Consider the following 136,402-nt stretch of genomic DNA (forward strand, 5'->3'; position numbering starts at 1 on the left):
TGAAGGGACTTTGGGCTTTTACCTACTAGTAGGCCCAGCTCTTCGTGTAATCACATTTCTCCTCTTTTCTTTTATGCTTCTTATTGGTTTTATTTCTGTTTACAAAAAAAAGGCCGTCTGGTTGGTACACTAAGATTGCCAACATCTTTCATTATTTCTTGTCAAACTTGACTAAGTTTAGTTCATCAAATTGTTTGCTGTACTTTAGCTAGTCTAGGAGAATTCTGCCACAACTTTCTTAATCGTTGACACGTGCGACCGAGATAAAAAAAATGACCAAAGGTAACAGCAGAGTCTGGCCACCTTGGAACAAACAAAACGGAACGGAATAGTGGCAGCCAAACAGGGCCACCTACATGCATAACTTTTGCATGTACATAAGACAACACTTTGAAGGCAAAGTACACTTATGTTTGTTAATTGTTCCAACTAACCAAATCTAACATCCCTTTCGAACCAAACCACACGAATTAAAGAAGCTCCAAACACTAATCCCTGCTGGGAGACGGTGTTAAGGAATCTTTATTAATTTAAAAGGATGGTGTTCATGTATCTTTAAAGACAAGAAAACGGTCACCCACAGCAGTCTCTCCTGTTACCTCCCTTGCAAGTAACACACCACGTAGCTCAACAAACCCTAGCCACATGTATATCCAAAAAGATGGATGAAAATTGAAATTCTTGTCATACTTTTTAGAGATTATTTTTGTAAAAAAACGAATTTGGGGTTCTGACTGGTGGGCCAGCTTGTTATACCTTTTTCTTTGGCTATGACTACGACTACGATTGTCATCCACAAATCAAATATCTAAGGACATGCCATAAATGCCATATATACCATCCTGAAATGATAAGGTACATTAATAGGTACACTTACCAACGCCATCCATTTTTTGGTGACATGTATACAAACAGTTTTGATTCTGCCACAAAAGTCTCATTTTTGTTTATTTGAGTCCTTATATTGAGGTATGCGCAATCAAGTCTTTTGGATATGATTCTTTTTTAAACCTGTATGCATATCTCATCTTGTTGAAACCAGTGCCCTTAAACTAATGAGGATTATCGAATGAAACAATTCTGTAATGATGCTGTGAATTTAGTATCAAAGTAAACACTTGATGTGCCCAAATCAACAAAACTAGACCATCGTGGGTTTCATTTAGTATCAAAGTAAACACACATAGTTTGAAGCGATCCTGATTAATTGGCCTATAAGCAATCATATATGAAAGTAGGCATGACCGTTTGAAAAAGCTTGAGAAATGAAAAAGGAAAAAAAATAAAGAGAGAGGAACCATGCTGCAGAGGAGAAAGACACATGGATTGTGACATAACAACAAATTGGGATGATGCACATAATCCCTTTGTGTTTTATGAGATCCTCTGTACAGCGATTTCCAATTGGTCCCAAGGTCCCAAGAATCCAATGCATGCCGACCACATTAATCTGGTGATTACCAATGTTTTTTGACATGTCTTTGTCATGTCGTTGCAATCAAAAGATTGGGGGGTTAAGAAGAGATAAGCGTTGAGGATTATCAGGATCAACAGTGCTGTACAGCCACCCATTCGATACCTTTTGGATGATGCGATTTAGAAACTGAATCCCTAAAATGAAATACCAATTCTGTAAGGAAAATTGCTTAACTTTCGGTAAATGTGGTTCAACGTGTGTTTCCTTTATTGATGCTTGCTTCTTTTCCATTCTCCAGCTATGCCAATTTAATTTGGCAAATAGATAGCACACATACTTCACCTGAAAGAAAAGTCTCAATTTTTTCCTCTTGGGAAGAAATTCTGGCATCTGCTCTCTCTCTCGGATTTTGCATGAATATTCAACTATTATTCAGAAATTAACCACATTTATTATCTTAGACGACGAGAAACTAAACATGTTTTCAGGGAGATAGTTGGACAATTATTTAGCAGTCATATTGAAGCTCATCACAATGCGGAGGATAAAGGTCTAAAGCTAATGGGGAAGAAAAGACGATATTTTAATGGAAACTTCCATTGAAATTACGATTGATACATCGAGTTGAGACAACTGTCTTGAGATCACTTCTGAGTCCCCATGTCTTCATAAATAAAATGCATGCAACCTAAAAATCGATTGGACAATTCCAATGCAAATTTTTGCTCTCCACCTATGTTATATATACGCGAAAGTTAGCTATAAGGTGTCGTAGTAAAAACAGCTCCAACTTCTCTAATAGCCAATTTTGTGTTTTGAAAGACAAAAGCTGAAGATTTTCGACCTGGCATGATCTACTTTTGAATGAACTTCTAGTGCCCTTCTGTTGGGCCACACCAAGTAGGGTCAATGCATGCATTCCAATTGAAATCCTTGCTAACCACATGTAGGGCACACATACATGATTGGAGATGAGGATCAAGAAGCTAGGTAGGCCCCTCTTTTGAGGCCCGGGACGACAACAAGACTCGCGCGGATCTCTAAACTTAGCCCTGGTGTGAAAATTCAGCCAGGCAATAGAACGAAAAGAAAAAAACAGAGACAGTCAAATGGTCCATGAACTCTTGCTGCTGCATCTCTGATCTCTCTCTCTCTCTCTCTCTCTCTCTCTCTCTCTCTCTCTCTCTCTCTCTCTCAAGTGGGACACACCTGATCAGGTGGTCCAGGGGGACCAGAGTCCATGCATCCAAAGGCGCAGGGTTTTTGTCCGCGATCATCTGACGTGAATTTCGAAGCTCTTTTCTGGTTCTTATTTTTTACGATGTTTGAAATGTAATTTTATAAAATTGCATTTTTATTAAAGCGCTTATAGGCAAGTTTAGTAATATAATTTTCACATAGCCGATCTTCTTAGTTTTAGATATGTTATCAATGGTCAAACTTCTACAAGTTTTGGCAATATGAGAATTTCCATTTTCATGGAAATCATTTCAAGTAGGATAATTATTCAACATTCCAAACAAAAGTTGCTGTCTATAGTGACCATTGGATGTGTTTTCTAGATAATCCTCAGTTTCATATCCCAGCTAACAATTGGTATCATATAATCAAACAATCATAACATATATGTTAAGAGAATTCTCACAACATCTTGTGCCATCATTTCAGATATCTGATCGCCAGTAGCTCCCACTAAATAATTTGCATTACATGTTCGCTGTGCTATAGTTTTTCAAGCATTTCCATTCTTCAAGGAAAAACAATTCTTTGTTTTTAGGATTTTACTATAGCTATATTTTCTCTACCATACATAGAATTTTAAAAAATTAAAATGGAAATATTTTTATGACCATCCTTCAGCATATATATTCTCCTTCTTGCACCTTTTGTTGCCACCATATTTATATATAGTCTTGGTCAATAGCTCAGCATCAAACACAATTCCAAGACTATGAAACGAATCAGAAGACCAAAAAGGACGGCAGCAAAAGGTTACTGGAATTACATTTTAGTCAAGAATAAAGAAAACCGCAAGGTATTCAAGAATAAAGTGATGCGGATATGCAAAGGATCAGATCAAGAGAAACAAAACCGAAAGTAAAGAATAATGCAAATGATTGAAAGACAAATTCGTGTTGAATTATAAAAAGGAGCGCAAAAGAAGCTAGGATCCATGCATCTTTTATGTATCCTTGAGAGAGATTGCAGGACGATTCATCCAGCCTCGTAACATCAAGACCGAACATTCTAGCCGATGCAGAGGACATTCAGCTGATGGAAAGATAAAGGAGGGTACTAATGTAGTACCTTAAAGATCATTCCTTGTGCACTTTGCATGCCGAGAAACTTTATATATTCATTGGAATAAAAAGCGATTAAGACCTTTCTATCCTTCCTCAAAGAGAATCCAATTCTAACAATGATATGCATGCTCAGCAACATGGCCAATTTGACACGGGCATTTGGATGCAGTTGGAAAATTGAAGGTGATAACTTAATTTCGTCTCCGAAAGCCACAATCCCAGCCCTCTCCTTTGCGCGGTAGAAAACTTTGTGTAAAATATAATTTCATGATTTAACCATCATATCATATCCTAGATTCATCTGCTTGTGTAATCATAATGTATTGTGATTTCGGACCCTTTTGGATCGAAAGGATTGACACAAGAATTTTGAAGGATTCATTTTGACAAAATTCTTGTGAATTTGCAACTTTTGATTGAGTTCTTACTGAGCCAGCTGCAAAAATTGAATGTCACTAGTTAATACCAAACTCCACTGCACAGCACAGATTTGTACTGTAATCCCCACCTGAGCCTTAAAGGAAGACCTGTCAATTTTCTTCACAGGCAGAAGAATGTTGTGCAGTGAGTAGACATAGTGGCAGCCACCAAGCATTTCACCATCAGCAAAGCAGGTTTTACACATGATCAAAACTAAAAGTTGGTTTATTTCAAAAAAAACTAAAAGTTGGGATTAGGTGGGCCTGAGGTTAATCTTCTGCACAAGTGCCCTTACAGCAATTGATGACTAAAATCATGTGCAAAGTGCCAAATGATAAGAATCTGTTGGGTGACAGGGATACATGTGGTGCAAAACTATTGGGCCTGTATGTGATGGTTTAATCTAATCTAGTCATTTCTGACAAAATGAGGAAGTGAATGAGCTGCCATTGGCTAGATTCATTCTCGTGTGGTTCTTGACAAGTTTGACTCCCTAGTAGAAGCTTCCCATGGCAACGACAAGCATAGTGTAAAGCTTGGCTTCAGGACAGGTGGCTGGAAAGCATTGGTGAAGAGTGTGTCTATGCTGGTATGTCCTTTTGTTTGCATTCTAGAGTTTTTTTCATCAACTATCGCTTTATATGATTTGCATAAATTTATTTATCACGGAAACAATAAATCTCTACAACAACAAAAAAAGGAGCAAAATACTGGTAAAATAGACTTTTTGTCAAAATCTATGTGTCTTTTTTTCCATTCCAGACGGGAGGAGGGAATCTGTAACCTTGCTCCACACTCAATTTTCAGGATAATACGCATCATACCATTTCAGAAAGAAAAAAAACAGCATGCACCGTAATATTTTTTGTGAATGGGCACAAAAGGAATTAAATGCTTAAACTCGTTTTCTGGCCGATCCCTTTCTCAGAAAATAGGAAAGAAAAGAGGAGAAAGGAACTGAACAAAACACTCATTATTCTGAATATTTTCAATAAAAAATAAAAATCTGTGTGGGGACATCCATGGACTCGCTCAGCTCCTGTAGCTCCCACCCTCTCACCATTGCAGTACAGCTCCTGACACACCACACAAGGCCACAGCCCACAGGCTCTCCCTCCCCTCTCTGAGCATGCTTGGATTCCTGACAGTGCAAGCAAAGCAAGCACCAGGAGCTAGTAGCTCTAGTAGTATTTCTCTTGCTGCCTCCTCTCATTTCACCTTGTTTATTACACACCCTACTACATCAGAGGCAACAAGCCTTCCTCCCATTGGCCATCTCTAGCTCACAGCCTACCATCTCTAACCCTTGACATTTTCCTCTATTTTCCCTACCACTTTGCAGTAGTAGTTTGTAGTAGGCAGCAAGGTTGGTTTCTTGTAGCAATGGAGGCCAAGGCTTGAGAAGGCATGAGCTTGCTCCCTCTTTGCCCAACTGATTAGCCCCTTGGCAGTCACTACAAGGTTTGTTTCCTTTTCCCCCTTCATTCATCCTTGTTATTTTTTTTTGGTTTGTTCAGCCCCTTCTTCTTCTTCTTCACCTTTGTGTTTTTATTTGTCCCTCCCCTTTGTTTCTACACTGTTCTTCCCACAACAAAAGCACAGAATGTTTAGCATAGTAGAGTGGGAGAGTAGTAGTAGGAGGTCAAAGGCTGGTCCATGTATGTCTTGTGTGTTGTTGAAGAGTACACGAGAGAAAGCATCCACACACCAACTGGTAGCAACAAGTAGTGGTGTGAATGCAAAGCATTTGCAGAGGTAGAGCAGCCACTGTATCTGTATCCATCCTCCTCTACCATTCTACTACTGATCTTGTTCTGCATGGCCATGGTGGGGAGCCCAAGAAACCTTGGAACATAGGAGTATGTAGTACTAGGAGTAGTAGAGTTACCCCCATCTTGGAGTTTGGAACTTAACTCTGGTATCTTCTTGCCAAGATCCCAAGGCCAGCACAAGGTCCACAACCTCGACCCTTTTTGTTCTCTCACTCTCCCCGAGAATCAATCTTTTTTCTCTTCCTCACCCCACTTTTTTGAGCCTCCCAAGGCATACCAGATTCTTGTTTCTCATACATCATTGCCTGGAAGCTCCAAGCTGTCATCTTGGCATTCACTTCACCTCCCTGCTGAAATCCCTGCTGCCTGCCTGTTTGTTGGTTTCAATTGTTTGTTTGTGCTTGCGCGCGCCGCGCCATTGCAGATTTGCAGCGGAGCAGGAGCTAGCTGAGGCGGAGGAAGGGAGCAAAGCATGGATCTTTCCGGGGCGCAGGGGGAGCTGCCGGTGCCGTTGGCAATGCACGGCGGCGGTGGGGGCTCGCCGTACCTGGGCCTGCACCACGGGCACCACGAGCACCCGCAGCATCACAGCCACGGCGCGAACGGGCGGCACATGTCGCCGCCGGAGGTGGTGGTGCCGGAGGAGGCGAAGAACCGGCAGCTGGCGGTGGTGCCCGTCGGCGCGGGAGGCGGCGGGGCTGGGGTGAGGTACCGCGAGTGCCTGAAGAACCACGCGGCGGCCATCGGCGGGAGCGCGACGGACGGGTGCGGCGAGTTCATGCCGGCGGGGGAGGAGGGCTCGCTGGACGCGCTCAGGTGCTCGGCGTGCGGGTGCCACCGCAACTTCCACCGGAAGGAGCCGCCGGGCGGCGACGCGCGGCAGCTGCACGGGCACCACCACCACCACCACCACCACCCGCTGAGCCCGCTGGCGGCGGCGCACCACCACCACCACCGGGGCCTCCTGGTGGCGGCGCTGCCCCCGGCGCCGACGCGCATGGTGATGCCGCTGAGCGCCATGCAGCAGCAGGCGAACCACAGCGCGGCGTCGGCAGACTCCGACGACGCGCGCGCGCCGGGGCAGCAGCAGCAGGGGCCGCCGCCGGCGCGGAAGCGGTTCCGCACCAAGTTCACGGCGGAGCAGAAGGCCCGCATGCTGGGGTTCGCGGAGGAGGCCGGGTGGCGGCTGCAGAAGCTGGACGACGCGGCGGTGCAGCGCTTCTGCCAGGAGGTGGGCGTGAAGCGGCGCGTGCTCAAGGTGTGGATGCACAACAACAAGCACACCCTGGCGCGGCGCGGGCTGCCGGACGGCGACCCGGAGCAGCAGCTCGGCGGCATGCCGCTGCCGGAGCCAGGAGGGCCCGGGCGGAGCCCCAGCCGGAGCCCGCCGCCGCCGCAGCAGCAGCTCCGGCTGGAGTAACCGACCAACCAACCCAACATCACAACAACAACAACATTGATCAAGATGGCGATGCTGAATTGCTGACGATCATCGCCTCAGTCTAGCTCTGGTTAATCTTAGCTTAATTAGCTGCATTGGCTTCTTTCCACTGTTCCATCCTTCCGTCGACCGAACTGATGCTGAACAACTTCCATGGATTTGTTTTCTCCTTGCTTGATTGATTTCTGTAGCTCCTCTTTCTTCTTCTTCCTTTGTTTCTAATCGATGTCTGTCCCTAACTTGCTGTCTAGTGTGCTTTGCTCGAGCGACTGATGTGGGAGGGTGAGACTGAAGATCACTTCACTTGTTAACTACTCTCTGAAGCTCATGTGGTGTGCTTGTGCCTTTCACTATTCCATCATGCTACTGTTCTTGCTCTGTGCCGTGCATGGTTGTTAGTAGTACGTATTAGCAACTCTGATTGGAACCTATTTATGGTTGGATTAGGCTAATGATTGTGGCCGGATCAGGGGGCAGTTGAGGGTTGATGATTGGTGAGAGGGACGGTGCTGAACTGCTGGTGCCGGCAACAACAGCACACACCAATGCATTGCGAACATCCAGCAGCGAGGGGAAATCTGGCTGAATTATTACTGGAGCTGGGGGTCCAAGCAGAGGCGAGAGCTGTGGGTGTGCAGGGGGGCAGGGGAGCATGTGGAGAGCCCATCCCAAAATGGATAGCAACTTAATGCCCGGCTGCTGGGTGTGCCAGTGTGGTTGTCTTGTGGGGGATCGAAACTGAACTACCCTGATCTGAATTCTGAACCCCTCCCTACCACTATGCGCGATCAGCATTCAGCTACCCTGCAATGCACCTAGATCTGCCGTGCAGTGGACAGTGATTATTGGTTTGGTTTGGTTTGGTTTTGGGGGAGCTGAATAAGCTCTTTGAGGTTCAGTGTCCTTGACACAGTTCATGCTTTTTCTTTTCTGCTCCAGTTGCTCGCTCCTAGTACTTCTTGTCCGAATGAAGGGGAGCAAGAAGGAGCCATATTTCTCACGGGGACTCGATCTCTGCGGCCGACTTGGTGAGGAAGGAGAAGATGCAGCTTCAGTGGGGAACAGCCGAACAACACAGCTGCACACACATGCATGGGCGTGAAGGATGGAACGGCCCTCATGTGCTAATCCACCAGCATGCAGACCTCAATCGGCGCCTGTGATTTGTCCGGCCTCTCATGCTCTCGTCTACACTACACATCTTCTGGACCCCAATTTTTGTTGTGTTGTTTGCCACTCACTTTGCCTGGCAGTAATCTGAATCCAGAATGTTTCATCAGTTTCACTACAAGGCGCCAAAGGCCGGTATGGTCTGGGCCATGCACTGCATCTGCATGCCCTCCCTCATCATCACCCTCACCCTCACCCATCACCTTGTGGGATCGATCGATCCCTAGTAATGTAGCATCAGCGCTACACTACAGTCTTAGGAGTAGTGTTCAGATCACAGTGCTGATCCAGTTCAGTTCAGTCCAATCCAATTTTCTTCCCCAGTAGGCCAGTACTAGCAGCATGCAACCACACCTGCTGGTGCTACGACGCCGTCCTGGGATGTGTTGTCAAGCTCTGTCGTCTGCAGCACCAATGGCACTATGCAACAGATAAAAAGGACGGCAAGATAAAGGCCATCAGGCATCACATCAGGAGATGAGAGGAAAAGCTACAGCTACCCCTAGCAGCTACAGTGCCGCGTGTGCCGTCGTCTTTGGCCTGACGACAAGCCAAGCCACCTCTCTCCCACCATGCTGTCTGAAGCGAGCGAGCGAGTGTGATCACTGATCAGTGAGGCAGGCATGCTTGATGCCTCATCATGGCGACGCTGAACGGAGGTTGGTGACGGCTGCCGACGAGACGACGGCGCACTATGAGAGAGAGCTTTGCAAATGCTCTCCACAAACATCACCAAAGAAGACGACGGGAACAGCTTTGCAAATGCTTTACAAATGCACTATGGGAATAATCTGCCAACGTGGCAAGTGTCTCCTTGCGATGAAATCGCCCAAAAACCACTAAATGTACACCCATTGTCCACTAATTAATTAAATCATGATCCATAGACACCGTCGCTAAAGCCTGTAAACTTGAAATCAATCTTGCGTCGTGTGCTCATCAGTCTCGTTGTGAATTGTAACGCCATAGATCCATAGAAATAGAGTCTCATCTAGAGTAAAAATCATATTTTGCTCAGCCTCGTTGCAAGGCAATGCCATTGCCGAGACAGCAGCAGGGGCGGCCCCTTGTACATCGTATGCATGCTGCTGCCTGCTGTTGCGAGTCTGCGACTGCAAAGCGCCAAGGCCCCCCTCTCCCTTCATCCCCTGGCATTGGCATGGCATGCATGATGGCCTGCATGCATGGCCTGCAGCAGCAGCAGCAGCAGCTAGGCCAGAGCTAGCGTCAGAGCCCCATGCCCTCGTGCCCTGCAGCCGCTGGCCGCTGCAATGGAAGCCAGCAGGCAGGCGACGCCAAGCCACAGAGCCCCAGGCCCCCAGGCCATGTGTGCGGACAGATCAACACAGATCATGGATGGGAGTGGTTGCTGGCACGGCAAGGCATCAGAAACTCAGAATCCAGATGAGATGATCGTCCTTTCTTTCCTGTTGTTGTTGGGCGAGGAAAGTAAAAGTAAAAAAACTAGAAAAGAACGGTTGCATTAGTGAAATTGACGGATGAGTTGCAACGCTTGGCCGTGTAGGTTTGGTAGCTTGCGGTTGGAGCAATCGCTGTGCAGGAGCAGGCAAGCAGCCAGCAGGCCAGGAGGAGGCCGCTGCTGCTTGGGTCGTGCTGGTAGGGCGCAGGATCAGGTACACCTTGCTGCTGGAGTCGCAGGAAACAAGTCATCCATCCCCGTCCACTTCTCCTGGGCGCTCACTTGTCCTGTTTAGCCCAGCAATTACTTCACGGTACTAGAATTAAGAGAGCTAGTAAAACTTAGCCCTGGGATCCAAACGGCAGGCACTCAACGGTGGTGGAGCCGAGGCGTAGTGATGATCTGACGGAAGAGAGCAGAGCAGCTAGTCGTGAGCGCGAGGGGACGGAACCTGACGGAGCCTGAGGCAGAGGCCAGTGCTGCGAGCGCGCGTGCGGCTGCACGTGTGATCACATCATCCATCATTCAGTTGAGAGTTCTCGCCAGCAGGCAGTGGAGAAGAAGAAGACGACGTTTTCTGCCCAACATTTGCGTGCCAAGAAAAGAGAAATGTTTTGACTCAGGAAATTGGCAAATTGGCGTGGTTTAGGATGCACAACAAGTTGAACAAACAACCTCACATCAAAGAATTGCATGGTTTTATTTAAAGGAACATGATAGTGAAGTAATTTCACAAACAGCAGACACTTTTTTCAAGGGGGGGAAAAAAGGAAATATTGATCAAGGACAACGACCCATGCGTGACTCCTTTCCTACTTCCATGTGGATCCACAGTGTTGACTTGGTTGCAGTCTCCAGCTTGTGCCTAGGAGTGGACTCCAAGGAAGGCATTGGTACATCTGCTGAATCATGCGTGCATGTGAGGCCCTGCCGTGCCAAGGACAACACATGCTGTCAGTGCTGGCGCGGCAGCAGCTTGCTTAACCATCAGGCGGCAACACGCTTGGCCACTGCGGAAAAGCCTCTTCATCTCTTGCTGGAAAATGTCAAATGTGGCCATGGCAGTTACTCCCTGATGTCAACCGCTCAGCTAACGCAAACCACCATGGCAGAGGCAGACCGACCACCTCAGTACTCTGCGACCAACAACAATAGCCATTAGCCCATTACGATGACCATTGCTTGCGGATCCAGTCCTGACCGAACTTGATGTATTTATCCATAATCAACCCATGACCCAAAACTCAGCGGACTCATCGGATCATTTTTCTCAATCATACAAGTGTGAGGAACAAAGTGTACCAGCAAGACTGGATTGTATACCATGCAGACTTAACTGTAGGGTAAAGAAAGTACAGATCATTTCACAAGCCAATAACTCTAAAAAAATATATTCACAAATAAAAATAGAACAAACATATTAAAAACTTAAACAAAGTAGAAACTGTTATCAAACATTGTGCAATTAAGAATTAGAGGAAAAAACATATAAACAAGTCAGTCGCAGAAAATCGGACGAAAGGTTATACATCCAACTGTGTGGTCCACTGAGCTTTAAAAAAATCTTAAATCCAAAAACCAACGCACCTTAACTAAACAAAAAAAAGGAGAAAGAAAATCCTGGGATTCTCAATAATGTAGAAATTGAGTAACAATAGAAAATGAGAATGAGTGTATTAGAAAATGATACGTACACGGTACACATCTCATGCAATTTAGAAGTAATGATATACATGGCTTTGTTTTTTCAGAGGAAAATACATAGATTGGAATATACATTCAAAATTGGTACAGCAATTTTGCAGAGTGCTAACAAATACCTGATACAGACACAGTAGTTCCTTTTTACCTAATTAGTGTGAAGTTATCTGCAGTATACTAATAAGTAACAACAAGCCTGGGATAGGTATCAGTCAAATGTTCACCCATGTAGTCCACCAAAGATGCTTTCTTTCATTTATTCACCATCTGTATAAGATGCCATCAATGTAATAAGATGCATGTTAAGCTTCGAATTTTTTAGTATTACCCTACTTTGGAGAAGAATATATCCAAATTCAGGCAGGGAAAAAACTGAATGCCACTGATATAAGAAGGATCTATAACGGGAATATGGGGATTGCGTACTCACCTAAATGTGTAGTGTCAGTAACATTACCAGGATACCAAGATATTGCAAACTTTTGGGATTAGGATCAGCCCATACCACCTCAGACCAAGAGGCTTGGTACTATAGATGATAGTAGTCCACAGAAACCTCAAGTACCGCAGCACTCAGTTTAGAAGCAATTATGAATTGTGAATTTGGAGTTCAGAGTCCATCTCCATCATACGTTGCCCACCTTTCAATAACAACTTGAAATTTGTTATCCCTTTTCCTGACCTGTAATATGGTTAGTTACCAATGGAAGTTAAAGTTTTGCTAAAGCATGCTTCACTTGACAAAATAATCACTTGACAATTGTATATAGAAAATATATAGTGACATTTGTATTACAGAGTTTGCCGGTTCAAATAAACATAGCACCTAGTGCGTGGTTAAGATGTCATGCTTTAAAATGAGAATTAGTGGAGAAGAAAACAACAAATATATGCATAGAAAGAACTGAAATGATCCAATTTCCCTTTTCTGTAGATCACAGCATATCTGCTCGTACATCCAAAAAGAACCCCTGAATTCCTCATACCACAAAACTGGTAGAGACATGCTAGGTAGAATGTTACCTCAACCAGTGGCTTCTTTCCATGAAGCAGCATATCCACACTCCTTTCTGTCTGCACAAACAAAATAGGCACGGTATATTAGTATTGGCGCAGCTGGAGAACAGAAAATACCATCACACCTTTTTTAGTAGATTACATTGAGGATCCTAAAATTTGAAAATTTCCTTGGTCGTTGGAAAAAATAGCAGGAGTTACAAAATGCAGTAATAATGATACTCAAAGGCCAAGTAACCTTAGTAAATGATTAGAGATGGGAAATATTACAACATAGCATATGTTCACTTGTATAGGTAAAAAATTCACGGGTCTTAGCACGGGCAGAGGGAAAATCAGGGTTTAGATTAATCTACCATCACTATCTGAAATCTAAGAAACATAATTATCACCGAACCCTTCCTAGCACCACCATTACCTTATTGACATTTAAATGAAATGGTGTAATTTTTCCTGTATTTTGATTGCTAGACATGTAAGAACAGACATACCCGATGAGTTACCCAGTAATGTCGCTCCCTCATCTCAATAAGGAATGGAAATGTTGGAGGGGCCTTCCTCTCCAGAATACTTTTCTGACTGCGTCGAGCACGAGCTTCATCATCACCAAGAGTAACAGTTTCTACACCTCCAATCTGTTATACAGTAATGAACATAAGCAGACATGGTGGATTTTCCTATGAAATATTATAATTGACAGCATACCAAGTCAGATAAGGTCGGATTCTTAATGATATTTGCAAGTCGTTCTCCATGGGCAGTACCAATAAGCATCACACCCCTTTCTGCAATTGAGCGGCAAGCTTGTGCTTCCGCTTCAGTTCCAATCTCATCTACAATAACCACCTCAGGCATATGGTTTTCAACTGCTTCAGTCATTACTCTATGCTGCATTGATGGTTCAGGAACTTGCATTCTTCTTGCGCCACCAATAGCAGCATGAGGAATATCCCCATCCCCACCAATCTCATTACTTGTGTCCACAATTACCTGCCCTAAACACCAGTGCACCAATAGAAAATATAAGGCGCTATATAAAAATTAAATTGAACCTGAAACAGAGAATCACAAGAATATAAACTGTTAACGTACCACTCTTTTCTGAAATTCATCTGCTAGAACACGTGCAATCTCACGCATAACAGTTGTCTTGCCTACCCCAGGCCTTAACAAACAAAAGAATGTGAACTAAGTAAATTGTACCTGATCCCCAAATAAGGAAATTGCACACAACAAACACATGTATATACCAATGGATCTAGAGCATTCTGAAACTTCCAGAACTGGTTCATGAATGCAGGATCGTACTTGCAAAAATATTGGTTTCTGGTATTTTATTTTAACATTCTCAACTCTTTTTTCAACTTATAGGTTCAATGAAAGGCATAAACATCATTACTTCCATCTACAGAGAAATTTCATCCTACTTCTGGGAAATGTCTTGGCCCTGTCACATATCAAGAAAATATTTATGAATTTATTCTGGAGCATTTTGGAACTCTACTTCACCTTTAATTCATTTTGTAAAAAAACAGAAAGTCCCATTGAAAAACATAAAAAATATTGACGCAACCGTTGGGAACATGATTTTTTAAAATAAAACAAAAGAGTACGGCCTAGACTCCTGTTGCCCTCTGTTCCTGAATAAGGAATATATTGCCATATATTTTACTACTGTATCCCTAATAACATCTACATCTAGTGTGTGCTCATAAAACACACTTACTATCTACTAGCTTCATTTTTGTCATCTTAATCTGTAAAAAGAGAGATGGAAGAAGCAATCAAGATCCTAGAATGTTTAAGAAACAAGGCGAGGTACCTTCCCAAAAAAAGAATGCTTTCTTTGTAGTTTAGGAGATCACGGACCATATCAACATGTCCAGTAACAGCTCGGCCAACTCGACAGGTCAAACCAACAACCATTCCTTTTCTGCTCCTTATAGCAGATATTCTATGCAAAGTACCTTCAATCCCTGCACGGTTGTCACCTCCAAACTCACCTACTGCTTGCTGCGCTGCCTCCAGCTCTTGCTGTGAGATCTATCATACGACAAATACAATGAACGGGACACATTAATTGTGCTTTTGCATTCCAATTCACCTTTTTCTGTGTGCACTCAACAAGAAAACTTTATTATGACTGAATTTGTGATCAGTATAGACCTATGAGCAGAAAAAAACTAGATGCCAGTCAGCAGCAGACTTGAGACTGGCTAATATAATTTCAAACTTATCATACAAAAGATGAGAGGCTGACACTAATCATAGTGCACTGAAACATATATGATCTTGTTCATTTTCCTTTGATCGTATGATTGGGTTTCACAATAATGACAAGGCAAGTACACACAAACAAAGAAAACATAATATTATTAAGAATTTGAGACTGCATAGCAGTACATACCTCACTGTCCCGTAGGTATTGGCCACCAGAGTCACCAAGGAAACGTGCCTCTGGTCGTCTCCCCAAATCCAGAATGACCTAATTGATGACTCATTAGTTGGGATCACATATGCAAATATAATATATACATATGAATGTCCAAATACAATGAGACTCAAAAATAGTTGAAGCAAGCAAGCTCATCTGTCTCACCTCCAATAGCTGGTCCTTTCTAGGTTCATTCTGCAAATTGTCTCGTAAATCTCTTGGTAGAATCTACAAAAGGTAGATCGACACCTTTATGTTATATTGCTATTCAATCTACACAAAAGGAAGTTTTTTTAAAAAAAACTACTGCAGCAAATTACAAATCCAGCATACATCAGTTAAGCCAGCCATGCATGTGGCATATGATTTTGAAACATGAAATCATTTTGGACATAAAGATTTCGTTTTGTATTGAAATGTTCATCATAGAGCAGCAACTTGACTCAATCTGCAGCGAAACATTCATCCTCTCCTTTCATTTTATCCATGCAAGGCTTCATGCTTCTTGTTCTTGCGGTAAACAATGAGTTGTACGGGCATTAGTGCACAGGGCATATGATTGATATTAAGTTACTCTTGTCATTATCTACCCTATATGTAGGACTTGCATGTGAAAATGTAACTAAAGATCAACCCAAGCTCGTGAATGAGAATCTTTGTGCTTGATGTATGCTTCAGTTATGTAACCGGCGTGCGGAACTGCAGATGCAGAAACAGTTATACTTCGTCATCACTCATCACACATATGGATTTATGTTCTCCAGCAATTCAACGGCTAGAAATCTTTGTATCAGCGAGTTATCCGCCACTTTAAGCTAAATTAAGATGTATAACTACTGCAGCGAGAATTCGAAGTCAACTATATCCCAGGCTAGTTTGTTCTCTCAAACTCCAACCACACGAGTTTTTATTTCTGACTGCCAACTTCATGCTTTACCTATGCAGATGATATATAAAATTGCCACATTTTTTTACTGCGTCTCCCCCAGAAAGAAGACGAATTTAATGATTTCACTCGCTATGATAAAAGAGGTGAACAGGGAACAGAACTGGACCTGCAGGAGCTCAGTAAGGTCATCTTCGACAATGCCTCCCCACGCAGCGTTAGCCTCGGAGCTGCAGCGGGCAGCGCCAATGCAGGCCCCGCGCCCGCGCCGCCGCCTGAATGGAGGGTGTGGCAGCGGGAACTTCGGGGCCAGGAGGGGAAAGAGGAAGAGGTAGCGAGCGGCGCACGCGGCCATCGCGTGGACACTACTGGCCGCCGGAGAAGAAGGGGCGGCGCGGGTGGAAGCTCCGGCGAGCGAGCGCGTTGCCGTTCCTTTGGAGTTTGGATGGATAATGCTCACTTCGCGCGGTTGGGAAGAGGGAGTCAGTCATAGCTGGGCCGTCGCGACTACTTGAAAAGGCCCAACCCCCATTTCGGCCCAATTCTAAGTTGAAGTGGCTGAAAAGCACAGTAAACAATCCACACAAAACAACTCATCAACCTTTGCCTATACAAAGAACTCAACTCAGGTTCAGTAACACCGTCGAAGTCTTGGTTTTTCTTTGTGGGTGCTGCAGACCACCTTCTGTTTAATGTGCATAAACATTAAGCAGTTATCTCATATTCAGATGTAGAAACTCGCAACTTTAATGTAGATAAGTAATTTACGTTAACTTAATATCATAAAGGATATTGCTTGCGGTTGAAACATAATGCTAGATCGAAAACAAGTGACACCACAGAACAACTACACGTTCATAGATGAGACTTTACAACCATACTTGTCAGGATATACTGCATACTCTATCTTAAAATGTAATGCATACTAGTTAGGATTCCAACACAAAATGGGTCATGTCAAATAAAGCCTAAGCATTTACCACAACCTGAAACAAAGGTTCTAGGATCATTCATTTATCTAGGACCCAGACTTGTACTTGATAGATACTTGACAATATATTTTCTTCGAAGCCACTGGAACCGTTCCTCAGCCGTTTCCATGGTCAGGAACATCTCCCTCTGTTCTCTGCTGACGAAAAGCTCGGTTGCGATGAAATGTTCGTTGCTTCCAGACCGCACTCCACACTCGCGGACCAGTGTCATGACATCCTGGATGCTAGGCCATGGTTGTGTGTCAGCTTGGGAGCTGAACTTTTCGAAAGTGTCCTGTGCTTTCTGAGCCAGCTCCGCTATGCGACTCAAGTGAGACTGCATGAGCAGAGCGGTTTCGGCCTTACTTTTCTTGTTCTTCTTCGTAGAGATGACATTAATAGGTCTCTTCTTCCTCCTGTTTGAGGTATACTGAAACACTGGCTCTTGATGAGCATCATCATTATCTTCAGCATTGTTGTCTGATCCATCCAGGTTCATACCATTCATGGGGATTTCTTGAGCGTATGGCAAACCATTAGTGGCCAGGGGCAAATGATCCATGCCATTCATGGGGCTGTGTGGAGCAGATGGCAAACCGTTTGCGGTCACAGGAGAATGATCCACTCCATTCATGGGGCTGTCAGCAGCAGATGGCAAACCACTTGCACCAGGTGGCGAATGATCCACACCATTCTTTGGGCTTTCTGGAGCATGTAGCGAAGGATCCACACCATTACTGGTGATGTAGTCAAACATTATTTTCAACTTATCCTCATGTTGCAGACCAAGATTGCGGTATCGCCTTGCACCTGGCAGCTCCTACCAGTAGCAAAAAGGAAAGGGTGTGACAAGATTAAAATGGTTCACACAGTAAAAATTATAGACCCAGAGTAAGTATCACAAACCTTATTTGTCTTCTTCCACCATTCATCGTCAGCAGCAAATGTTCCCCTTGCCGCATCCCAGGGTAAACCCGCCCCCACTACAAGCAGCTTCTTCCAAGTGATGTAATCACTCTTAAACTTATCCCATTTGTTCTTAAGCTGCAACTTTGTATAGAGTAGCTGTGTTCTCTGCTGAAACTTGGCCGCAACATTACGGTAACCAATATTGTTTAGATGGGTGTTTGGCCTGTTCCCTGCCTGAACTTGTTCAACAAAGAGCTCACAAACAATCCTAGTGCGTTCATCGTTCCACTCAGCTTCTGGCATCTGCACTGATAACATGCATCTGGCTGATGTTAGCTGTGTAAATTTGTGACATGAAGTGCATGACCTTTAAGTGAAAACAGTGACAGAACACAACAGGAAACCAAGGTTACTCCCATTAGATGGCAACCCTAATACATTTCATTCAGATAGTTGGATCCAAAATTGGGTTCAGGTTAACATAGGTGTGAAAGTATTGTGAAGAGAGGCAGAGGAAGACCAAAATTGACATGGGAAGATGCAATAAAAGGAGATTTGAAGGGATGGAATATACCCAAAGATTTAGCACTGGATAGGAGTGCTTGGGAAACAGCTATTCATATGCCTGAACCCTGATTTGTGGCTCTTGTTGGGTTTCAACTCTAGCCTACCTCAACTTGCTTGGGACTGAAAGGCTATGTTGTTGTTATTGTTGTTGTTGAAACTTGAAACGACACTAATCCCAGACATACTAGGCTACTGTAGAAGGTGTTTCAGGTTTCACCTACAGTGTTATATTTCTGAAACCAACAACACAGGAAAGGTTCCAGGTGTGCCTAAACAACACTGCTTTATAAACTTAAGAAACGGTGATTCTGGATATACTAGACTACGGCATAAAGATGTTTAAATTTCACCTACATTATATCGCTCAAACCCACAACACAGGGAAGATTTTAGAAAATGAACATGAGTTGCAGTGCTAGGCCACATTTTAAATCCGCGCATTATTGGAATGTGAGGATAAGCCAACAAGTGCGATTGAAAAAATACAGGTCTTCTGTTCAGTTATAAGTTCAAGTAGGTTGACAGCAAGCGTCAGATATTCACATATCGTAAATTGTAATCCTATCCTAGACCTAATGGAGCACGAGGGGTCGGAGCACGGAGCACCCATCCCAGCAAGAAAGATTTGGGCTTGATTGCTCCTGGCCACAGCGAATTCAAGGGGAGAAGCCTAGTAGAACAGGGGAATTCGATCGATTCGAGCGAAGCAAGGTCGAGGATTCCTTACCATAAACGAGAAGGTCGAAGACGAAATCGACCAGAGCACGACTGAATTCCCGCTCCGCTCGACGCCGGCCCAGCACCAGCAGAGCGCGGGGAGGAGGCGAGGGCGGCTGCGACGGCGGCGAGAGGAGGAAAACCCCTCCGGCGACCGGGCGCCGCGCTGGGATTCGGCGGACGGAGGCGCGCGCTCGGCGGAGGGGTTCGGCGGGGCAGGCGGGCCGGGGAGCCGAGGGGGGAGAAGCGGCAGGACCCGCCGGCCGGTGGCCTCGCCTCGCGCGCCGCCTCGTCGGGGAAAGGGGAGTGGTTAGCTAGGGCTCGAGGGGCGAGGCGGAGGATGCGTGATTTTTTTTCTTTTCTTTTTTTAGAAAAAAAAAGGAGGATCTCGTCCCTCTCCACGAATCACATGGCACGACTGAAAACTGCATTTGTGGTTTGCCACGTCAGTGGCTTCTTTAAAGAAAACAAATTTAAAAATATTTTCGCAGACCTATTTGCGTTGGTATAGCCAAAGAATTTTGTTAGGGGTTGTTTCTGCTTTAATTTGGCATGCGAGCAATTTAAATTGTAGAATTTTGCAAGAGCACTGACACTGAAATGTGATTGCGATGGTTTTAACTTGGTTCCAGTTTATTCTGCATTCCAATTTCTTGAAAGCATTCTTGGCACAAACTATTTAAAGTCCAACGAGTAAAACGTTTTAGTTTTTATCTCAAATCAAATCAACTTATCTAACTTTGATCCAACTAGTTTATAGAATACATCTACAACACCAAACAAATGCACTATCAATAAATAGATATTTCATGATTGATTAAACTAATTTGATGTTGTAGGTATCAATGCACGTTATTATGTAAGCAAGGTCCATTTATTTTTCTTAATTATTTTTGGATGAATTGTTAAAATAATTTTGGTGATTTAATTTTATAACATTTTTAGATTAATTATTTAAAGAATTTTGACAAAATACTAAATAGGTGAGGTCCATCCATTTGATGTGTCTAAAAAATTGCTCATACCATATATAACTATGCCTGTAAAAATTAGTGTCCAATTCAGAATTTCATATTTGAGTTGATGAGAATTTAATATCGGTATATATTTAGCTTGATCAATATACTTGGTCCAGATTAGCTAAAAAACTGTTTTCATGTTTACTTGGTAAAGTTCCTACACGGATGGGGGTAGAGACGTGTAATCAGGTAAGAGGAGGGTTTTTATCATATTAAAACTTTGAGGTTACCGTGCTATTCAAATTCAAAGTGGAGTAAGCAGAAACAAAGGATTTTGAGATAAACTGTTAGGTATTGGTACTAAGCACCTTACGTGATATTAGTAGGCAATTTTGTATGCAATATTTATTTGTGATCGGGATGCGAGTACATACTATAACTTTTTCTAGTGCAAATGTTGTTTTTCAATCTATTCAGGCCTATTATTACATTATAAACCTTTTTCCTACTAATCTAGCAATTTGTTATTCTTATAATGATGTCACTAATCTAGACATTTGTTATAGCAATGACATAATTTTCTCTGAAATGTTGGATGCAACTTTGTTAGGTAAGTACTCACCTTGACCACAAAAATTAAATGTTTAGGACATCCACTGTCTGCTGTCTAAATTTAGGATTGGAAGATGTAGCAGTTAAGTTGTTCAAGAAAAGATTTGAGTTTCATAAATATCGGGCCATCAAGGAGACAAGGAAAATATTTGGCCATCAAATGTCTCATGATTCTTTTTTTTGCAATCTTTTGTACTATCGTACAAGTTTGAACACCCACGATTAAAGTTGTGTAGTAGACTAATATCAAACCAAACTTTTTTCGAAAACTGAAACTAGGAGAGAACGGAGGTATAGCAGCAGCAACAATCAGCATTAATTTTTGCAACCCATCGAATCATGCAGTATGGTATATATTTTGGATTGACAATATATAACAGATGCTGATCACAGCCTCACAGGTGCTGTAGCATTTGATCATTTATGACTAATTGATTAGGTTTAGTTCTCCATAGCAAGGAGAAAATCAGACACAAAAGGTGCAACACACATCATAACAAGCTAGTAGGGTCACGGAAGCCAATACAAGAACATCTAGAGGCCACGAACTGCCAGCTTCTATCGGCGACAGATCGCTTGAAAAGCTCCTCGATCGTGCAGGTTAGAACAACTGATGCGGATTATTGACGGCGTCGTCGCTCGGCGCCGGCGCCAGCTGGTAGCCAAGGTTGAGCTCGGTGGTGAGCATCTGGCGGTGTGCCTCCAGCATCTGCAATCCGCCGGGGAAGAAGCACTTCATGTCCAGCGCCGCGAAGGGGCCAGCGGGGAAGAAGCACTTGGTGTCCATCTGCAGGAATGGGTTCAGCTCCACACTGGCGGCGGCGGCGGCAGCGGACCGGGCCACGGTCACCTGCTGCAGCTGCTGCTCCCCCTCCTCAATCTGATCAGATAGAGATAGTGGACAGAGTGATCAGCATACGTGTAAAGCTAAAATATGCAACAAAAGTTTGATTCTGATTTTCGACAGTTAAGCAATAAGCACACCTTGTTCCTGAGGTTCATATGGTCATTCTGAAGCTCAGTCTCCTGCAATTTCGGCAAGATTTGATGCAAAGGAATGAATACAAGCAGGCTTAGTTAGCTAAATGAAGCAAGTGACCAGTTTATATAGTTGACATGCATGTATTACCCTTTTCACCATGTAATTGATCTCCGCAGACAGCAGCTCACTCTGAAATAAGTACAGCAATCAGAATCGACGATGACATAGCGATCGCAATTACATCAGAACTCGAAGAATTATTTAAGAAAAATCATCACGGAAAACAATAATACACGTACTATCTGAAGAATCGAACACCCTTTTTGTTTGATTAGTTTGCATGAAGATGGATGAATTGGATAACGTTACATTCTTACCTTCCTCGCCCTGATCTTCGAAATGCCTTTCTCAAGGCGGCTCTCAAGCTGCTTCAGCTCCTTGAGTGACAAGTTTTCCACCGAATCACCAACCAAGTGCCTTCAAATGGGAGACAAAACAATAAAAATATATACAGGCAGTGCATATTTCCAGTCACTTATTACATTCCTCAGTTCTTCAGGAAAAAAAAAACCTTATCACATTCCTCTGAATATCATAACCAAGAAATCAATTACATGAATGCTCTGCAAAAGGCTGCTCTACCTGTTAGTGTTCTGCAGCATCTGGATCTGGTTGCGCAGTTTTGCAGATTCTTGCTGGTAGTATTGCTTCAGAAGATAAAACAAAGAGTCAGAGGAAACATCATATGGATCTCATATTTGTGTACAATATTATTCAAGGCCAAATCGAGTAAAAGGAACATTCAGATCCAGAGTAACAGAGGGGTATGACGACTACTTTGTTCAGGTCATCAGGTGTATGACTGTTTCACTTTTAGAAATTTCCTGGTCGCGGTCGTCAAATTATGTTTCACCATTCTGATGCAAGCCAGTAGATAGGCTCAGCATGATCATCAAGAAATATAGATGTGTGCAGTGCAGCTCAAGACAATCTCTCCAGTTATACTCCCCACCCCCAAATACTAAGAATGATTTAATTTGGTACAAAACTAGATCAGGACATGCACACGTTAAGCCTACACGTACGCCACTATCATGCACTACAGCAGTACAGCCTAGTATTACTAACGCCAAAATTACTTTCAGAAGAATCTCATGCAAGAACTCTCAGTCTATAAATACATTGACTTTAGTGCATGCAAAACATAAGAAAATCACCACATTTTAACAGTAAGAATGGTTTAAGGAATAACCGTGCATTACTTTAGTACTATTACCTGGGCATTGAGCTCTAAGAGTGGGGGCCCAGATGATGATCCAACGGCATGTGCCTTCTTGTACCTCTCAATAGTAGCCTTCACGCTGCAATCAATCAGTAGAACAAGGCAAAAGGCATGCATGGAGAATGAGTCAGTTCTGAAGTGACAACCTCTGTGTTCTTGCACTGATAAATGACAAGGTATATATGTTCAGTTGTTCACAAGCCAAAAGACCGTACCACAGCAACCAAAAAGTGAAAGTCATTAATTGTGAAGTGAAATTTTATATGTGTATGAAACGTGCACACAGTCAATAATGCATGTGAAAACGTGTCCCGGTTACTTCGGTGCAAAACTGTGCAGGGAATAATGCAGCTGTGCTACTGCTTGTGCTGTTGAAGAACTTGACAAAGCCCATGAAAGGAACGGTGTGTCGTGCATTTGTTGTTGATTGACACTTTGCATGAGAGGGGAGCAAACACGGCGAATATGGGAGTACGGTGCAGTTATTCCTGGGCCGGTGCGCAAGTTAGCAGATGATGAGGTGAGTGTACGCTCTGAAGAAGATGCATGTATATGCGTGTATGGGTGGGACTTGGGGAGGGCAAGCGAGCAAAGGGAAACTCTTGACAGCTAGTTTAGGGTCAGGTCAGTACGTTGCAACGTCCTCTCAACCAAAGGGGGGAGAGAGTGAGAGTACCATGAAAATGCATTTGACTGGACAAAAGACGTGTGGGCAAATTTTTTGCATGTATTATTGTCCTGTGTTCCAAACATCTAGCACTTTGCAAATGCATTTTTGTCAATTTGACTGAATGTATAATATAAATGGGTGGCAATAGTAGACAGTGGATCTTTTAGAATATCTAATTGATGGTAACTTCTGAAAAGTAGACAATGTATGAAGTTCAGATCAGGAAATTAAATGGAAGGAACACATTTTTTGCACAGTCAATTCTGATTGATGTGTGCATACATGGTCAAATCGAATCCTGCTTGTGCATAGACAAACAAGACATAACAGGAAAATTTACCAATGTGGTAGAAAGTAACAGGGGAAAAACACACATCATTGCACATTTTGATCTATGAATGGTAGCTAAAAAAATGTGCCACAAGTGATAGTCAGTTTGAGCTAAAACAGATTAAAAATCCAGTCAAATTAAGCATGCACCATATGGTTGCTGCCGTGGTAATAAAATTATCTTTTCCTATATGAACGCTCAGACAATAATCTGATTAGTACTCGCACAAGACCATATATCTTAACAGATATGTATGAACATAACAAAAAAAACCCCTATATTTGATCTTATACAAATCCTTACTAATCAGTTCATTCGCCTAACCTTAATAAAATTTATGAAGAACTTGCTTCGAAGTTCTTTGAAGCATTTTTAGTATCACAAGTGTCACACGGCACATCATGAATCAAATTGTATTTTTTTTCCTCCATGAAGCAACAGCAAGTCGATCACTTGAGCATGAAATGACATGTTAAAAGAATCAAGCATTCGCCAGGCTACCAAGATGCAAGATCTATCGCTGCGCCTCACGCACCTGTTGTTGGAGTACTCGTAGAGGCGGCCGCGGCTGGAGAACACGATGAGCGCCACCTCGGCGTCGCAGAGGACGGAGAGCTCGTACGCCTTCTTGAGGAGCCCGTTGCGGCGCTTGCAGAAGGTGACCTGCCGGCTCGTGTTGTTCTCGATCCTCTTGATCTCAATCCTTCCCCTACCCATGCTGGAGATCTCGGCTGAAAGCCAGCAAGTTTTCACATGTATGAGAGCGGATTCAGTTCATCTGAAGCAGATCAAAAGAGAAGCTTGACAGATCCAACCGCTGTATAGCCAGTAGCACACACTGCACACTACGATCGATCGAGCAAGCAATTTCATGGGTGTCTACCAACAAAGGGAAAAGGAACCAGCTGCTGGAGGCATCAGCAAAGATAGAAGAGAATTAAATCCAAGCCTGTTTTCGAGAAAAGATGGCGAATTTCGCTTGATTTGACAGAAGGGTCAAATCTGAAGGCGTATATGAAAAAGCGTGATGTCATGATTGGACAGATCGATGCCTGGCAGACTCGATCAGCCAAGTTCCTCCCTTTCTCTCGGCGGGGAAAGGAACACACAGATGCAAGGCAAGACGATCATGTAAATACAAGAGATCCAACGAAATCAGCCACAAGAACACAAATTTATTGGGGGAAAGAAGCTCAAAAATGAGAACCTGGAACAGCAGCAAGCCAGTGAGATGAATCAAGGAGCTTCTTTTCTCGTTAAAGAAGAAGCCCACCATCTTCTAGCTCGTTCAACAGAAGCAGATTAAGGATCAGATGTAAAAATAGCAACAAAATCTAGCTAGCAAACTTTAGCCAAGAATATGATTTGGTCGAAGAAAAATTATCGCAAAGCAAAGAAGCTGTATATATAGCGTTGTCTTGTCTTTTTCCTCCCCCATGTCCAAGATCAAAGATCTAGCAATCGGTCGAGCTGCTAGGAGGAGAAATCTCAGAAGCAAAAAGTTGAAACCTTCCAAAGCATAGCAACGCCGCAGGCGGGGAACGAATGCCCAGATACATACAAATAGAAAGCAAGATAAACGGAAATCAGAGTCTAAACAAAGAAGCATCGAAGTAGCAGAAGCCGCCATGGTTTTTCTTGCAAGAACTCGAAGCGCAGAAAAGGGGGATTTTTTCCACAAAGGGAGAAACTACAAATAGGATCCATCGATCTCAGCACAGAAACTAACCGGATCACAACTATCACACACGACTGCTGCAGAAATACTTGTGAAATTTAGCACGTAAAGAGATAACCTAACTGAAAAAGAAAGACTACTCTACCTTGTTCCCCTCCTCTCGTTTCTTGGACTTGCAAGCAAGCTAGGAAAGGGAGCTAGGTTCCTCTCCCTTCCTGCAACGTGAGGGTAAAGTGGTTTAATAGCAGGCCAGAGGCAATGCAAGGGAAGGGAAGGGATCAGCAGGAGAGAGAGAGTGAGGAGGGCGGGGAGAGGCAAAAGGCCACACTACTACTGACCAGAGCTGTGGCCTCCTTTGCTGAGCCCTTTGTTATCTTGCTTACCCATATATAGCTATTTAGACATCTTTACATATTCTTAAAGCCTTTTGGTTTATGGCCTCTCCTTTTTCCCCCTCTGTGTTTTATGTCTGCAAGAATCGGTAATGTGCAGCAGGCAGGAAACAAAGATTGCATATATGAACTGATTAAGAAACCCACTCCGATCCTTGTACAGTTTTAGTCCAGCAAAATCCAACTCAGTTTGCCATATATTTTTGTTTCTTGCCAAAATCTGCATTTGTGATTTGGTCATGCCTAGTAACAATTTCAGCTTTAGTGCTAGTCATGATTAGGACTACTCTAAACACATGTGGATTAAGCATGCTTAGATGGATGTATGCTAGTCATTCCCGTTATTATCACATGTGTGCTGTAAATATATGTATGTGAAAGAGAGGGCAACTAACTAACTATGGCATATTGCTCAAAAAAAACTAACTATGGCATAATTGGTCGTTAGGTCGAAATTTACATGATGGGGAGAACTTGTTGTGTTTATCAGGCATGTCTGGGGATTTCCTTATTGGTGGTAGAAAGGTGTTCGTGCATATGCAACCCACACAGAAAGCAGCCATGCACACTCTGCAGCAAACTCTTTTTTGTTTACATCCTTTGACATGTATGCATGCATATCCAAACCCATGAATGAGGCATCCAATAAATTTTATTCTGTTACATATATGTACCCATGCATGATCATGCGTCTACTACTCTTGCATGTATGTAGTCCTCCAAAAGTCCCAATTGCCTGCCATTTCACATGCATGAAAAGTTAGCACTGATCCAGCAGCAGCAGCAGCTGCAGCTGCAGCTCATCTATCTAGTGATCATCGATGAGCTGCAAAATAAACCATGGTGAGTTCTTGTGAAAGGTAGCAGTCCCACGCAAGCATACGTGGTGCAAATAAAATCCCCTACTCATGACTACTACTCTATCTCAAGAGATGCAGTTCTTGAACCTGTACCTTGGTTGTTCCGTCTCCGATCCTGCGTCTTTTGATGCACGGATTTGACTGCTGCTGCTTGCTGTTCTTGTGTTAATGATGATGGGCAGCAGGATGATGGGTGTTGCTAAGCATTCATTCATATAGCCAGCTCTCTTGCTGCTTAATTTGTTAAATTAGTTCCCTCACATACTCTTTGTTTTCTTATTAATTTTTACCGTAGTAGTAGTAAGGTAGTACTATTAGTTTTGACTGTATCAAAGTTATATATATGTATGAAGTGGATATACCATATATGTACTAAAATGAATTTAGTTAGTATTGCTGCTGTAGACCGTAATTGCATTATGCATTACCAGTTGCCACTACTATTATTGGCAATACAAACCTATAATTAGCTAAGTGCTCGTGATCAGTAACATACTGTGTATGATTAGCATATATCGAGGCTAATGATCAGCCGTACACGTAGAAATAACGATCCAATAACTTGTTTTTCATTCTCGCATGCGGACCATTCATTTGCATATGAAAGGTCACATATCACCGCTGTCATCTCTCACTTGTTCTGATGGTCAGCAGGGTCGTCGTCAGGGGCAGCAGCCAGCAGATGGAGAGAGTGAAAGAGATATAGCATCGATCAAGAGATTTATTTTTCTGGGAAAATTAATTTTAAAGTAAAGGCATGGTATGGGGGGGCATGCAGTGAGAGATCGATGCATGAATGGGCGGTCGGTGTCGAGTTGCCGAATTTGGGAGGGCAGCACCTGATCCCACACCACAAGCCTTCTCCCGATCCAGCACCCACTTCCGTGCTACGCATTCCATCCCCATCCCTCTCCATCGCCATCGCCATCGCCCAGCTAGCTGCAACCACCACTACGCCTCAGCTCCCCTCGTCGTCCTCGGCCTACTAGCTGAGCTGCCTGCCTGCCTGCCCACCACCACCACCGCGCGCTGCGCCACTTGATGATGACTTGATGGGATACCGTTGAAATGGCGCATTGCGCTGCTGCTAGCTCTCTCGCTGTATGCATGAGCCTGCTCATGGATGGGCTGCTGCTGCTGCTGCTTCTTCTTTTCTTCCACTGGAGTCGTCCATGCATGTGAAGGCTGGCAGCCGTGTGATCATCCCAAACCAAAAGCAATGATATACATGATAGATGCGTCTCGCTGCCAAGGTGTACACCTAGCTACGACAGTGTTTTAGGGAAGAGAGAGGAAGCACCTGTTAGTGTAAGCTGAGCAGCTAGTCACATTATTAAACCTTAGAATTTTTTTTATCTCATTCCCATTGCTCTCTGAAATTCAGAAATGAGGCAGCTGATCAATAAACCAAAACAACATATAGATTAGAATTTACAGACCGAAACTTGCACAGATGAAGACTAGAATTGCAGCAGCGCAGCACACGTATGTCATTTGGCCACAGACGACGATTGGTGACCAACAAACCCTTTCGAGGTGGGACCAATCTGTCGGTCACCCGTCAGTACTACAACGGCACAAACCGGCAGCCCTCTGGAAGGACCCACCCGTCAGCCACACGCCAATAATGAAATTCTGTACGGACGCGTCAAAGCAACCGCAAGAAGCAAAGGTCTTGTTTAGCTGCCCAACTTTGGGGTGCCAAAATTACTGTAACAACACTGTAGCGTTTCGTTTGTATTTATGAATTATTGTCCAAATATTGACTAATTAGGCTCAAAAGATTCATCTCGCAAAGTACAACAAAACTGTGCAATTAGTTTTTAATTTCGTCTACATTTAGTACTCCATGCATGTACCGCAAGTTTGATGTGACGGGGAATCTTTTTTTTGCATAGTGCCAAAGTTGGGATTTGGGGGTGAACTAAACAAGGCCAAAGATACACAGAATGTCCCCTCACGAGTCTCAATTCCCAATGATTTCCTTGTTGATTTCCACCTTGGATAAACCCAAAAACTAGGCAAAAGGAAGTTGTAGGCCGTGTTGTATTAACTAATTTTCTGAGATAGATTGCCCAACGCCTGTGTGTCAACCTGAACCAACGACCACCATGGCACTCACGCGATCAACACATATGTCCACACCCGCACATGCCTTTTCTTCGCCATTTTCTTCACACAAATTCTGTACGAAGACACGTTGATGTGATAGAAAGTATATAATTAACTCTCAATTAATTCTCAATGATTTCATGTTATTTTCAGTTTTGTTAACTTCCAGCGTTGCAGGACCGATTGGTCCAACGCAAGCTCACGGCCACACATGCTTTTTTTTCTTGTCAAGGGCACCTGCCCCCCCCCCCCATTGTAACCGACTAGAAATAAGTGAAGGACGTAGAATAAACAAGTCCATCTATCTACTGACTCTGCAAAGCTTGCAACATCAACATTTACAAGAAGCATCTTGAATATGTTTTTGAAATAAGGTACAAAGTTTTGGTTCTATGATTTTGAAGTTATGGTACCTAAAGCTTTGAAACTATGATTTGAAAAATCTTTAGAATGTAGGCACAAAATGCTAAATATGTTATATGAATGTTGAACCACATGTTTCCTATTGCAAACCTTTTATTGATTTGTGCAAACATTTGGTTATGTGATTTAATTTGAAAGAAATGAGACACAAAGTTTCAAAGCTATAATTTAAAAATTGTTCTTTGAAATTGCGGGATACATATAGCTTTAGAATGTTATTCAATTTTTTTAAATTTAGATTGAAACTTTTGCTCATATGATTGGAAAGTTTTAGTATATGGTTCAAAAGTTTTTCATATCCAATTAGAAAGCTTAAGTTTATTCATAAAATCATAAGATTAAAGATTTTGATGAATCAAAGATCTTTAGATTAAGAACATGTTACTCCTGCTACTAATTAAACAACATAAATCCCTCTTTCGGTTTAAAACCTATGTAATCTGCCTGTACATAAACCCCTCTTATATATAAAAAAATGTAGGGTACTCCCCTGATTCGCCTAAAAAATTAACAGCATAAAATAAATAGGTCAAGCCCATATGCTTGCATGCATGTTTCTTTTCTTAGATTAAGAAGGAGCATTGTCCATACGCTTCTAAAATAAATGTTTTAGTGAAAATAAAAGTATCATGACTTGCAGCCGCGGAGGCCCTGCTCCATGGGTCAAAACTCAAAAGCACCAACTACAGTGGGAAATGACTTTGAGGAATCCACCCCGAAAATGGTGGGTCATCATCGCCACCAGGTCTCCTTTACGGCAGCGAGGACCGCGCCCAAAACGGCAGGGACATCATGCATTGCACGTCGCACAGCGTGCATGCATTGCACGCTACGCAGCGCGCAGGCATGCAGCCTCCAAAGCCACTGCTTGACCACTAGGGGGGCGATTGGACGGCTGCATTCGGCCCCGTCCAGGGCGCAGCTTGCGGGTGATTGGATGTCTGCACCACCTATCGAATCAGGCCACGTGCAACCAGCACCTTCCAGGCCCATGGGAGACCTGAAATCTTTCCTCGTTTCCGCGCGACTTGGCTCGCGTGGTGCGAGATCAGCGCATGGGAGAGTGTGCTGTGAGGGAAAAAGCAGCGCAAAACAGCCAACCGAACATCATCTCCGGACGGCCTGGATGAACGCAGATGCAAACCGAACAAAAAGGCTGCCGCATCTAGGAGCCAAGCCAGCGGGAGCTTGTATCCATCGTGCGATCCAAGCTGAGTCTCATCCGATAACCAATCACACCCTAGACTGCCGGACACCAGCAGCATCACAAGCACCACAGCTGCTGACGTGAGCAAGGACGACAGATCAGTAGAATCCATACATCAGATTCCCATGGTGGACTACTGGACCAGACCTGTGTGTTGTGTTGTGTTGTGCCACCCGTCGTGTGTTCAGGCCAGGCCTTTCAGGTCAGGGCACTGCTGCGACACACAACATGAAAACGAGGACCAGCAACTGATGGACCTGATGGGAATGCATGGGAGATGATGGGATTGTGCATCACAGGTTCACAGTATATGCAGCTTAACCTTGTCACAGGTGCCTAGACCTTCAGTTGAGTTGAGTTGCTGGATCACCCAACCATCGAAGAAAAACACACCAGATCAGACCCTCTCCATACATGCTGAGAAAAGAGCTTCAGATATCTTGCTACAGTCCCCAAGCACCAACCTTCAACTTTCCCAGCGTGCAAGCCGAGTTCCCACTCCCAGATTCAACCCAAACATATGCAAAGCTGAAACCACACAATCCCAATCCACACACAACATGGCACACCAAATGCAGACAGGTGTTGCAATGCAACATTCTCTTCTGACCTAACTAACCACAGCAAAAGCAGACCGTGACAGTTGGGAGACTGTCAAATACAGGATAAAAATCTTGGGCGCTTTTCACGAGATATTATGATTCCATCCAACCAAGCATTCCAGTAAAGTCGGTTGACTTGACTCGGAGGCACAAATGTGTGCAAGCTGAGTTTCCAGGTTCTTCTGCTAGAGCCAAACACCTGCAAAAGAGAAGCCACCAGAAAAAGCTAAAACTCAATCCCAACCAGCACACGGTAATCTGCTAACTAACCACAAGGCAGCGGAGTGATTGTAAACGTTCTCCAATAATTAGGAATAGAATATCTGGACGCTTTTCATGAGATATCACGATTCGCTCCATGCATGCATTCCAGTTAAAAAATCTTTTGACTCCGCCACATACAACTTTACCATCAACTGAAACGCCAAATGCCCAGTTTTTATGAAAAGTAAACAACTGGATGGCATTGACGCGCTAGCTAACTTTAAGCAATGCCAAAGTCAACGTCCGAATAAAGATGCCAACTTATTACATGAGAAAATCAGTATGTGTTTCATTGAGCTGTGACTTTTATAAAATTAGCTATGAGCTGTGGCATAGCTGTGAGATGTGAGCTATGGACCGTTAAAAAGCTATTTGGTGAAACAGCTGTGGTTTTTGAAAAAAAAAAGTAGCGAGCGCGCCCACATTTCAGTCATATAGTACCCCTCTCCCTCTCTCACCGACGAGTAAAGGCCGGCGAGCACCAGCTGCGCCGCCGCACGCTCGAGTGGTGGAAAGGGAGCGGCTCCCCTGCTGCTACTGCTTGCGCTCGGGAGGAGAAGAAGGGGCGCCGCAGCTCCTCCCCTCCGCGCAGCGGCTCTCGGCTCCTCTCGCTCCGCCGCGCGCTCCGCCGGGAGAGGAGGGGCCCAAGGGAGGGGCGCCGCCGCCGGGAGAGGAGGGGCCCAGGGAGGGGTGCCGCCGCCGGGAGAGGAGGAGGAGGGGCGCCGCCGAAGGAGAAGAAGGGCCGTCCTCGCGCCCGCCGGCCGCCGCCGCCCCTTCACTGCTGCTCGTGCTCGCCGGTCGGGGCGGCCCGTCCCCGCGCCCGCACACCGCCGCTCCTCCCCGCCGCTTCTTTCTGCTCACCGTCCGCTCCCTGGGCGGAAATCAAAAGATTTCTCCCCCGCCATTGCCGTCGGCCGAAGCTCCACCTCCTCGCCCGCCGGCCAAGAACTCCGGCAGCGCGCCACCGGAGCCCAATAGCCCGCGCCCCCCGTCTCCTCCACCTCCCCGGCTACCTCCGCAAGCCTCCGTGCTGTTCTCCATCCGTGCTCCGGGCGGGAATCGAAGGATTCCCGGCCGCCATTGTAGCCGCGCCGCTCCAAGCTCAACCCCGCCGCCGCTAGCCGGGAGAGGAGGAGGGGTGCTGTCGCCGTTGGCCAGGAGAGGAGGAGTAGGGGCCCACCGCTGTCCGGGAGAGGAGGAGGGGTCCGGGGAGGGGAGCAGTGGCGCCGGCGGGGATCCTCCGGGTCCAGCGGGAGCGGAGAAGAGAAGATGACGGGAAAAGAAAGAAAGATCGAAGGGTACACTCCGTGGCGGGTAGGTAATTTTTGGGGGAAAACCGCCCGCCGCAGCCAAGCAGGGATGCAGGAAATGAACTACACGGAAGTTTTAAAGCACTTTAGAAGGAAGTTGGTTTTTTTGTTGGCTTTCAGCTTTTCTTGAAAGCCAAAGCCCAACCAAAAGGACGCTAAGGATGGCTGTCTGTCGCTCAATTCATGGTTCCCTCGGTGAACTAACCCAGATTCCATGAGCAGAACGGTTAGCTTTTTCTCCTGGAAATACCAGAGCAATGCATCATATAAGCTTCTAAGAGCCCAAAAGTAATACTAACATAGCCATACAGACGAAGGAAACAGTGGACTAATTCAGCTAGCTCGTAAGGTACAACTAAAATTCACCCCTAAGTTTACAAGCTCAAGTTACTAACAAGCTTCAACAGGACGAGAACAACTTTAATAATATACACATGATCAGTTAAATACAGATGAGAAGTTGCACATCGTGCTTCTTCACTTGTAGGAGAAATCGATACCTTCAAAGAGAACAAATGCCGCCAGCTGGACTGGTAAAAAAATACTCAAACTTCAGATCAATAACAATCCTCACTGTAGTGTAGGTCGCTGCCCTTCTCAGAAAATGGCAAAACATCTTCACATCTGCTTGAAAAAAGAACTTCAAAATCTTGTTACAACCCGAAGCATCAATACCCCACTATGCAGTGTGCAACCTGTTAGCTGAGTTTCCAGATTATGGTCCAGAGGGGGACAAAAAGATGCAGCACACCAAATGCCGCACAGGTTTGCAAACAACATTCTGTTCTGATCTAACAAAAAGGCAGCAGAGAGATTAGACTGCCAACAGGAATAAAATCACACATAGAAATCATGGACGCTTTTCATGAGATATCATGATTCCTTACATACATGTACTCAATTCTTTTTTACTGTGCACCCAACAACTGCAATGCTTGACTTTGGACAGCATCGCACTTGGGGGTTGACATAGTGATGCCATCATGTATCTAAGCATCAGAGTAATGTTTTTTAACGAGTATATTATGTCTAAACATCAAGGAAGGGAGCAGTAATCTAATTCAGCCAGAAAGGAAAGGTATAAAAACAGAGTTTTCAAAAAAAAGGTATAAAAACAGAATTTAACCCCAACTTAGAAGTTCAATTACTGACGGGAGACACAACAACAAAAACAACTTCAATATACACCTCAGTGCCCAGTCCAAAAACTATACACCTTAGTATTTGTGAAAGCATACACCATTGATATATATTCCAGTTCCCTAAGCACTACAAAAAGGTGTAAACTGTGCATATTAAATCAGCTAAATGCAGAAAATAAGTTCCAAATCATGTTCCTTCACTTGCAGTAGAAATCAATACCTTCAGAATAGAACAGATGCCGCCAGCAGCATGGGTAAAATATTCACATAGATAACAAGACCAACCAATCCCCAATGGACAACAAGAACGGAATACCTTTATAAATGTTAAGTAGAAAAATGCAGTGCCTTTTACATTTTGTAAGGAATAACTGAATCTGATTCACTGAAACTTTATTCCAAATCCTAAGTGGAAGAAACTGTCCCATTTTGAAACAAAAAAGAAAAGAGTCTTCATCTGGATATCAAAAGCTTTAAGAACTTCAGAGAAAGCTGAGTTTCAATTCTTGTCCAAAGCTGGCAGATTCAGAGTATGGCTTCGATCAACAAGTATTGCCAATATCTAGGATTTGTTTGCTCATTGAAAATAACTCCAGATTTCATACTTAATCATCATATAATATTTCTTGGGTACTTGAAGCAAGACACTAAATTTCACTTCCTTTCACAAGGCAGCAAGTTTCTGAAAGAATTAAAATGATAAGCTTGGTTGCACAGTTTGCAGAAACAGGCTAGTAACTTTTTTTCGAGAACATCAAGAGAAAGGGGAGTTCGCAACAAACTAACAAACATACATACAGAGAGGAAGTGATAAGGGCTCAGGCCAAACAAAATGCAGGAGCAGGAAAGAGAAGAAAGCAAGAACGAGCAAAAAACTAGCACTGAAGAGGAGCTACTTTAGGAGATGCGCAGGCTCACGCCCTCACCATTTCACCAAGGTGACAGACACAGAAAACCGAGAGCCTAGTCACTTGAACCATATATGTTAGCCAATTACTCCCTCCGTTCCAAATTGTAGGTCGTTTTAGCTTTTCTAGGTTCATAGATATTATTATGCATCTAGACATAGACTATATCTAGGTGCATAGCAAAAATTATGCACCTAGAAATGCCAAAATGACCTACAATTTGGAACGGAGGGAGTACTTCAAAGTGCTGAGGCACAGTTGACATCATTACATGAAAGAATGATAGGATACAGACATATGAAACTACAAAAACACAATAAATACAAGTAAACTTCGTCAAGAACTTATACTTAAACACAAAAATTCTAAAAAATGTATTAAGACCGGCATGATCGCCACTGTGGTAAATTGACTGGTGGGCGAATGCCAATGAGTTACACCAGGGATATGTAGATTTATCACATAAATCATTATCAGAAGGAGAGCCTATGGAATGAGTAGCAGTTCTGGAACATGTGATATACAAACAAGTCCTAAAGCCGGTAAAATATCTTGGAGAAAATAACTTGAAACCCAGACTTCTACTTTTTCATCCACTTCTAACAGAAAAGCTAGAGTGGTATTCTAGGTACAGGAACTTGTTCAGACTACAGAAATAGGGGTAACGGTTAATCCTACACCAGAAATGAAGACTTCATTAAAAAGCAAATCCGCTGACATGAAAGTCGTTATTATCAAGGTAAGCAATATTTAGTGGGGAAAACAATGGATTTGTCCTTACATAGGAACAGGATCTTACAAGATGAGTTAAGTTAATCATAACATAAATATACAACCAGTATACAAACTGTACCATATTACAATATTCATGAGAATCTACAAGAGCATAAATAAAGATGTACAATGACCTGCAAGGTGCTTTCAAGTGCCGTGCAGCAATGCAACCAATACTTGCTTAAGACATATTCCTTTGAAGGTGGATTGCTATATAGAAGCAGGTGCTGTTACTGCATGTGTGTTCGATTTGAGAGGAACGTGAAGCCAGTGTCTGGTTACGATTAGTACCATCTCAGCTTCAAGGCCAATACAAAGTGAAGGCTATCTGCAGGCAGAGAGAAAGATGGTCAGAGGGAAGGTGCAAATGCGACGAATTGAGAACCCTGTCCACAGACGGGTAACCTTCCGCAAGCGCCGGGAAGGACTGCTCAAGAAGGCAAGAGAACTCTCAGTGCTTTGTGGTGCTGATGTAGGGGTCATCATATTTTCCTCCACTGGGAGAGTCCATGATCTGGCAACTAACGGGTGTGTTCTCCAAAATTCATGTTGTTCTATTGTAAATCTTAAGTGCGACAGCACTTCTGAGATGTTTTCTATTTACGTTCAAAATGCAAGAAATATGCAAAGCTTGGTAGAGAGGTACCAGAGCATCACAGCAAGAGGTCAAATGGAAAGCAAGAATCAACGAAGTCAGGTCTACCTATTCACCTTGTGAAGTTCGAGGAATTTTGTAACTACTCGAAAAAGAAATGTCTATCCATTTTTCAGTGCTAACATGCTATCTCTACAAATGAGCAACTGGATGAGTTTGAGTACGTTGCATTTAGATGTGACCAAGGATAACATGTGTGCAATTTGGTGGGGTAAAAAAATATTAGTCTTTGAAGTAAAATACAAATCTCACCTTTTGTTCTGATACTCAAACTAATAATAGAAAAATTTCTTGATAGCAATGCCAAATATAATTAACAATCATTTTACACAATGTAACAGGTAACAGAACAATGGACTTCCTTGTTAAGGCATGAGATAGGTCTACTGCATCATGGTTTAAGGTAAGCTTCATGTTCAAGATGATAAACCAATACATGACTTGCATCATAGATGGGCTGGGCTGCAGTGATCTATGGAATAGCGAAGATGTGCAGCTTGTGCTGCTCATCCCCAGCAATGACTTGTGAATTGTAAATTTTCAGCAAATAGACATCTTTCTTTCTACCATGATACATCGACAGCGATCTAAGTAACACGTGCCAAAAACCAATAAAGCTGTATGAAGCCTTAAGTTGCAGTACTTGGTTCTCAATCTCTTAGTTTCTGCACAAACAATTGGAGCAGAGAAATCTTAGAAGTGATTCCTAGGGGGAAAAAAAGGGACTTAATGGTCTACTGCTATGGCAGCCAAGGGTTTCAATGAGTGATAATAAGATTTGGAAATACTTCCTAGGAGGTAAAGCCGAGTAAAGTAGCAAACATCACCAGACATACTCACCAAAGACACTAATAACAGGAAGCTAATACTAGAAAAACAAAGAATATATTGCACCATAGGTGCATAAACTTGTGTGATAGATGCATCTAGATCCATATACTCAGAAACTAGACATATATATCCATCAACTCAAAAAACCGAGCATAGGTCCAAAGGTGGTTTTATTAGGCCGAAATGGTTTCCAAGGCAGTACATGAGTACTGACGACTGTAAGTGGAACTAAAGCTCTCCGTGGTTCAACCCCTCTTCTTCCCCTCATCACCATGTCTCCTCCAAATTCATTGCCTGTGGCACTAGCAGACTAGCCAAATTCACCGTAGGGGAGAGGCTCAATGAAAATCATCCCCGAATACCCATTGTCCTGGTCCACCTTGAGCCCCGTTGCCTCCTTAGTAGCAGCAGGAGGACATGGAAAAATGGCTGAGCCGTGCCATGGATCTGGAAAAGTTGCTACCTCCAATGCCAATGGCAAGAGAATGGGAGAAGGAGCATGTTCCCGCCACATTTGCATCTGTGCAGGCAACAACGCTGCTGGATTAGAGAAACAATGGAAATGAGAGCGTGCACAATGGCGGGCGGGAGGGACGGAAGGAGAGGGAGAGAAACGGAACAAAAAAAAAGTGATGTGTATGTGCCTGAATGCCACGTCACTGCTTAATCCAAGGTGGACGACATATCAACAGACAAAGAGCAGAAAATCTCTATTGGACCTCCTATGCATGGTCTCACAAGATTTTTGGACATGAATATCAGGTTTTCTAGTTTATGGACTTGTACCTGTGGTGCAATTTACTCAAAAAGAAATTAATCTTGCATAGTAGCTCTAACAATTCTACAATCAAGAAAAACTGAGACTAAAATTTGATCGAATGAATGTAGACTACAAACATCATGAAACGGTCCAAAAGTGATGAGTTCTCTAGAAAACTGCATGTACTTAAATTTGTAGCCAACATGTACAAAACCCTCGACCCTCGTCCAATTGTAAAGTGACAAATGAGTCAAAGCAGGTCCACTGGAGAGGGTGCAGAGGGCATGAAACTGGATAGACTGCATGCGCTAGAGAAAGGTCTTGAACTATGGTATTACCAAACACGCTCCACAAAGGCAAGACAGCTGATCTCCCCTTCTATTTTTCAAACTTATTCACATTTGGCAAGAAACCAAGTTGAGGCATTTTTTATCAGATGCAGATCATGCAGCAAGAAATTCACATCCTTCAAAACAAGGTCAGCCTCAATGTTTCATAATCTTCCATGATGGTTCTACAAAGGCTCCTTTAATTTCAGTACATATTTTTTCTTTTCATGAGATAAAACAAATAAGAAAAAGAGAGTTTTTGACAGCAGAAGATGTAAAACAGAAGATGATAATATATTTTCTTCATGTGCAGGAAAGCTTACTTAAATCAGCAAACGAAATTCTTCAACAGAAGGTAATAGCAAGCAGTTGTTTGCAATATTTGTTTGGAAATGAAATCCTTGGCCTTACATAATTGGCCCTTTGTACTTAAAAAAATAGCATAAACTGCAAGCTCGTATTTTAAGTACATATTTAGGAGTGGGAATAGGTTAGGTAGTTTAAAATGCAATTATAAATCCTGAGCTTTCAATTCTAGATAATATATTTTTATGTGCAGGAAGGCATACTGAAAGCAGCAAATGAAATTCTCCAAAATAAGGTAACAATAGACAGATAATTTGCAGCATTTCTTTGGAAGAATGGTGATTGCTTAGCTCACATATTAGCACTTTTGTACATATTTAACATGAACTGTAAACTAAAATTTAAAAACACAATTAGGAGGAAGAGATAAATAATAAATTGGGATCCTAAATTCAGGCTTTTGTGCAAATCACCAAACTTCTCAAGGTACCACCTAGCAAATCAAACCCTACATTTATAGAAGTTAGATTGTATCATCCATTTGATTGCAAATATAGGATCAATTTCATTACAAAGGTACAAAATGTTAACGGTAAAGCTTGTTGACTATTTCATTTCCTATCGCCAGGTGAACGAACAGAATCAGTTTATGAACAACTGCTCATTCTTTTCTGGATCTCCATATTCAACACATTATGATGCAAATGAGAGCTGCTTATTTACAATATAATCGTCCCGAAACAAACTTCGTCCCTGTTATTTGGTGTGTTTGTCTGTAGGACATGTTTATTCATGGTTTTATCATTCGGTTTTCAGACAGCACGTTGTATTGAATAACACATATGCATTGAAGGGTACTGTAATATGTGGTTGTTCTCAGATCCCACCTGTTTGCTGGAACTACTTTTGCAGTCTAATTATCTAAGAGTGAAGAAAAGTTTTATGAATCCATGACATTGTGTATCACCGCATTAGCATAGGCAGGTTCGTGTAATAGTTGTGCTGTCTCACTGATCCATCATGCAAATATATCCTACTGCTCCATTAAAAAAACTTTTTTTTTGAAATCACATGTTGTGCCCTCTCCCTGATCTTGTATCACAATTCGTGTGAATTTGCAACTTCATGATGGTGTTGAAAATTATAAGACTTCTACGAAGAAGCAGCGAGGCAGGGACAGGGAAACAGGTGACCAATTGGCCCCTCGATTCCTCCTACCAAAATGCGATTTCCACACGGTTCAGAGCGGTTTGGCGCAACGCGCAAACAAGAGACACTATGCTGCGTGACTGTACAGCGGAGAAATGCGGGTGGCGGCGGAGGATGGAGGGGCACCTGAGCGGGCGGGTCGGTCACAGGAGCGCGATGAGGACGAAGAGCAGGATTGCGGCGACGAAGGAGTACTTAACCGCTGCGGCGAAGATCGCCGCGAAGATGAGCACGAGCTGCAGCAGCAGCGAGGCGCCGGCCCAGGCGAGCGCGCCCGTGAGCACCACGGCCGCGGCGTTGGCGGGCTGCGGGGACAGCAGCTCCCCCCACCGGATCTCCGACAGCGCCGGGAGGGACGGGCCTTTCCGCTCCTTGTCCCCGTCCGCCGGGGGCCCGCCGTTGTCGCCGGAAGCCGCGCGGGCGACCGTGAGGCGGGGGGCTCGCGGGCGGAGCGAGGAGGAGGAGGAGGAGGCTGGGGTGAGGAGTCTGGGGTGGGGGAGCGAGCTATGCGGGAGGCGGAGGGGGAGAGGGAGAAGGGACGGAGCTAGGATTCCGGCGAGTGCCGCCATCGGAGGGGAGGGGAAGGGAGGGGGAGGAGCACGAAGGAGCGGAAGCGAGCGACGGTGGTGGATTGGCAGTGGATGCACAGCTGGAGACCCGTTTGATACGTTAGATCTTGAATCGACGGTCCAAAGCCGTTGATCGCGTGCGCCTAACCAGTGGCAGCCGTTAGCCTTGGCAGAGTGTTCTGTCAATGCCACACGCATGGGAAAGTTTCTCGGCCTAAATGTATATTTTATAATTTTTACGTCATATTCTTGGTACGGTACATCCATCCCTCGTGTCGTACGACCCAATTCCTAGCTCTAATAATTTGAATAATTTGATGTGTTCTAACTCTAGCTTCAACTTCTCCTACAGCTCCAACTGGAGTCCTATCAAACACAACTTCTCCTACAGCTCCAACTGAAGTCCTATCAAACACAGGTACGTCAAAAATGGATCCACATCTGGAGCACTAGATAAGCCGAAATCATTTTGTATTGAGAAGCTGAAAAAAATAATGACTCCTCCTTATTTTAGGAGGAACGGAAGCCTTTCAAAAAAAAATCCTCTAAAACCATATTCCGTGAGAGCCATCAAGATGGAAATTGCAATAGTAGGATGGATTTTTTTTATGTGCAATTTGTGCACGATACTTGAAGTTATAGGCCACAATTCTCGTGGTTGAAAAAGTTGCACAGTTCACACCGGCAGGTCGTAGTCGTAGGTCCCCGATTGGAGAGCGCTAGTTTAAGCATTCGCAGTATCTTCGTCGTGAGGGCAGAAGGGCGGCACGGCGTCCCTGCACCTGTGGCTTGGCACGGCGAAGTGCCGGAGCTTGCCGACCTGCTCCACCATGTATGCCTCGCAGAGGAAGGCCCTGGAGAAGCGGTCCTCCACCGGGCGGTCGACGTCGTGCACCAGCACGTCCGTGGTCGCGCCGGGCCGCCGCGCCGCGCCGCCATCCCGGCGGCGTAGATGGCGCCCATCCGCCCGGGAGACCACGGCGCGTACCCCGTGGGCGCGTCGACCAGGATGACGTCCCACTCGGCCTTGTAGAACGCCGCGGGGAGCCCCGGCGGGGCGAGCCGGCACGGCGCGGCGGCGAGGTCCGGTTGCGCGACGCAGGCCGGGTCTCCGCGGAGCTCCAGGAGCTTGTCAGCGTCGCCGACCTTGGTGTCGTCGTAGGCCAAGCATTCACCTTCGCCGTGGCCACGAGTAAAAGCTGGTTGGAGACATGGGGTACGTTCGCCTACCTTACGGTTTGTGCCGTCCTCGTGATCGTCATGCTGGGCAAACTAGGTAGCTGCATCAAGATTCTTCCCCGGCTGCTTCGTCGTTGACCTGCGACGCGCGGCCGGCAGCGGCCTTGCTGGTCTCAATGCCATTCAGCTCATGTTAGTCCGGGGAAATTTTACCCCGTGTGTCATCTCCACCATCAACCAAAAAATAATCTGTCATCGAGAGTTTGCGGCTTTGTACTGCGTGGTGGCCTGTATGTGCAATTATTCTGAAACGAAAACTACTGAGTTCTGTGTCAATTATTTGCTCCGGCTGGTTGTTTGTGCATCTCAAGTAAACATCTTTGCCGGTTCAAGTATTTACTCCTCGGATACCGAAACTGTGAAGCGAAAACTAGCCAGAATTTAATTCGATCGTCTTGCATTGGTTTCCCCTGACACCAGCCGCCAATATATATTTCGGCAAAAATATTAAAAACTGGCCGGTAATAGTATACGGCGCCCAAGACTCGAGAGCCGGTCTCCCACCTCCAACGGATTGGGACTGCGCTGTTGTTTCCATGGAAGACATGAGTTGACAGTTGACACAAAGATGCGGCAAACATCAAGCATGTGTTTGGAGTGTAAGCCAAATAAACTGCAGAAAGCCAAAGAAACTGCAGATAGAACTTGAAGGCACCGGCATATATACGAAACTAAGGTCCCGTTTGGATACTGTTGGCGCTAGAAATCGGCTAACCCAATCCCCAGCGTCGGACACACGATCCGGGAGAATCTGCTTAAGTCCTGTTCGGGTGATCGCCCTGGTGCGGTTCGCGCGGCGTGCCATCCAATCTGACCTGTTGATTGGTAAGGAAAGAAACGTGTCAGATTCTAGAGGTTGCGATCGGCTAAGGTTCCGATCTCGAGGTAGCTTATCAGCGAATCGGCCGATTTGCCGTAATAAAGGAATCGGCTATAATGCAGCCGATTACCGGGTAACGTTGATAGAGAAAACTACTGGAGCAATCTAAACAATGCTACAATAACGACACTAGGAACAGATCTAATCGGCTATGCGTAAAACGAATAGATTAAATAACAAAGTACAGGGAGGCTGAAGGTTCCAATTCCTAGCTAGATAACTGGTGATAAAACTAGAACAACATGTAAAACCTAGGATTCTAGTGAATATCGATAACTGGTGAATAAATTTAAACGAAACAACAGCGATACGCCCGAAGTTAAAGCTTAGAAACTATTCGATAAACAGAACTTACAAGATCGGCCGGAGATCAAGTTGATGCAGCCCCGCCAACCCGTACGAACTTGTGAGAAAGAAGAAAAGTATTTGGCGAAGTCGCCGGCTTGAAAGTAAGTACAAGAAAATAGTAGTTTGTTGTATTGATTTGATGATAACTACAGATCTACAAGGGTGGCTATTTATAGCCTGTTACAAACGACTTCTTATCCGACTATAACTCTATCTCTAATTTTAAACAAAAAACGAATATTTACAAGTACGACTTGTACTAGGTCGATTATCGCGCTCTTCATGGGCTGATTCCCTCTTCATCTTCAAAATCCTCTTTAGGCCCACACCGACCCAATCGCTCCAACCTCCTAATCGGCCGATTTCTACTCACTCCATCGGCAAGGGACAGCCGATCAGGGCCCACATGTCGGGGGTTTTGACTACTCCAACCCTGGGACCTAAGGTCGGGCGAGGCGGAGCTGAACCCTTAAAGGGTAATCGGCCGATCCCTGACTGTAGCACCAATCGGCCGATTTCCAACTGTGACCTCTGTGTCTTACCGCATCTCCTGATTTCTTCCTTTCCTGTCGCTGATTTCACATGTGTCAAAATCTGGCGTCAACAGATACACAATGCTAAACTTTAGCACAATGCTAAATTTTAGCACTCCATTTGAAGGTGCTAAAATTTAGTACTTGGAGTTGTTTGGATATAGTGCTAACCTTGGGTGAGAAATGACTCATTGCCCTCACTTATGACTGGCTTGGGAAAAAGTGGAGAGGAGAGAGGGGGGCAACTAGGGAAAAAGTGGGCTTGGGGACCACTTTTAGCACCCCTTTGATGTGCTAAAGAAAAGTGGGGTGCTAAACTTTAGCACACCTGTTTGGGAGCTCTAGTGCTAAAAGGGTGCTAAAAGTGGGGTGCTAAAGTTTAGCACCCCTCTTCCAAACAGGGTCTAAGCATAGTTGAATGCGGTAGATTTCTGAAAGGTTGCCGAGCGAGCTCGCATGCCCAACTTGTCTGCAAGATGTGCTGGTGCAGATCACGGAGCAACGCGTGACCTTCCGCTGGTGCACCTGATGAGGGGCCTGTTCGGCTGGACTTATAAGCCGGCTGAAAAGCTGAAACGGCTGATTTGTTGTGAGAGAAAAATACTGTTTGGTAGCTGATAAGACAGCTGACACAGCCTGGAGGAGCGACTCCTGCGATGCTGCATAGTATCCATCGGACGCCTGGTGGTGCCCAGGGGGTCCACCCTTGGGTCCGAAACAACGCCCGCGCGCCTTCGCGCTGCGGCTCGCCGGAGCGGCGCAGCACTCAGGCCGCCCTAGCTTCCGTCCCCTCCGCCGTCTGGCCATCGCTAGCCGTCCCTGCTCTTCCTCTCGCTCGGAGTACGCAGACTCTGGCTGATGGAGCGCGGTCACCACGCGCTTTTGGTGGGCGTCGCGTTCCAGGCAGTGATGCGCGCCCGCCGGCCTGGATCAGGGCGGACTGTCTCCGGGTCCTATCTTCTACGATCCTCCTCGCGCCGCCGAAGCACTGGCTCCTTGCCCATTCCAATCTCTAGGAAATCGTACGTGCGGCCATCACGCAGGGACGCAGGGTAGGCTGCAAGGTTTTACGCCTACTTCCTGCTCAACACAGTCACGTTCGCGGCCCGCAGTGCTGGTCCTGCTGACGCTGTTCTTGCTTGGCAAGCAGCCGACAACCTGGCCTATCTCCGTCATCAAGGGGATGGTGGTGCTTTCTCCATCCTCGTCGCCTCTGCCTTCGCCGTGGCCATGGCCCATGGGCACCTCTGAGGCTCTGAGTCGTCTCTGACGCGTCGCGTGGCTGGTGTGCATCACCGTAGAGGGACACACCGTACCGCTATATTGCCACCGCCCCTCCTAATATTCAAAATACTCCCTCCATTCTCTTTTGATAGTAAAACTAACTTTTTCTCTTTTACAGTCCTATTTGAGTTCTCGTCTCATGTTTCACACATACGACTGTTCAATCGTGCAAAGTAACTTCTCTAGAAAAATAATTAGTGCATGTACATGATGATGAGGAGTAGATGATAAGTAAGGTTCATTCTCCTTGATCATTGTGCTAATATAAAATATATCTATCAAAAGAGAATGGAGGGAGTCTTGCACAACCGTGTGGAAAGAATTTACGAGAGGAATCGACTCAAGCCACAAGGCACCAAAATGCGTATATGAAATTTAATGAAAGAATGGATTCTGCGGCAGGCCACATCTTGTCCAACATGAAAAATTAAGTTGGTCGCCAAGTCGATGTGTCCTTTTTTCTATGTCAGTTCCACCATATATAACTTTAACTCTTTTGTTAGAGTAGTGCTTCAAACTGTTCCCTTCATGTCTTTGTTCAATTCCTATGTCAAAATTTCCTCTCTGTAATGGCTGGTCAACGTGTAAAGAGTTACAAATCCTCTCTGTAAATGCGTTTGGTGTTGGTATGAGCCATAAATCAAAATCGCAAAATTCTGTAAATGTAAAGAGTTATAAATCCTATTCGATTAATCCTCTCTGTAAATGCGTTTGGTGTTGGTATGAGTTATAAATCAAAATCCCAAAAATCTATAAATGTAAAGAGTTATAAATCATATTCAATTAATCCTCTCTGTAAATGTGTTTGGTGTTGGTATGAGCTATAAATCAAAATCCCAAAATCCTCTCTGTAAATGTAAAGAGTTATAGATCCTATTCAATTAACCCTCTCTGTAAATGCCTTTGGTGCTGGTATGAGCTATAAATCAAAATCCCAAAATTCTGCAAAACTATTTTTTTAAAAAAAAGGTAGGAGTACAATCATCATATAAGGAGAAGCAACCAAGTTCTTACAAAAGTTTGATTCTATAACTAGCTGAATAACTCAACACTCTTTTCATATATTCCCAAACAAATCCTACAAAACTCGTCTAATCATAGCCACTTGCCCTTCACTACGACGACTAATGTTGACTAGCTAGTCCTAGTATAATGAGATGGCAGAAGCTAGAGTTTAACTTAATGAGCAGTCAAGGCCACATTTGTCCAAACAAAAGGTTGTGTGCTGCTTAATGCATACTGCATTAAGATTGTTGCCTAAATGCAGTTTTACTAACATTGTCTAGTTACTTCTACAATAAGTTTGCATCAGTGATTTGGTTTTCTTAATCTTATTTCCCATGTTTTTGTTTTTTAGTTTCTGCATCTAGATGCCAGCTAGATATGACAATGATAAAAAGTAACTCACTATCTCTCCAGTGACAAAGGTAACTATATTATGCTATAAACACCCTACCTAACTCTTTGTTTAGTGTCAGCAAAGTGATTATACGATATTAAGACTGCGAAAAAAACATACAATATTAAAAAAATTCACGTTCTTGTATTAAGGCTAAACTTCAAAAACTACCTGCCGAGGTGGATCCTGATCATATCATTGGACTTGTAGTCAGAAAAAAGAGAGGTATGGTTAGAATCTTAACCTCACCCCAAGGGATCCAAACAACCTTGTCATAAGTGTTAGATCACCCAAGTGTTATAAAAAAAATTATTTTCGTCTTCAAATTTGAGGTCAAGTGTCTACATGAGGATGTCGGCATAAAAAGAAATGACTCGGGAACAATAGTCCTATTAGAACACTAAACTTTTACATACTGATTGTCATGAGGATCAACTACTTGAAGCGGATGTCGAAGCTCACTATTGTGTTGATTATCCTGCTATTCAAGGGATAAGTTACCAAATTCTTGTTTAATTTCAAGGGATAAGTTATTGTACATTTTTATAATGAAATTTCTTTATGTAAATCTTATTTTGGTTGTGATTATTGTTGTCATCTTTTGACTTTTGGCAAAAACCTACAATCTGAAATGAAAGTAATTTCTTCGGCACCTTAGAATGCATGACTTGTAGATATGTTAGTCTATAGGAGTAATCATTCTTAAAAACTACTAGTTCTGAAAGAATTTTATACCTATGTGTTTTATTTTAGTATAGACAGATAAAGTACAAATAGTATTAGACTAAAAATATCTAGTTCCCCTACATTGACTTGCGTTGCTGTGATATGCCTTTACTCCTCTAAAAAATCTAAAGAATAGAAAGGAAAAAAATGTTGTTTGGCTTCATCGCACTCCAGCTCAATTTATCCAAACACATATAACAATATTCATTTTTTTCTAAAGGAACAATGGAACATAGATGTTTCGTATGTTTATTATGGCCATGTATGACATGACTCCATATAAAAAAATATGGATCTCTTGAAGCTGGGAAATCCTAAATCTGGGGTTATATCAGGCATATTTAGATGAGTCATTTTATTTATAAATTGTCAACTCACTTTGGTTTTGTCTACAAATTACAAATTCAGGTAATCTCGAAGGGTCCAAGTAGACCTTGTATGACGAGGAAGATAAGCCACGGTACGAATATCATGGGCTTTGTATCTATTCCATATAGGGCTGCAAGATCTGGATGCGCTTCTTCGTGGACATGAGATGTGAATGAAAGTAGAGACATGAGCTCAACATGTGCCCACACAGCGGCGGGTCTAGAAAAAAAAAAGTCATGAGAGGCTTCTTCCCTCCATCTTCTACCAATAGCACTCCCTTTTAAGTTTTAATGGCTTTAAATTTATAGGGAGGGTTAGGAGGGGCTCGAATCCCGTAGCATAATAGCATGTATGGGACGGGGCAGGTGTTAATGAAGGTGCTCAGAATGCTAAGGCTTCTTTGTAGGGTTCCGGTTCCTCCTAAAATCAAGGCCGATCCTGAGATTTGCGAGGCTCGGGATGAAAATAAAACTTGGATCCTTTAATATAAACATTATAAACAACTATTGCTAACTCATCTGGGTTCATCAAAGCGCCCGTGTTACTCTTAGGGTCCTGGTTACTCTTGCAAAATTTATCCGTAGCTCCTCTCTGTGATTCTATCACTGATCTACACGTCCTTTTCTTTTCCTTTTCTCATGGCCTGATTCATATTTTCTAGACGACATGATATCCCACAGTGTTGAAATTATTATAAATACACAATATTTATAAATCAGTTGAGATTAAATAACTTGTGACAGTGAATTAATAATTAATGGTATGGAGAATTGAGGAATTGGCAGTCGAATCACTGATCACAGAAGCGAATTGACGATCTCCTATCTAATCTATGCCCGTCCGCCGTTCCGCCGAGGGGCGGCGGGCGCACGATGCGAGCGGGAGAGAGGACCAGCGGCAAGATGAGGCGATAGGGATGAGGGGGTGCGGTAGATGAATTGGGACTTTTTTAACCACGAAGTGGGCCCATCTTAATGTCACTTTTTACTGTGGGTGGGGCAGTAACAAATGCTACCTTTTTCTGAACCTCCACCTTAATGCTATTTGGAACATAAGCATTGCCCTTCTCTAAGAATTGTGTTACCATTACTGTACCCCTCGGATTTAGAGCCCGGGGTGGCTGCACACCCTACCCCACCTAGGGCCGGCCCTGCCTAAAATGAGAAGTTGAAGGAACTACCTTTTTTATCCGACTTCTTCATATAAAACGGCTCCGGCTCCTTAGTGCTCCAGGAGGACCAAACAGTTTGGTAGGACTTCAGCTGAAGCCGTATGAGAAGCTGGAGCTGGAGGCCTACCTAAGAGATCCTAATTAGCGATGACAGAAGGCCTGCATACTTCTATTCTCATATCTCTACAAGACGAACATGCTACGGTGCTGGCTGACTGGCTCGGTCTGATGATGTGATGTCAGAGTCCAGTGAGAGGCAATCAGGCAACGCCTGTCCGTCCATGCTACGGTGCTGGCTGACTGGCTCGGTCTGCTAGTCGTCACAGAGAGGAGAGGTATCCGGTTTTGTGCCTGGCGGAGGATTGCAGGAATCGTGCGGGAGCACAGCGTCAGCGGGTCAGCGTACGTGCTGAGAAGGAACAAGACGAACACGCGCACGCGGCTATATACTCGAGACAAATAACAAGATCCGCGTACCTTGGCAGATGTAAAGGCCGAAGTTGATAGGCTGATAGCGATGCATACGAAGAGGAGCATGGCCGCGATGCGCAAGCTTCTTCAGTCTGCGGCGGTGAACCTCCTCTTCTTCATCAGCGCCGCCAGCAGCGCCAGCGACGTCGACAAAACATGATGGCTCACGTTTGCTTTTCGTCTCCGACTGTCGAGGTGCTGCACCGCCGCCCGGGACGGGACGGTGCCCAGGCACAGCAGCGTGGGCGGCGTCGGGCAGCCGCACCATCTCTCCGGTCTCCACAAGCACGCGTCTCTGGTCTCCCCGACGGCGGAAGTGACCACCAAGGCAGCGCCGTAGCTTCCGGCGGCCTCCGGCGCAGGCGGCGCGTCCAGTGAGCAGGTCCCACGGCTGGCCGCTGGCAAAGTGAGCAGGTCCTCGGCTGGCCTTCAGCTGGTGCGCCATCAATGCGCCGATCCGGGCCACACAGCATCGATCGGACAGCTGGTATGTGGCCAGGGGGTGGACGGTATTTGAAATACCGTCCAACCGCCCCCTTCGGGTCCGCAGAAATGCCCGCGCGTCTTCACGCCGCGGCTCGCCGGGAGCGGCGCAGCACTCAGGCCACCATAGCTTCCGTCCCCTCCGCCGTGGACACCTCGGAGCCATGCCTCTTCGCATCTACCACCAACTCGACAGCACCACGCGCCATGGAAACGTTGGAGACTAAGGGACCGACGACGTCACGACGGGGTGCTGCAGCTGGGCTCGGCCCAGGCGGGAGCGAACGGTGTGTGGCAGACATGTCGCGCGCGCGAAGCTTGGCCGAGACGACGGCCGTCGCCTCCGATCCTCTGCGTCACTCAACCCCGTGTCCCGCCGGAGACCGTTGCAGCCGCCGTTAGCATTGTTTCCCCTTGCCCAACCCATTACTAGAGAAATGGCCTTATGTACCGGTTGAGAATCACTTTAGTACCGATGTTATTAGTTCGATATTAAAGAGTACTGGTTAAAATAACCGGTACCAAAAGGTATTAAAAAATAAAATTCATCTGCCGGCCTCGCCCCCCCACCCCCACCGGCCCTCGCCCCCGGTCTCCTGCGGCCCCGGCCCCGGCTCCCACCACCCCCGCCCTCCCACCCCGCCGCCACCGCTCCCGCCGGCCTCCTTGCCGTCCGCCCGCCGCCGCCTTACCTCGCCCCACCCGCTGTCGCCCGCCCCCAGCCCCGGCCTCCCGCCACCGCTCCCGCCGCCCTCCTTGCTGCCCGCCTCGTCAGCACTAGCGAGAGCAGAGCCTCTGGAACCCCATCTGCTGCTGAAGATATTGCTTGGGATAGACAGGCAATAAGGTTTTTGAGGAGTGTTTGACGTGACTGCTCGCTCCCTGTTCGGTTACTTCCTCTACGACCCAGCGACCGAATGATTACATCGACTAAGCCCATCCCACGATTAGTATGACTAATCCAGATGGTAACGACGCATCTGGTGCCTCTAGCACTGGCCCCGTCCTAGGGTACATCCTGAATCTCTTTAGATTCTGTTTGTTCTTGTTTATTAGGAGATTAAACTTGAACACTTGCATATATCATGCTGTCACCGAGTCACTCAATATATTCATGATAATTTATTTTTGAAATTAAAATATACCGAAATATGTCTAGATTTCTGACAGCTCCGATCCGCCTTTGCCATGGGCACCTCCAAGTCTCCAACGACTCACTCGTCATGTGGCCGGTCTGCGGCGCAGCATACTTGATACCAGTCCATTGTATTGATCTTGAAGGCACTCCACAACCTTGTGCAAAGAATTTGCAACATCAAACTTGGTGGGAGGGAATCGACTTGGTGGACTACAAGCCACTAAAACAACAGAGTCTGAATTTTTCTATTCAGAGGATTGTGTAGCAAGGCCCATTCTGACCAACTTTTACTGTGCCAAAGTTGGGCACCGTACCAAAGAATCGGCCTGTTCGCTTCAGCTTATTCAGCCGGCTTATCAGTCACCAAACAGTATTTTCCTCTCACAACAAATCAGCCGTTTCAGATTTTCAGACGGCTTATAACGCGACTTTTTCTAGTTTGTTCTGGTTGCAGTAGTTCTTTCATCCTTTGTCTCATTATTACTTTCTTTCTTTTTCATTTTGCTCGTAAATTAAATTATTGTGGTGTTCATACTAGTGCTTCAAATACCGGTGCAGATCCTTCGACCACGTCCATTCTTCATACCGTACCTAGATATAGATGATGAATAAATCGGGCAATGCCAGCTTGCAACAACATCAGCATTGTTGCAGCAGTTCTCTTAGGGGCCGTCCAGAATGGATGGGATGTACTGGATGGTGGGAGACGGGATAGAGCGATACAGGGAGGTTTGTTTGGTTGCACTTTACTGTCGTCCTGAATCATGCGAGGTTGTGTTTGGTTGTACGGGTTGTATCATTGTCATGTATGAGAAGAGACACCAGATCGTGTTTGGTACGTAGAATGGGACCAGATCGGAGCACCCTAGCACCATATTGGTGAGGTTACCAACAATGTTCATGAACATAAGCTGTTTTGATATTACAAAGGTTGATCGTGATGAACTACTTCCAAAGACAATTAATTACTACTAGCAGTACAATAATAACAACAAATTGTAGCATAACTATGATATGGAGCCAACTAAGTTTATTTGCCATCTTTTTCGAACCGATAGTCGCTTCTTTGAGATCTTCATCACCCGAAGACTCTAGGAAAGATGCAATTGCCTCCTCTTTGGAACTAAAACTCTTGTAGCAACAATTAGGATAACCGGTGACCTGCTGATGACAGGTTACCCAAGTTGCATACACTCCAGGCTTCCTACCACGGTACACAACGTACCAAGCCATTGTGCCTTAGAAAGAAAATGAAACTTGATTCAATTGCAAAGGTAGATGAATGATAAAAGAAAATGTGGAAATTAAACTATTGGCCTCAGATTTTATTTGCATCTTCTCTTAACCTTGAGCTTGGAGCATCAGTGACACTAGATGAATACCAGACCACAAACAGTAAGACAATGGCAACATAAACAGCAGGTCATTGGCAACAGAATGACAAGTATGACAACAGCACAACCAGAAAAAAGGAACAAGCAGTACCAAAGAGGTCGACAACAACAACAATATGACAGAAGCATGACAGGTTACCCAATTTGCAACAGAGGCAACAGAAACCATCCTAGGACTGCCAACAGAAATAGCAACCTTTGAGCAACCATCCCAGGACAACATCTGAGCAACAACAGAAGTTTGGAGAAGCAGTACCAAGGGATAGGTGGCAACAACATCAAATTGCTTGGGTAACCAAGATAGGTAACTCCATATGCATATTATCCAATTTGCATAGGTATATGTTTGGTAATAGCAAGTCTGATATGGTAAGTTAGAAAAAAATTAGCCTCAGATGTTATTTTCAACTTCCCTTGATCTTGAGCTTGGAGCATCAGTGACACAACAGGAAAATAAGACCAAAAACAGTAGCACAATGGCAACAGGAACAATAGCAATGTCACCAGAAATAACAGCATAGGCACAACATGGACAATAGCTGAGCAAAATCACAAGCATAAGTAAGGAACATGCACTACTAGTTGGCAATAAGAACAACAACATCAATGTCATGGTCCCTCACAAGCTCAAGGTCATCTGATGCTACCCATATAGTTTTAATTGGGCAAATAAGTTTGTCATCATAGGCATTTTGTCTTACCTTAAATAACATAAGTAACCATCAAGACAGTAGATCAATAGCAGAGCAGAAACAGTAGGACAATGGCAATGGAAACAGCAGGACATTGCCAACAAAAAGAGCAGTAACAGCACATCGACAACAACACAACCAGAAATAAGGAACAGCCAGTTTGCAAAGGTAGGTCGACAACAACAACAATGTGACCTAACCATGACAGGTCATCCAATTTGCATATTACCCAATTTGCAAAGGTAGATGTATGATAAAAGCAACTGTTGGCCTCATATTTTATTTCCATCTTCTCTTGACCTTAGAAAGGGGAGCATCAGTGGCACAATGGCAAAAGAAGACCAGAAACACTAGCATATTGGCAACAGAAACAACAGGAGTGCCAACAGAAAGAGCAGTACCAAGGGATAGGTGCAACAACATCAAATTGGTTGGGTAACCAAGACAGGTAACTCCATATGCATATTATCCAATGTGCATAGGTATGGGCGTGATTGGTTGCAAAGGTCCCACCGTCCGCTGCATGACCCCGAAGCATCCCGTGCACTCTCGCAGGAGTGACACAAGACGAAAATAAGACCAAAAACAGTACCACAATGGCAACAGGAACAACAGCAATGTCACCAGAAATAACAGTGCCAGCAGAACATGGACAATAACTTAGCACCAGCACAAGCAGAAGTAAGGAGCATGCAGTACTAGTTGGCAACAAGAACAGCAAGATCAATGTCATGGTCCCTCACAAGCTCAAGGTCATCTGATGCTACCCATTTACTTTTAATTGGGCAAATAAGTGTGTCATCATAGGCATTTTGTCTTACCTTAAATAACATAAGTAACCATCAAGGCAGAAGGAAGCAACCAACACATAGGAAATGCTGAAAAGATGGACTTACCAGGTATCCAGAAGCAGTAGCAGGTCTTAATAACAAGAACAATGGCATAGTCAGTCAGAAGCTCAAGGTCATGTGATGGTACCCATGGGGCAAATAAATTTACCATGAACAGCACAACCAGGAAAAAAGAACAAGTAGCAAGTCTGATATGCTAAGTTACAAAAGAATTGGCCTCAGATGTTATTTTCATCTTCCCTTGACCCTGAGCTTGGAGCATCAGTGACACAAGACCAAAATAAGACCAAAAACAGTAGCACAATGGCAACAGGAACTATAGCACAGTCAACACAAAAAACAGCAGTAGCACAACATGGACAACAGCTCAGGAACAACACAACCATAAGTAAGGAACATGCAGTACCAGTTGGCAACAAGAATCACAAGATCAATGTCATAGTCCCTCACAAGCTCAAGGTCATCTGATGATACCCATATACTTCTAATTGGGCAAATAAGTTTGTCATCATAGGCATTTTTTCTTACCTTAAATAACAAAAGTAACCATCAAGGCAGAAGGAAGCAACCAACATGTAGGAAAGGATGAAAAGAAGATGGACTTACCATGTAGCAGTTCTTAAGAAGAAGAACAAGACCAACATATGCATCCATGAATTCAGAACATGTATCCAAGATGAAAGAAAAATACCATCACCAGCACATGAACCACCAGGAAACCTCAATTTAGCAGACTAAAGACTTGGCATCCATCACATTGACCAGGTGTAGGTGTTGATGTTTACACACCCAACAGATCCTCCAAACCACCTTTAGCAGATGGAACCATGTAGCCTATGCTATACAAAAATATTTGCAGCATTGGAAATATCCCAAATGGTGTCTCTACCCTCACCATCAGTGGTTAGTGCTAACCCAAAATGTCAGACTACAGCATAGGCAAGCAAAATATCATATAACAGTCCTTAACCACCTAGAGGAAGTTAGATTGGCTCAGGTAGGTCCTAAGCCAAAGGATCATATGGGCTTCACTCATCTGAACAAAGCATAGGCCTTCTGCTTTGTTCTTCAGCAAGTACACAAGTGCAAACATCAAGGCCTCCTGTGAGTACCCAGGACAGGACATGACACAACCATAAAGATCTGCATGGACCTCATTGTGCTGAGGAGCTTCCAGGGCTTCTGCAACAGAGGCAACAACAACAGTCATACCATGCATCAGCTGGTATTCTTCCTCACCCAACTTCCTCCTTTTACCACCTCTCCCTTCCTTATCATCAGAACTCTTAGAGGTGTCCAGCCCATTGGAGGCTATATTTTTCTTACCAGAATCACCCTCATTCCCATCTAAATTAATTGTCTCTGTTGCAAGATCCCCCCCTCAAGGTGTCCAAGGTCAGTAGGTACACCTAAAGGTTCATTGGAACCCATGGCAAACCTACCAGTAGCCTGACTAGACCCAAAAATGGCCTCCATTTGGACATAGTTCTCAATTGGGGTGTTCAAGAACTTGGCATCAGCAGGATGATCCTAGTTGGGCAAAAGGTTGTGCAACAGTTAGAGATAAGGGTAACTATTAATGTCGTAACAGTGAGGTATATGTAAGCTGTGGCCTAACCTTAGTGTGCCCTATCAGATGCTCCTCCTCAAGGACTATCATATGATGGTCCTCATTCCAGAGAGCACCACTGAGGTCCTTGAGCCTAGCAATCTTAACCCACCTCTGTCTCCACTTGCGTAGGTGGTTATAAATTTGGTTGGTGGTAACATTCACTTCAGCAAAATCAGAAACCATCCTAGCAACTTGCCTAACATGCACTTCCTTGAAGCCTTTGTCAGTTTTGACCCCTTGCCCAACCAGATCATGAAACCTCCTAAGCATGAAGGCTGACTGAACACTGGTCCATTGCATTGGCCCCCCAGGCTGGGCTCCATTGGGTGGAGGGGCTGCTGGGAACACTTCCTCCACAGCAGCCACCCCACCCTTGGCCCCTGCCTCATTGACAACACCAACCACATCCTCACCCATCACAGCCATGTCCTAACCATCATACCATAACAAAAACAAACACCAAAGCACTTAGAAATCATACATGAAAGTAAGTACTGCATGCAAATATCATACCAAGTTGTATTGTTCATGATTGCAGTTACACATCATAGCAAAGTACCAAGGTCTCAGACCATATTACAAATTCATCAATGCTAGTTAACAGTACATGACCCCAAATACTTAAGTGCAATTAAACTCTAGAAGATCCCCTATTCTGCCACATTTGTGCAGCCCATGCATCCCTTTGCTGTGCCCAGGTTCCATTATCAGCACTATGTTCTGGCTCAGGAGGGGTATCAGTGGAGTTAGGAGTCCAAGCAGCTTCAGTGGGATCATGTTCATCTTGTCCATGCCTAAGTATCCAATTGTGCAGAATACAACAGGCAAGAACCAACTTAACTTGGGTTTTGTAAGGATGGAAAGGCTTGTTATCAAGGATTCTGAATCTATTCTTTAAAGCACCAAAGGCCCTCTCTACTGTCATCCTAAGGGAAGAATGCCTCAGGTTAAACAACTCTCTTTGATTTTGTGGCCTATTTGAACCAAACTCCCTCAAGTGGTACCTTGTACCACGATATGGCGGCAGGAACCCAGGCCTGGCTGCATATCCAGCATCCACAAGATAGAATTTCCCTAGACAATGTAACAAATGGAGATGATTTATCAGTTTAGTGTGTGCAAGTATTGTTGGCATGTGTGTATGTGAGTTATGGTACCTTGTGGGACAGTAAGACCATCTGCCCTTTCAAGAGCATCTGATAAAATCAGAGCATCATGTGCAGATCCCTCCCAACCAGCAAGCACATATGTGAACCTTAGATCAAAGTCCACTGCTGCAAGTACATTCTGAGTGATGGTGTGCTTCCTGCCTCTAAAGGCAGCTTGCATCTTCAAAGGCACTCTAGCTAAGACATGTGTCCCATCAATTGCTCCTATGCAATCCTAAAAATAAAAAGCCATATTAACAGGTTGGTACCATATTGGTCAGGTCAATTGGGTTGCAATTAGGAAAGGGCCACCAACCTTGAAATATGGGTTCCATCTCCTGCTGCCAAGGATCCTAGGATGGACACTAGTGGATGCTGGAACAATCAACTCATTTCTCAACTCACCAACTGCATACAGGACTTGATGAAAGAACCTACTAATAGTTTCAGGTGACCTCCTAAATGTCATGTTAATGACCCTGAACCTTTGGTTGTGTCCCACTACATGCAAGAACATTGCTACCTGTTCTTCAACAGTGGCATGGATGCTATCCACAACCAACTCTCTAGTCCTAAACAGGTCACACAGTTGGAAAAAAGGTGCCCTTCTCATCCTTAGCAGGTTGACACAATGCACATCATCAGATTCATAAATGAATCTAAGGTTGCTATTCCTCTCTCTGTCCCTCTCTGCCATGGGACCATAGGTAATAGATCGAGCATCCTCACTTCTCCTTCTAAACCACAAGAAAAACCAAGCAGCAACAGCAGCAACAAGAGCAGCCGCAGCCCGGCGCCTACCTTGGAAGTCCATGGCCCTGTTTGGAGTCGCTTATTTCCCGCTTATTGGTGAAAATAAGCGATAAGCCCACCCAAACGCCTCGCTTATTCCTCGCTTATCACGTAAGCCGCTTAGTGGAAAATCTGAAATTGAACTAGGACCGGGCTTATCTCCTACGCGGGTCAGACGACGCTTCTCCCGCAAGCGGAACAACTTTTTTCCCCCGGTACCCTCGGGCAACGCCTCCAGGCGACCGCCGCCGCTCCTCCCGCAACCGCTGCCGCCGCTCCAGATCCCAGCCCGCCTCCCTACCTTCGCCGGACTTGGCCCCCACCGCGCCTCCCGCAACCGCCGTGGCCTGTTCTGCAGATCCCGGCGCTGCCCCCCTGCAGATCCCGGCCCGCCTCCCTACCTCCGCCGGCCGCCCCTGCCAGGCCCCCGCCGCGGGCCTGGGCGCCGCCGGACGCCCCCGCCGCTGGCCGCCTGGTCGCCGACCCCGCCGCTGGACGTCCCCGCCTAGGCGCCGCCTCCGCCGCCTGGGATCCGGCCCCGCGCGCCGGACTGTCCTGCCGCCTGGGCGCCGCCCCGCCGCCGGACGCCCCCGCCGCCAGACTCCCCTGCCGCCGGACGCCGCCCCGCCGCCGAACGCCGCCCCCGCCGCCGGACGCCAGAGCCGCCTGGGTTTGGACCATCCGCCCCCGCCGCCGGACGCCAGAGCATTTCAGGTTGCAGTAGGTGGGGGAAGTTGGCAAGTTTGGGTAAGCCATCTGTTTAGCAAAACTTCCTGATGAATAGCATACGGTAGCTGCTGTAGTTTGTGTATATGTAGCTGCTGTAGTTAAATCTGGTAAACGCAAATATACTTGTGCGCAGTGTTGTTAGTCCCAATTGTTACTGTATGAAACTTGATTGGAAGGTGCTGATCTCTGGGGGTAGGGCCAAATTTGTGGAGTTATGAGATGTCAAGGCTTTGTATAGGTGCATAGTTTTTAGGTATTGTTCTGGATTGTCAATTGCTACATTAGTATGATGTCAGATTTCCATAGATTTTGTTTTAAGATCAAATCGGTATCCATCAAATGTGAAAATATAGGCATCATCATTGCAATATAGAAATGACAAGGTTGATTAATTACCTGGGTTTGCAAACAAAAAAAAATCCCAAGCAGGGCCCCCACACGCGCACGCCGCAAGTCACAAGTCACAAGTCACGCGATTTTTCACGCGAAATATGCGCGTGCGCGGTTCGTGGGATTCGAACCCACAACCTCCAGCCTCGCGCGTAGCTTCCTTGCCATTCCACCTACACACCACATCTGACTATGTAGGGGATACTATCCTTTTGTATTAACTCGTGGGGACCCTTTTATCCCGATTTAATCTCTTTTTCACGACTTATGCGTAACCTTTCTACTTGGTGGTTTAAATAAAGTCATTAATTCTTTCTACTTATGCATGCAGTTGCTGCGAAGGATCTGAACAGCTGTACCTGTTACGACTGCAAGGCCGCCAACAAATAGCAAGGTAAAATTTGTGTCACTTCTTGATGGATTGCTAAAATGACAGATTGTGGGTTGTATGATCAGTGAACAAGCTCGTAGATTTGTATTTAATTCTACAATACTGTAATCAAATTTTAGATGGAAAAGTCGTCAAAGATTGTGGCAAAATGGGATTCATTTGCCGCGAAAGCTTTCAATGACATTTGTGTGGAAGAAGTACTTGCTTTCAATCGGCCGCAGCAATGTTTGAATGCGGTGGGATATGCAAACCTTCTTAGAAAGTTTTATGAGCGTACCAAGAGGCCATACGGTGAGAGTCAAATGAAGAATAGGTGGGATATATTGAAAAAAATGTATACCCAATGGAAGACTTTGAACTTGAGATCAACCGGATTGGGAAGAGATCCTGTTACTGGTTGTATTGTGGCTGACGATGAATGGTGGGAAGAACAAAATAAGGTGAGCCCACTAACAATCATACTAGAGATATAGTTCGTATACACGTTGTTTATTTTTTTTTCAATTGGAGTATAATAGCAAGCTGTTTTGATGATATTTTATAGGCTATGCCAGGTTGTATCCGGTTCAGAACAGCTCCGCTTGAATATGAGGATCAGATGCGAATCATGTTCGAATCGGTCATTGTTACAAATGAAACTTCATATGTTCCAAGTGGTGATGGAAACGTTGATGTTGATGAACATGATGTTGTTGATGTTGAGGGCAACAATGATAGGGAGGCACATAAGACCCCATCCAGTTCTGAGCGGAGGGCTTCAAAAAGGCCAGCTCCTAGTTCCCCTAAAGGAAAGAAGAAGAAGACTTTTAGAGACCAGTGCATGAAGCGGTTGGTCGATGCATATGAGTTGAAAGCTCAAAGTAGTAAACATTCAGCTACTTCACAAGTTGTTGATCATGTTAGAGATGAGATTGGAAGTATGTTGGAGCAAGTCATTAAGGATGGGGCTGAGGAGGGGAGTGATGAACACTTCTATGCCACACAACTTCTTCAAAAAAAGGAAAATCGTGATGTGTTCATTACATTGAAGACACAAAATGGGAGGTTGAATTGGCTGAGGAGGGCTTGGGAGATAAGGAAGAAGCATTAGGGTGTTGCATTAGTGTGCCATTTCTCTTTCATTTCTCTTATGTTGTGTGAGACATAATTTCACTATTCTAAGTATGCTGTGTGAGACTATGAACCTTTTATTAGTTGTGTTGTAACAATAAAAATTCATCTGATGACTTGGTTAGTGCTTTTTGACAGGCTTGCATTTGTTTTGATGAGTACCTCTAGTGCAACTAGTGAATGTGAAGGCAACAGTGATTCTATTCATACCATGGATGTTGATGAATCTGATGACACTGATGATGATTACATAGTGGCAATGCTTGGTCTGGACTACATGGCATCATCTGGTATGAACAAGAAGAAGATTACTACTACGATAGCAAGGATGACTGGAATACAGTGGGTTGAGTTGCAACTACAAGATCCAGTGGAGTGCTTTAACATGTTCAGAATGAGGAGGTCAGTTTTCTTAAGCCTTCATGACACTTTGGTGCAAGATTATGGGTTGAGATCAAGTAGACAATTTTGTAGCAAGGAAGCACTAGGAATGTTTCTATGGGCTTGTGGTGCACCTCAATCTTTTAGGCAATGCAAGAATAATTTCCATCGCTCATTAGAAACTGTGAGTAGAAAATTTGAAGAGGTTCTTGAATCTATCATGAGATTAGCTGTTGACATTGTGAGGCCTAAGGATCCACAATTTTCTACTATTCATCCTAAACTACAAGAAGCAAGGTTTTGGCCTCATTTCAAAGATTGCATAGGAGCAATTGATGGTACCCATATACCCGTAACTGTGCCATTAGTTGATCAACCGAAATACATTGGTCGGCATGGGTATCCTTCACAAAATGTCATGGTGGTATGTGACTTTGATATGCGGTTCACATTTGCTGTCACTGGTTGGCCTGGTTCTGTCCATGATACTCGTGTATTATTGGACACGCTTCTCACATACAAGGATCAATTTCCACATCCTCCCGATGGTAAGGACGAGTTATGTTGCAATTTATTTTTCAGGGAATATTTGCTCATTGTGATATAACGTATAAATATAACATGCAGGCAAGTACTATCTTGTTGACTCTGGATATCCTAATAGAAAAGGATTTCTTGCACCCTACAAGGGACAGAGGTATCATGTTTCTGAATGGCAGCATGGTCAGCATCCGGTAGGATTGAAAGAAGTGTTTAATCATGCACATTCATCCCTTAGAAATGTGATTGAGCGATCATTTGGAGTTCTAAAGATGAAGTGGCGCATTCTCTTGAATTTGCCCAGTTATCCGGTTAACAAGCAGTCGAAAATTATAGTTGCTTGTATGGCCCTTCACAATTTCATCAGAGATAGTGCGGTACATGACGTGCATTTTGAAGAGGATTTTGCGGAAGATGATGGTAATCCAACCCAACCTAGCACGGATGGTGGTGGTGGTGCTTTAGGAGATGATATTGATATGGGTGCATTGCGTGATGCTATTGCTGTCGCTATGGTTTCATGATTCGTTGTTGTACCCATGATGGATGTTTCCATACTAGACCGATCTATCAATGAATTTCATATTATTGTAATGTAATTTCTATTTAACATACTCCAAAGGCATTAGAATTATTGTCTTCTCCTCAGATTCACAATAAAAATGAGCTATTTTCAGCCTTAGGGGCATTCAGGTCAATTTACCAACCCGGACAGACAATCGACACAAAATAATCAGGATTGCCAAACACCCTGCTTATTCAGACAGCAGCTTATCCAGGCAGCAGGCTTATCAGATAAGCTTGCTTGTCAGATAAGCGAGTTCCAGAAAAGCGACTCCAAACAGGGCCCATGTCTAACAATACAATGCAGTGTTCATTAGAGCTCAGTATACAAAAACTTGGGGTCATGTTGTTAACCAAGCAAACATTCTGAACTACATTTTATCCTAGACGCGGCTGCCACACCCGAAGGTGCTCCTCCGGCGACAAGGAATCATCATCGACCTAGGCACTTTGCTCAGCTAACTAGGGCGTCATTGGTTGCAAAGCAGTAAGCCATGATTTCAGGACTCAAGAAATCAGATCCACAAATATACACGACAACCTTAGATGCGCATAAGAACGAACATAGGGTTCATCAAAACCATAAATGGAGATGCACAAACAACATAGGGTGGATGAAAACCAACCAAGATGTACCGTCGCAGGACCGGCGGAGGCACAGGGTGCCGCCGGAGGACCCCGACCCACACAAGAACCGAACAAAAATTCAGATCGACCTCTACACATGTGAGAACCATAGATCTGCATCAGAAAAAGTACCTACGGTTCATCACAACCTTAAATCCACAAAAGGAGCGCACGGATCTGACAGAAGAATAGCCTAGGGTTCATCGACACCAACCAAAAAAATACGAATCGACAGATCAGCGGGGGAGAGGGGATCAAGCAGCGTGAAGAGGAGGGGGAGATGTACCGCCGCAGCACCACCGGGGGCACAGGGCGCCGCCGGAGTACCTCGAGTCACCGGCGAACCGAGCTCGAACAGGAGGAGGAAGAGGAGAAGGCGCACCGGGGAGGAGGGGAGCAAAGAAAATGGCCCGAGGATAGGAGGTCACCGTAACCTCCCGCGCCTTTAGCCCCGATACGGCGCCATCTCCCGCCCTCCGCCGAAATCTTCCCGCCAGCATCGCGCCATCCCGGCTCGCGAGAGAAGGTGCGCTCTGGGCGGATGGGGCGATGCGGGATGGAGCGAGGGAAAGGAACGGGGGGGTGCGCCGTTTCGGTACCGGGAGGCAAACCGAACACGCGACAGTACACGGGATGCTTCGGGGTCATGCAGCGGACGGTGGGACGCGGGCAACCAATAATGGATGTCATCACGATACAACTACCACATTTAGTCAGGCCAAGGGGTATACAGGGCAGATAACCTACATCAGCACTATCTTTATATACAACAGCACGGAACGACCGGGCTGCGGCTGGCTCTGGCTGTTCAATACTGGCAGACAGGAGCCAAAAGGGAAGAATCAATCAGAAGATGGTGTCTACTGTCAGCCTCCTCTTGGGAGGCGCCTTCTCGATTATCTGTTTCTGTAGGTCCATGAAGCTTATCCCCTTGTTAGCAAACAGCCTCCTGAGGTTGATCACTGAGAGCTCGCTGTACTTTGCGATCGCAAGGTCGGCCTGTACCAGCTCATACCTACAAGTAATCAGAGTTAGTACCCAGTTAAGATCCAAGAGGAATAGAATCACAGGCTTCAAAGGGCAGCTGCGTACGCTGGATGAGCACCGATCAGTGCGACTGCCATCATGGTACAGTTGTGAGCAGCCGTGACGCCTCTTGGGTCGTCCTCAAACACCACACACTTTGAGGGTTTACGATCCAACTGCGGAGGGGGCAAAAAAAGAACAGCAAACATGTGACCAGTATACTCCCAACACACAGCTCAACAATTAGTGGTGGTGGAAAAGAAGCATGCCTTCATAGAAGCTGACAGAAACCTATTTGCTATCGACTCCATGTCATCTTCATCAGTCACAATCGCCTGCAATCAACAACCAAAGTGAATCAAATCGACATTGCTAAGAAGCACGCTTTTCATGCAACAGTATTCAGTAAACCTTAGAAAGCTTAAATGGTGGATCAAATGACCTTGAAATATTTGCTTAGCGCCATACGATCCAGAGCTTCGATCATGCATCTCCTGTCAAGGGATGATGCGACAGCACAGGGTATCCCGGCTGTCTGAACAGCATCCAACCATTCTCTCAACCCTTCTACGGGCGTATCCAGCTGAACAAAATGAACAATTAAGATATGATAATATTGTAAATTAAGCAACACTGTTTGCACAAAACAGTAAAGAAATTACTTTGAACAGGTTTTCGTAGTATAGCTCTATAAGGCGTGCTTTCAGTTTTTCCATTTTATCTTCCTCTCTTGCCCAATACAAAACCTGGATGGGCACAAGTATAAACCAGTCAGTTCCGAACAGAATCGAAAAAAGAAGAGATACCAAGTGAGAGTATGCATTTTCTTTTCCCTTTGTTTTCTGTTGAGATAATTAAGTGGCAAATTCGAGTTTCAAAATGACACATCAATTGATGATGCAGAAATGGTGATAAATTCAATGGATACAGCATATGACACATGCAACAAAGTCACACCTTTCTAAGAACATGGTCAGCAGCACCATGAAGTATACTCTTTCGGACATGAGCAGCACTTGGGATATCCTTCCCTGCATGAGACAAAGAACATTAGAAAGTATATCAAGGTAGCATCCTTTTCTTTTAACGAACCAGGCAGAAAAGCTGCCGATTATATTAAAAAGAAGAAGAGACCTTGACTGGGCAGCACACAAGAAAACAACACCGGTCCGTTGGATTGGAACACCAACACACACCACAAGGATGAACATTGAGATAAACATCAATTCAATAACTTATTACAAGCTTATAAGACAGTTTTGACCTTTCAGAGCAGTAAGCCCATATTATTATTTATAGTAAGCTAAAGTAAATGCCCAGAACGGAAGATGGTGCTATTAGACTTCAGATATAGCATCATGAATCAAACTGAAATCCAAATTCAAGTGTCAAGTGTTCTTCCTGGATCAACATTGTAGGAAAGCCAATGTGAGAAGAACAGGTGCACTGACTCTTTGTAGAATAAATATTTGCAGAGCATAACAAAAATCCCATTAAGGACAACTACCTCTGCATGACAATATGATCATTTTTAACTGCATAAAGAAGCTGACTGCATATCCAATACTTTGTCCGTAAATTGGTCCATAATGTAGCTATTAGCATCAAAACTTGATGTCACAACTGGAAACCTATAAACTATGAACATCAACCTGCATTGTTCGTACAACACCCCTTCCTTCCCTTGCAATATTTCAGTCCAAAAGAGCGCTAACCATTTATGTGCTTATACTAGACAATACTGAACTCAATGGAAACCAGTATTGAGTATATGGAAAGGAAGACATGAATTTATACAAATAGGAAATGGTGTCTGTAATTTCCATTCTCGCATAAAGAAACAGAGTCACATAGCAGTGGTGTCCTACAAAAATACACAAAGTTGCTTATAAATATACCTTCCTCCAAAGCAAGCTGTCTCCAAGCATCCAACTTTAGCGAGTCTGTATCAGCCTAAAAGAATAGATAGGGACATCACATGTCAATCAATCAATGACACAATAACCCATATAGCAATGACATATTGTAAACTATACATACAAGCATAAATGTACAAATGAAGTGCAAACAACACCAAGAGGTGCACCGAACCAAATAAAAGTTGAAATATGTCCAGTGTAAATAAACTTTGTTTGCATTATTCCTGCAGTTCACAGTTATAGCCAAGAAAATTCCAAGATGGCATTTAGAACACAAAATTTGATGCACTGTAACACCAAAAGAAAACTCACAATGACATTATCCCACGAAAAAATTAGACCAAAAGCTTCATCCGGCTTCATGGCATGCCTTATCCTTTGAAGGAAGCATTCTTGCAATTTTTCATTCAGGTAATCCTGAAACGTGAAGAAATTTTATAACAAAAATTAACACCGTAGAAATCTTGTTAGGCACTAAATACATATGATCTGATATGTCAAACCAACTTAAGATGATATATACTTACCACATCGATCTTGAGTGGTCCATCCATCCGAAATGTTTCGAAGCCTTCCCCATATTCAGCTCCAATTGCCTAATAAACCAAAAAAAACATAGTTTTAACCTGTGACTCACAACATGAAAATGTAACTCCTGACCTAGGAAGTATTTTGATGGACTGATATTGAATAGTGCTTGATGTGGTTTCAATTTTATAGCACGTTACTAATCCAGAGCTATGGAGAAACTCCATGAAACACAACTAAAAAAGGATCTCAAGAAGAAGCCTAACTGCCCAGTGCTCAATCCCATGAGAAGCTCCAGGACAAATTTATATAAAACAAGGACATATTTGGAATGCTGGAAATTTACAAGAACAGTTTGATTCCTGTGACAAAAATGCATATGGGCCAAAATGCACCTTGATAGATATCTGTACTAGCTCGCTCAGACACCTAGCCTGAGAACACATATACAACAACAGCAATTCCTCGTAGTCGCAAGCAAATTAGGCTAGGCTAGAGATGAAACTGAACATGAGCCACATATACTGGACAAGCATTCACTTGAAGGATCCAGCTTTCATACATCCAATCAATTGCCCTTTTTACATGGAATTTGGTAACTAATGCACTGAAACGAAAGGAAGAGTCTAATTCTAATCTAAAGGCGTTGCAAATAATCAGAGCTAAGCGCACAAAAGATTAACAGAGGAACAAGACGATGGTACTGATTTTCAAAATAGAAGCGAAAATTTTACTTTGGAACTCGCACCAACGCAGCTGATTGCCCACATTTGTTGCGCCTAGAGTAGGGCAAGTTTCTTGAAACAAATACAACACTAACCACGAAAATGCCATCTTTATCCATGAAATCAGAATAGCGCAAAGAAAAAACCACGGAACCCACCTCATCAACGAAGACCTTGCCAGGGAGGGGCGGGAAGGCATCAAATCCGGACGCCCTCCTCCGCACCCCAACCTGTCTCCCGTTTCTTGGTCTCTGTAAGAAATTACCCCCAAAAAAATCAGAAAAAAAATCGAGAAATTAGGGTAATACGAGCGGAGGAAGGAGGTGCTCACAGGAAACCGGAGATTGGGGCACGGGGCGCGCGGGGATGAAGACGAGGAGGAGGGCGCCGAGGGGAAGGGGGAAGGCGCGGTGGCGGGGCGGAAGCTACAGGACTCCATTGGAAGGGGAAAGAAGAGAGGAAGAGAGTGATAGTAGTGGAGGGGTTTTATTTTTAGAGTTTTCCCGATTTCCTATTTATTTCCTATTATTTTTCTGGCTGTAAATGTGGGAAGAAAGGAGAATTTTATTTCTTTTTGTTGGTATGTATACTTGGTAGGTATAGAGTGAATTGATGTGAAATTTTACCCGCCAGAAGTTCTCATATAAAAGAATTTTCTCGATAGTCTTGGGTATCTTTCTTTTGGATAATGCTTGATACCTTGGCTATATCTCATATATATCCATATAAAGTGTTGGTTTCTTGGGAAAATATCTCAAGCCAAAAGTATGCTCTTTCTAGAATGATTTTTTTCAATTTATTCATGCGTTGCTACGACGAAACGACGTTGCTTAGCGCACGATGATTTTTATCGTGTCGTGTAGCACACTATATTTTTTTATCGTGTTATGTAAATTTTTTTATTTTAGTAGTATTGGACTTTTCATACATACTTTGTTCTTGATCCCTAATGTTTGAAAATTAGATATACAAATTAAAAAATTGTGATATTATATATGGATGCATTTTTTAAGAACTTTTTATTATATAGTAATACTAAAATGTAATACTAATAAAATGTATGTGTCTATATATATTGTATGATGACATATGATAGTGGGAGTTTTGTGGGGTATCCCCTGTTTGATCAAATATAACAAAATGTGCTCCTAAAACACAGATAAAATGTATCTCTGATGGTGGGACCTCTTCCAGCAGAACCTCAGGTTGTGGCTTCGAGCCTTTGCCCAAGCCTAAGTTTTTGGGATTTTAGTGGGTCGGTTTTCACTTTTTCTTTTCCACGTGGTGTGCCGGTTCGGTGGGAGGGTGGGGTTTCACAGGTGTGCCGGTTCAACAGGGAGGGTGGCCGGTTTCTAACCCTGTTAGACGACGGTTCAATGGGAGGGTGCGCCGGTTTAGTGGAAGGGAGGTCGGTTTTTCATTTTCTTCCGGTTCTGGTACTTGCTTTAATAATAGTAGAGATTATCTTGCATGCAGAAAAAAGAATGTACACTTATTAGTTGTATCAAAATATGAAATTACAAGTAATGTCAAATAAAACATAGATTGAAGTCCTAAATATCATTTTCACAACAGAAAAGTTCTAAAAGGGTTATAAAATTCAAAACCGTATCTTAAAAAAAGTTGCATCCAAACATCTTCGAGAAGCAAGAATTACGGGCAACAATAGTGTAATTTTCACTTCTTAGTGCCAAAGGGCATTTTTCACTCTGCATTTCGCACGGAGGGGGAAAAATCTTCTCTAAATCTTCTTGGATAACACAAAGCCTTATTTCACAACAACAAAAAGGTTCTAGCCTGTGCATTTTGTTATAATGCTCCTCCCTGGATCCTCGATCAAAGTATGAAAAAGAATTTTTTTTGCGAAGATGAAATGAAAATGTCTTCCGTCTTCCTTGTGTCTTTGTTGAAACTTGGTAGGTATGACATGCATATAACGTGAATAGGCGTGAAATTTTAATCAGCTTTCTAAAATTTTGATACTTGGTAGCTATGGTCGGTGTTTAAATCGGGCAACCTACTACGGGAGTATTCGGAGTAGTAGATTGGTTGGTGAAGAATCACCGGACCTAGAACTTGAAGGTAAAAGCGAGGACACAAGACACAGATTTATACAGGTTCGAACCACCAGAGTAACGTAATACCCTACGTCTTGTTTGGTGAGTTGTATATTGCACCCTACGCTTGGGTATTGAGTAGCCTAGTTGTTGGCTACTGATGGTGGAATCATAGGAGGAGTCCGTCTTCTTCCTTTCTTGCTTGTACTGGAAATCTATCCCGATAGCTATGACACGTGCAAGTCAAAGGTACAAAGAACTTCCCCGCTAGTTCTAAATTGAAGTATTTTCTTTTTCGATAATGCTGAGTAATCTTATCTCTACCTATATCTTTACCTATAATATTAAAAAGCGAGTAAAGATTACGGAGAAAAAACGGCAAAAACCGTTCACCCACGCAGGATTTTAGAATTCACAGACAGGCAGCTAAGCACCAGACCATGCGTTAGCTTGCGATGATTGTGCAATCTATACTTCAATTAAACGTTGGAAAGATGAAGTGAATATCTATGCCGATGCGTGCGACCGCATGCACTACCCAATTGATCCTCCCACCCTCTACCGCAGCACTTGTAGACTATGTCACGATGGGTCATGTGTAAGAAAAATATGATCTAATGAAACTACACATGTCATGTCACCATGATACAAAAACTTTTGAATTTTATATAAACCGGGAAGGATGGAGGGGACGACTTCGTAGATGACGAGCCTCAGCTTGTACTGTCGTTGGATCCGATATGCGCCAATGTCGGCCTCCGCTCGCGTCGTCGCTCTTTCAATCGTGAAAAGTGGAGGAGGGATCAAATGTGCTAGGGTTTCATGCTTCTCACTGGTGAGTTTTGTTCGGCGTTGACGAGCCTGTAGCCAAGCGATTCAGGGACGACGATGCGCTGGCTACTAGATGGGCCTGAGGGTGATTTCACCCTGATGTGGTAGAAATAGAAGACAAGGCTCATTCTTGACCAAAATTTCCACGCACGGTTATAGGGCAGGCTACGCCCATGTAAAACAATTGTGCCTTCTCATGCTGGCTATTTTGATGTCTTATGTTTAAATGATTTCGTAAGATATCAAAATAGCACATAACATATCTATATGACTTTCACCCGTAGCAACGCACGGGCATATTTGCTAGTAATATTAAAGCAAGTAAGGTTTCTGCCCAGTTTTTTCGTACGTCGTAGTCATTTTGCAAAAAAAAGTCCCTCAATTTTCATGGAATCAACCCGCATTCCAAATTTTGAAGAGAGGGGGCTCGGGTGAAAAAAGGAGGGAAGGGAGGGGGTTAAACGGGAAAAGGCTTCTCCTTTCTTCAAAATAGAGAGGTGAAGGAGGGGGATTGGATGCGGGCGGCAGCTGGAGCGGAGCGCCCCGCGTTGCCCCTGTGTGCGACCTCGGCGGCGAGGTCGGTCGGGCGCTTGGTGGTGTCGAGAGCGCGACCGGCGAAGACGAAGTTGACGGAGTTGGTGTTGAAGGGTAGGCGGGTGTCGTGACTGGCGACGATGAGCGGCAGAGAGCTCTTCTTGTGGACGGCAACAGCGGCAACAACCCCGAGCTCCCGCATGGCGAGCCCTCCGGCGTGCCGCCGAGGCAGACGATGCGGGAGATCGGCGCAAGGATGCCCTGGGCAAGGTGGTCGGCGAGCAAGGTGGCGTGGTATTCGATGGCCCTGCGCCATTGGCGGGTGTGCCAGGCCTCCGGAGACAGGACGTCGGCCATCCTCCTGGCGGCAGTGGCAGCAACAGCGGGCCGCCGAGGGTAGGAAGGAGGGGGCAGAGAATGAATACGAGACTTGCGGGTGGCGGTGCTGGGGCACGGGCCGACGGCGTGCGCTGAGGAGCGGACTCAAGGGGGCCAACGTCGTGGACGATGCCGGCTGACCTGAGGCGTATGGTGATGACGGCGCGGGATAGAGGTGCGGGCCGCCACGTGGAGCAGAGGAGTGGGGGACGTGAGACGGAGGGAGGCGTGGTGGGACCGGCGGATTGCGGTGCCGGGAGCGGAAGCAGTGGGGGTTGGTGGAGGGAGGAAGCTCTAGAGGTGGCGGTGGAGCAGAGACGCTAGCGGCGGAGGTGCTTGGACCGGCGGTGGAGCAAAGATGCTGGGGCGGCACTATGGATAAGGAGAGAAAGGGGTGAGGAAAGAGAAATAAAAAAGAAGGAAAGAGAAATAAAAAAGAAGAGAGAAAAAAGAAATATGGAGAAAGCAGGAGAAAGTGAAAGAAACCTAACGAAGGGTATTGTGGATATTTCACATTTCTATCCATTTTAAATAGCAAGGAGCATCCATTTTGCCAAACGTTTCTCCAACCAGATAAGCTGGAGTCAAAAAAAAGCTGCTCCACCAAAGAAGCTACAGCCGGAACCATTTTAGCCACGGCCATAACAGTCCCAAACGAGTCCTATGCACCTGAAAAAACTAAAACAACTCACAATTTAAAATGAAAGGAGTACGATTTGTTTAGCCTACTACTAAACTTAGTGTTTGTTCCATCGCAACGCTCGGGCTGGCAGTAGAACAAAATTGCACGATGTCGGCGCGTGCCGAGAATTGAAAACTCGACAACCCTTTTACGGCTTTACACGTTTCAACGCGTGTAGCCAAATCTTTATAGCCCCGGCAACAATATCAGAATTGGGCTTGATATTAATTGATTGGGCTGAACATTTGGAGGCCCAAACTGACAGAGCCACGATTAGTCAAAGCCCAAGAGGTCTTGCCAGATCTGGCGCAACCCACCCATTCGTCGTGCCCGTCCTGACCGGCCACTCCCAACTCCGGCGACCACCGCGCCACCACCATGGCCGCTCGCCGGAGCACCACATCCACCCCGCGCGGCCTCCTCCTCGCCCTCCTTTTCCTCCTATGCTCGTATCTCCTAACCTTCGCCGCCGCCTACCGCCCCGGCGACATCGTCCCGATGTTCCGCGCCGGCCAGTACCACGGTGTAATCCAATCAACCTCAACCCTTTCTCAAGAGCAGCGATCCTAGAGCTATTCCGGTTCGCGTGTGCCTGATCTGTGCTTTTTTTTTTCCCGCTGTCTTCCAGTCGAGATCGGTGTGGTTCGACGTGGTGGGCCGCCACTGTCCGGCCTTCGCGGTCAATCGGGAGGTGAGGCTAGAGCTATTAGAACAGCTCGAGGGTTCCATATCCGGGCTTTTTTCTTATGGGGAGGTTTGGTGATTTGGTTGAGGTTTCTTGTGCAGGTGCTGATGCCGATCCCAAAGCCAACCGGGTTCACTGGTGCTGATCCGTACAAGATGTGAGTACCATCTCCCTCAAATACTGCAGAATCAGCATGCATGAGACTACAATAGTTGAATTATACATAAGTGTCATGCGATATTTAGTGCGATTGTGCGAACTGCTCGTGGTTATTATTTTGTTGTTGCCGAGTTGAATATTTTCTAAAACTACTAGATGCAAAAATGGGAAATGTTGAACTCAAGCTTATCTTGTACTTTTGATTGGACGAATTGTTGGTTGTAGCATGATTGTAGGTTTGCTGTGAGTAAATAATCACCAATGCATTTAGGTTTGATTCATGCTTCATGTGTTTGCGTAAAATTAAGATCCTGGAATGACTTAGCCACGTGTCACTGGATGAATGTGGTTGAGAGGATTTGGAATATATAGATATGGCTTAGAAAACCTTCAGAAGATTCTGGGCAAAAGCCCGTAAGAAATATGTTTATAATTCCTCTGTAATTGCAATAGAACTTGACCCTTGTCTTAAAATTTACTGAATTTGATTAGGAAATAAAAATAAATGACAACGATAGGGTTGCATCACTTGTTATGCTTTTGCTTCAATTATGTTTTTGTAATGACTAATGAGACCATATTTTCAGAAATGTGTTTGTCTTACCTGATATAACTATGCAGAACATTTCAAATTGGACAGGAAAAGTTCCATGTTCCTTGGCTTTATGTTATAAATCGCAAAACCTCTGAAGTTCCAATGATCGATTTCCATTTGGTGAGGAATATACTCGTTGCTGGACTTTTGTTTACACAATCCTTGTGGACCGTTTGCCTTCCTGGGTTTAATAGCATATTCATGTGGATTTTACAGAAGTACTCTGGAAATGATCTACTTGGGGTAACAGCTAAAGTTGTGGACATGCCTCACCACTGTACGTAATGTATTATCTGTTCTTGTTATATTTCATTTTTGTGAATGCCATTTATACTAATTTTTTAAAGTTTTTGCCCCCTAAAATTATGTCTAGGTTCTAGATTTGTCAACTAAACACTAGTGATGGGGGCTTTTATCATTGCCCTATGTGTAACTTTTGAATATTTAAGTTAGTGCAAAGTTGTTCTTTTGCTGTTGTCAACCATTTGTGTGCGCTAATCATGCAGTCTCTGTCTCAACTCACAAATATTGATTTGCCTGCATTAACAATTGCTGGTTCTACTGGGCAAGTTTTGAATGCTATAGACATGTTAATTTCCAAGGCTTGCAAACATCATAATGAAATGAATCATCTCTTTTACCACATCTTGTTCTCTCTCTCCTTCCTCTTTATACTATGAGACTGGAAACTTCATTTGAAGTAAAATTTTGTGATATGCTTTTTTTGCTGACATGGTCAATTTAGTATCCTACCCACTGACCGTTTCATTCACTGGCAGATGTAGAAGTTCATCCTGACATAAAGAAGAATTTCTGGGATCTACAGAATTGGCCAAAATATGTTCTTGTTAGATATACATGGTATTAATTTTATCTGCCCCTTTTCTGAATGTTTATAAATGTACCCTTCTGCAGTAGCCTTTGTCAACTTTGAAGAAAGCTGTAACACTTGAATTCATATTTTTAATTTATTCAGGGAAGAGCAGTCAGAGATAGATGTTGCTGGAGGGTTTTACGTGTTATTTGGATCTGGTGAGTTCATTGGTTAATTCAGATAGCTTTTGCATTGGTATGAGCTTATCTTATCCTATGAACAACTGACCAAACAATTTATGATATCATTTGTTCTGATATAGGCATAAATTTGCCAGATCCTAATTACTTTTGTCACTCAAACGTGCAGGGCTTGTTCTGTCCTTCATCCTTGCAATCTATGTCCTACAGTCATCTCAAGAAAAGTTGACAAGGTAAGTTCTACGTATTTAATTTATTTATGGGATTCTAGGGTGAATAATAAGTGGTTCTGGTGTCTTAAAAAATTGATAATCCTGTTGATTTGGTCCAAAACCTCCCTATCCATATAGGACCATATCGTATCACCACTATTTAAGAGTCAGCATCTGTAATTCTGGGAATTATAGCTTCTCAAGACAGTGAGGTTGAAAATATTAGCAAGCTTAGTTAACATCAGCACCACTGCAATCTTCCATTTTTATCATGATGTATGAGCAAGGATATTTGCTAACCAGCGATACTATCATGCAGAACAACTTGTTGAAAACGTGTTGACACCACACCATTCTGCTTTGCAGGTTTGTGCGAGAAGCAGTTGCAGATAGTAGCCTGCCAGAGGGTGGAGTTGCAAAGGTCGAGTGACCTATCCACAATGAGATGTCATGTTGTCCACTAATTTCTACACTGATAGAAACACCAACAAGAGATGCTCAACAGTCAGTTTTCTTGGATGTGTAGCTTGTTATACTAGAACCTCAGACATCTGAGGATCCAGTGCATTCTTTCTTGTGCATGGTCTGAAATGAACTTCAGTGTAATACGAGAAAAGTGGAGAAAGATGAAACATAGGATCCTCAGCGTCGCATTTTGACCGGACTGGAGTTTTGGTGTTTACTATCCGTTGCAGAAGTTTGGGAGTGGACAGTTTTTTGGGTTTATGTGGGTTTTGTAGAATATGTAATGGAAAATGCTGAAACTGCTGGCCAGACGTGTACGATTTGCGTTACATGTTTTCACAAAATACCAAATTGACCTTGACACTGTAATGACCAAATTTTGAAAAATTCCTTTGAAGCATTGTATCAGTAGTAACATACTTCTGTATGGATCATCAAGAAATGATAATCAGTTAACGTGCAGCTCAACAACGGAAGTCTTAAATGGAAAACTAAAGGAAAATGGATGTTTTCTTAAATGACTTTAAATATACAACACTTGCATAACAGGGTCCAAGGTGAATATTACCTAACAGCACAAACTAGAACCTATGCACAACTCTGGTTATCTGGATCTTTGGTACAAAAAGAATGGAGTCTATCTTTGGATATAGGCATGTCCAGGGAAGTTACAGTAAGAAGATTTGGAGCATATCCAGATACAATCATACAATATCTGCTGTCTAGTTTCAAGGTAGACCTGCGGCTCCGAAAGTAAAGGTCCTCCAGAGAAACAGATCCATTCACCGCTAGTAATAAGCGACGCTAAAGAAGCCCAAAAATGTAACTGAAACATTCATTACACTCTGGGTTGGCTTCCAACCCTACTATCTGCCTACTAAATTGAATCCTGTATGATGCCATCGTCAAGAGGATGAAATTTTTTCACTCCCGCGAATACTTTGAGCTCCACATGGGTACCTTAAGAGGCTCGTCATCAGCAACACCACCCCCGTTTTCAACTTTGCTCAAAGAGTCTGAGATCAAAGGGGCTGCCTCGCTTTCTTTCACCTGCAATTAAGGAAACACAGTAGTGATTAGGTACAAGAGAAATGAATTTGGGCATGGAATCAATACATGTTGAAGTTGCTTAAAAGGTCAATTATCACACTTTTGCAACTTAAGCTAAGCATATTTTGATCTGTTCCATATCTGTTGTAAAGATGTAACAAACCACACAAAGAAAATTCAGTATTTACAGCTAAATTCATGCACCTTTTAGGATTTGCCACTCATTGACAGTGAGGTAGGGTGGCAAGTTCTGAAGGGCAGCAAAAGTTAATGGTACGTACTGAAATTGCTCAGCACACGAGAAAGTTACCTGTTGCGGGGAGACTTCAGTGTTTTTTTGCTGTGTCTCCACTGTGCAGAAGTATGAATATAAAACCATTCCAACTACTGCAATTAGGATTCCAAGTATGTTTCTCCAGCTAAATGGATCGTGAAGCAAAACATAACCAAAGGTAAGAACAAGGCATGTTTTCAGATGGCCCAGGACTTGGTAAGTAACAGGAGATGTCTTTCCGATCACAAGAAAAGTGCTGAAGTTCACTGAGACAGATATCAAGCATGACAACACAATGAAAAACTGCAAATGAAATAAGAGAAGTTAGAATATGACGGAACACTGTTGGAATATGTCTGCTAAAGATGTCTCACTACTTACCACAACTTGAGATGTGTAATTAAAAGCAAAGACATTTTGGTTAGTCAAAAAGCCATCAAGGAAGGGGCCAATGAGAAACAGGGTCAGTGATTGGTAAGGGCAAGACTGGTAGAGCAGTTGGGTTGACGAAACCTTGAACTTCTTCTGAATAGTGTTTGTCATCTGATGACCAGTTAAGGATTACGTGAATACACAGCAAGGAATTCGTGAACACATAGCAGAGAAACTCAAATGCAATGGAGTTCTACAACAAGGGCAAAAGGACTGCATATCAGGACAAAATACAAGTGCATTGACAAGTACTTGTGAACTGGCAAAGTGAAAGATAGTCATGGCAGCCTTCTGTTTATTTAGAAGGACCGGTACTTGTGTTGAACTGGCAGATTTTATCTCATTTATTGATGTGAATATAAGCTAGCGCTGTTGGCCTTGTAGTATACTTGGACAACGCTAACCTAACCACATGAAATGTAACTGTGTATGTGCACATCCTACTCAAGTCAACACAATATTTAACCCTTAAATTTCATTTTATGGAAGAGAAATAGGAGCTGCTGCTGAAAGGATACAATTTGAGCAATGCAAGTCGTGATAATTGCCAGCAGGGACAGTGTGGATCCCACAGCATTTAGTTGCAGATCGGTGACCGTTGCAACACCAACACCAAGAAGGAGCACAGAAAGGGACATCTGGATACTCCGGCTGCAGTGTAGAGTCAGAAAAAAGTTAGATAAAAATATTGTGGAAAAGATGCATAAAATGTATCGAACACAAACCTGAACTTCTTCCTGAAGAAAAGTGTCTCTAAAATGACAGTGCACGGAATGATCGCCAGCTTAGTCATCTAGACATAAAAGAACATTTCAGCATCAGTTAGGTGGATTGATTATTATCGAAGGAAGGGGGACACCAATTATTCAACTGCAATAAATCCTTACAGAAAATGTCGAAACTCTAGTCAAAGTAACCTAAATAATGTTTCTAGCACAAGGAGAGTGGATGGCACACAATAATGAGAAGATATCTTTTGACCTGCACACGAGTAACTGTAGGCGTACTACCACCTCTCGAAAATGTATTACTGCTGTAGTACCAGACAAGTAATAATCGCAGGACTGGAGTGAAATAACTAGGAAATTCTGACTGGTACGAGAATTACATTAAGAAGATAGCTATTTACCTGGTAGAACCCAACAGAGTTGAAGCCAAGACTCAAGTTGAGGAGCCCAATGGAGATTCCGTTAAGTACTCCAAAACCCATGACAGTCCTTGAATCGAAAGGCTTATGCTCGAAGAATTTCATCCATAATGCTACATGTAGGGAGCAGAATGTAACCAGCAGATGCCAGCTCGTCAAGGTAGTGGCTGCGACACACAATCACATATTTCACAAAAATTAGAAGTCACTCAAATCAGCATTGCATGCTCCAGTATTGTTATCTAATAAAGTTTTCTAATATCCTATTGTATTTTGTGATATGAGGTTTTGCAATGCAAGTCAAGGCAATAAAGGCCTTAGTCAAATTATCAGTAAAAAGTCAACCTACATTATCGATAATAAAAGCACAAGTCAAAGTTAACTAGATGCCATTCAAATGCAGCACCAGAGCAAACAAGGATACTCTCCCTCAGTTCAAGCAACCTAAGCAAAAAGCAACCATGACATGATACCCAACCTCACTCACCAACTACAGACAAGTAAATCTAATCCAAGAACATCCACAGCCATCAGCCCATCAAAGCTTCAAATAAAAGCAAGTTAGCTACAAGACCACACGTATTCCTCTATTCACAATCAAATGGCACTAACTGGCGATGGCGATAGCTCAAAGATTCGACAGAGATAAATTGCACTCCTAGTCCTCTGTCAAACTTATCACTGAAGCTAACCCCTTCAACATCATCTGAAGTTTTGAACCTTGCTCACACATCTCATGCAGCAGAAATACAATCCCAATGGAGCAAACAGATCTACGCGAATCATAGAGCATACAGCACGAGCATACATGTAATAAATCACTACACTGAGAGGCGGTAAACAGTCAGATCTCGCACCGAAGTTGAAGCCTAGGGAGCTCATGAGCGCTTTGTTGCAGATGACAATGGAGACGGAGGACACCACCGAGAGGCTCAGCGCCCCCACCGTCCCCAGCTGGAACTTCTCCCCGCCGACGCCCATCTCCGCCGCTCTCCAAACGCACCACCACCGACAAGCAAACCAACGAACGCCCCCCAAAGATCAAAACTTTCCAATCAAACCGCTGGAATCACGCCGCCCGGAGCACCTGCAGCGGAGAAATACCCCATTTTGATCAGCAAGCCACACCAGCAAGCACGAAGAGACAGGTCGCGCCGGGTCAGACCTACCGCTCCTGTGTCGGCTAGGGAAATCAGAACCACGTTCGGATCTGGGCGAGGAGGGCGCGAATCTGGGCAGGGCGGCAGCAATGGCGGTGAGATCTGGGTAGGAGCGGGCGGGATCAGGGCGGTGGCGCTCGTGCCCCTCTGGTCTCGCGAATCAGGGACGGGGAGGAGGGAGACGAGAGGGGCGGTTCGCTTCGCTTCTGTATCTTATATGGCTGGTCGGTCGCCGTCGGTGAGAAAAGTGATTAGAAGGGCATGACGGTATGGGAGAGTATTGACTTGCAGTAATTACCTTGCTAATTTTTTAAAGTTTTTTTTATGGGACTAGCCTACTTTTCTTTCCTCGAATTGCATATTCTATGTGTAGCATAGATTTTATCAAATGAAACATTAACTGAATGGTGATAAAAACGGTACGACTCACACGAGAGTTGTCGTGTAATTAAGAGCCTGTTTGGATTGAGGGTGTTAAGTTTAACACCCTAGTTTTAACATTTTTTAACACTTTGAGATCCAAACAGATGTGTTAAAACTTAGGTGTTAAAGTTTAACACCCCAAAAACTTTAACACCTCAAGGGGGTGTTAAAAGTTGTTAAACTTGTTAAAAGTGGTCCCCCTCTTCACTTTTTCCCACCAATTCCCCCTTCTCTCTCCTCCCTCTCTCTCCGCCGGCCATAAATGAGGGGGCAATAGAGTCATTTCCCATCAAAGATGTTAAAGTTTAACACACCATCCAAACATCCCAATGTGTTAAACTTTAGCACTCCATTTGAGAGTGTTAAAATTTTAACACTTGTTAAACTTTAACATGAGGCATCCAAACAGGCCCTAAAAGTTTCATGAAAAATACCATTTGAGCTGTCGTGTAAGCACATGTTGATCTTTTTTCCCGCGTAAAATATTTTTTTCTATCCTAGTGCAAAATTTCTTTTGATTGTCTAGCCATTTTTCTACGCATTATCGCGTATAAAACGTCTTTTTTTTGTCGTGTTGATTTTTTTCTCCACCTAGCTAAAAGCATACTCACCCATCCATTTTCGCGCGTGATTTGTGCTAAAGTAATAATGGTATCAGCCATTAGACGTTGTACATGATGCTTGGGAGATGACTGTAGATATCGCCAAGGACTCTATGCTATTAAGGATAATGAGTTAGTAATTGATAGCAACAAATCTAGTGACGTGAAGTGCCTGAAAGTGGGTACCAATGAGACGGCAGATTAATGACGCCATTACTAATGTTGTCTACAACTGAAAAGATATAAAAGATAAGAAGGTCTAGCTTAAATCTCAAAAGACATTTACTACTTGGATGTCAAGGCCTGTATTTTTATTTTGGGGAAAAAAAAAAACTAGAAGTTCATCTGTATTTGTCGAGAAAAATCCTATGCAGTTCGGCCCAGCGTGTATGATGTTGCCTGAGCAGGAAATTTGAATGGCTAGCATCTACTGTGGACCTGGGGTCTTGGTTTCCAGTAAAACAAGAACTCAAATTGAACAACCTAGCTTTTTCATCACATGTTCATCCAATTTAAAATCCGGTGGAATATACCAGATACCACCTTCACTCAAACGTGCGAGCACTGTTTTTTCCGCACTCACAAACCAGCCGGATGGATCGGATGTGAGTGTGTGACTGTGTTCCTTGAACATGACTGGACATAATTAATGTAACCGTAGAGTATTATGGGGAGGTTTGACCAAAGTGGTTGCTTGAAAGTTGGGTCTCATAATAGAGGAACACAAGCCAACAAAAGGGTTGGCAGGTAGCCTCACTGGGTCGGTGGTCTTCTTCTTGGCCTCATTTCCATGGGAGAGCAAAGAAAAGATGGCAGGGAACAGCCAACTAGAAGAACTCAACACACCATGTGGATCAGTTGACCATGTGCCCTGCCGTGAGCACAGCGAAACCATCCCTCGACCGCGGGATCAGCATCGCCAGCGTGATCCGACGGTTGAGCTGAGGTGGCGCTTACCGCTTAGCCTGTCGTACGTGTGCCACTAGTTAGTTTATTTTGCTGGCCTAGTTTCCATGAGAGTTATGGGGCTTCATTTGGTCATGGATCCAATGCTTCTCTTTGTCTTAAGCTTCTTTGGTTTATACTACCGGAGCAGATCATGTGCCTTATGACAGTGAGGTAAACTCTCGAGGGCATTTTTTTTAGCTGTAACTGCATGGAGAGCATAACTACTGCATAGAGCATTGATCAAAGAGAAAAGTACTATTTCTCTATTTCTTTGTTGGAACATTAGTACACACATCATTAGCATGATGGCAACCTTTGCAAGATGCAAAGGATCAATAATTTTGCTAACAAGGTTCCTTGCTTTACCCCTACTTGTGCTGTTTGGTGAAGATCCTTTTTATTCAAGAAAGAGGGGTTTGGCTGGCCTGCCAGGAAAAGGAGAGGTTTGGTAGTGTGAATGAATATGGTTGTCATCTCATGAGCCCTTGCTTTTGGTCCTCTTTTGACATGTGAGCAATTCACCCCTTGATGCCCTGGCCAGCTTGGAAAAGGCCGTCTTCCCATGTGCTGAAAGCTTAAAAACAGAAGTATTAGTTTATGACTTGGAAGCTGATTCACATTCCCGCATATATATCTATATATTTTCCTTCCCCTTTTCACACAACAAGAAACTTCATTTCTTTTGGTGAACTGCGAGTTGTATATGCCTTCTGAAACCGAATTCACTCCATTTAGAGTCGAATTTACGCCATTTTGTTGTGACGAACTGTTCCGGCCAAATGAATTCTCTCTGTTGAGTAACAGTTGACACATCACACTTGAAGTATATACAAATTGACGCGCCAGTTCTCTTCATTTCAAGTCAAGGAACAGTATACCTCTAGCCAGTGGTCTACATCAAGACCTAGTTTCTTCAATCTTGGCATGAGTTGGTACCAAACCCAATACATAGCTTATACAAAGCCAATAGTTTGTTCTTGGAGCCTCACGCCCTCACATTACTACCACAACAGGAAACAAGCTGACAGACTTCCAAACTGCGCTATTCCTAACATGATTGCATTCAAGCAGGTTTCTTGGCTTCCTGCAAACAAGTTTCATGTGGCAAATAAGCTTATGCATTTCTCTATCGGCATCACTATTTTTTTTTTCTTGAGTGCCTTAGCACCTTTCGATTAAGAAGAAAGCAGTTTACAGACACAATCTTGATGAAGCCAAACAGAGTTTGACCTGCACGAGAGCACAAAGGACCAAAGAAAAAGAAACACTGAAGAAACACACAAACAACCACCACACGACTCGAAGCAACAAAGAGGAAGCACACTTTGAACCCACAAACCTAAACACAGCCACTCTCCTAAACATGCCAAAAGATACAACCTCGACAAGGGTGCTAAAGGTCTCAGAACTGCAACGGTGGCAAATCATCCACCCAAACATTAGGCTCACGGGGGCAAAGCATCCGCCCGAACACAACAACGGTGGCAAAGCATCCACCCAACCAGCACGACCACGGCGGCAAAGCATCCGCCCGAAGCAACCAATGACGGCAGCAAAGCATCCGCTAGAGAAGAGGGGGCGGCAAAGCATCCGCCAGACGACGACGACCTAAGCAACCCGGGTTAGGTGGGCGAATCGAAACAAAGGCAAGCGCAGAAGAAGACATTTCCCAAGGAGAACAAACGACCACCATAAGGACCCTGCCGCTCGGAGATGACCAAGGGTGGCGTTCAGCAACGATCCCAGCAGTGACGGCAGCAAGAACCCGCTGAGCTTCCAAGACGATGCCTCCAGGAAGGGAGCGACGCCACTAGCGCTGTCGTCATCCGAACAACATGGTCAAGGTTTTCACTCGGAAGCTCACCGTAGGGGAGGGAAAAGGGGAAAGAATGAAGCCTTCAAGAAGGGAAGCGGCGCTCGGGGGCGTCGTTGTCATTGACCTGCAAGCAGGCACAAGGCTTTCGCCTACACCCCGTTCCCTCCCCAGAAGTCACCGCTGCCACCAGGAGCCCGGGGACCGCCGGGCGCGAAGGAGGCGAAGAATGCTGCCAAATAGTCAGTTGCCCGATCCCACTGCCGGCGGAAGATGGCGCAGCCACCAGAGAGGGGTTGGGAGGGTGGGGGTGGCGGCGCAGGCGGCCACCCAACCAGTCACGCGGCAGCGGCGCACGGGGCGCCGCCTCCGATAGACTTGACAGCCGGGGAGGGACGCGGCCACCCTCGCCGCTCGCCCACCGGCAGCGGAAGGGACAGCAAGAGGAGGGATGCAGTGGTCATCGTCGGGGAAGGGACCTCCACGCCAGGGATGTGTAGATCCGGGTTTAGGGGAGGTGGATCTGCCAGTGGCGGCTGTCGACCGACTGGTGACAGGTGGCGCCTAGGGGTTGCGGAGTAGGAGTGGAGAGAGAGAGAGGAGGGAAGGGGAGGGAGAGAGCGCGACGCGGGGGCGGCTTCGGCGCGGCTACTGGAGGCGGGTGGGCGGGCTGCTGGTGTAGGAAGCGGGGTGCGAGAGGCCAAGCATCGGCATCGCTAATGAAAATCCAATACCAAAAGATACGGATTCCACAAACGAAAACACAACATCAGCCTTATGTATTCTTCTTCCACAACTTATTTGGAAGGGAAAATGAACTAAATTTTTCCATCACTCCGGCGAGATTATGTCTTCCAGTCTTAGACCTGTGAAATTTGAGGACCAGCCGGATTTCATTCCCTGGTTTAAATTGGTTTTTTCCCTAAAAAAATGCACTATGCTTTACATGGCAGGACATGCTCGCGTCGGTCCTCCATGTTAGCAACTTCAGCTAATCTCCAAAAGTCTGTTCAGAAATATGGGTCTTCCAGTACATCAGTTAGGTCTGACTTAGTACATCAGAAAACACGAGACTTTCAAAGAAGTTAGGTCTGGCTTGTACAAGGTCAACTTCAGCATCAGTGTGAGTTCAGAGCTTTGGATACGAACCGACTCCTTTGCAGTCGGAACTCAGAAGAGTCAAACCGATGCTTCTGCCAGACACATAAAGATTGGAAACAGAGTTCACATGTCATGGATTCAGTTGTTGACAACATTTGTTAGTAACTGAATAGCTGAAAAGTTCAGAGATGATGCCTAGCATAACATTCTGAAAATTGAATAGCTTACAAAGATCAAAGATCACGCATAGCATGACATTCATAATATTCAATAGCTGACAACAAGAACAAAATTCAAAGGAGTACAAAGGAACGACACGATTATCCCACCCCATTACATTTTACGCACATACCACATAATACTTAATAACTGAAGCTGCACGGCAGAAGTTGTGAAAGAATAAAGCTGCATATAGAACAGAACCAAAGACATGCGAGTGTGCATTTCTTTGGCAAACTGATATTGTTCATTTATCAGGTTGCCATCACCATCGGCCTCCTGTGGCCTTGCAGCAGCTGCCGCAGCTGCTGATACCCGCTGCGGTAATGTTCAATGGAGAAGCACAACTGCCTGATGGCCTCCCGCTTTCCCTCTGCGCTCTCGGATATCACAAGTTTCTGCTTCTCGACCTCTTCCTCCAGCTCAGAAACCCGGGCACGCACCTCTGACAAGGATTTGTGTGCAGAGTCAGACTCCGCCATCAGCTTGGCATGTTCAGACTGAAGCTGATTCAGGTGGGCGTCCATCTGCTTCATCTTTTCATCACGAGTGGTAATATGAGCTAGCAGATTGGCCAACTTATCATCAACTTTGGCTTTCTCAGATGATAATAATTCGAGCTTGCTCCTGAAATCAGCAATATCTTGATTGAGCACAGAAATTTGATTCTCACTATTGAGAGATTCTTCTTCCTTGTCAGCATAGACTTGCATGAGCTCTGCTGCCACAGAGGACAATTTGTCTTCAAGAGAAGTATTCGCTTCAGATAACTTTAAAAGATCAGAAGTAAGACAGGACTGCTCACGCGAATGTTTCTCCAAAGAATCGGACATAACCTGCTCCAGCTCCTTGATCCGGTCTTGAAGTATTGAGTTTTCTTCCAAGGCTCTTTCTAGCTGGGCTTCCAGGTTCTTGATGGTTTCTGGTAGCATTGCAACCTCTGTACCTGAAATCTTAAGGGCCCTACAAAGCTGCTCAAATTCGTTAGCACGTTCCTTGAGCACTTCTTTCTCCTCTGTAACCTTTTCTAGTTCTGCTTGTGTATTCCTTATTACTTCTTGCAGCTTCACTATCTCGGACGCTGAACGTTCTAAGCTGTGAGCTGCCTGCTCAAGTTCTTCAATCCGAGACTCTAGCTGCAATTTCTCCTGTGACATTTTTGCTAGGTCACCTTCCATATTCTTGATGACTCCCTGGAGCCTTCTATGTTCATCCTCAAGAGTAGACTTATCATGCAAACACTTCTCTGAGACTACTCCAAGCTCACGCTTGCACTTATCAATTTCAAGATCACGATGTGCCAATTCAACCTCAAACTGCTTAGCAGCTGAGGCCATTGCTCCCTTCAGCACTTCGATCTCATGTTTGTGCTCCAACAGCACAGCTTCGACTGCTTCCTTTTCACTATCAACTTCTGTCAAGCTCTCTAAAGCAGAATCCCTTTCTTCAAGGTCTTTCTGAAGGTTATTGGATTCCACATCTGAAGTCTGCAGTTTTTCCTCATGCTCAGCAACTTTCGAGTTGGTACCAAAATTACCCTGGCAATGTGCATGCTTTTCAAGCTTTACACTTGCTTCATGAAGCTCATCTTCTAGCTCAATGATTTTTTGGCTCAGGGCATAAAAAATGCTTCCATTTTCCTCTTTCGCCTCATCAAGCTCTGAATCAGAATCTGAAGATGACGAGGAACCTTCACTCCCCTTCTTCGATACATCAGAGCTAACACCAGAGCCAACAGAAACATCAAGGTAATCTGGTCCAGGTTTTTGCTTCTGCTGTGGTATATTTTCTTGCATGTCAGATTCTGGAGATGAGGAAGACTGTGTCTCAGAATCTGATTCAGAGACACCCAAAGAGCCATGTGATTGCAGAGATGATGGAATATTTTTGCGCAGTTCTCCAGTCACATTGTCATACCGTGCAGCAAGAGCACGATACATACGATGGAAGTTCTCCACATGAGTGATAAGCAGATGTTGTTGCTGGTAAAACGCCTCTGCCTTTTCTGCAGAGAATTCTCCTTCTCCAATGAGCCCCAGCACCTCTTTCACTTGCTTCTCCATTTCTGTTAATTTAAAAGAATACTTATATTCAGAAAACAATCTGGCTTGCCTAATTAGAGTGAATACTAAGTACTAAAATCAAAATGACTGAGGCACTATGAATCACACTGTATAGCAAATAACAACAAGTCAGTTGTTTAGAGAGCATAGAAGATCATAGTCCTTACCTTCTAAATTCTCGGCAAGCCATTTAGAGTTTTGTGGACTAATGTGGCTATCCCACCACCATGAGTGGGATTTTCCTGACTGCGCCCTTCGGGTTCTCTTCATCTTCACCAAAGTATATGAAAATCTCCTTTAAGATGCACCTAATTGAGATTCACAATGAAAAATAGTGAGTAGTTAAAAGGGAGAGCATGATTCATGGAGCACAACTAGCCTTGTTAGGAAAACAGTAAGCATGGGAGAAACAGAATCTCGTGCACAAATCTATACAATATTTATGACAATTCGAATAAATCGTTCCAACATTCATAATAAAGCAATCCATGAAAGAAAGGAAAACAACAAGTAGTGAAAGCTTTAAAGCGCAGAAATGCATAAACTGCTGATATAACAAGTTATGGTATGAATTTCAGTTCCCAATAGTAACTAAAGCTTACCTGTATAAAGGAAAAAATAAATATATGCAATGCTCTAGCCAGCAAAATAGATCTTGCCTGCTCTATAGAACATGGCAATTACCAATAATCCGTCCAAGAAAAGCACAGCCTTATCCTAGAAATAGGAATGGCAAGAAGCGGGACTAGAATTCAAATGCAAAATGGCAGAGACCAGAAAATGGCAGGTGGCAGCTACCAAGAAGAGGCAAGGAATCATTTCGTTATGATCTTATCAGCATCACTGTCATGAAGCTCAGGACAAGCAACAAACTGCTATCAAATAGTAATATATATGGAGTGAATGACAATGACCCTTTTCTTCGAAAAGGCAACATACTACTTCAAGAAGACATCTGAAAAAGAAAGAACATGTGCATTCGAATTTTAGGGAAAAAATATATTTTATATTAGAAATATTAACACAAGATAGCATTAGTGAGAAACAAAATTTCTGCTTTCATGAGCTGGCTTCTCAAGACAAAATTGGTAAATATACCTGTATTGCATATTTAGAAAACTGATGACAATGAAATTGATTAGACCTTGTAACAATCAATTATCTACACGATGAAATGGCTGGGACATGGTTATCACAAGTCCAACTGCAAAAGACGCAACAACTACAGATCAGTTCCTATTAGGTAGGCCAGGGAACTGGATTCAATGAACTGGGAACAGAACCGAAGCACAGACAGTGAGAATGGACAACACGAAGTAGCACCCCCACATTGATCAAAACTTGAGAGTTCAAGCAAGAGGTCGTAAACTTGTAACCAAAAACGTTCTTGTCAATGTCCACCCATCTAACAAATGAGACCACTCAATTGAAAATTAATTAAGTACCTGGGATCCACAAAACATGGCACGGCTCACACCTACACGGGCACATGGAAGCCTGAGGTGATGATCACTATCTGTCTATCTATATGCGATCAGTTTCTTCCGGAAATTAGTAAACAAAGCGATCAGTTTCCAGCTGCTCAAAAGAACTAAATGCAACACGTAACTGAAGCTATGCCTTGATTTTTTTTCTGTTTCCAGTTCATGAATAAACGAACTTGTCAGGTAAAGAAATGTACACAGGGAAATATGATTATTTTAAAACTTGGAAAAAAAAACTTATCCCCACCCGTTTTTAAAGATGTTCCATCCATGGGAGCATGGGACAAACTGATGCCATTCCCAGCCCATGCCTTAGAGAGATTGAGATAAGCTAGCTCCATCCTTGCCTGGTTCCCAGGTGGCCACGAATTGCACTGCCAGCATTTTTAGATGAACGCAAAGCTGACCTAGATTTCCACAGCTGAACTAAGGAACGAACGCTGATGACTTTGCTACCACCTACCAGGTTGCTGCTGCCCACAACACGAAAACAATCTAAACAGCGCTAACACTACCGCAGTCCCTGCAGCAGAACACAAAGAGCCGCGTAGTATCCTTCACACGCGGTTGTGAAACGGCCGAGCATCCGGAACGACGCAGATGCATCCGTGGACGGCTCATGAAAGCAGAAGATGGACCGAATCCGGAATCCCTCAGAACCCCTAAGAGACCGAACAGATCGGAGTTGGTCAAGACGAACAGCGCCGTCGGACGGCCAAATTTCGTTAGGAGAAGGAAACGAGGAGAGGAAGACAGAGGCAGGAGAATCAGCAGAGCAGAAGGCTGTGATCGTCCTCGCGCACCAAAATCTCCGGGCGTCAGAGAAAACCAACTGGAAATCAAATCGGTAACCACTCCCCTCTTTCGCAAGAGTGATGAAATTGCCAACACACATCACGAAGAAAGAGAAGACGAAACCGCAAGCCCCGCATCACGAAATCCACCAACAACAATCAGCAGAGGAGGCGAGGAGCAGCGGGGATTACCGAAGCGCGGCCGGAGATCGAAGCCTCTCGAGCGAAGGAATGGAGGCGGAGCGCAGCAGCAGTCACGCACGCGAGCGAGCGCTAAAGCCCAAACAAAACCCAGGGAGGAATGGAGGAGGGCGTGGGTTTTTCTCTTCCAGAGCGGAGCGTTGATTAACAGCGCGCAGTTACCATAATGCCCCCGGCGTGTGCCCCACGCGCAGGCGCTCGATGCCGCTGAGCTGGCGGCGTTTAACCCGCCGGAGGGCAAGGATTAGCTGCGGTTAACCGCGAGGGGAGTGGTGATTGGTTGGAGGCTTTGGACCTTGGAGTGGAGCGATCGTGCTTCCCGTGGGACCCACGCGTGGCCGGGAGGCCGTGGCCCCGGTTTCTGTTCGTGGGGACATCGGAGGAGTGGGAAAGCCCGGGATCGCGGTGGGCGGCCGCGCGGGGAGCAGCGTCCCCGCATTCGCATAGGATCCTCCTCCATTTCTCCGGCGGCCTGTGGCCTTCCTTTTCCCGGGTCCTCTCTTCTTCTTTTTCTGTTAAAAAAAATCATTGTTTTTTCAAATTCGTGCATCGCCTCTCTCTGCATGTATTCAAGCTTAGACCATTCAAAAGCGCACGCATTCATCTAAAAAAGCGCGCGTATTTGAGTTGCAGTGGATGATCTGGCTCACCACAAAATAGTTCATGGCAAAACAGACAATGAAAATTGCTAAAACACCACTTGTGAATTCGTTTTCACCGTCCTTGATAAGAATGAAATTACCGTTTTCAGTTCGTGCAAAGCTTGTTTCAAGATAGCAAAATAACAATGAGAATGTTAACTGATCAAGCTTCAGGAATCATACTTCCTTTTTTTTTCCTGAAGGAAAATACGACTAGCGAAAACGTCTTAGGTACCATTAGGCTAAGCCAGTGACACGAGGGACTGATCCCAGATGATTGGCCAGAAGCCCAGAAAAAATAAAGATAATAAGGATGGTAAGGTTCCAACAAAAGACAAAACAGCTCATAAATTTACTACAACAACATCACAACTGAAAATGCAACCCGACCAGCATAGCAATTTTCCCAACCAAGCACATTACCATCCACCAATATTGTGTCGCAAAACTCTTAGTCCAGGTTGCTTCACATTACTGGTTTTTTCCCCCTTTATCTCTTCTATCTCGGCAAGCACAGGTTCACATAACCTGACAGCATGAGCATGTGCGATACCAGGCACGGCGGCAAAATTGTAAAGCATCATCTCTACGACACATGGGACTTGCACACAGACACAGCAAACTATACATTGGGAAACTATTGCACAAGGAGAGACAAGCGCGATGGTACACATAGATAGCCCAAGCTGGTCCAGTTCTCTGTCACTTGCTCGAACTGCCATCAGCGGCTGCTAGGACCTTCTTCTCGAGCTCAGGTTTGTTCGCACCGACCAGCTTGTCGATCTGCTGCCCGTTCTTGAGGAAGAAGAAGGTCGGGGTCGCACGGATATCCCATGATGAGCTGAAATCCTGGAGATTATCGCAAATTTAGAATTAGGTAACAGCTGGACGCACCAGGGCAACATGCACTTCTTTACAGAATTACAGGTTTCAACTTGTGCAACTTGCTAAACCACAGAGCTATCATCATGACAACATACTATGTACCACTCTCAAGTCAAGTGGCATGTAACACATAGTTGTTTAATTTTTTTAATACACAAAAGATGACAAGATGTCCTGGTTCAACACTACAAGTCTAGAAGTTGCTTTAAAAAAAAAATGAATGCTGCACATGTTGGAATCTTGGCCGGATACAAAAACTGTAACTGTGCATAGACTTATACAGTTATACTATTCACATTCAAGATTTTCATACTCTCTCATGGTGATTCAATGCAGCTAAAAATTAAAGCAATCTGCCATGCTGCCTTTTGGCACTAATGCTAATGGGATCCTTGGGCAGATAATAATATTGATACAGCATCAGAGACTAGATGTATTACTCAATGACAAAGAAGCTGATGCCATGTATATTTCCACAAATTGATTTGACATAAGTAAAGATGAGATTACCATCAGGTCATCGACATCTATTGTCAAGAACATGAGTTGAGGATAAGTCTTCGACATCTCAGCATAGACAGGAGCAATGACACGGCATGGTCCACACCAGGAAGCGCTGAAGTTTGCCACAACCTGAAAAAAAGGAATTGATGAGTCTATCTAATAAATATAATTGTAGAAGTTGCATTAAAAATCCTTATGTGTTACTCCCTCCATTTCAAATTGTAGGTCGTTTTAGCTTTTCTAAGTTGATAGACATTATTATGCTTACGCATCTAGACATAGACTATATCTAGGTGCATAGCAAAAATTATGCACCTAGAAATGTCAAAATGACCTACAATTTGTGACGGAAGGGAGTAGTTCACATAACTAAGTGGCCCTACAAGTTACAAGAGAATCAAAAGTTCAGGCTTCAGAGTTCTAAACAAAATTAGAAGTTCAAGACCACCCTAAGATGTCTCTTACAAAATGAAATAGCCCATTCAGTGTCAACTTTTAAGACAATAAAAGCTAGCAGAAAATCATTGTGGACAATTTATTACGAAGTTCATTATCCCATCAAGAAGTCAATCTATTGTAACAGAAACACCTACACCGCAGAAGTGTTTTCTTTGTACAAATTGAGAATGATAGTAGGTACTGGAGTAGTTTATGCAGTTTGATTTCTTGAACCTATTAGCTCCATAGCCTTGCACTAACAAACATCACAAGACATACTGGACATCTCCAGTCCTTTAATTTTACTTACAGTTTTCCCATCTCTGTTTGCTTCTGCAATCTTCTGATCCCAGCCCTCTTTGCTTGTGATGATATGCACATTTCCACCTTTGAAATCAAGCTTATCTTCGTCATCACGACGTGCCTGGCCAAAGAATAAAAAATATATTCTTTATTAAAAGAAAACACTCACATTCAAGGTTAACATCTTGTGATAACACAAAAAAATAGAACAACTATTGTTTCAGAAGGCTCACCTTCCCTGCACAGCCTCCCATTGTGAACTCCAATCAGCAAAGCTTGCACACCACTGAAACAAAATGCTGCCTGAATAAAGGAAAACCGGTCAATGTGTATCCAATCAAAAATTCATTTCCAAAGATAGAAGAATATACACCCATTCTGATATAACACTAAATTAATTTCAAAGAGGTACATTTGCCGTCTACAATTGGACAAACATTATGTCAAAACTGATAAGTGTCATGTAATGTGACCAAAGAAACATACTGTAAGCTACAGCCACAGCTACAGTTGGATAAGAAAAGGAACACTCCAGCACCTGTTTTGCTCATCAAAGACCGGAATACTGTTCTAGTGGTCAGCAATTATGGTGCCGGTATAGTAAATAACTACCATGCAGCTATTTCCAGCAACAAAACATCTTCTACGAACAAATCAAACATGATAGCAGCACAGCAATCAAATAAAAAAACCTTCTAGGAACAACATGACTGTGCACAGTAATCAGGACGAACATCGAAACATGGCTAGCCCCTTTCAAGCAGAAGTTAAACCAGCTGGAGATCCTAACAAACAGCCTAATCTAAACCTTCTGGTCATCACTATGAACTTCAGCAGGGGGCACAACCGTTTCAGCAATCGGCAATACCCCTTTCCTGAAGCATTTCTTGTGGCAACCCACCCCAGCTAAATTGCTGTGAAAATTCCCACCATCTCGGTAACCAAGGTCTTCTCACGTCCCGTCCCCTTTCTTTTGATCGTTGAACCACCCGCCTCAGTTACGCGACGAAGAACCGGACACCCGGCCCCCGGCCCTTAATTCCAATAACCCGAGAGCAACGGCCGTCTCCAAACGGATCCGGGGGAAGCCGCGTCGGATCGAATCAGCGAGGAACCAAGCGATCAATGATTTACCTGGGGACGGAGCGGGGGATTCGGCCGGCAAGGGGAGCCGGCGCGCGGACGGGGACCAAGACAACCTGACTCGACCCGCAACCAAGGAGATCCAAACCCAAACCAACCCTCGCGATCCCGGGCGGTAGGTGCGCGGAGGGGGTTTCTAATCCGCCGCCGCGGCCGCTCGTGACGCGTGATTCCTGGAAAGGGAAAAGGGCGACGACGAGTCTCAGGTGGTGGATGCAGGGAAGGAAGGGTGGAGGGGAGATAGGGAGGGAGGGAAAGGGTGCGGACACCGGGCGTGGAATATTAGGCAGCTCGTGTCTGTTTCTGCACGCGAGGCGAGGCGGCGGCGACGACGGCGACGACGAGTCGACGACGCGGCGGCCGCTGCGCGTGTTGGATGGTTCCGGCCGGCTTCGCGCGTCACGCGTGACCGCGGAGCCCGTCCGTGACCCCACCCGGCGGCCCGCGACGCACCGGCCACCACTTGGCTGCCTCGCCGCGACTCCTTTCCTTTCCTTTCCGCCTGCGGAAATTGCTTCTTTTTCTCTCTTTTTCCTTGCGCACAAATTTGGGTTGGGGGGGGGGGGGGGGGGGAGTTTCGCGTGTGGATTTCGTGTAGCGCTCTCGCGACTGTGGGCCCATGTGGATAATGTTGGTTCTTGCACGATTGCGTCATCAAAGATCTCATTTTTTCAATATAAAAAAATTGTATGTAGCCAATTTTCGCACTTCAAATTTTAGGTAAAAGATGTGGTGTGTATTCTGGAATTAAAAAGTTTCCTCATCTAATCTTTTTTCATCGCTTTTTCTCTCGTGAACGGGCTGATCCAAGTTTAACATGGAAGATCAAGTATTTTTGCACCTTTGATAGTTGTATATACCATTTTTCTTGGACCTTCACTGATTTTTTGTGTCCCTGATCCTACGTATTTGGTGTTTCTCTTTCGTCATATATACTTGAAAAAAAAAAGAGACAACCTAGGAGAAACTCATTGATTTTTTTTCTTAATAAAAAAACTATAACTGAATGTGTGACAGTGACTTACTCTGTGCCAGCCTAATCAAAAGAATATATCACGCATAGACATAGACACATACAGTAATAAATCAAAGGAAAACGAAAAGGAACACAAACGAGTCACTATCTCATGTGGTTCAGTGGGCCACTATACCAATCCTGGGCGCCCTTCACCGAAATGAGCCCCGCCCGTCGGCTCGCAAGTTTTACTAGTCTCCCATGGGCTTTTCCACCGACCTCGTCCAGGGCCCAGCACCGTGAAGCCCAATATGCCGGCGGTCACGCATGCCGTGACGCACAAAACCCACGGCGGCACGGCCCCATTCAGCGTCTGCCCCGCTACATAAAGCGCCGCGTCGCTCCCTTCCCAACCCTAGCCGCTCCTCTTCTTCGTTTCCTCCCCGCGCCGCCGCCGCCGCCGCTGCTCGCTGCCGCCGCCGCCATGGGCCGAAGTAAGCTCGCGTTTCCTATTCTCCTACTTTTGATTGCTTCCTTGCGGTGCTGAATAGGGCTACAAGTCTCGATTAGATCCATGATAGTTCTGCGAAATCTGTTTGATCCATTTGTTTTTTTATTATCCCTGCGAGCTGACCGCACGCGCCCAGTTCTTGTAATTTGCTGTTGATTTGATTTGTGAGCCTCACAAGGATACCTGCTATTTGGTTAGTTATGATGTGGTCGCCTAGTATAAGTTGTTGATTTGCGAGACCTGCATCGTAGGACCAAGCTTGGGCATTGGATATTAGGCCCTCCAGATTTCCTGTGCCTAATACTGTACTGGATTGTTAGTCTGTCCTGAAATGCCTTCTCCTGGTTTGTAATAATCACTGTCATAATGATCTTTGTGACTAATGGTAGAGCGAAGAAATTGATTCACTATTAGTAGTTGAAAAGCCTTCTTCTTAGGGTTAATTCTTGGGATTCCTTAATCAGATGTATGCTTTCCCTTGTAAAATGGTCAGCAAACGCATGCTTCACAAAAATTTGACAGATTAGGATGCTTCCTGTTTGCAAGCCTTTCCCTTTTCTTGTAATATTATGTCTCATTGTTTTATTTTCTTTTTGTCATGAAGCAGCACTGTTGCACAATCTGCCTAGCATGCATATACTCTTACTCTTTTAATACATGATGCGTATGTTCATTTTATCATTAACTGCAGTTGATGCTAGTGTTTGCTGTGGAAAACAAGACATTATGTTTTTGAATTTTTTTCAGGACCTGCGAGGTGCTACCGCCAGATCAAGAACAAGCCGTACCCCAAGTCGAGGTACTGCCGCGGTGTACCTGACCCCAAGATCAGGATCTATGATGTTGGAATGAAGAGGAAGGGAGTTGATGAGTTCCCGTACTGTGTGCACCTTGTCTCTTGGGAGAAGGAGAATGTCTCCAGTGAGGCTCTTGAGGCTGCCCGTATCGCTTGCAACAAGTACATGACCAAGTCTGCAGGAAAGGATGCCTTCCACCTCAGGGTCCGGGTTCACCCGTTCCATGTGCTCCGTATCAACAAGATGCTTTCATGCGCTGGGGCTGATAGGCTCCAGACTGGAATGAGGGGTGCCTTTGGCAAGCCCCAGGGTACCTGTGCTAGGGTGGACATTGGCCAGGTCCTCCTTTCTGTGCGCTGCAAGGACAGCAATGCTGCCCATGCTAGCGAGGCTCTGCGTCGTGCCAAGTTCAAGTTCCCTGGCCGCCAAAAGATCATTGAGAGCAGAAAGTGGTGAGTGTGAAGAATACATTCAAGCTGTTGAACCATAATGATACATGTCAAATTGCCTAGATGTCTTGCTTGCATCAAGTTTTTTTTGGTTAATTTTTTATCTTTGCATTTCCTTTTTCAGGGGTTTCACCAAGTTCAGCCGTGCTGATTACCTGAAGTACAAGAGTGAGGGTAGAATTATGCCTGATGGTGTCAACGCCAAGGTAAAGCTATAATTTTTCTTAGCTGCCTCTGGTTGTGTGGATGTCTCAGAATCTTTTTAGCTAGAGATAATTTCCCTTGGCCACTGCTTATGTAAGCATATTTTAGGCTCTGGTTTTTGGACAGCATATTTTAGACAGGTAGCTATAAATCTTTTTAGCAACTGTGCTTTAGTGTATTTTAGACAATCTTACTGGCCTACTGTTTATCCCTACATTTGTCTGAGCATGCTTCATGTATTAGATTTGATTTATGATCTCGAGCACAACTTTAAAATCTGATTCCATTGTCTTGTACCCTTGTTGCAGCTGCTTGGTAACCATGGCCGGCTTGAGAAGCGCGCTCCTGGGAAGGCTTTCCTTGAGGCCGTCGCTTAAGTTGCCTAGACTTCTACAGCGGGAATGCGATTCCAGATGTTTTGCTTTAGCCTATCTTATTTTGCTTTGTGGAACATGAATTCCAAGTGTTTATGTGGTATTACTGTTCCTTGTCTGAACCTACCTATCTTGTTGAACATCGTTATGCATGGAATTATATGTCACCTGCTTCATGGAATTTTATCTCACTTGTGCCAGTATCTGATTGGGAATGTGCTGAATGCTGACCGTCAAGTGTTTTTGTTTCTGAATCATAGTTACGTGCCTGCCTTGTTCATAATTTGCCTTCTGCTTTGGTAAAGTTTCGGTATGGTGATGATGCGGTGTGGTTTACTGGCACCGCTGGACTTGTCTCGGGGCGAGTGTTAAATTTTTGTTCCCGTTCTGAGATATGGTTCCATGGCTTGGGCCCATGGAATTGTGTTTATCTTTAGGGTGTAGTGGTAAATACTCATCTGGAATCGTGTGATGGTCAGAAGGGAAGCTGTGTAGGTTTCGTCTGTTGTCTATCGAAACGGTTGACTGAATTTGGCTTCCCAGCAGGCAGCAGCTTTAAAGAGGCCGTGGAGGAAGAGGCCGCCTCCACGCGCGCTGTAACCGTGGGAACGTGAAAGAGGCCGAAGGAGGAGGAATAAGAAACGCAGGGCCCAAAGCCCGTCGGTGCTTCGCGTAAACCACCCGTCGCGCGCCCTTTTCCTTCGCATCGCCGCGCTCTTTGCTTGTCCGTTTCTCCGCTCCGCGCGCCGCCACCGCGTGCCCGCCCACCCGAGGTGCTTCGCTCTCGCCCAGCCGACGGTTACAGCGGTGACTATGGAGCCGGAATCAGCAAGCCATGGGACGCACGACGGCTCCGGATCAACAAGGGGAAGGGCGGCGCGGGAGCCGGAGAGCCCTGCTGCGTCGCCTGAGCTTGGAGGCCGAAAGGGCCAGAAGCGCCAGCACATGGCGGAAGAGGAGGTCCCTGATCAAGAGCTTGAAGCGGCGGTTCCGAAGAAGCTGAATACGGCGGAGAAGGAGACGAAGCCGGCCGCCGCACGACCCAATGCGCCCGATTTATGTTAATCCTCGCTTGTTTTTACTGATGCGTGATGACATGTGAACTACTTTTGTGCGTTGCAGATGGGACGGAGAACCTGCGGTGCAGCGGCATCTCCCACTGGAACAAGGAAGAGAAGCGCGCGAGGGTACTGACTTCGTACCGTGTAGTTTTCTGCACCCGCGATGATAAATTGTACGATCCTACACTCAAGGTACGTAAAAAGCAAAAATTCCCCATTCACTAGAAATAGAAGCAGTGGGGTGCACTTCTAGAAAAAATGTCTTCCAATCGGGCGCTTTGCCGCTTCCAGAAACATTTATTCTCTCCTGCAAATTCAACATGGACAGTAAACAGGTCCAAGTTCAACACTCAGTAGACTGCTTTAATTTCCTTTGCGTCACAGCAAACCAGTAATGAAGTCCTCGAATATTAGCTATCCGAGTTATGATTTGGTTTGTGTTCTTGTTCTTTCTGAAGGTGCCTGAACTGGTATTGTTCATGCTTTAGCAGTGCTTCAATGCACCTGCTTCGAACAACTGAACTATATTTATTCACATCTCATCTTGACAGCTAGCTGTTCACCTGCCTGACATGGAGAGTTCAGAGGCACGGTTGCTGTTCTTTGATGAGAATTATCAACTTGCTTTGCTGGAGATATCGGTGAACGCGCCGTCGTATGAGCTGGAGCTGCCCTCTTTTGGCTGTAGCCCATACTATGGTCAGGAGGTATTTACATTGTCTAGGGACGAAGACTTGTCCTTTAAGCTCAATCATCGCAGTATCGTGTGGCTAGAAGAAGATCAATTCCTGTATCTCGACCGCAAACTCCCTAACAAGGTAATAATCATTTGTATAGTTTCTTGATGTATTCGTTCAGTGCTTCATTGTTTCATTAACCATTATATTTCTTTGATGCAGTGTGCCATAGGAGGGGCAGTGATTAACCACAATGGAGATGTCATAGGGATGTCATCTGACGACCATTTGAAAAATCCGCCTATATATTATGTCTATCACAACGATCCTCGCTTGTATTGAAATGTGGACTACCTTTGGGTATGTTTCTTTATTTTCATTGATGTTACAGTTCTATAAGTGTCTGTGCTATCTATATATAGTTGATTTATCTAGCTTCCAAAGTTTAGGAGAACTAAGAGTAAATTTATAACAAATTTCTTGTATCTGCACAATTATTGCAATCTATCCCATGTTTTAAAAGTCTTGAACTCAAGCTAAGTTATTAACTGGACTGATAGCCATAGAAAAAATACAATGCAACTTTAAGCCTAATCCCTTTTGAACAAGTTCATTGTGTTCGCTTTAATTTGATTGGGAGCTATAATCTTTGGATACAAGTACAGAACAAGAAAAATATTATCATAGATGGACTGATGGCCTCATGGGATATTGTACTAAAACTGGAGGTGCATTCCCGAATCAATAAGAATAGTATAATTTTTTTTTTGACCTAAGAGGAATAGCAATAATATATTGTAAATACTGATAGGACTTGACTTTGCATTTATTCCTTCTTATTACTGAATGATACAATGATGCTTCATTCCTCAGTATATCTGTGGTATTGGCAAAATTTTGAGGTACTTTGTCTTGTGCTCCTGAAATTGGCAGCTTCTAGGCCTTACATTGACACAGAATACTGAAGAATAGGATAAGCTGGGTCGTTAATGTTTTCCTGTGTAAACAGTGAGCTTCATTTGCATGTATTCTTGCTTTAATGCTTAACATTCTTATCTGATCTTGAGGTGTTTCTTCTTAGTGAATAAATGAATCAGTCAAAAACTGCTAATAGCAATGTGAGATCATTTTAAGCTAGAAGCTACAAGTATCATGTCTTCCTTTGTTATTGTTTGGAAAAACTGTTGATAGGCATGTCTTCTCGTGTGATTATTTGGAAAAACTGCTAATCATCATGACAGATTTTATAACCTATAAGATCTGATCCCAGTGTTGTGACTTTAGGTGCTCTGGTAGTACCTCATTTACATGGAACCATCTCTTCCTTGAGATCACTGGCATCTGTTAGCCCATGTCGCTCATGCCCCAACGGAGACAATAGACAAGCCACTAGCAGGGGCCCAAGTAGCTTATTGCGCCTTATGTGGGTAGGCAAAATGAGAGCACCCTGAGTCCCTGAGACTGCATGTATTTACCCGCGCCTGCCACTGCATAAGTAGGATGAACTTCTTTCTTCCCGTCTGGCCCCTCCCCATTCATTTCGTTCTCCACGAGCTAGGGGTTTGCTGGTCCAGCAACTCCGTGTTGGTTGCTGATGCGGTGACGCCAGGAGGGAAACAAATCGGTCGTTGATGCCAAACTCTTCTAACATCCCTGTGCAGCCGGTTCCCCCAGTCTCATCGTCGCGTTCAGGAGCTAGGTTACCCAGTACCCAGCGGCCCCAAAGTTCGATACCCCTCCTGTCGCAGATCTCCTTTGACCCCAGGATACCTCCTGCCGCACCTGTTCTCCAGAGAAACAACTGCACGGCGCCAAGCTAAGGTACCATTTCTACTCTTTTCTTGTTCTTAGCTCTGTTAATAATGGATTTGATTTGGCCTGTCTCGGCTGGCACGGGCAGGGAAGAAAAGCCAAAGCCAAAATAGTAGCGTTCATGGTCTCATCTCATAGAGCACAGCATGATTTCTCTGTTGAAGTAGCTGGCAGGCTGGAACAGTAACCAATTTGCCATGTATCACTGTAGAGATGAAGCCTAGAGATGAAGCCTGTCAGTTCACTAAGAATTATTGTATGTAAAATGGATTTAGATGGTTGGTGCTGGTTGATGTGAGTGCTGTAAATATTATGATGCATGGATGAGGATGAAAATTGCAGAGCGATGGTGATTTTTTTGCTTGACAGGTGGTGTCATGTTCTGAATTTTTTGGTTGCATTGTGCTGTTATGTTCGGATTTTTTTTCCTTGCTCATGAATTACTGCAGGTTGATCCAACTTGTTAAGCTTCGGTAATAACTCATTGAGTACTAGATGATTTGCTCAATTTTTTTCATGTAATGGATCTGCTAATGATGTGTGCCTAGCTGTGCGTGTCGTGTGCGTGTGCGTTTTTTCTATTATATATCTAATGGCTTAATTTTTTTAAAATTTCTTTTCCATATCTATATTTTTATATTATTGTCATGTGCCAATACAAATAGAAACAAACCCTCAGTCATTATTTGTTTGTGTTATATAATTCTAGGGATATTTCATACATTTCTCAATTTGCGATAGAACTCAGTATGCCACCAGCACATAAAAATGCCAGGCCGAAAAATACCCAGCTTCTCCATGTAGCTGCTTTTCCAAGGCAGCTAGCCTAGCTTTGGCAGGGTTGTTGCAAACCTAGGAGATCACTCGTAGCCGAGCTTTGACAGGCTAGGGATCTTTTCAGCGCCTACCGGGTTTAGTATGACAAGTCCATTCTTCAAACAATTTGATTACTTTGTGCTAATCCTAGTCACAAAGAAAGAAATGCGCTTTATTGGAATCCCTCTGTTTAGGTCTTCTCGAACATATAGTTTCTCTTCTAACGGGCACATTCTTTTTTATTTTTTTTGGAAAACTTACATGAATCAGATATCCCTCCCTGATTTATTGTAGTTCTTTGTTCTTTCATTGCCTTGTTTATATCCATAGTAGACACTTGCCTTTTTCATTTGGTAGGAGTCTCTACACATTTTTTATTATGGACCAAAGCCCTTGGTTTATCGGTATCCTATTTTGGAAATATTAGTTTTATCGAAAGATCGCGACTTCCGTAAAATACCACTGAAAGACAATGGCCCCATACAATATCATTGAAAGGTGCGGATCTCAATTGAAAATACCAATCTTATAGATTTCAGCGTAAGTTCTGTTAACTTGGACAAAAATACTCCCAAACCGGTACCTGACATAAGAAACAAGTACAGGGCCTCAACTGACAACATTTCAACACAAGCTCACTATACAAGTCACCACATGTACTAAATATTGACCAAACACATGAAAAATATTATTATAGTTCAACACATGGACTAATATTGACCAATACATATTGCAAGCAACATAGTGACTAATGAAACACATCCTACAACCAATATAGTGCAATGGTCCAACACATACAGGAGCCAATTTAGGTTCAGTACACATACAGGAGCCAACTTAGGTTTAGTACAGGAACCATATTGCTCTGGAAAAATTGGTTCTGTAGCATCGAAAGATCGCGACTTCCATAAAATACCACTGAAAGACATCGGCCTCGTAAAATACCACTGAAAGGTGCAGACCTCAACTGAAAATACAAATCTGTCAGATTTCAGCATCAGCTCTGTTAACTTGGACAAAAATACCCCCAAACCGGTACCTGACAACTAGAAACATAAGAAACAAGCACAAGGTCTCAACTGACAGCATTTCAACACAAGCTCACTATACAAGTCACCACATGCACTAAATATTGACCAAACACATGAAAAATATTATTCTGGTTCAACACATGGACTAACATTGACCAACACATCTTGCAAGTGACTGATGAAACACATCCCACAGCCAATATAGTGCAATGTTCCAACACATACAGGAGCCAACTTAGGTTCAGTAAACATATAGGAGCCAACTTAGGTTCAGTATGGGAACCATATTGCTCCAACGTAGGTTCAGTACAGGAACCATATTGCTCTGGTCCAACACATGCCCGAAATAGGTTTAGTACATGACTTTTTCATACAACAACAGTTCAATAAAATGATTCAGGATCACACTAGCCTAGTTTATGATGACCCTCCTAGCAATGCCTCCTGGTGATATATCTAGTTGTGCTACCATTCTTCTTCTTGTTGGTCCTGGACTCACTGGTGTGCATGGTGGTCTTGTTGGTGTAGAAACAGAAGCCGCCATCCTTGTTGTTGGTCCTGGACTAACTGGTGCTTGGATGGCTAAGGAAGTAGAGGGGCTAGCTATAGCTGTACCAGGTGCTTGAGTGACTAAAGAAGTAGAGGTTATTCCTGTACCATTCTTCTTGGACTTTTTAGAAGCATTCTTGCATTTTGAAGTACCACTTCCTCCCTTTCTTTTACTATAGAACAACAATGTAATCAAGTCATTTTACATGTGGAAAAAAGAAACCATATTAGTAAAAACATGCAGCTTGAGGTTCAACTTACCTAGATTTGGGTAATTCAACAGCAAGTTCAGTAGGGGGCTCAGAAGTAGAGGTTGTTCCTGTACCATTCTTCTTGGACTTTTTGGAAGCATTCTTGCATTTTGAAGTACCACCTCCTCCCTTTCTTTTACTATAGAACAACAATGTAATCAAGTACAAGTTGTCTCTGTCATATGTAGTGTGTGCAGTATATACAACAACTTTCATCATAGTGGCTTCATCACTTGGTACAACATCATGATCTGTACCTTCATATACCTTCCCTCTCGTCTCCACTTTCTTCTTTTCCTTTTGTTGCTTCTTGAAATATCTCCATTCTTCATTTGCTCCAATTGGATCATCTCCCTCAGGGTCAAAACCATGGTCCATATAGTGCTCCTCCTCCTCTACTCTAGCAGGACCAGCTGCTGAAACCCCAAAATCTGGTTCATCTGCCCATTCTTGACCTTCATATTCTGCATCTACAACTTTACCTTGACCTTCATTGATGACTAGAACTTGCAGGTTATTATCCTCATCTATGACTTGACTTTGATCCTCCATTTGAGTGACAATCCCAGCAACACCAACATGTTGACATTTATCAACAGTCATGATGAACTTCACAATTTTTGAAACCCGCAGCAAGGTAAGAAGCTCTTGATCAGTAGCAAGGTGAGTTGTTTAACCTTTTTGATCTACAAAGCAAAAAATTGCCTCCTAGTTGTGACAATCCCAGCAACACCAACATGTTGACATTTATCAACAGTCATGATGAACTTCACAATTTTTGAAACCCGCAGCAAGGTAAGAAGCTCTTGATCAGTAGCAAGGTGAGTTGTTTAACCTTTTTGATCTACAAAGCAAAAAATTGCCTCCTAGTTGCTTGTCCAAGTAAAGTGTTTGAAAACATCCTTCTCCATGCCAATAATAGAGTACTCATCTGAATCTACACACCACTCCAAACATCTGCCCTTTTGGTACACTGCTCTGCCATCTTCAATAGTTGAGAAGGAGGATACATCAATCACTACTCTACAAGCATTATTCTCATCGATCATGAAAATAGTAGCAGTGCAGAAATTAACAACACTTCTAAGGGATCCCCACTTCTAATCCATCTGACTCATTTGTTGCAATTCCTATTGAAGTAGTACTATTTAGTTCCAATTGCATACCAAAATTGGTCCACGTATCTCACAACACGCGTGTTTACAACTAATTTCTACAATACAACTAATCTCCTAGAAGCATATGAGGAACAATGAGCGGTAACAGGGATAGGACGAGCTATGGTTTCAATCTTACCCTTCGGGGATCTCCATTGGATGCATCTGATGACACCGGGCTTGAGGGGCCACCTAGGGACACCAGGTTGGGCAGCGGATGATGGCAAATCGGAAGGCAGGCGGAGGGCGGGCGGGCGGGCGCTGGTGGAGGGCGCCCAGCCGTAGGTCTACCTCGAGGGTGGTCGCTTGAGAATGCTCGTGCACCGGGACTCCCACCTACAGGGATGGATGGGTGGGGTTGCAGTGCTGGGAGGGGCGACATCATTGGTGCTGGGTGGGTGGGAGGGCGACGGGTCGGGTGGATAATGCTTGGGACTTGATTTTCTTTTGGTCCCTAAGCCAAGGTAGCAAGGTAATCCACGTTCATGTTATATGCTAAAAAGTGTCCAAAAATAAGTTTTCAGTGAAAAAATGTGATGGAGTGCGAGTTTCAGTTAACATCTACACCTTTCAGTGGTATTTTACGGGGCCGATGTCTTTTAGTGGTATTTTACGGAAGTCGCTATCTTTCAATGCAACAGAACTAATTTTCTCTTTTATTTCATGTTCATTTTCAACAGACGAGAATTTTTTGAGAACTGGGATGTGGAACTAGCTGATGCCACAAATCGTTGCGCCCCTAAAATGGCCATTACTCCTCGATTGAAGTACAGACTAACCAACACAACATCTACAGTGGTTAGGAATTTTCTTGGGCTCATCGTGGTCTCTCACGGGACCTTGAGGATGGCGGCGACACTCCCTCAAGCACGAGCGGCGACACTCCTTCAGACGAAGGAAGGGGCAGGCGTCACTGGGGTTCGGGTGGCTCAACCTTGTCTCCGACGCGCCCTCTTCCTTCGATCTTGCCTCTACTGACCCCAACACGAACACGAGAAAGAAAATCTCATTCGGGTTGGAACACAGCCCCCAACCCCCGCGTCATCGCGTCTGTGGCGACTTAGGGGGCGAGTCCCTGCCCCGCCACAAACCCCTGCCAGCGACCAAGCTGGTCGTCGCCGCCGCTAGCGGCCGGCGGCAGTGACGGCCCCTTCCTCAACATCCTTCCTCCCTCTTATTTCCCTCCCTACCATTCCTCTCTTTCTCTACCATTACCCTACCTACCCTAGATCTGGATCTAGTGGTGAGATTTGGTAGATGTGCGACCAGTGGCAGGCACGGCAGCAGGGACGGCTGTTCCGGTGGCTGTGCTACGTGTTGGAGGCCACAAATTGCTATCCCTGGTGCCGTGTTGCAACAAGGCGGCGTTGCAGGCCATGTGCTGCCTGCTGCTTGTGCTAGTGCGCACGGCTCCTGTGTCGGGCGGCAACATGATCATCGTGGAGCGCCCCTCCCTCAGATGGTGTTGTCGTGTGTGGTTGCGGCGGTGGTGCTTTAGCGGCACCGTGTTAGCATAGCTAGTAGTGGCTTGCTCGGGTGCTTGCCGGTGCCGCTGTGGTGGTGGGGCTAGCGATGGCCGAGCAGGTTGTGCCAGCGGCGCCTTGGTGGCGTGATTGACAGCACTTGGCTGCCTCTATTACGGAGGGGCTTGCTCGTGGCTCTGGAGATATCGGTCGCTGGGCATTGTGGCCGCTGCTCTTTGCTAGTGCATGACGTGGGGACGCTCGCGGCGCGCGATGGTGTTTGGTGATAGCGGGGATGCTAGTATGTCACTAACGTCCGGTGAGGAGCAGGCTACGGCTATGGTTGGGGCGGTTCGGGGACTTGGGGTCGTGGTGAAAGTCTTGCCTTGTTAAGGCCGATGACGGCGACATCTTCGGATGCCATTTACTTCCTTGGAAGCGTCATCAAATTGCCCCTTTTCTCCTTGCGGTTTCCTAGGTGTATGCCCAGGCCATCTGGTCGGGCAACGGTGTTACTTGTGGTGTCATTCCCCTCCTTGGAGGCGTCGCTTTGGAAGCTCACGCCACGCCTATCTCTTGTGGCAGTTCGGCAGGTAGAAAAAATACAAAAAAACAAAAAACAAAAATAGAGATGTGGCTGCTGGTGGTGGTGTTGGTGCGAGTGTCGTGGTGGTAGCCATTTGGTGGTGTGCTGCAGTCAATGGTGGCAGCGATTAATGCTGCGGAGGTTTCAATCGAGTGGTGTGACGGCGTTATGCGACATGTGTTGATGTCCCAATCCAACCGGCCGACGAGGGTGTTTGAGTTGAGTAGTGTGTTTTGATGAGCAGTGCTGCACGTGTTGATGTTCCAATCTAACCGGCTAGCGAGTTTGTTGAGTTGAGGTGAGTAGTTTGATGAATTTTGCGGCTCGTGTTGATGTTTCAATCTAACCCGCCGGTGTATATTGTACTGCTCAGTTTGGATATTTTTTTTAATATAATCGGCAGCTCTCCTGCCCAGTTCATTTAAAAAAAACACGAACGAGAGAGAGAGGAGACGAACCAGTGCGGGCGGGCACCACAGAACACAGAGGCGGGGCCGACGGCCGATAGCATGGGGAACGGGCGTTACTACAAAGACGGGGTCGATTATCGATCCGGTGCCTCCATCGACAATCCGACGGCTCACAGCGTCGACTGACGCATAAGCAAATGCTTAGTTGCCTGAACGAGTAAATCTCTTTGGAATTTGAGTTCTCCCTACTGGCCCTCGCGGTCAAATCGGCTGGTTTGACTGGTCATACCCGTGAGGGGTTAGATCTGGTCTGATTGGCATTGTAATACTTTTGGCTGGTTTTGTTTTTTTCTTTGGTTTTAGCGCTTGTTTATAGTATTTCTTTAACTTAGGGCTTTGTTTTTTTTGGTGTTGGCGCTTGCTTATTTCTTTAATGCTTATTAGGGGAATAGACCGTTATATGTGACAAATATATGGATTTTTCCTATGTAACAAATATGAGGACTTTTAGATTTGTTCTAAGTCAAACTATATATTTGAAGTTTGACTAAGATTATGGAAAGAACAATAATATTACAAGAGAAATTTATAGTGTTTGGAAATAATAATAGCCGTTGTTTCTTCTAAGTGAGCTAACACAATATACCTCGTAGAGTTTTGTAACAAGAGAGGTGAAAATGTCAACTGTGCAGCGAATATAATCACCAAACTCAGGTAGCAACAAATCATAATAATACCATCAAAAGGCTAGTATGTAACCTGGAAAAAGAAAAGAGTAGGAAGGATTTCAGTCTGTCAGTGAAACAGTTTGCAATAATATGAACAGAAGGTTGTGTATCCGTCTTTTGTCTACTTGACATTGAGAGCACTGGAATTTGTCAGGTGTAAAAAAGTATAGGCACCAGTGTCACTTTTCCTTGTCATGAACCAAAAATAAATACGTGCCTTATTTCTTGGGCAAACAATACAGGGAAAAGAACATTACTACTTTGAAAAGGACACTGATATATTACTATGAAAAGGATAGTACTAATCAAGATCTCTTTTTCCGGGGTCCAGCGGGGCTCAACCAGCCAGGCCACGTCGCCCTTTTTTCGCGGCCGATCCTGTGGTCCGGAGGCTGCCACGGGCGCACACAATTTTGCAAAACACTCTTCACCTTTTCTATAATCGTGGAAAAGGTCCGCGCAGGATCCTGCGCTACAGTAAATACGTTCGATTTCTTTGCGCCATGCCTTCTGGGTTCCAAAATATTTCGACACCAAGAAGAGAAAATTCTGATTTCATGTGGCTTTTGTAGAAAACCGCTCACCGCTACATTTGCAAGGAACCCCCGCCGCTCAATGCCTGCGCCGCGTCGCCGTCGCTGGCCTGCTGCCACCCTCCCATCCTCGTTCGATCTCTCTCTCTCCCCTCCCTCTTTTGAACGGCCGCCTCCCTTCGATGCCGCGCCGCTCGTCATCGCTGCCGCTCTCCTATCCTTCCCCGCGCCGCTGGCAGTTCCAGCGACGCGCACCCGTCCTTCCTCCTGCCCCTATGGATCGTCCTGCCCCCACGACCCGACTCCGGCCAAACCCTAGCCGTCTAATTCTACCACTGTTTACTAACAGCTCTTGGTGTTTTTATATCGACAGAGGTCACCGCGATAATTAGTAAAGAAGAGTTTGACAAATTAGGGGTAATTCAAGAGGTTAGGCAACGTATTTACCTGTTTTCTACCATACTGCTGGAATCTTGAAGTTAAAACTTATTTAGCAGGTGATTCTGGCATCCATGCCAAAACGTATTTGTTGTAATGGCAAATGGAGAAAAGCATCTTGTGCTTTTTGCTGAAAAGGGACAGGTACGTTCCTTTGTGCAGTCAACTTTATATGGACGAATTATTCTTGTCATCAATTTTCACATATTTTCAGTACTGGCCTCGAGATGCTTTATTAGCTGGCCTCGAGATGCTTTATTAGCTGGCTCCCGTGTTTTTCCTCTCCACTTTGCAACTGTGTGTTTCCCTGTGTGACTGTGTCCCCTACGCGTGTGTTCTGATCGAGCTCCAGGCGTTCCGATGGCTGAGGTACTGGCCACCATGGTGGTCGGGCCACTGGTGTCCATGCTGAAGGAGAAGGCCTCCAGCTACCTCCTGGAGCAATACCAGGTGATGGAGGGCTTGGAGAAGCAGCACAAGCTCCTCAAGCGCAAGCTGCCGGCCATCCTGGACGTCATCACCGACGCCGAGGAGCAGGCGGCAGCCAAGAGGGAAGGGGCGAAAGCTTGGTTGGAGGAGGTCCAGCAAGTGGCCTACCAGGCGAATGACGTCTTGGACGAGTTCAAGTACGAGGCGCTCCGCCGCAAAGCCAGGGAGGAGGGGCACTACAAGGAGCTCGGCATGGATGTAATTAAGCTCTTCCCTTCTCTCAACCGTTTTGTGTTTCGTATCAAGATGGGCAACAAGCTCCGCATAATTTTGGAAGAACTTGATGTCCTTATCGCAGAGATGAATTGTTTCCGGTTCAAATTCCGATCAGGGCCACCAGGGCCCGTAAATCACTTGAGGGAGAATAGTTCTAAAATCATCGACCCTGTGGACATTGCCGGCAGATCCAGAGCTGGAGACAAGGAGAAGATTATTAAGTCGTTGCTCGATAAAGCTAGCAATGTGAATCTCATGGTCTTTCCTATCGTCGGGATGGGAGGGATGGGGAAGACCACCTTAGCTCAGCTTGTTTACAATGATCCTGAGATTCAGAAGCATTTCCAGCTGCGACTCTGGGTGTGCGTCTCTGACAACTTTGATGTGGATACCCTGGCTAAAAGAATTGTGGAAGAAGCTAAGAAGAATGGTTGTCAAGCAAATGGAAGTTCAGCATTGGACGAGCTTCAAAATGCAGTGAGTGGGAAGAGGTACCTCCTCGTATTGGATGATGTCTGGAACCGTGATGAGGCACACAAGTGGGAAAAACTGAAGTCCTACCTTCAGCATGGTGGCAGCGGCAGCTCAGTGCTCACAACAACTCGTGATCAAGCAGTCGCTCAACTAATGATGGGTGCAGCTAAAGGAGCCTATGAACTTGGACGCTTGGGTGAAAAATTCATAGAGGAAATTATCAATTCAAGAGCATTCAGCTCCAAACAAGAAAAGGATTGGCCTCGTGAACTAGTTAACATGGTTGGCGATGTTGCAAAGAGATGTGCTGGTTCTCCTTTAGCTGCTACAGCATTGGGCTCCGTGTTAAGTACCAAGACCACCGCGCGTGAATGGAAGGATGTGCTAAGGAGAAAAAAAATTTGTGATGATAGAAATGGAATCTTACCAGTACTCAAGCTGAGTTACAATTGCTTGCCATCACATATGCGGCAATGCTTTGCTTTCTGTGCTATGTTTCCCGAAGATTATGAGATTGACGTGGAAATGTTGATCCAGTTATGGATGGCCAATGGTTTTATCCCGGTGCTACGAGGAGAAGAACATCCTGAAATTTCAGGTAAAAATATTTTCATTGAGCTTACGTCAAGGTCATTTTTCCATGATGTGAAGGGGATCCCATTTGAGTTCACTGATATAGAGGTCTCTAGAGTTACTTGTAAGATCCATGACCTTATGCATGACGTTGCATTGGATTCTATGGGAAAAGAATGCGCTGCTATAGCTACAGAACAGAGTAAAAGTGGGGATTTTCCACATTCAGCTCGTCATTTATTATTGCCAGTCAATCAACCAGAAACTCTTCTGAATGCTTCCCTGGAGAAAGGCTCTCCGGTTATACAAACACTGATATGTGAGGAATATGTAAACAAAGACTTGCAACATTTGTCAAAATACAGGTCTGCGCGAGCATTAAAGATCAAGATCATGAGAGGTTCAACATCAAGGACCATGCTAGGTTTAGAACCCGTATGGCTACATCACCTGAGGTATCTTGATCTCTCAGAAAGCTATAATATTAAATCACTTCCTGAAGATATAAGCGTCCTATATCATCTGCAAACATTGTACCTTTTTTACTGTTACAATCTTGAACGACTTCCAAAGGGAATGAAGTACATGACTGCCCTCCGTCACCTCTACACTTCATTGTCCAAACTGACGTTGTTAGCCAATGACACAAAAACAAAATCGGTGGCTGAACAAAGTTCGAGTGAGTTGGTGCATGGCAGGGAGAAATGGAAGCATAGATCCCCTCTGACACGTATGGATTTAGTGGGATACAACCTTTTGTTCTCCCACTCAAGTGCACTGCCACTATGGACATGTTTTGCACAGCTCGTAGATTTAACAATTGAGTATTGCCACGCTCTTGTCTACTGGCCAGAAAACGTGTTCCAGGCCCTGGTATCCTTAAGGAAGTTATGTATTAAGGGATGCAGCAAACTGACTGGACGCACGCAAGAAACTTCTCAGCAATCTGCTCCGGAACGGAGTGGACTCCTGCCATGTCTAGAGTATCTACTTTTAGATGAATGTCCATCTTTGGTAGAGGTTCCCAACCTACCGGCATCTCTCAAGACATTAGCTATTTACACGTGCCACGGCTTGTCAGAGGTTGCCAATCTTCCTCCGTCCATCAAGATCTTGGTGATTTTGCATTGCTACAATCTTCGATCCCTATCAGGACAGCTGGATGCCCTCCAAACATTACGTATTATGAAGTGCAGTAAATTGAAATCGCTGGAATCTTGCTTAGGAAGGCTCCTGTCGCTGGAAGACCTCGACCTTTGTGATTGCAGCACCCTGCAATCCTTACCGAATGGGCCTCAAGCGTACTCACATCTTAGAGCTCTTGAGATTCGATCTTGTCCTGGTATAAAGTTGCTTCCCTCGAGCCTACAGCAACGTCTGGATCATCTCGAGGAGAAAACACTAGATGCCCGTTACGAAGGTAACCTCCGGTCTTTTTTTTTGTCCATTTCTTTTAATAAAGTGACCAGGAGCTCAATTGGTGTTTTGGCAAAAATGCAATTATTGACTTAATAAGCATACTAGTAGTTACCACAAGATGTGGTAGTACAATTTAGTGATTAAAAAGTTTTAACAGTGTTTAGAACCTCTAGTAAAATTCAGTCAACAAGTTTAGGCAGAATTAATGATGCACTTTAGTGTAGTCATCCTTGTGTCTCTCTTCTCTTGTCCCTCAAAGGAATTTAGTTATCAGATGATCCTTGCCGCCCCTTGTTACCTTGGTTGTAAAAGCTAATTCGAATCAAGTATAATCGATCAAACTTCCTTTACTAACATATTGAAGTGTGGCATGATGGAATTACTGTGGCCAAACTATATTAGTTCTAATCCAAGAGGCTGATGAATTTATTTTTTCCTGTCATTTTGAACCAATACTGTATGCTATAGTTGACAGTTCTCTGTGATTATTTTCCCTGTTAGTTGTCTTAACGTTTTTTCTCGAAATTCACTAGCTCCATGACATAAAGTTTGAATATGTGTAATTTTGTTTAAATGCCTGATGCCTTTTTACATAAAACATATTTTTTGCTTGTACAATACTATTGAGTCATTTTCCTGTATATATACTTTCCAATACTATTGGATGTCGTATATAGTCATTCTCCTGTATATATACTTTCCAATTTGGTGTTGATTTGCATGCGTAACTTCTGACACCATTCTCCTGTATCACGACCTGACCTGCCAGGATGGGAATATTCAATTAGGAGGCGGCTGGCATGCTTGAAATAGCAGATTGAAGACCTGATGAAAGTTATTACCATGGTTCGTAATATTCGTGTGCCTGATGATTGATTTTATATGACACTAGCTTCTAATGCTGACTCCCGTGTTTGACTTCTTTGTAGGATCGTTGCCAGGGCTGCAAATGATGGATTATTGTGACTCGAGATACGTTTGCCCTTTCTGATGATTATCACCAGTGAAGTCAAGCTGAAGGCCTTGATTTTGAGCAGAAAACCAATGCCAGACTGCAAACGGAAGAATTTAGCATACAGAGATGCATGCTCCAGTTTTTAATCCTTCTTTGTTCTTTTCAAGTGTGACGTGTTTGAATATGTGTGCGCTCCAGCATAAGCGAAACACAACCAACACTTGATGTAAGGATGTGTTTTTCTACATGACTGCAGAAGATACTTGTTGTTCGACAAGCTGGTTTAAGCTGCTGATTGAAATGCACTAAATGTGATGAACTTCATTCCATCTGTGTATCTAATACTGAATGGTGTGCAGGGCGATCCCGCAAGTCTTCGGATAGTCCAATCTTGTGCATAAGTTTTATTGTTAAGTCCTATTTCTCTTGCAGCGTCTTTTCTCCTGTTAAGTCTCCAATGAAATTGAAAAGAATGGTGATTGCGACGAATTATAAGAAATTAGTTCGGAGGTCATCATTTTACATGAACAAAATAAATGGCGACAAAGTTATTCGGTAACTAACTTCCCTGCAATACAGAATTCAGAGTTACCAAATCTGTGGTGCTGCGTCATGGTCCATAACGAATTAACGGTACCATGAGCCATAAGAAATTGGTCCTGAGAACAATTTATTTGTAAAGAAAACAAAGTCGTCCTGGAAGCGTCAGGACAAAAAGGTCAATGCAAATAGCTGCATGACTGAGAAGAGCCAGGAAAGGCACCGGCCGGTGATCTGCCAAGGCACATGGTCTGCAATTCTAGCATTGTGAAACAAAGCAGAGGGTGATTAGTACCCACACATACTTAGTGCACCAGACAGCCAACATTACCATAAGCCTTCATTCGCAACGCATCCTACAGCAGGGTGTTGAAAACTAAAGTGCAGAAAGAACACATATGCATCGACCAAAAGACTGCAGCAACCAATAAATCCGAAAACAGACTAACAGAGCAGCCAACTAATCATGCAGAAAAGAGCAGGCACGGGGACAATCAGAATGCTGATGCCTTGCTGATCATGCAGCAAGGAGCAGACACGATTGCATCTTAACTCCAGACTATCACTAAACCCGTAAATCCTAATTCATGTAAAACTGAACATATGCTTGTGAAATCCCTGCGAAAATCTTACTACAGAATTATTGTGTCCAAAACAGGCCCCAAGCAATTGACGCCCCTAGTAGGCTTAAATTCCTTGGATCATGGCAACGCCGGTCGATTGTACTACTCATCAGAGTATGCATATGAATAGGAACAGACCGCACTGCACCGTAGACTTGGTGCGGTATGCCAGTACGCCGCCAGCGTAGCCACGAGCTTCTTCCACTGCGCGCTGCTGTCGGCGGGGAGCCCCCTGCCGAACCACAGTAGAAACTCATGTTGAGACGAGACCTTTGCAACGATAAACTACAATTATATATTGAAACAGGGCTCAAACAGCAGCCACACTAGAAATGCCTACTGTATCAGATCACTAATTATAGTTGCACCAGGAATTGATCTGAACTGATTCTCGGCAGGATCATGGCACCCTAAATTTAGATGAATATTATGGTTATGTTAAATTTTTTATAATACCAAAGGTGGATAATTTAGATATAGGTTTAGGGGTTTACTTTAGAATATTTTTATAATGATAGTGGGGGATAAGTTTTTAGAAAATATAATAAACCAATGGATATGATTATTAGAGTCTATATGATTTATACCTAGATATTTTTTTTATTTTTTAGAGAATTTGTAAGATTAGTCTTTTTTTCCTGATGTGTCTGGTGAGAATGTGGAGTCTCCAATTGAAAAAAAATAAAGACGTATATCTAAAAATTAAAATTATTAACTTGAACTCTCTCTCATTTGTTAAATATTCTAACGCAATATTTATATAGATATATACTTATTATCTTTATCTGATTGTGATAGACTTTAGTTAGTAATTACTCTATAACGTTTCCATCTACATTTATAATATTTCTATTTTTACTTTGCATTGAGTATGCACTTGAATTTGTTTAGTGGACCATAAGTTTGAACTATATTTTTAACATGAAAATCTATGTTCTCATAACTTTCTCTATATATTTATAAATGGTGACACACACGCACCATGCATATATACCTTAATCACTATTTTCTATACCATGCATATATACCTTAAATATTTTTATACAAACATATTATCTCATGTTATTTTTAATAATGGCATATGTGGATAATTTAGATACAAATTTAAGGGGTTACTTTAAGTTATGTTTATAATGTTAGCTGTGAGCAATTTAGATGCAAATTTAGGGGTTAAAGTAGGTAATTTAGATGAAGATTAGGGTTACTTTAGTTTATTTTCTATAATGGTAGAGGTGGTTAATTTAGATATAAATTTAGGGGGTTACTTTAAACAAGTTTCATAATGGTAGATGTGGATAATTTTTTAGAAAATATAATAGATACAATGGCCATGATAGTTTAGTCTACCGAATCGATGGCTAGATGTTTTGCTCTATTGAGGAAATTTCTAGAACTTCTCTTTTTTCTAGGATGTCCGCCTAGAATTTCTAGGTGGCTTCATGTCCTATTTCTAGTCGTGGCTGGCCATCAATAGTTGGAACATTGAGAGCCAAGCATTCAACGGGAAGAGCTACCAATACCAATCTTTGATTATTCTTACACTAATAATACACCAAGAAGATTCTTGTAGCAAAAGGCAAAGCTACCCAACCTAATGACGAGGATAGTTTCTATAGCGTTGAATAAACATGACATGTAAGCAAAAGAGTGATGTGGCATGAGAGTTATTGAAGGGAGAGAAGGAAATGGTTTCTTATGCGAGAAACCATGTCTACACACAATCTAAGAAATGGGGAAGGGGGATTGGAGAGGAAAGGAGAGAGAAGAGAGGAGATTGGTTGATACTTTATTTTGAGGAAACCATTTATTACCAATATAATTTTATATCTAATGTCTATATGACATGGCATGTATAGAAACAATGTGGTGGTGTCTTAGGTTGGGACTGACCTTCATATACTCCATTGGGGACGTTGCAATTGATAGACGTATGTTGCGATGAACCCTAGCACAACACAAATGAGCGCCTGATGCACGAACAACCAAAGCATAATTAATGAAGGGAAAGAATGATCAATTGCTACTCCCTCCGTTCTTTCTCGTTTGATAGGCATATTTCCAAATCTAAAAATTTCTCTTTTGATAGTCTTATTTGAGTCCAACTATCCATCCACTTAATAGTTATCTCAGATCCAATGCGTGACTCTTCATTCTTCCAATCGAGAGTCACGCGATTTTTCATACGAAATATGCTTTTGTGCGGTGCGTGGGATTCGAACCCACGACCTCAAGCCTCGTGCGTAGCTTCCTTACCATCTCACCTACACAACACATCTGACTGAGTAGGGAATGCAATACTTTTGTAGTAACTCGTGGCCCTTTAGTCCCGGACTAAAGGTGTCTCCATGGACGACGGAATTTAGACTCGGGACTAAAAGGGCCACGAGTTACTACAAAAGATGCTTTAGTCCCGGGTCAAAAAACAATCGAGATTTTTGTTGAGGATGGAAGGTCATTTTTTCACTGGTGTTTACTAACTAGGAGTATAGTCACTAAACCAGTTCATCAGTAGGCCTAGCCATTCTGAAGGCGTTGCCGATGGTAGCATTGCGGTCGACGTCATCCAGTTCTTGGTACTACTGGCCTTGGCAGAGGCAGCGGAGCACGAACACGTAGAAGCCCGTGAGCATGACGATGGGCACCACTAACAAGACGGTGAACACCAGCACGGTTAGCAAGGCCTACGGTGCTTGGTACGCCAGCAAGCAGATGAGGAGCGCGTTCAGGACCCATGAGGCGACGTTCAGCTGCCGCCACTCCCCGGGTGGCGATTCCAGCGTGAGCTGCTCGGCACGGTGGAGTCAGATGAAGACCGTGGCAAGGAGTGCATAGGGACCCACGATGAAAATCTATATTCTCATAATTTTCTCTATATATTTATAAATGGTGACACACACGCACTATGCATATATACCTTAATCACTATTTTCTATACCATGCATATATACCTTAAATATTTTTATACAAACATGTTATCTCATGTTATTTTTAATAATGGCATATGTGGATAATTTAGATACAAATTTAAGGGGCTACTTTAAGTTATGTTTATAATGTTAGCTGTGAGCAATTTAGATGCAAATTTAGGGGTTAAAGTAGGTAATTTAGATGAAGATTAGGGTTACTTTAGTTTATTTTCTATAATGGTAGAGGTGGTTAATTTAGATATAAATTTAGGGGTTACTTTAAGCTAGTTTCATAATGGTAGATGTGGATAATTTTTTAGAAAACATAATAGATACAATGGCTATGATAGTTTAGTCTACCAAATCGATGGCTAGATGTTTTGCTCTATTGAGGAAATTTCTAGAACTTCTCTTTTTTTAGGATGTCCACCTAGAATTTCTAGGTGGCTTCATGTCCTATTACTAAATTAGTAATAGTAAGAAAGTCGTGGCTGGCCATCAAACATTGAGAGCCAAGCATTCAACGGAAGAGCTACCAATACCAATCATTGATTATTCTTACACTAATAATACACCACGAAGATTCTTGTAGCAAAAGGCAAAGCTACCCAACCTAGTGACGAGGATAGTTTCTATAGCATTGAATAAACATGACATGTAAGCAAAAGAGTGATGTGGCATGAGAGTTACTGAAGGGAGAGAAGGAAATGATTTCTCATGCGAGAAACCATGTCTACACACAATCTAAGAAATGGGGAAGGGAGATTGGAGAGGAAAGGAGAGAGAAGAGAGGAGATTGGTTGATACTTTATTTTGAAGAAATCATTTATTACCAATATAATTTTATATCTAATGTCTATATGACATGGCATGTATAGAAACTATGTGGTGGTGTCTTAGGTTGGGACTGACCTTTGTATACTCCATTGGGGACGTTGCAATTGATAGACGTATGTTGCGATGAACCCTAGCACAACACAAATGAGCGCCTGATGCACGGACAACCATAGCATAATTAACGAAGGGAAAGAATGATCAATTGCTACTCCCTCCGTTCTCTTTTGATAGGCATATTTTCAATTTTAAAAATTTCTCTTTTGATAGTCTTATTTGAGTCCAACTATCCATCCTCTTAATAGTTATGTCGGGTCCAATGCGTGACTCTTCGTTCTTCCAATCGAGAGTCACGCGATTTTTCATGCAAAATAAGCTCGTGCGCAGTGTATGGGATTGGAACCCACGACCTCAAGCCTCGTGCGTAGCTTCCTTACCATCTCAGCTACACAGCACATCTGACTGAGTAGGGGATGCAATCCTTTTGTAGTAACTCGTGGCCCTTTAGTCCCCATTGGTGTTACACCAACCGGGACTAAAGGTGTCTCCACAGACTACAAAATTTAGACCCTGGACTAAAGCATCTCAGGTCCAAAAATAATCGAGATTTTTGTTGAGGATGGAAGGTCATTTTTCCACGGTGTTTGCTAACTAGGAGTATAGTCACAAAACCAGTTCTTGAGTAGGCCTAGTCATTCTGAAGGCATTGCCAGTGGCAGCATCACGGTCGACGCGTCCAGTTCTTGGTACCGCTGGCCTTGGTAGAGGCGGCGGAGCCCGAACACGTAGAAGCCCGTGAGCACGACGACGGGCACCGCTAACAAGACGGTGAACAACAGCACGGTCAGCAAGGCCTGCAGTGCTTGGTACGCTAGCAAGGAGATGAGGAGCGCGTTAAGGACCCAGGAGGCGATGTTCAACTGCCGCCACTCCTCGGGTGGCGATTCCGGCGTGAGCTGGTCGGCATGGTGGAGGCAGTCGAAGACCGCGGCAAGGAGTGTGTAGGGACCCACGACGATGGCTAGCTCCACCGGGTCGCGGCGTGCCCGCCACGCCGACGGGGCGATGCTATAGGCTATGAGGGCGATGATGGCGACGCAGGACAGGCATGTGACGGCGAGCAGCGCTCTAACCGCTCTTCTTGCATGGGCCTCCTCGGCTGGTGGCTGTGTGTGGTGGGGATTGGCGGCGGATTGACAAACAACGCATCGATAGCTGTCTTGAGGTTTTTTCATGAGAATTGAGAATATCTGTCATCAGGTTTAGGATAGAAATCTGTTGAATTTCATATCAGATTTTGATCAGAGATGGCAAGTTTCCCTGTTTCTAGAGTGGTGCCTTCTCTTCTACGGCGATAGCGACATTAGGGTCTTCTCCGACGATAGCGACATTAGGGTTAGGGTCTAAAGGATTTGGAATTTGGATGCTGTCGGATTAGAGAGAAGCTTGGGGAGGTTGTTTGCCAGGCAGTGAGGGTAGGTGGGATAATGGGGTTGTAGGATACCGCCCGATATAGGTCATTAGGCAGTGCAGCTATGCTAGACATGTGTGGCTGTTAGTGAGCAATTGGACCCAAGGAGTAATCAAGGTGCCAAAGATAAATGAAGCTGACATTGAGGAGTGGTGGAAGAGGTCTCTAGGGGCAGTCACAGCAAAAGAAAGAAGATCAACAGCTGCCATCTTAATGTTCTCAGCTTGGAATATTCGGAAAGAGAGGAACAGGAGAGTGTTTGAAGGAGAGAGTCTGTGCCCATATCAAGTTTTCTCAATGATTCAAAATGGTATCAACATGAGAAGGAGTGCCTGTGGAAACCCAGCTATGGGTTTGAGTAGCTCGTAATAAATTATGTTAGCTTCTTTTTCAATGAAAGAGACATTTAACTTATGTAATATCAAGCTTATTGTAACCATAAACTTCTATCTTTTTAAATGAATCGGCAGTGCTCTGCCTCTCTTCAAAAAAAAAAAAGATACCGCCCGACACAATGGTGGAGAACAACGGTTGAGGAGAGGAGTGCTGGATCTGGATGCTACTGTGTCTCAAGTGTGTTGCTTGCAATGGTCTAGGTGTGCATTACGGCTCGTGTATATCATCACTAGTTAGATTGGTGCGCTTTGTCTGCCGAAACCAAATATATCGGTGCGAAATAATATAGTCATCTGTTAAAAACGGTATAATTGGTCCAAGTGTTAGGAACAGAGCTACAATGTTAGTATAGAGCAGTATACAAGTATACAGGATCCACCTATCAGGATTGAGAAAGGACCCTAAAGGCAGAAAAATGCGGGTGCCATGGTGAAAAAAAATGAGCATTGGTCTATCATGTTGTAGTGTGTAACAAAATTGGCACCAAAGCTATCTACTCCCTCCGTCCAAGAATATAGCTACATTTAGATTTTTTTTCAAAGTCAAACTTTTTAACTTTGATCAACAATATCTCTAAAAATAATTTATTTCAAATAAGAAAGGTTACATATTATAATAGTTGATTTCATGATAAATCTAATATTATCATTTTTAAGTTATTAGTCTATATAATTACTTCGCTATTCGTAGTTAAAATTGAAAATATTTGATTTTGAAAAAGTTGAAACATAGCTATATTTGGGATGGAGGGAGTACATGACTGTTACATGCCTGTATGTTGCTGAGAAACAGCATAGTAACAAGTTGGAAGGATGGCCGAGAAACAGCGCAGTAACAAGTTGGAAGGAGGTTAGGGTCGGATTGCAGCAGTTTGAAAGGTGGTTACGATGCTAAGAAACATACGGCATCCTTTTTGTTGACTCTTGGCAATTCATGGATTATTGACATCGATGCACTCCATCTTGCGTTTTAGTTTGGCAGAGGTGACAGTAATGGTGGTGACCTAGTCCAAATTTAATTTATTAAAGTATAAGTGAATTGACCGTATTTTCTACTAATTTATCAGGGTGTTTTAAATATAACTTAATGGTGCATGTATCTTAACATGGTATAAAAATCTCGATTTAAATCATAGTTAGCACAACTAAATACAAATATATTGTAGATTCATGTTCCACATGTAGGGATCAGTGTTGAGACATAAATAAATCGCTTACCATTTCTCATCAACTAACTAGATCCCCCTATTCGCCGCCAAGGGTTGTTGCTGTGCTTGCTGGCGCTCGGCTTCTTTCTTCGTTCCCTTGCTTCTCTCCCTCCAACATTTTATTATTTTAATGGAGAGACTAGATGTCAATCTTATTCTTATACTAAGAAAATTCTTGCAACAAGAAGCAGATGTACTATTCATATTCAGGCGTGTTTATTTGTACGTTACGATGAACTCTAGCACAAGCACAACACAAATGAGCGCCTGACGTACGGACGACAAACGAAACGAAGGGAAAGAACGATCAATTGCTAACTATATAGTTACTAAACCAAGTCGTCGGCAGGCCTAGCCGTTATGAAGGCATTGGCGTCTCCGGCGGCGGCATCACAGTCGACGCCGTCCAGTTCTTGGTACTGGTGGTCTTTGCGGAGCACGAGCATGTAGAAGCCCCAGAGAACGAAGAAGGACGTCACCGGCCAGACGGCGATCGCCAGCACGGCCGGCAAGGCCCGCGATATCTGGTACGCCGACAAGCAGACGGTTAGCATGGACAGGACCCAGACGACGACGTGCAGCCGCCGCCGCTGCCCGGGCGGCGATCCCGGCGTGAGCCGCTCGGCGCGGTGGAGGCACACGAAGAGCGCGGCGAGGAGCGCGATGGGGCCCGCGACGACGGCCAGCTCAACCGGGTCCTGGCGCGCCCGCCACGCCGACGGGGCGACGCTACAGGCCATGAAGGCGATGACGGTGACCCGGAGCCAGCACGCGAGTGCGAGCGCGGCTCTTCTTCTTCTTGCCTGGGCCTCATCGTTGACCTCGTCCAGGCATTGGTACTGTTGGTCTTTACAGTTGCAGAGCACGAGCATGACGAAGCCCACGAGGACGACCAAGGACGTCATGCACCAGATGAGGACCACCAGCGCCGGCGGCATGACCAGCGACACCCGGTACGCGAACGCGCAGCTGAGGACGGTGGAGAGAAACCACACGGCGGCCTTCAGCCGCCACCTCTCCACGGCGGGGGAGCCCGGCGTGAGCCGCTCGGCCTGCCGGAGGCACCAGAAGAGCGCGGCGAGGACGGCGCCCACGCCGGCGATGAAGGCCAGGCATTGGTACTTGTAGTCTTTACAGTTGCAGAGCACGAGCATGACGAAGCCCGCGAGGACGACCAAGGACGTCATGCACCAGATGAGGACCACCAGCGCCGGCAGCATGACCAGCGACACCCGGTACGCGAACGCGCAGCTGAGGACGGTGGAGAGAAACCACACGGCGGCCTTCAGCCGCCACCTCTCCACGGCGGAGGAGCCCGGCGTGAGCCGCTCGGCCTGCCGGAGGCACCAGAAGAGCGCGGCGAGGACGGCGCCCGCGCCGGCGATGAAGGCCAGGTCCCACAGGTCGCCGCGCGCCAGCCACGCCGACCGGGCCAAGCTGCAGGACACGACGGCGATGGCGGCGACGCGGACGATCAAGGACACGAGGACGAGCAGCGCGCTGCTGCTGGTCGGCTCCTTCTCGGCTGCTGCCTCCGCCGACTGCGTGTTGGCATCAGAACCCATAATGGAACGGGAATGTTTGCAGTAGATGTTTGCTGCGTCCGTCCGTATGTGTCTGCGGGCTGCTGCATCTGCATGCTTCCCGACGTTCTGAGAATTTATTGAAAGAGTTAGCCACGCGCAATGACACAACACGGTTATACGACGATTCGTTGTGGCTGACTTGAGATTCCGAAGGGTTTCAGTCGCTGGACTCAGTCCTGACCCTCAATTTCTCTTCGAGTTCCCCTGGCAAATTGTCTGGGAGTCTGGACCAAGGACGAGCGCTAGCTAGCTGAAATGACGCTTGATAGCAGTTTCTTGGGCCGTCTTTCTCGACCTCGCTCTTGACGTTCTTTAGCTTGCTTGGTTGACCGGCCGGTGGCGACTGGTGGATCGCGCGAACCCGTGAGGCCGTTACTTTGGCCTGTTACCTCCCCAGTGATCTGGACCTGTGAGGCTCCACAGGAAGAGGCCTTCGGAGAAAACGATCATAGCTTAACCGATTAAGGTGGGAAGTGTGGTTATGCATCCCAATCCCTTCAACAAAAACCGCTTATGATCGTTTTCAATAGTAGCATTTTGGAAAGGTATTTTACCATGGTAGAATATTATTATTTTTTTAGCAATGGAAAATTGTATATAGAATTGGCTTTGACATTCTTAGGCCCCAACCCGTCCAAGTGATTCCAAATTATTTCTCCCCCTCAGCTCATTGTATCCTCCCAGCAGGCCAGCTCCTAGAAAATCAAGCCCAACCAAGACAAGATTCCCTGTCTAGTTGCTTTTCAATTAACAAACAGGGCTAATATTTTTAAAAGTTAATTTAAAAATGACACAAATTTGTATTTTGTTCGTTTATTTCAAAAGCATAGTCAAAACCTAGCTAATTTTACCAAATCTATAAGCTGCCCTACATCATGAAGTCAAATATATGCCATGCAAAGTCTACGTTTGCAACTGTATAGCTTGTACCATGATTTTATTGTCAAATTATTCACAAATACACTTGCTTACTAAATACTACCTCCGTCCATAAATATATGCTTACTAAACATCATATATTTATGGACGGAATTGTACCTTTAGCTGCAAGGCACACGTGCCAAAATGACTAGTTAGTATGGTTTGAAAATTTGTTGTGAATATGTATACCTATTGGAAGGTTTGAATGTGCGGTATTGGTTTCCTATGTCTGTTGATATTGTTATGATCCTAAAATAGGATATATAACGGCACATAATTATTGTCATTTTCTTGAGGGATGTGACTCCCGTAGACTAGGGAGTTAGTTGCTTTGAGCTGTTTAAAATAAAAATATCTTTTATGTTCGCCCGTTCCCAAAGCATAGCCCCGCCTTTTGTAAGCCTGGTGACTGCCGTTCGTCGAATATCGTGCTGCTATTTGATTGAGACAAAAATTACACTACTAGAAAAATGACCTCTCGTCCCTAGCTGTGGCGGATCCACTTCGGATCTACTGGGTTAAACATGATTTAGCCGCCTGATATGCGACGTTCATGCCTAAGCCGAGTAAACACGGAGTGCCGTCGGATTTTTCCTCCGATTTAACCACTTTGAACAGGACCGATTTAGCAGACTCACACGAAGGTGAGTGGTTCCAGAGAATACAACGAGTCCACCAATGTTAACAAATTAACAATTGAATTGAATAGTTTCGAAAAGAACATCAGAGTTTTACAGGATTTCAGAAAACAACAGAAGGTAAAACACTAGCGGAAGCAATCGTCGGGGTCGGATGTCCTGGTGAGGCCGGCCGGGACATCACTGATCCCTCTCCTCGCTGTCCGAGGAGGGATCCCACTCGACCGTCCAGCCCGGCGGGAGCTGGGGCGGCCAAGCGCCAGCTAGAGAAGGGTCGGGAGCAGCAACTTCACCTGAAAAATAGGAGCCACAACAAGGCTGAGCTACTAAGCTCAACAAGACTTAACCGACAGGAGTAAAACTACTCCTCCATCTAGACATGCAGGGCTTTTTGGCTGAGGGGTTTGTTTGCCAAAAGCACTAAGTGAGCCCTATTTTCAAGTTTTAGCTTCAATTCTAAGTTCCTTAACCAATCTAGGTTTTTGCTTCCTATTCTAAGCAATCATAGAACCAACCAAAGGTATATATATATATCATCAACAAAACCATGTGTTGGCGCTAGAAATCAGTCAACCGAATTACCAGCGTCCGACACACGACCCAGGAGAATCTGCTTAACTCCTGTTCGGGTGTTTGCCCTGGTGCGGTTCGCGCGGCGTGCCAGCCAATCTGACCTGTTGATTGGCAAGGAAGAATACATGTCAGGTCCAGAAGTCACGATCGGCTATATTTCCGATCTCGAGAGAGCTTATCAGCGAATCGGCCGATTTGCCGTAATAAAGAAATCGGCTATAAGGCAGCCGATCACTGTAGCCTTGTAGACAGAAAACTACTAGAGTAGTAACAACACTAGGAATAGATCTAATCGGCAATATAAAATAGGTGAATTTAATAGCAGAACGTAAAGAAAGCCGAAATCACCGATTCCTAGCTGGATAACCGGTGATAAAAACTAGAAAAACAGGTAAAACCTATGATTCTAGCAAATATCGATAACTGGTGAATAAATCTAAATGAAACAACAGCGATGCACCCTAAGTTAAAGCTTAGATATTACTCGATAAGCGGAACTTACAGAATCGGCCGGAGATCAAGTTGATGCAGCCCTGCCAACCCGCACGAACTCGTGAAAAAGAGAAAGTATTTGGCGAAGTCGCCTGCTTGGAAGTAAGTACGAGGAAAAAGTAGTTTGTTGTATTGATTTGTTGATGTTTACAGATTTACAAAGGTGGCTATTTATAGCCCCGTACAGATGACTCCTTAACTGACTAGAATTCTATCCCTAATTCAAATAGAAAATGAATATTTACAAGCATGATTCGTGCTAGGTTGGTTACTATACGCTTCATGGGTTGATCTCCCCCTTATCCTTCTATTCCTTTCCAAGCCCATACAGGCCCAATTAACCCAACCTCCTAATCGGCCGATTCCTTATCGGCAAGAGGCAACCGATTGGGAACCCGGCACGCTCGACCCGAAGCGAGACAAAAGTCATCGGCCGATCTCGTACTGTAGCACCATTCGGCCGATTCCCAACTGTGCTTCTCCGTTTCCTTCTCTTCTTGGCGCCGATTTTACTAGTGACGAAATCTGGCGTCAACACATGCCCCCCAGTTTCGGAGTAAAACATAGTCCTTTACTTCGAAATTCTTTACAACCTCCCCTCCGAAACGGCCGCAATGAAAATATCCTTCCGTTTCGCGGTCCTCTAGCTGATGATTGCAATCTTTTCGAAACGGGCGCCCACGACAACCACTACTCCCGAAAAACTCGAAACGCCGGCGCGGTAAAAATTCCATTTTTACCCTCCTTGAGGCACCCTTTAAATAGCGGTTCACTCCGCACTTCATCTTCAAGCTCACGTCTCTCCTTCTCAGCGCGCGCCCTCTTCTTTCCTAAGCACCTTTCCCTTGCCGCCGAAGCTTTCTAGCGCCATCCTTCTGTTGCTTTTTCCCTTCTCCTCCAATGGCGGCTCCTTCTGGCAGCTCTCCAGCGCGCGATGTTTCGGAAGTCGCACCTCCGGCGGTAGTGGCGACGGCAGTTGCTCCATCAACAGAAGAAGGAGCTTCATCGGAGATCCCAATGGCGATCCCCATCACGGCCTCATCGTCCGTATCTGCACCGGCGACCACGCCAACTACACGGAACTTCATCCCAGAGGTTATTTACCGAATCCCTCTTCTATCGGCAATGTATTTACCTTAGATCTATTTCTTACCTTTTTACACCCCCCTTTCCTTTTTTAGGCGGTTAGGCATCGCATTACCATCCATCTTACGCGAAATCCCGGCCTTATTTGTCTCGGACCTATGGGGAACCCAGATCCAATAGAGCTTATCAATTTAGAAACCCACAGGATACCCTTCAAACAGTCCGACATGGACTTAGATCACTGGTTGGGCACTTTTAGGTCCTGGCCGAATGAAACCCCAGGTTGGAGGGAGTGGTACCAACGGGTAGCCGCGTCGAAGAGCGTCTCATGGGAGGAGCTCAAAATCGGCCAGTGCATCAACCTGTCTTTGTCCCAGATGGAGAAAAATGAGCCGTTGGTAATAGCGGCTTCTTACTTTTGGTCTGATGCACTCAATGCTTTCTTATTTGGGCACGGACCTATGACCCCAACACTGGCCGATGTGGTTCTGTTGACCGGCCTTGACATTTCTTCCCCGGACACACCTTTCCACCTTTTAGCCGCAACGTCACATCGGCTGGACACAAGGGGAATCGGCGGGTGGAAGGGATTCATCAGAAGTAATAAAAGAACCGGGTCTGTTGAGAATAGGGAGCATACGGCCTTCTTAATGATGTGGTTAGAAAAACACTTCTTTTGTGGAAGAGCCGCCGGCCCATCAACCAACACCCAGGCTTTAGCCGAAGCACTGTCCAGAGGAAACCGTGTCCCCCTCGGGAAACACTTGCTAGGGGCGGCGTACCACATGCTCCATCAAATCGGCATCAGACTATCCAAGGGAGAGCCGATTGGAAATCCAGGCGGACCCTGGTGGTTCATCAACCTATGGTTGAACCTCTACATGAGCGAGATCACTCAGCATAGGGTGGACCGTATGATGTTCCCCAACATTGAATCGGCAGAAGATCCTACCGAACGTCGCCGATGCATGTCTTTTGGTGAAGCAGCATCGGCCTTTCCAGGTTGCACATATTCTGCTACAAAGGTAACCGAGTACTTTCGATGCTTCTACAATGGCTTTAATGAAGATGCAACCGTTTGGTTTCCTTATCGGCGGGATGACCCAATCTTTGAACTCCCCACCTGCTTCGATTCAATCACTGGCCGATTTGACGAAGAGCTCAATGACGAGTTAATCAAACCAGGAATCTTGCCAGCCAACTTCTTTTCAGGGAAAGATGCCCCCACGTATGAGTTCTACAACCCTTCCGTTGCAGCACGTCAGTTCGGCATGGGTCAGCTGCCGATTCAAGTGTATTTTGCTGGCCAAGTCAAGTTCAGAGATGAGCTCACATCCGGTCTGGATTACAGTCGGGTACGAGACCGGATTCCGGACTCCAACACCATTGACCTGAACAACTGGATAGTAGCTCCCTTTGCTGTCCAACCGTTCAAACTCTGGTGGGCCGATTGGAAGCAATTTCTCTTCTGCAATTCGGCATCGGCATACTGCAACCTCCTGGATCCAGCCAACATTGACCCGAATGCCGAGGTATTTTCCTTAGCCGATTTTTACTCCTCTTAACGTGATTGAATACTAATGGTTTTATTATTTCTTCAGGCCGAGAACCGTACACCTCCAACACACAGCCGGAGTGGTCGGCTAATAGAGGGTCATCATCCATACACCTCCTATCCTCTCATCGGCTATGACGCTCCGTCCGTGGACGTGATTGCTGGCCGATCGAAACAAGTTCAGAAGAGGATCGCCAAGAAGACCAGTCGCCGAGTCCGAGCCCGTATAGAATCAGCGGACCCTCCTATGCTCGTATCGGCAGAGACTCCGGCCGCACCACCCTCTCAGGCCATCAAAGATGCCGATACCCAAGTCGTCGCACAAGCTGGGGCAGCCGCCGCATCATTGTTGTTAGAGGCCATTCAGGTAAACCCAAGCTTCATTCCTCCCAATTGTTGTTCTGATATTAACCCTTCTTATCTTAGACTGCACAGAGCACTCCCATGGATACCCAACAATCGGCAGCAGCCCAATCGGCCATCGACGCGCCCCCACTTCTATCCGTTGAGGTATAGCACTATTTCACCGATTTTCCCTGGTATTTGCATAATGTACTTATTCAATTCTTTGACACAGGTCATCGACACACCAAGCGCTCCTCAACCACCGGTCTTTTCTCAGGGAGCTGGTCCAAGCACCGCACCGATCGTTGTGGAGTCTTCCTCTTTTGACGAACCCATGGCACAAGCCCCTGAGCAAGGCATGACGGCTTCCCAAATGCAACATGAAGAAATTCGCTTCAAAGTGGTAAGTTATATTCCGGCTTTATTTATCCGATTTGCTTCCACTCTCAGCCGGTTTATTTCTTCCTCTTTATTATCTCCAGGAACAAGACACCCCCGACAACAGCCTCTTTTCTTTTGCGGTTGCCCTCTCCGACGATGAAGAAGTCGCTTCCCGCCAAGTCGCCTTGAGTTCCATTCCTGACGACGTTCGAGCCAAACTTGCTAGTATCCGATCCCTTCTTCAAGGGGACATCGGCCGATTAGTAGAAGATGCCTCACCGATCCGGTAGCTTTTCGGTGATGTCAGCGGACGAGTACCAGAAGAGGCGGAGGAAGCCTTGGCGCCGGCGGCATTCATCGAGTCTATGAGGATCCCGGTCTTCAGAGCCCTTTGTCACATGGCCGATCGCGCCAAACTGGCCAAGACTCGTGAAGAGGAGGACGCGTTCAAACATCAAGCTCAAGAGGCGCACCAGCGTATCCATTTTCTGGAGGACTCCCGCCCAGGGATCGTTGGTGAGATAGACTGCCTCAAACGTCGGAGGGCCGAGCTCGCCAAGGAAATGGAGCAAGTGACCAAGGCAATCAGTGCCGAAGAGAAAAGGCTCCAAGAACTCCCTTCTGTCATTGCCGATTTGAAATGGGAGAGGCAGCACTTGGCCCACGAGGCCTTAAAACTCCACCGCAGCGCATCAGAAGTCCCTGGATCGGCGGATGAAGACCAACGGGTCTTGGACTCTGCCGATCAGATCCAGCGTCGAGCGATCGCAGCTATCGATACCCTTCTGGGTAATCTGTAAAACACTGACTATTTCGTACAAATATTTAATAACTGCTTTGACCGTCCTTCGCGACGCCCTTTCTATTTATTGCCTTTCTTATTTCCGATGGGACGCGCCTTACCAAATTTCCACGCTCCTCTCTCTTATAAATGCCGGCCTAGACTCCCCCTTCCGAGAGCACCAACTTGGCTTTCGGCTTTATTCTTTCACCCCCTTCGTCGGTGCGGCTTTCTGCCATGTCTTCGTCGGCTTCTTCCTCCTCTGTCAACCAGGTGAACCTTGGCCTCGACTTTCCTTTCTCCTTTTAGATCTTAGAAAGAGGATGCCCCTTCTTAATCTTTCTTTGTTTCAGCCTCGACGTCTTAGCCCTGAGCTCGAACGCGCCATTGAGCTCATACACTCCGAGGACCCATTGTCGTCAGAGGATCAGGACCTGATCAGGGCTCACTGTGACAAACTTCAAGATCACGTCACCGCAGAGGCCCATGTGGTCTTGGAGCTTGTGGAGAGCAACGGTCGCCGGCGATCTCCAACCAACAGGAGTCATCCACTTCCTCCGCGAGTCGTCCTTGAAGACGCGGCGGCAGGAACTTCGCGCCCGGCCATGAATCGGAGCCACCCTCTCCCACGCCAAATTGAAGCGGAGGCTTCAATGAAAGAAATAGAAGAAGAATACCTCCGTCTCATGATAGAGTTGGGTCGGACTGAGAGAGAACGCAAGAAACAAGCTGGTGAGGCTTCGGAGATGGACGAGGAGTATATCCGTCGTATGATAGAATTAGGCCGGGCTGAGAGGGAGCGCAGGAAGAAAAATAATTAGTTATTGTATTTTTTGTTCTAAGGGCGACTTGTGTTTTGTCAGCCGTGTAATCCATTGCCCGTACCGAATGAATACATCGGCCGATTTGGATGACTATGTGTTTGAACCGTTTTGTATCGGCTGTGTGCGATTGTATTACGGTCAATCCTTTATGCTCCGACCCATATACTGGGGTAGTATCTTTTTAAGTACCTTCTGTTCAGAGCTCTAGTAAATTCTTCTCCTTCTATTGTTTCCAAAATGTAAGCATTCCCCGGAGCACATCTGCCGATTTTATACGGCCCTTCCCATGTAGGGGACCACTTTCCGAATTTAGGATCTTTCGACCCAATCGGCAATACTAACTTCCATACCAAGTCCCCAGGGGAGAATTGTTTGACTTTGACCTTCTTATCGTACCACCTGGCTACTTTCTTTTTGTTTTCTTCAATGCTTATCAGAGCTCTCAATCGTTGGCCAGCCAAATCATCAAGTTCCCTTTTCATAAGTGATGAGTAGTCATCAGCCGTTAACTGGTCCTGGAGCAAAATGCGCCTCGATCCCGCCCTTGATTCCCATGGTAGCACTGCATCGTGACCGTACACCAACTGATAGGGAGATAGCTTGGTGGCCCCATGACAAGCCATCCTGTACGCCCATAAGGCTTCAGTTAAACATAGATGCCACCTCTTTGGCTGTTCTTCGATTTTCCTTTTGATTAACTTGATTATCCCTTTGTTGGAGGATTCAGCCTGACCATTGGCTTGGGCGTAATATGGAGAAGAATTCAACAATTTGATCCCCATATCGGTTGTAAATTCCTCGAATTCCCCCGATGTGAACATTGTTTCTTGATCGGTTGTTATAGTCTGAGGAATGCCGAATCGGTAGACGATGTGATCTCTTACGAAGTCGGCCATGATAGCCGATGTCACGGCTCTTAACGGAATTGCCTCCACCCACTTAGTAAAGTAATCGGTAGCTACCAGAATAAACTTGTGCCCTTTACTTGATGGAGGGTAAATTTGGCCGATAAGGTCTATTCCCCATCCCCTGAACGGCCATGGCTTGATGATAGGATTCATGGCTGATGCGGGTGCACGTTGGACATTTCCGAACTTTTGACAATCCTGACAACTCTTATAATATTTGAAACAGTCTTCGAGGATCGTTGGCCAGTAGTACCCATTATTCCTGATCATCCATTTCATCTTATGGGCCGATTGGTGTGCTCCACATACCCCTTCATGGATTTCTCCCATTGGAGTCTTGGCCTCCTCTGTCCCAAGGCATTTGAGTAGAACACCGTCGATCGTTCGGTAGAATAGGTCGTCTTCGAGCAGTACGTATTTAGTAGCATGAAAACGTACTCGTCGTTCCACCTTTTTAGACGGATCTTTCAGGTAGTCGGCAATTTCTTTTCGCCAGTCATCGGCCGCGAGTTCTAGAGCCATAGCGCCTAGAATTGGTCGATATCCAGATGCGTGCTGGGCGAGTTTGTTGGCACCCTCGTTGTGGTTCCTTGGGATGTGCTCGATTACTGCCGATCTAAATTTTTTTAAGAGCTGTAAGCAATCTTCGTAATAAATTCTTAATACGTCATCTTTGCATTCGGACCTTCCGGTCAGTTGATCCACAATAAGCATGGAATCTCCGAAGATTTCAACAGAATCGGCCTTGACTTCTCTTAACAGTTGTAGGCCCTTCAATACAGCTCGGTATTCTGCTTGATTGTTAGTAGCGGTAGCTTCTATCGGCAGAGAAAAATCATAGCTTGCCTCCCGAGGCGATATGAGAACGATGCCGATTCCTGATCCGACCCCACGTGATGACCCATCAAAATATAAAGTCCAAGGTGCCGGCTCTACGAGGGCAATCTCCGGTCCGCAGTGCTGGGCGACGAAATCGGCCATGACCTGACCCTTGACAGCTTTTGCCGATTCATACCGCAGGTCAAACTCTGACAAAGCTAAGATCCATTTGCCGATTCGGCCTATCAAGATCGGCAGTGATAGCATGTATTTTACTACGTCGTCTTTGCATACGACCACGCATTCTGCCGACAGTAAATAGTGCCTGAGTTTGGTGCATGAGAAGTAAAGACATAGGCACAACCGCTCGACTGGAGGATATCTTGTTTCAGCGTCCAAAAGTCTTCTACTAACATAATAAATTACCCGTTCCTTGCCTTTGAACTCCTGGACTAGAGCCGACCCAATAGCCTTTTCATCGGCTGATAAGTATAGCTTAAACGGCTTACCAGTCTGAGGAGGAACCAATACCGGTGGCGAGACCAAGTATTGCTTGATATCTTCCAATGCTTTGCGCTGCTCTTCCCCCCATATAAATTCCTGGTCAGGCTTTAACTTCAACAGTGGCATGAACGCCTGAATCCGCCCAGATAGATTAGATATGAATCTTCTGATGAAATTCACCTTGCCGATTAAAGACTGCAGTTCGGTTTTGTTCTGCGGGGCCACGACTTTGTTGATGGCCGCTATGGTCTTCCGATTGATCTCTATCCCTCGTTCGTGTACCATGAATCCTAAGAACTGTCCGGCGGACACGCCGAAAGCACACTTATTGGGATTCATCTTAAGCCCATGTTTCTTGGTGCACTCTAGCACTCTTCGTAAATCGGCCAGATGCTCTTCGTGACCTTTCGACTTGACTACGACGTCATCAATGTAGATCTCTACCAGGATGCCAATGAGTTTGTGAAATATGTAATTCATGGCTCTCTGATACGTAGCGCCAGCGTTCTTCAAGCCAAAAGTCATCACCACCCACTCGAATAAACCAAGGTGGCCTGGGCATCTGAAGGCCGTTTTGGGTATGTCCTCTTCGGCCATAAGTATTTGATTGTACCCAGCGTTTCTGTCCATGAAGCTAATAATCTTGTGCCCCACGGCAGCGTCGATCAGCACGTCGGCCGTTGGCATGGGGTAACCATCCATCAGTGTGGCCTGATTAAGATTCCTGAAATCAACGCAAACGCGTAGCTTTCCATTCTTCTTGTACACTGGTACAATGTTGGAGATCCACTCGGCATAACGGCATTGCCGAATAAATTTTGCTTCGATTAGCCGAGTTATTTCAGCTTTTATGTCTGGTAGAATCTTAGGATTGCAGCGCCGTGCAGGCTGTTGGTACGGCCGATACCCTGGTTTTATGGGTAGCCGATGTTCAACAATGGATCGATCTAAACCGGGCATCTCATGATACTCCCAAGCGAAACAATCCTTAAATTCTCTTAACAAATTTGTCAATTTACACTTGTATTCCGGGTCTAAATTTGCACTAATATAAGTCGGCCTTGGTTTGGTGCCATCGCCTAAGTCTATCATCTCTAATGAATCGGTCGACGTGAACCCGTGCCCTAGCTTCCCATCTTCTCGGGCGAACTGATCCATCTATTCTGAGTCTTCGGAGCCGACTGCTCGGATCGGCTGCAGGCCAAAATCGGTGACCTTCAGGAAATCGGTCTCCCATATTCTGCCGGATATGCATCTGACGGTTTCGCAGCTCCACTGCTGCGTGTCGGCTGCCGCGATGCTGTATGCGGAATCGGCGTTGACTACCTCGATGTTGTCGCCGACCCATTGTACGAGACATTGATGCATTGTTGACGGGATGCAACAATTTGCGTGTATCCAGTCCCGGCCGAGTAGCATGTTGTAGGATCCCTTGCCATTAATAATGAAGAAGGTGGTAGGAAGGGTCTTACTGCCGATGGTGAGGTCGACGCAGAGAGCGCCGCGAGCGTTTGACACGTTGCCCTCGAAGTCCTTGAGCATCATGTCCGTCTTGGTCAAGTCGTCATCGCTTTTTCCAAGCTTCCGGAGCACGGCGTATGGCATGATGTTGACTGCAGCTCCTCCGTCTACGATCAGTCTAGTGAGGGGGCGGCCGTCAACATGCCCTTTAAGGAACAGCGCCTTCATGTGTTGTCGTTCGTCATCTTCGGGCTTCTCGAACGTGGCCATCATTGGCTCCAAAGCCAACTGTGCCGTCTGTTCTTCTATCGCCGATATATCCTGTTGATCGGCGGGAGTCGTGAATTCCATCGACAGTATGAAAACCATGCCGATCTCGGCTGCCGACTCGTCACCCGCCGATTCGCGTCTCCTTTATCGTTTCTTTTGGGGCGCCACACCCGAGGCCTTCCTTCCTTCTTGTCCGTCGTGCTCTGTTGTTCCTCTTCTTGCTGTTCCCATTGGCGGAGATGTTGGATTCTTCGTTTCTGAGACTTGGTCAATCCATCGGGACACCACCTGGGGTTTATTGGTCTGCCTCTTGTCTTGGCGCGTTCCCACTCCGGTTCGCGTCCTAACGGGTTTTCGTCTATCACCCGAGCATCGGCCATCTCTTCGAGCCGGCCATGCCGATCAGTCATGCCCCCCTGCCTGTCATGGTGTCTATCTTCCGACCGATCATATCGGTCACTTCTGCCCCCCAGCCGATCACGCACGGGAGGGCGCTGGTCATCTTGGTTGCGCCAATTCCTGCTGATCGGTTCTGGCCTTCCGTCTCTGGAGCGAGACCTGTTGAACGGTCGATTGCCATGATATGCACCATTGCATTCTGGGCAATTATCGGCCGAAGGTAGCCTGAGGTTATTTTCCCAACAGTGGATGAAGAACGGGCACCTCCAGTGATCTTCGTGCCGTCGCATTGCTTCTTCCCGGGACCTTCAGCGTTCATGCTGACGTTGGTACTTCTGGAGCAGGAACTGGGAAGTAATGCGTGGCTCTTCTGATTCGCCATCGTCATCCTCCATCCGCCGCTTCCCCTTGACATCTTCAGGCGTAGCTTGATTTCTGGGGTCGACGACGCCACTCTTTTTAGCCGATTCGGACGTCAACACTTTTGTTTGGAGTGAATTCTTTCCCGTATCAACCATGTTGGTGGGGAAGGGGTGCTGGTCGATCTTCATCGGTTTGGCCGATTTTGTCGGCACTTCAAATTTAAGTCTGCCCTGCTCAATGGCCGACTGTATCTGCTGCCTGAAGATTTTGCACTCATTAGTATCATGGGATGTGGCGTTGTGCCACTTGCAGTACTTCATCTTTTTTAGTTGTTCGGCAAAAGGTATTGTATGATATGGCGAGAGTTTAATCTGTCCTTCCTGGAGGAGAAGGTCGAAGATTTTATCGGCCTTAGTCGTGTCAAAGCCGAACACCTCCGGCTCCTTTTTGCCGAATGGACATGATATTGGCTTCTTTCCCTTGATCCACTCCGCAAGTCCGACTTCAACGTCTTCTTCGTCCTCTAACTCTTCCAGGAACGCCACTTTCTTCTGGAAATTCCTCCGTGGATCGAAGGAACGTACCTCCTGTCCAGACAATCAGTGGACAATCTGGCTCAAACTCTCGAACTCCTGTGAGGCGTATTTTTCTTTGATGTAGGGCAGAAGGCCTTGAAAAGCTATATCGGCCAACTACGCGTCGTTTAGAGCCAGGGAATAGCACTTGTTCCTGATTTCCCGAAACCTCTGTACATACGAGGATATCAGCTCGTCACTTCTTTGCCTGAGGCTGGTCAAATCGGACAGTTTCATCTCATGCACCCCGGCATAGAAGTATTTGTGGAACTGTCTTTCTAAATCGGCCCATGTGATAATCGAGTTTGGCGGCAATGTCGTGAACCATTGAAAGGCCGAACCAGACAAAGATGATGAGAACAACCGTACCCGTAGGGCATCCTGCGTAGCTGCCTCTCCGCATTGTATGATGAATCTGTTCACGTGCTGTACGGTCGAAGTGTCATCCATCCCCGAAAACTTAGTGAAGTCAGAAACTTTATACCGATGGGGGAACGGCAATAGGTCATATGTAGACGGGTATGGTGTTCTGTAGGTGTAAGTTTGTACTTTCGGCTTTAAGCCGAATTGTTCTTGCATCACCTCCGCAATACGTGCCGACCAATCTGGCTGTTGCTGGTGAACCGTTGGCTGAGGTATTGGCACGTGCTGGTAAATCGGAGGTGGAATAAACGGAGGCTGAGTGAAAGCAGGTGGCATCTGAGTGAAAGCCGGCTGGGTATTAAAGGTCGATTGTTTGAATGAGCCACTCGTTTCCTCATATAGCATGAGCTCTGCTGTCTTGTTGACCTCCGGAGCGACAGGCTGGTATGGCGGTACGGTCGGCCGAGTGGCCGCCTGGAAAGATGCCTGGAATGGAGGGCTTCCTTGACTGGCCGATTGATTCTGACCGGCCATGGCTGAAGGTGCCCCCCAGGGTGATGGGCTAACTGGAGGGAATGGTGCAGAAGATAGTTGGATGGAGTTATACCCCATAGGAGCTGATGATGACGAAGCACCTGAACCCCCGACAGAAAATTGGATCGGCTGTGAAACCGAATTCGAATAATTCTGGTTTGGTGGAACCGGCTGAAAATTTTTCGGTCCCCTGTATCCTTGGGGTATCCCACCAGCGAAGGAGTTGACAACGGCGTTGTGCACCATATTTGAAAGTACTGGGGACTGATCAACGAAGGCGTGATAAATGGACTGTTGAATCATATCGGCCATTTTGTCCGAGTCCTCAGAAATCGTAATCTGGCGGGGAGCAGGGAACGGAGTCTTCTTGATAGTCTCCCCGCTTCTGGAGCGACTGAAAGACTGTAGGCAAGCTTTCCGGAACTGTGCCGTATACTTATCCAGTTCTTCCTTCTGGTCGTCCTTCAGATCTGCTTCCGTCACCCCGATGACGTTATCTTCGGAGACTTCAGCAGCTTTCGACATAATGGCGGTTGTACTGGTCCCACCAAGCGTGCCAAAAGTGTGTTGGTGCTAGAAATCGGTCAACCGAATTACCAGCGTCCGACACACAACCCGGGAGAATCTGCTTAACTCCTGTTCGGGTGTTTGCCCTGGTGCGGTTCGCGCGGCGTGCCAGCCAGTCTGACCTGTTGATTGGCAAGGAAGAATACGTGTCAGGTCCAGAAGTCGCGATCGGCTATATTTCCGATCTCGAGAGAGCTTATCAGCGAATCGGCCGATTTGCCGTAATAAAGAAATCGGCTATAAGGCAGCCGATCACTGTAGCCTTGTAGACAGAAAACTACTAGAGTAGTAACAACACTAGGAATAGATCTAATCGGCAATATAAAATAGGTGAATTTAATAGCAGAACGTAAAGAAAGCCGAAATCACCGATTCCTAGCTGGATAACCGGTGATAAAAACTAGAAAAAACAGGTTAAACCTATGATTCTAGCAAATATCGATAACTGGTGAATAAATCTAAACGAAACAACAGCGATGCGCCCGAAGTTAAAGCTTAGATATTACTCGATAAGTGGAACTTACATAATCGGCCGGAGATCAAGTTGATGCAGCCCTGCCAACCCGCACGAACTCGTGAAAAAGAGAAAGTATTTAGCGAAGTCGCCTGCTTGGAAGTAAGTACGAGGAAAAAGTAGTTTGTTGTATTGATTTGTTGATGTTTACAGATTTACAAAGGTGGCTATTTATAGCCCCGTACAGATGACTCCTTAACTGACTAGAATTCTATCCCTAATTCAAATAGAAAACGAATATTTACAAGCACGATTCGTGCTAGGTTGGTTACTATACGCTTCATGGGCTGATCTCCCCCTTATCCTTCTATTCCTTTCCAAGCCCATACAGGCCCAATTAACCCAACCTCCTAATCAGCCGATTCCTTATCGGCAAGAGGCAACCGATTGGGAACCCGGCACGCTCGACCCGAAGCGAGACAAAAGTCATCGGCCGATCTCGTACTGTAGCACCATTCGGCCGATTCCCAACTGTGCTTCTCCGTTTCCTTCTCTTCTTGGCGCCGATTTTACTAGTGACGAAATCTGGCGTCAACACCATGTCATCATCAGATTCCTTATTTACTCAGGGTGACATAGCGATCAAGCAATCTCACACTATGAGAGGCAGACGAATCGATTCGAGTTCTTTAACCATGCATGGTGAACCTAGCCTCACGACATCCGTGCACCCGGAGGTCGCTTCCTGTGTCGGCCTTCCCCATCAATCCCCTAACCCGTGTCGGGCCCATTTCCTTTGGTGCAAGGTTCCACAGACCCGGCCTCTGCCGTCCTGTGACCACGCTTGCCACCACGTGCGACAACCAGCAGGGGAAACTCCGTTCCAAGAACAATGGGGCGACCGCTCACGTCTAGGTTCAATCCAGTACTAGGCTTCCTTATCCCATACTAAGTATGAGGCTAGTACTTTCAAACACTTGATCACGAACACCACTACTGTCGGGCCTTAGCAAGTTTTCAAAGACAGACGGGGCAACCATCCGTCCACCAAAGAGTTACCCAAAACCCTGCCCCGTCCATCGTCCTTATAGTTGTAACAGAAGGGTAGACATCCAACTCCTACAACTCGCGAGTGACAGGAAATCACTCGGCTTTTACCGTTTCCTATTTAAGCAAAGCATCTACTCGGTCCAACAGCTAGTGTTCAGATCATGGGAACTAAGATATGCATCTAGGGTTCCAAACAATTCCTATACGTAAATGCACAAGCATGTTACCGAAGGCATGCGCAAATTTGGTAAAACACACAGGGTTTTCATGCAACCGGGGCTTGCCTTCGAGCAAAGAGGAAGAGAACTGCTCGACTTCGGGGGCGACTTCGGCTTCAGCGGGCAAGAACTCAGCTACAGCTTTGTCTTCTGGCGCCGGGTGTAGCTCGTAGAAGCCGTCGGCGAGGCACAGCTTTACACGAATGCAATGCAAGAGTTAGCATTTAGACGGTTATTTCAATCAGCAACACTGGCTCGCCTGAGCCCAGAAACTTGCGACAAAGAGCAGGAGGGTAGGGAGGTTCAAGAGAGCTGGTGAAGATCAAAAGGCAAGGGTCGGAAAGGAACTTATGATCTGATCCTTGAACTAGAGGATGTGGCATACTAGGGATCCTCCGACGCAAGCGCTGAAGGGTTCCCAAGTTTTACACATACACCCTCGGGTTGGAGAAAAAGATCACAGCCGAGCCCTCGGGCGAGGCGGATAAGGGTCGGCGGGACAGATAGGGTCGGGCGAGACGGAGCCGGGGTCGGGCGGATAAGAGGGGTCGGGCGAAGCGGACTGGGGTCGGCAGCTTACCTTCTTCCTAAAAGGAAGGCTTGGGGTCGGGAAGAGGCAGACTTGGGCGGAGGGACTTAAGCTTTGGACAACGACTAAGACCGGCAGTGCTCCGGCGGCGGCGATGCTTCTTTCGGATCACAAGTAAGCTTTTACGCAGCACGGAGGAGCAAGCGACTGGGTGACTTGGAGAAAACTGGGGGAGTTGAGGGGAGAGTTCCTCAAGAACTTGGCGTGTGGCGCTAGGAGCTTGAGCAGGGAG

At 45.0% G+C, this 136,402-nt stretch overlaps 16 protein-coding genes and 2 pseudogenes across 28 annotated transcripts; 7 read left to right on the forward strand and 11 right to left on the reverse strand.

The window, feature by feature from the left end:
* Nucleotides 1–5,607: 5,607 nt before the first annotated feature.
* LOC117849685 (zinc-finger homeodomain protein 3-like) lies at nucleotides 5,608–7,681 on the forward strand (annotated as a pseudogene).
* A 3,911-nt stretch (nucleotides 7,682–11,592) lies between these two features.
* Nucleotides 11,593–16,444, reverse strand: LOC117848903 (uncharacterized protein ycf45). The gene is made up of 10 exons (XM_034730488.2): nucleotides 16,151–16,444; nucleotides 15,261–15,323; nucleotides 15,069–15,146; nucleotides 14,484–14,704; nucleotides 13,754–13,826; nucleotides 13,367–13,651; nucleotides 13,153–13,296; nucleotides 12,668–12,718; nucleotides 12,075–12,326; nucleotides 11,593–11,911 (listed from the first exon to the last, which is right to left on the reverse strand). The coding sequence occupies exons 1-9, from the start codon at nucleotides 16,334–16,336 to the stop codon at nucleotides 12,255–12,257; spliced, it is 1,173 nt and encodes a 390-aa protein (XP_034586379.1). The 5' UTR covers nucleotides 16,337–16,444; the 3' UTR covers nucleotides 11,593–11,911; nucleotides 12,075–12,254.
* Nucleotides 16,445–16,812: 368 nt separating this feature from the next.
* On the reverse strand, nucleotides 16,813–19,463 carry LOC117848904 (uncharacterized). 3 transcript variants are annotated; one of them, XM_072292603.1, is made up of 3 exons: nucleotides 19,156–19,463; nucleotides 17,859–18,164; nucleotides 16,813–17,772 (listed from the first exon to the last, which is right to left on the reverse strand). In XM_072292603.1, exons 1-3 carry the CDS (start codon nucleotides 19,156–19,158, stop codon nucleotides 16,996–16,998), a joined length of 1,086 nt encoding a protein of 361 aa, XP_072148704.1. In that variant the 5' UTR covers nucleotides 19,159–19,463; the 3' UTR covers nucleotides 16,813–16,995. The 3 variants fall into 3 exon arrangements, with proteins under 3 accessions (XP_072148704.1, XP_034586380.1, XP_034586382.1); XM_034730489.2 differs by having other exon boundaries at nucleotides 17,859–18,183; XM_034730491.2 differs by having other exon boundaries at nucleotides 17,859–18,169; nucleotides 19,156–19,462.
* Nucleotides 19,464–21,090: 1,627 nt separating this feature from the next.
* On the reverse strand, nucleotides 21,091–26,019 carry LOC117848871 (MADS-box transcription factor 13). Of its 2 annotated transcripts, none has more exons than XM_034730446.2 (8): nucleotides 25,805–26,019; nucleotides 24,517–24,712; nucleotides 22,975–23,059; nucleotides 22,341–22,405; nucleotides 22,076–22,175; nucleotides 21,846–21,887; nucleotides 21,701–21,742; nucleotides 21,091–21,596 (listed from the first exon to the last, which is right to left on the reverse strand). In XM_034730446.2, exons 2-8 carry the CDS (start codon nucleotides 24,696–24,698, stop codon nucleotides 21,318–21,320), a joined length of 795 nt encoding a protein of 264 aa, XP_034586337.1. In that variant the 5' UTR covers nucleotides 24,699–24,712; nucleotides 25,805–26,019; the 3' UTR covers nucleotides 21,091–21,317. The 2 variants fall into 2 exon arrangements, with proteins under 2 accessions (XP_034586337.1, XP_034586336.1); XM_034730445.2 differs by lacking the exon at nucleotides 25,805–26,019 and adding an exon at nucleotides 24,797–25,764.
* A 9,609-nt stretch (nucleotides 26,020–35,628) lies between these two features.
* Nucleotides 35,629–40,458, reverse strand: LOC117848875 (uncharacterized). The gene is made up of 2 exons (XM_034730454.2): nucleotides 39,870–40,458; nucleotides 35,629–35,981 (listed from the first exon to the last, which is right to left on the reverse strand). Exon 1 carries the CDS (start codon nucleotides 40,310–40,312, stop codon nucleotides 39,887–39,889), a length of 426 nt encoding a protein of 141 aa, XP_034586345.1. The 5' UTR covers nucleotides 40,313–40,458; the 3' UTR covers nucleotides 35,629–35,981; nucleotides 39,870–39,886.
* LOC117848873 (MADS-box transcription factor 33) lies at nucleotides 35,978–39,413 on the forward strand. 3 transcript variants are annotated; one of them, XM_034730453.2, is made up of 8 exons: nucleotides 35,978–36,181; nucleotides 36,272–36,350; nucleotides 36,650–36,711; nucleotides 38,159–38,255; nucleotides 38,336–38,377; nucleotides 38,542–38,583; nucleotides 38,788–38,829; nucleotides 39,163–39,413. In XM_034730453.2, exons 1-8 carry the CDS (start codon nucleotides 36,000–36,002, stop codon nucleotides 39,262–39,264), a joined length of 648 nt encoding a protein of 215 aa, XP_034586344.1. In that variant the 5' UTR covers nucleotides 35,978–35,999; the 3' UTR covers nucleotides 39,265–39,413. The 3 variants fall into 3 exon arrangements, with proteins under 3 accessions (XP_034586344.1, XP_034586340.1, XP_072148705.1); XM_034730449.2 differs by having other exon boundaries at nucleotides 35,978–36,350; XM_072292604.1 differs by having other exon boundaries at nucleotides 35,978–36,350; nucleotides 38,159–38,377.
* A 116-nt stretch (nucleotides 40,459–40,574) lies between the features above and the next one.
* Nucleotides 40,575–49,177, reverse strand: LOC140222137 (uncharacterized; annotated as a pseudogene).
* Nucleotides 49,178–55,533: 6,356 nt separating this feature from the next.
* On the reverse strand, nucleotides 55,534–56,864 carry LOC140222138 (protein ALP1-like). The gene is made up of 3 exons (XM_072292338.1): nucleotides 56,367–56,864; nucleotides 56,060–56,285; nucleotides 55,534–55,976 (listed from the first exon to the last, which is right to left on the reverse strand). Exons 1-3 carry the CDS (start codon nucleotides 56,862–56,864, stop codon nucleotides 55,534–55,536), a joined length of 1,167 nt encoding a protein of 388 aa, XP_072148439.1.
* A 2,035-nt stretch (nucleotides 56,865–58,899) lies between these two features.
* On the forward strand, nucleotides 58,900–60,938 carry LOC117850992 (uncharacterized). The gene is made up of 3 exons (XM_072292339.1): nucleotides 58,900–59,396; nucleotides 59,601–60,391; nucleotides 60,471–60,938. Exons 1-3 carry the CDS (start codon nucleotides 58,900–58,902, stop codon nucleotides 60,905–60,907), a joined length of 1,725 nt encoding a protein of 574 aa, XP_072148440.1. The 3' UTR covers nucleotides 60,908–60,938.
* Nucleotides 60,939–62,254: 1,316 nt separating this feature from the next.
* On the reverse strand, nucleotides 62,255–66,264 carry LOC117850991 (5-amino-6-(5-phospho-D-ribitylamino)uracil phosphatase, chloroplastic). The gene is made up of 11 exons (XM_034732885.2): nucleotides 66,104–66,264; nucleotides 65,931–66,023; nucleotides 65,047–65,115; nucleotides 64,832–64,936; nucleotides 64,499–64,553; nucleotides 63,558–63,631; nucleotides 63,263–63,346; nucleotides 63,043–63,183; nucleotides 62,870–62,935; nucleotides 62,667–62,776; nucleotides 62,255–62,589 (listed from the first exon to the last, which is right to left on the reverse strand). Exons 1-11 carry the CDS (start codon nucleotides 66,209–66,211, stop codon nucleotides 62,421–62,423), a joined length of 1,074 nt encoding a protein of 357 aa, XP_034588776.1. The 5' UTR covers nucleotides 66,212–66,264; the 3' UTR covers nucleotides 62,255–62,420.
* Nucleotides 66,265–70,553: 4,289 nt separating this feature from the next.
* LOC117848708 (uncharacterized) lies at nucleotides 70,554–73,753 on the forward strand. Its single transcript, XM_034730223.2, has 9 exons — nucleotides 70,554–70,779; nucleotides 70,883–70,945; nucleotides 71,041–71,096; nucleotides 71,720–71,813; nucleotides 71,910–71,970; nucleotides 72,473–72,554; nucleotides 72,670–72,725; nucleotides 72,877–72,940; nucleotides 73,286–73,753. Exons 1-9 carry the CDS (start codon nucleotides 70,633–70,635, stop codon nucleotides 73,347–73,349), a joined length of 687 nt encoding a protein of 228 aa, XP_034586114.1. The 5' UTR covers nucleotides 70,554–70,632; the 3' UTR covers nucleotides 73,350–73,753.
* A 123-nt stretch (nucleotides 73,754–73,876) lies between these two features.
* Nucleotides 73,877–77,650, reverse strand: LOC117848707 (UDP-xylose transporter 3). Of its 2 annotated transcripts, none has more exons than XM_034730219.2 (8): nucleotides 77,457–77,650; nucleotides 77,145–77,374; nucleotides 76,270–76,454; nucleotides 75,866–75,933; nucleotides 75,659–75,791; nucleotides 75,090–75,251; nucleotides 74,745–75,011; nucleotides 73,877–74,434 (listed from the first exon to the last, which is right to left on the reverse strand). In XM_034730219.2, exons 2-8 carry the CDS (start codon nucleotides 77,266–77,268, stop codon nucleotides 74,309–74,311), a joined length of 1,065 nt encoding a protein of 354 aa, XP_034586110.1. In that variant the 5' UTR covers nucleotides 77,269–77,374; nucleotides 77,457–77,650; the 3' UTR covers nucleotides 73,877–74,308. The 2 variants fall into 2 exon arrangements, with proteins under 2 accessions (XP_034586110.1, XP_034586113.1); XM_034730222.2 differs by having other exon boundaries at nucleotides 77,453–77,650.
* A 4,854-nt stretch (nucleotides 77,651–82,504) lies between these two features.
* Nucleotides 82,505–87,875, reverse strand: LOC117848398 (protein NETWORKED 4A). 4 transcript variants are annotated; one of them, XM_034729797.2, is made up of 4 exons: nucleotides 87,087–87,875; nucleotides 85,761–85,820; nucleotides 84,784–84,924; nucleotides 82,505–84,618 (listed from the first exon to the last, which is right to left on the reverse strand). In XM_034729797.2, exons 3-4 carry the CDS (start codon nucleotides 84,884–84,886, stop codon nucleotides 82,808–82,810), a joined length of 1,914 nt encoding a protein of 637 aa, XP_034585688.1. In that variant the 5' UTR covers nucleotides 84,887–84,924; nucleotides 85,761–85,820; nucleotides 87,087–87,875; the 3' UTR covers nucleotides 82,505–82,807. The 4 variants fall into 4 exon arrangements, with proteins under 4 accessions (XP_034585688.1, XP_034585687.1, XP_034585686.1 ...); XM_034729796.2 differs by having other exon boundaries at nucleotides 85,715–85,820; XM_034729795.2 differs by lacking the exon at nucleotides 85,761–85,820.
* A 135-nt stretch (nucleotides 87,876–88,010) lies between these two features.
* Nucleotides 88,011–91,465, reverse strand: LOC117848399 (thioredoxin H4-2). Of its 2 annotated transcripts, XM_034729800.2 has the most exons (6): nucleotides 91,277–91,465; nucleotides 91,001–91,182; nucleotides 90,100–90,169; nucleotides 89,874–89,987; nucleotides 89,132–89,254; nucleotides 88,011–88,585 (listed from the first exon to the last, which is right to left on the reverse strand). In XM_034729800.2, the coding sequence occupies exons 3-6, from the start codon at nucleotides 90,118–90,120 to the stop codon at nucleotides 88,439–88,441; spliced, it is 405 nt and encodes a 134-aa protein (XP_034585691.1). In that variant the 5' UTR covers nucleotides 90,121–90,169; nucleotides 91,001–91,182; nucleotides 91,277–91,465; the 3' UTR covers nucleotides 88,011–88,438. The 2 variants fall into 2 exon arrangements, with proteins under 2 accessions (XP_034585691.1, XP_034585690.1); XM_034729799.2 differs by lacking the exon at nucleotides 91,277–91,465 and having other exon boundaries at nucleotides 91,001–91,270.
* An 832-nt stretch (nucleotides 91,466–92,297) lies between these two features.
* On the forward strand, nucleotides 92,298–94,490 carry LOC117848379 (large ribosomal subunit protein uL16). Its single transcript, XM_034729757.2, has 4 exons — nucleotides 92,298–92,458; nucleotides 93,223–93,724; nucleotides 93,846–93,927; nucleotides 94,234–94,490. The coding sequence occupies exons 1-4, from the start codon at nucleotides 92,449–92,451 to the stop codon at nucleotides 94,300–94,302; spliced, it is 663 nt and encodes a 220-aa protein (XP_034585648.1). The 5' UTR covers nucleotides 92,298–92,448; the 3' UTR covers nucleotides 94,303–94,490.
* Nucleotides 94,491–94,632: 142 nt separating this feature from the next.
* Nucleotides 94,633–96,879, forward strand: LOC117848380 (uncharacterized). Its single transcript, XM_034729758.2, has 3 exons — nucleotides 94,633–95,552; nucleotides 95,912–96,178; nucleotides 96,260–96,879. The coding sequence occupies exons 1-3, from the start codon at nucleotides 95,391–95,393 to the stop codon at nucleotides 96,377–96,379; spliced, it is 549 nt and encodes a 182-aa protein (XP_034585649.1). The 5' UTR covers nucleotides 94,633–95,390; the 3' UTR covers nucleotides 96,380–96,879.
* A 9,174-nt stretch (nucleotides 96,880–106,053) lies between these two features.
* On the forward strand, nucleotides 106,054–110,261 carry LOC117848377 (putative disease resistance protein RGA4). 3 transcript variants are annotated; one of them, XM_034729755.2, is made up of 4 exons: nucleotides 106,361–106,498; nucleotides 106,599–108,983; nucleotides 109,752–109,828; nucleotides 109,912–110,261. In XM_034729755.2, exons 2-3 carry the CDS (start codon nucleotides 106,601–106,603, stop codon nucleotides 109,793–109,795), a joined length of 2,427 nt encoding a protein of 808 aa, XP_034585646.1. In that variant the 5' UTR covers nucleotides 106,361–106,498; nucleotides 106,599–106,600; the 3' UTR covers nucleotides 109,796–109,828; nucleotides 109,912–110,261. The 3 variants fall into 3 exon arrangements, with proteins under 3 accessions (XP_072148706.1, XP_034585644.1, XP_034585646.1); XM_034729753.2 differs by having other exon boundaries at nucleotides 106,065–108,983; XM_072292605.1 differs by lacking the exons at nucleotides 109,752–109,828; nucleotides 109,912–110,261 and having other exon boundaries at nucleotides 106,054–106,498; nucleotides 106,599–106,736.
* Nucleotides 110,262–118,108: 7,847 nt separating this feature from the next.
* On the reverse strand, nucleotides 118,109–119,825 carry LOC140222097 (uncharacterized). The gene has a single exon (XM_072292280.1). It carries the CDS (start codon nucleotides 119,477–119,479, stop codon nucleotides 118,244–118,246), a length of 1,236 nt encoding a protein of 411 aa, XP_072148381.1. The 5' UTR covers nucleotides 119,480–119,825; the 3' UTR covers nucleotides 118,109–118,243.
* Nucleotides 119,826–136,402: the final 16,577 nt, after the last annotated feature.

The sequence above is a fragment of the Setaria viridis genome, chromosome 3 (assembly GCF_005286985.2).
Source record: "Setaria viridis chromosome 3, Setaria_viridis_v4.0, whole genome shotgun sequence".
Taxonomy (NCBI): Eukaryota; Viridiplantae; Streptophyta; class Magnoliopsida; order Poales; family Poaceae; genus Setaria; species Setaria viridis.

What these genes read in the sequence shown, in the direction of transcription:
- LOC117848903 (XM_034730488.2), bottom strand. Translation starts at nt 16,336, where the DNA reads ATGGCCGCGTGCGCCGCTCGCTACCTCTTCCTCTTTCCCCTCCTGGCC. An exon ending in ATGAATTTCAGAAAAGAGTG is followed by an intron (nt 13,652 to 13,753) that starts GTACGTTAACAG and finishes TGTTTAGGGCAG; the next exon opens with GTAATTGTGGACACAAGTAA. An exon ending in ATCCGACCTTATCTGACTTG is followed by an intron (nt 13,297 to 13,366) that starts GTATGCTGTCAA and finishes ACTGTATAACAG; the next exon opens with ATTGGAGGTGTAGAAACTGT.
- LOC117848904 (XM_034730489.2), bottom strand. Translation starts at nt 18,179, where the DNA reads ATGTTATCAGTGCAGATGCCAGAAGCTGAGTGGAACGATGAACGCACT. An exon ending in GGTGGAAGAAGACAAATAAG is followed by an intron (nt 17,773 to 17,858) that starts GTTTGTGATACT and finishes TGCTACTGGTAG; the next exon opens with GAGCTGCCAGGTGCAAGGCG.
- LOC117848871 (XM_034730445.2), bottom strand. Translation starts at nt 24,854, where the DNA reads ATGAAATTGCTTGCTCGATCGATCGTAGTGTGCAGTGTGTGCTACTGG. An exon ending in TCTTAGAGCTCAATGCCCAG is followed by an intron (nt 22,406 to 22,974) that starts GTAATAGTACTA and finishes TATCTTCTGAAG; the next exon opens with CAATACTACCAGCAAGAATC. An exon ending in ATATGAACCTCAGGAACAAG is followed by an intron (nt 21,597 to 21,700) that starts GTGTGCTTATTG and finishes CTATCTGATCAG; the next exon opens with ATTGAGGAGGGGGAGCAGCA.
- LOC117848873 (XM_034730449.2), top strand. Translation starts at nt 36,000, where the DNA reads ATGGTCAGAGGGAAGGTGCAAATGCGACGAATTGAGAACCCTGTCCAC. An exon ending in CTACTGCATCATGGTTTAAG is followed by an intron (nt 36,712 to 38,158) that starts GTAAGCTTCATG and finishes GAGTCAAAGCAG; the next exon opens with GTCCACTGGAGAGGGTGCAG. An exon ending in ACGAAATTCTTCAACAGAAG is followed by an intron (nt 38,584 to 38,787) that starts GTAATAGCAAGC and finishes TTTTATGTGCAG; the next exon opens with GAAGGCATACTGAAAGCAGC.
- LOC117848875 (XM_034730454.2), bottom strand. Translation starts at nt 40,312, where the DNA reads ATGGCGGCACTCGCCGGAATCCTAGCTCCGTCCCTTCTCCCTCTCCCC.
- LOC140222138 (XM_072292338.1), bottom strand. Translation starts at nt 56,864, where the DNA reads ATGGACTTCCAAGGTAGGCGCCGGGCTGCGGCTGCTCTTGTTGCTGCT. An exon ending in GATGGAACCCATATTTCAAG is followed by an intron (nt 56,286 to 56,366) that starts GTTGGTGGCCCT and finishes TTTTATTTTTAG; the next exon opens with GATTGCATAGGAGCAATTGA. An exon ending in TGGTCTTACTGTCCCACAAG is followed by an intron (nt 55,977 to 56,059) that starts GTACCATAACTC and finishes TACATTGTCTAG; the next exon opens with GGAAATTCTATCTTGTGGAT.
- LOC117850992 (XM_072292339.1), top strand. Translation starts at nt 58,900, where the DNA reads ATGCCAGGTTGTATCCGGTTCAGAACAGCTCCGCTTGAATATGAGGAT. An exon ending in TTGAAGACACAAAATGGGAG is followed by an intron (nt 59,397 to 59,600) that starts GTTGAATTGGCT and finishes GCTTTTTGACAG; the next exon opens with GCTTGCATTTGTTTTGATGA. An exon ending in ATTTCCACATCCTCCCGATG is followed by an intron (nt 60,392 to 60,470) that starts GTAAGGACGAGT and finishes TATAACATGCAG; the next exon opens with GCAAGTACTATCTTGTTGAC.
- LOC117850991 (XM_034732885.2), bottom strand. Translation starts at nt 66,211, where the DNA reads ATGGAGTCCTGTAGCTTCCGCCCCGCCACCGCGCCTTCCCCCTTCCCC. An exon ending in CTGACCATGTTCTTAGAAAG is followed by an intron (nt 63,347 to 63,557) that starts GTGTGACTTTGT and finishes GTGCCCATCCAG; the next exon opens with GTTTTGTATTGGGCAAGAGA. An exon ending in TTCTGTCAGCTTCTATGAAG is followed by an intron (nt 62,777 to 62,869) that starts GCATGCTTCTTT and finishes CCCCCTCCGCAG; the next exon opens with TTGGATCGTAAACCCTCAAA.
- LOC117848708 (XM_034730223.2), top strand. Translation starts at nt 70,633, where the DNA reads ATGGCCGCTCGCCGGAGCACCACATCCACCCCGCGCGGCCTCCTCCTC. An exon ending in GGTGCTGATCCGTACAAGAT is followed by an intron (nt 71,097 to 71,719) that starts GTGAGTACCATC and finishes ATAACTATGCAG; the next exon opens with AACATTTCAAATTGGACAGG. An exon ending in TTACGTGTTATTTGGATCTG is followed by an intron (nt 72,726 to 72,876) that starts GTGAGTTCATTG and finishes TCAAACGTGCAG; the next exon opens with GGCTTGTTCTGTCCTTCATC.
- LOC117848707 (XM_034730219.2), bottom strand. Translation starts at nt 77,268, where the DNA reads ATGGGCGTCGGCGGGGAGAAGTTCCAGCTGGGGACGGTGGGGGCGCTG. An exon ending in CGACTTGCATTGCTCAAATT is followed by an intron (nt 75,252 to 75,658) that starts GTATCCTTTCAG and finishes ACTGGTCATCAG; the next exon opens with ATGACAAACACTATTCAGAA. An exon ending in CTGAAGTCTCCCCGCAACAG is followed by an intron (nt 74,435 to 74,744) that starts GTAACTTTCTCG and finishes CCTTAATTGCAG; the next exon opens with GTGAAAGAAAGCGAGGCAGC.
- LOC117848398 (XM_034729795.2), bottom strand. Translation starts at nt 84,886, where the DNA reads ATGAAGAGAACCCGAAGGGCGCAGTCAGGAAAATCCCACTCATGGTGG. An exon ending in GCTTGCCGAGAATTTAGAAG is followed by an intron (nt 84,619 to 84,783) that starts GTAAGGACTATG and finishes TTAAATTAACAG; the next exon opens with AAATGGAGAAGCAAGTGAAA.
- LOC117848399 (XM_034729800.2), bottom strand. Translation starts at nt 90,120, where the DNA reads ATGGGAGGCTGTGCAGGGAAG. An exon ending in CAAACAGAGATGGGAAAACT is followed by an intron (nt 89,255 to 89,873) that starts GTAAGTAAAATT and finishes CCTTTTTTTCAG; the next exon opens with GTTGTGGCAAACTTCAGCGC. An exon ending in TAGATGTCGATGACCTGATG is followed by an intron (nt 88,586 to 89,131) that starts GTAATCTCATCT and finishes GATAATCTCCAG; the next exon opens with GATTTCAGCTCATCATGGGA.
- LOC117848379 (XM_034729757.2), top strand. An exon ending in ATCATTGAGAGCAGAAAGTG is followed by an intron (nt 93,725 to 93,845) that starts GTGAGTGTGAAG and finishes TTCCTTTTTCAG; the next exon opens with GGGTTTCACCAAGTTCAGCC. An exon ending in CTGATGGTGTCAACGCCAAG is followed by an intron (nt 93,928 to 94,233) that starts GTAAAGCTATAA and finishes CCCTTGTTGCAG; the next exon opens with CTGCTTGGTAACCATGGCCG.
- LOC117848380 (XM_034729758.2), top strand. Translation starts at nt 95,391, where the DNA reads ATGACATGTGAACTACTTTTGTGCGTTGCAGATGGGACGGAGAACCTG. An exon ending in TGTACGATCCTACACTCAAG is followed by an intron (nt 95,553 to 95,911) that starts GTACGTAAAAAG and finishes TCATCTTGACAG; the next exon opens with CTAGCTGTTCACCTGCCTGA. An exon ending in ACCGCAAACTCCCTAACAAG is followed by an intron (nt 96,179 to 96,259) that starts GTAATAATCATT and finishes TCTTTGATGCAG; the next exon opens with TGTGCCATAGGAGGGGCAGT.
- LOC117848377 (XM_034729753.2), top strand. Translation starts at nt 106,172, where the DNA reads ATGGCTGAGGTACTGGCCACCATGGTGGTCGGGCCACTGGTGTCCATG. An exon ending in ACTAGATGCCCGTTACGAAG is followed by an intron (nt 108,984 to 109,751) that starts GTAACCTCCGGT and finishes CTGACCTGCCAG; the next exon opens with GATGGGAATATTCAATTAGG.
- LOC140222097 (XM_072292280.1), bottom strand. Translation starts at nt 119,479, where the DNA reads ATGGGTTCTGATGCCAACACGCAGTCGGCGGAGGCAGCAGCCGAGAAG.